Source organism: Haliotis rufescens, unplaced genomic scaffold (assembly GCF_023055435.1).
Source record: "Haliotis rufescens isolate VD_foot unplaced genomic scaffold, xgHalRufe1.0.p SCAF_53, whole genome shotgun sequence".
Taxonomy (NCBI): domain Eukaryota; kingdom Metazoa; phylum Mollusca; class Gastropoda; order Lepetellida; family Haliotidae; genus Haliotis; species Haliotis rufescens.
Genome location: NW_025964257.1, coordinates 1,747,716 through 1,872,859, shown reverse-complemented (window position 1 = coordinate 1,872,859; position 125,144 = coordinate 1,747,716). Strand labels below are relative to the sequence as shown.

General features: G+C 38.3%; 4 protein-coding genes and 2 long non-coding RNA genes across 6 annotated transcripts; 5 read left to right on the top strand and 1 right to left on the bottom strand.

Moving 5' to 3' along the window:
• The first annotated feature begins 16,538 nt into the window (after nt 1–16,538).
• On the top strand, nt 16,539–24,735 carry LOC124115270 (hemicentin-1-like). The gene is made up of 8 exons (XM_048385002.1): nt 16,539–16,619; nt 18,192–18,497; nt 20,939–21,208; nt 21,592–21,867; nt 22,295–22,558; nt 23,070–23,369; nt 24,386–24,490; nt 24,728–24,735. Exons 1-8 carry the CDS (start codon nt 16,559–16,561, stop codon nt 24,733–24,735), a joined length of 1,590 nt encoding a protein of 529 aa, XP_048240959.1. The 5' UTR covers nt 16,539–16,558.
• Nucleotides 24,736–25,666: 931 nt separating this feature from the next.
• Nucleotides 25,667–26,938, top strand: LOC125374205. The gene is made up of 3 exons (XR_007218559.1): nt 25,667–25,729; nt 26,014–26,109; nt 26,373–26,938. It is a non-coding gene; the product is annotated as an uncharacterized LOC125374205 (long non-coding RNA).
• A 7,244-nt stretch (nt 26,939–34,182) lies between these two features.
• LOC124115265 (protein CEPU-1-like) lies at nt 34,183–37,700 on the top strand. The gene is made up of 4 exons (XM_048385001.1): nt 34,183–34,768; nt 36,580–36,849; nt 37,223–37,498; nt 37,621–37,700. The coding sequence occupies exons 1-4, from the start codon at nt 34,678–34,680 to the stop codon at nt 37,698–37,700; spliced, it is 717 nt and encodes a 238-aa protein (XP_048240958.1). The 5' UTR covers nt 34,183–34,677.
• A 646-nt stretch (nt 37,701–38,346) lies between these two features.
• Nucleotides 38,347–43,546, top strand: LOC124115271. The gene is made up of 8 exons (XM_048385097.1): nt 38,347–38,593; nt 39,334–39,633; nt 40,233–40,352; nt 40,846–40,910; nt 41,475–41,535; nt 41,813–41,890; nt 42,500–42,595; nt 42,739–43,546. The coding sequence occupies exons 1-7, from the start codon at nt 38,428–38,430 to the stop codon at nt 42,592–42,594; spliced, it is 885 nt and encodes a 294-aa protein (XP_048241054.1). The 5' UTR covers nt 38,347–38,427; the 3' UTR covers nt 42,595; nt 42,739–43,546.
• A 3,052-nt stretch (nt 43,547–46,598) lies between these two features.
• On the top strand, nt 46,599–60,475 carry LOC124115264 (carcinoembryonic antigen-related cell adhesion molecule 5-like). Its single transcript, XM_048385000.1, has 10 exons — nt 46,599–46,656; nt 47,083–47,135; nt 53,433–53,729; nt 54,988–55,257; nt 56,774–57,049; nt 57,353–57,619; nt 58,092–58,391; nt 59,408–59,527; nt 60,105–60,166; nt 60,410–60,475. The coding sequence occupies exons 2-10, from the start codon at nt 47,084–47,086 to the stop codon at nt 60,473–60,475; spliced, it is 1,710 nt and encodes a 569-aa protein (XP_048240957.1). The 5' UTR covers nt 46,599–46,656; nt 47,083.
• Nucleotides 60,476–110,345: 49,870 nt separating this feature from the next.
• On the bottom strand, nt 110,346–112,564 carry LOC125374202. Its single transcript, XR_007218558.1, has 4 exons — nt 112,476–112,564; nt 112,058–112,153; nt 110,956–111,050; nt 110,346–110,530 (listed from the first exon to the last, which is right to left on the bottom strand). It is a non-coding gene; the product is annotated as an uncharacterized LOC125374202 (long non-coding RNA).
• Between the last annotated feature and the right edge of the window lie 12,580 nt (nt 112,565–125,144).

Sequence of the window (125,144 nt, the reverse complement as noted above, 5' to 3'; positions counted from 1 at the left end):
GACTGGTGTTCAGGTAAGACAGTATGTAGCACGGAACACCGAATATTGGTCTAGAGAAAAATAAATAAATAATGCAATAATTATATTGTTTATGATATGGAGTGTAGACACAGAAACATATCTGCTTCTAAGTCTGTAATCAAAGCACTTTATCATATCACTTGGTGGTATTGTGTATATACAACGTCAAAGGAATTACCAGTGCAGATATTGTATCAATTTTCGCCATATGGCCTACCCATAGAGAGTGATGTTGACAACATCCTGTGCGAAACCTACACCCACATGCTATACGTGTTAATGTAGACTGACTCCTTGATCCGGTCAATCCTTCATTTGAAATACACCGAATGACATTTATGGACAACACATCTGTAACTGCTGAGAGTGAGTGAGTGAGTTGGGTTTAACGCCGCTTTTAAAAGTATTCTAGTTATATCACTGCGTGTCAGCTTACTGTGGGAGGAAAGCCCGAAGTGATGCAGGTCTCAGACGTTTGCCACTTCGGTGAAACCCACGAGCAAGGGTATGGTGCTGACAAACCTAGAAACATAATCGGGGCGAACCGGGATTCGAACCCACACTCATAGGTTTCTGGCGTGCCCAAGGGACGCAACTCTGCATAGCGAATCGCGGCGCCTTAGACGACTGGGCCACCCGTGCCCCCGTAACTGCTGAGAACAGATAGTTTTAGCTTATAGATATATATGCACGAAGTACAGGTCTGTTAATGTGCTTATTCCCTGGTGTTGCAGATATCTTGTTTGGATGGATGCAATGCACAGAGTGATTTGCAAGTCTCACAACAAGATCGGCGCCCAGAGTGAGTGAATGAATTGCTGTTTTAACCCACCATACCTATTCCAGAAATATCACTGCGTGTCACCTTAAAGTGGTTTACCAGTTTGGTGAAACTGACAAACACGGTTATAGTGCTGGAATACCGAGTATCAACATCAGGACTTCAACGAGTCTTGGATTCGAACCAACGATTGGCGAACCTACACCCCAATAAGGGACAATTTACAGCACCACTGAGCTACCTGTTTCCCTTCGATTCATTGTCAGACTTGATAAGATAGTAATATAAGTAGCATAATGTACTGAATACGTGTCTCGTTCGAGATGTGACTATTCAGTATTCATATTGTTGATCATATATACTGTATGCATTTCACACCGAAAAAAGTAAAACAGAAATATCCATGTATTTTGATAAATGTTGATGTTTTGTGTGTGTGGAACTATTAAGGTAAGGGAGGTAACTGTGTTGATTAATTTCAAATTGTCGACCCTTTGCCCACTGATCAGTTAGAGTCACTGCTGCTGATCTTAATGCAAATACAAATGTTTGTGGCAAAACCATTTTAGGCATTTAACAGAATATGATTTTTTCAATGTTATATAATATATTGTTGTGATTTAGCTTATTTACATTTAAGAATGAAAGCAATGCATACATTATTATCAGGCTATGGTGAACTGGTGCCACATATGTATTAATTCAAATTATTGATTTGTTGTGTTGACAGACTTCAAAGACTAATGGATTTCAGGTTTTCCAGAATGGTCCATGTTAATCCAGACAACAATATTTAAATATTTATTGTGATTAATATACACAGCTCAATCTCGATCTCTGAAGATGCATAGTGATGAGAGCTCAATCTCTGGAGATGCATACTGAGAAGAGCTTAATCTCTGGAGATGCATACTAAGGATCGATGCAATGCATATCATATAAGCATATCACTTAGGATCATCCACGAATGTTTCAATAATATTGCTTGATAAAGTAGATTTCCAGGTTGATCCGCATGAAGGAGATGTCACTGCGACTCATCCACCAACAAGATGTCACCTGCTTGCTCTGTACTATATACTCCCTTAGTCCCTGTTATTGCAGACACCCGATCCCTATGGAGAAAATGAGACAGTCACTGAGGATCGTCCGCCAGTGTCTCAACAAGATGTCACCTGCTTGCTCTGTACTATTTACTCCCTTAGTCCCTGTTATTGCAGACACCCGATCCCTATGGAGAAAATGAGACAGTCACTGAGGATCGTCCGCCAGTGTCTCAACAAGATGTCACCTGTTTGCTCTGTACTATTTACTCCCTTAGTCCCTGTTATTGCAGACACCCGATCCCTATGGAGGAAATGACACAGTCACTAAGGATCGTCCGCCAGTGTCTCAACAAGATGTCACCTGCTTGCTCTGTTCTATTTACTCCCTTAGTCCCTGTTATTGCAGACACCCGATCCCTATGGAGGAAATGACACAGTCACTAAGGATCGTCCACCAGTGTCTCAACAAGATGTCACCTGCTTGCTCTGTACTATTTACTCCCTTAGTCCCTGTTATTGCAGACACCCGATCCCTATGGAGGAAATGAGACAGTCACTAAGGATCGGCCACCAGTGTCTCAACAAGATGTCACCTGTTTGTTCTGTACTATTTACTCCCTTAGTCCCTGTTATTGCAGACACCCGATCCCTATGGAGGAAATGACACAGTCACTAAGGATCGTCCGCCAGTGTCTCAACAAGATGTCACCTGTTTGTTCTGTACTATTTACTCCCTTAGTCCCTGTTATTGCAGACACCCGATCCCTATGGAGGAAATGAGAGAGTCACTGAGGATCGTCCACCAGTGTCTCAACAAGATGTCACCTGTTTGCTCTGTACTATTTATTCCCTTACTCCCTGTTGTTGCAGACACCCGATCCCTATGGAGGAAATGACACAGTCACTGAGGATCGTCTGTCAGTGTCTCAACAAGATGTCACCTACTTGTTACTGCAGTTACTCCTTGTTGTGCAGATACCTGATGCACTTTGGTTATTTGGAGTGCATCAAAGGTGCAATAAATTACAATAACATGTTCTTCTTCTCATATGTCATCATTGTATTTAAATATGTTTCAAGCAACACTTTACAGGGATCATGAAAGCTATTTATAACATATCACAAGGTTGTGTATCACTTGGTATTTTAATAAATCTTTACAAGGGAAGTAACTCTGTAGATCGGTTTTTAAATTATCGACCCTTTGCCCACTGGCTGCTTGTTTCTGCCTCTGCTCCTGTTCTGATAGTGTAAGCCACACACTGATACTACATACACGTTCGTGTGTTGACAACGTGTAGGTCAGGCTAATATATTTATGTCTTAGGCTTCAAAATGATTTTCTGTGAACTGATGTTGTTGAAAAATACTGCTATTTCCTCATCTAATCAAATATTTATTTTCTTGGGATAAGTAAGCACAATTACACATAGTACAACAGTTCATTGTTTGTAACATATTGATTATATAAAGTAGCATATGCTGAACAAACATAAACATTGCAAACTGTACTCAAATAGTAAGTTATTTACTACATTATAGAAAAGCAAAGAAATCATACTTGAGAAACTACTCAACAAATTTGAAACCTTTCACAAATAAAATGTTTGTTTTTTTAGGACTCCTACTACAAAACACTAGAAGATACGGTGTAGGTTGGAATACACCACCTACATGATGTATTAATGTAAACGACACACCGGTATTCAAACCTACAAACATACGTATCTGGCACCCCTCAGGGACTCTCAGGGACATACGGAATGGCAGCGCCGATGGGCAACCCGTGCCCCCAAGTATCAGTAACATGAAATAATATGTGTGAATACACTTGAATAGGTACTAACTGCAAATGATGCCCCAGTAATGTCTAACCAAATTGGAGATTTCAGTAAATACGAACTTTGATCAAACAAAGACACGTGGGCATTCCGGGAAGGAATAGTTCGCCAGTACACGTTTGTCACATTACTTGACTAAAGAGGATGACTTGGTCGGACTGCGTGATTGAGGATCAGTTGGTCAGTGAATGAGGATCAGTTGGTCAGACTCAGTGAATGAGGATCAGTTCGTCAGACTCAGTGAATGAGAGTAGTTGTTTGTCAGGATTGACGTATGACAGTGTCGTTTAGTAACGCAGCACTCGACAGTAGTAGAGGCGAGGCGCACATTCTATTTTTGATTGTATTGTACAAGGCTTATAATGTTTAGAATTTTGAACACTCACAATTCAAAACCATTCAGTTGAAATCTTTTATTGATAAAATGTTTCGTCTCGTCACAATGACCTTATCATAAAAGGAGGGATATTAATGTGTAATCCCATAAGATACCATGACTAGTTTTTCGACCGGTGAATATTTACAACACACCATGTTTGAGTCGCATGGCATGTCAAAGAACAGAGCAGATTTCCTCATTTCAACAACGAGACTCACTTTATACAAGGTTTGTTCTTAAAACGTTGATACGTGGATTATAAACTCCAACACATTCACACGATACAACTCAAATATTCCAACGATAAAGTCGTTAAGTCGAGAAAGAATTAATTTCTTGGCAAACATCACATCAGTAAAAAGTGTAATAATTTCAGAGCAATTGTGTTAACACTTAATTCGTATATATAAATTAATTCATGTGTATCTATTAACATTTGCTACAGGAGAATTAGAAGAATGTGCTGCTGACGTTTTGATGGACAAAATTCTTTATTTAATAATTATTTTTTTAATGCAAAATCTAAAACCGTCAAATGATTAAAGGAAATTAAGGAATGACATGTATTTATGTAAATGAGTACTGAGGACTGTTACGGATAACAATGTTAATCAAATATCTCCTTCAGGGTATTTTTGTCCCATTGAAGGCTGTTTCAAAGTTTTTTTTCGTGACAACAAACCTCTTTGGTGTCGTGTGGATTGGGAGATGTTACAGGAAAATAAAATAAACTTTTGGAGTATCACTATTACAACACCAAATATGGACGCAAAAACACACTACCAAATAAGGTATAAAGAGAAGTGTTTTTCCTTTGTCATTTCTACAAAAGGCACTAACAATAATAACCTCATAATAATAGCATTAATATCACATTGTCATTGTCGTGAATATTATAATAGATGTGTTCAGTATTAGAATATTATCAGAGAAACATAATAGTCGAAAATAGTTTTTCTGTTGTTAAGTGTTCTGATAAGAGTAATGTATTTGTGTCATACATACACATACAATAAGCACAGCGTGTTGATGCTCAATCCTCGTGACGGAAAGTTTCGACTTTCCTCAGTTCCAAAACTTTATGTATACATTCATTCAACAAAATGCTAATTTTAAAATATATAATTTTAAAATAACGTTTATGTGCGATATAACACAATAGTCTGCGTATGTATGGTACAATGTGGCTGTACACGAATAATATCAATATGCATAGCATATGAAATGGGCGTGTTCTACATGTGTATATGATCTATGTGCCTCTGGGGCAGTGGGTAAAGCAAGGCCCAGTTTCGATTCCCGGCATGCATTGAATGTTTGAAGACCATACAATTTGTTGTCAATATATTTATCAGTAAACTACATCGATGCAAATTAAAACAAAGCCATTACTAGACCGAATAGTGACTTCATATAAGGACAACAACTATAAAACCTGATATTCTAGTGGGCGTCGGGATACCTTAAGGATTAAACATCCTAACTCGGGTGCAAATTTGCATCCCCGTAAAATCACCAGTGATCCTAATTAATGAATGCGCTGGTTTAGGCATTTGTACTACTTAACATTGATATCAGTTCGAGTTTAGGAAGTGTAGTTTAATGAAGTATTATGCACCAATGCACGCGCATCTGCATATCAAATGACGAATGAAGAGTACACTCAAGGTAATAATTTGTCAAAATATGTATTTATGTGTTGTAAGCTTGCCTAGCTTGTTGTGAGCAAGTGAGTATGGTTTTACGCCGCTATTATTCCAGCATTATCACGGCGGGGGACACCAGAAATGGGCTTCACACATTGTACCCATGTGGGGAATCGAACCCGGGTCTTCGGCGTGACGAGCGAACGCTTTAGCCACTAGGCTACCCCACCGCCCCGCCTAGCTTGCAAGCTGGATTATACAGAAACATTCAAGGTAAATTTGTTCCCTGTTTATCCTACAATATGGTGTGGATTTTAGAACGAAACCAAAATTCGTTTAGTTTCGGGTCATATTCTATGGTATCCAAGGAAAGTGCTTGTTTTTATAAAAGCGACATAACAGATAGATGATCAGCTGTTCAGTTTAACTTATTTATCAACAACTTTCAAACCGATACATATCATTATGTTCATACTTAAGCATATTAGTATATCTATGCACATTTTAGGAATAAAAAGAGCCTAAATGTTATTCTCAATGAAGGTGTTTGCACAGTACTTCTTTAGCACCCTTTGACAGTTTTAAGTGGTTTTGTGGATTGTCACTTGTATTACTTGCAGTTGCTTGTGTCAATTATACATATATGTTTTGAGGATAATGCTTCTTTGTTGTCTTATTTTCGGAAAAGCTTTCATAGTGTTTTGCTGTTTCATGAAATGCCCGGTGGTCCTGTGCATAGCTCACAGGTCCCGAATCAGGGACAGTGAAGCAACGTCAACCGCGGAGAGGAGTTCGAAGGGTGACGCTATCGGGGCGTTGACTCCTGGGATTATCAAAGGCATCGGTCCTGCCCCACACGCGTAGCACATGTAGCACTTGTGTTTTCCCAGGGCAGCTTTATTCGATATATGCCTCAGTTCACCCATTTGTAAAAAATGGATACCTGGAAGGTGATGGTAATGTGAAGTTCAACCTTCTAGCGCCTGATGTATTGTCAACTTATTGTCCCCCTGAAAGGGTGTGTTAGACCACATCTTTGAAAGTATACTTATTTCTGCCACATTTTTAATTGTAGCATATGTGTTATTTAATATTTGGAACATTTGTCAGCCATCGCCAACAACTCACAAGGGATAGATATTTCAAATCATCATCTGTCAAGGATCTTTTTAATTGTATTATTCCCATTTAATTATTGTTTTTAAAAAAATATATAATTATAAGATTCATTTTGAAACATATGTTTTGGGATTAATAAATGATCTTTTTAGACTTGGTAGAAGGAAATTAGTTAACTTTGATTGTTAGTGGCTGTACCCTTGATGGGGGTTAAAGTAGTGTAAAATTATTGTCCCCCAGACAGGGTATGTAAGACCACGTCATTCGGTGTATTTGTTTCCTGCCATATTTTTTATAGTAGAATGTGTTCATTTAACTGTGGTTAAATTTGACAATACTTGCCAACACCTGAAGGGATGATGTAAATCCGGCTGGAGTCCATGCAGGTAGCAAAAGTATTGTAAGTCTCCATGGTCCCCAGCGTGGTGATCTACCTTCAGTTGGTGGCGATCTATAGCCCGTTTATATATTGTGTTGTTAAATGGTAATATATTTTTGCATACTTTCAAACTAGCTTTCAAACTGTCTTGTCACGATATGGCTGAAATATTGCCGATGTGACGTTAAACTTAAATCACTCACACACCCTAGCGCTTGATAAACCAACTTTCATTGTATACTTTCAAGGGAGAGGAAACTCGGTAGTAAAGCGTTGTCTGTAGCAAGTTTCAAGAAACCAATCTGCTATAACGCTCATTACTTATATAAAAAAACTAAATAATCTATTCAGTCGTTTATTTATATGGCTTTAATTGTAGAAAATATAATGAGTAAACTAGTGTTATAAATATATAATTCAATGTATAATACTTAATACATGAAGTGACCCGTGAAGATCCGGGGTAAAATAGGCCTTCAGCAACCCATGCTTACCGTAAAAAGCGACTATGCTTGTCGTAAGAGGCGACTAACCTGGATCGGGTGGTCAGACTCGCTGACATGGTTGATGCATGTTATCGTATCCCAATTGCGTGGATCGATGCTCATGACTGGTCCACACTCGCTTATTTACAGACCGCCGTCGTATAGCTGGAATATTGCTGAGTGTGGCGTTAAACAACAAACAAACAAACAAATAATACATGAAGTGTTTTTCAAAACTACATGTTACTCTGAGAAGTGAGGTGATAATACTTTTCAATTCATAACGGAAAAACAAAAATAAAGCATTATTACAAAATCATTGTCAGTGTTTTCGTCACATGCATTATTTAATTTGTTTTTTCTTTTATTGTATTGTTTTATCATTCCTCATGAATACGTAAGTGTACACACCTAAATCTACTTAGTTGGCATGAATGAATGAATGAATGAATGAATGAAACGAATGTTTCATATCATAACGTTTATCAATGGTTGCGATATTCTTTACGTTTATAAGTGAGCATTTGCTACGCCAGGCAAACTTAAAGTGAGAATAGTAGCAATTTGTATCAGGAATTTGGATGATTTTATCTTTTGAATGTGGCCGTGTGACAATTTATGTATGCGACACTGAATCAGTTTGAATTGACGATTTAATCCAAATACTTATTCGTCCATATATACAGAAAAAAAACAAGACTCGTCCAAGAAGACCCGGCAATTAGTCCCAAGTATCCTGTGCTAGGACCTCACTAAAGGTGATAGATGACGTGGTCGTAGTGTGTGACGTATTCTGTGTCATAATCTACGTGATTGCATGGACCGTTTCACATGCTATCAGTCACATATTCTGTCAATTGCAGGTAGTCTTATGAATAACATGAATAAGTTATATAGCAACAGTTAGTAACCTGTTTGCTTCGAAATACACATAGCCAGGTGTTCCCTATTTTCGCGGTCCATGTACTAAAGAATGGAGGTACACCTTGATAATGATACCTTACCGGACTGAGCTATTTTTGTTCGTTTATCAAACATCATTTGTCTGAATATTTACAATTGAAAAATGTCATCCATGGAGGACCAAAGAAATATGGGTTACTTTAAAAAACCACCAGAAATCTCCCGAAATTGTTTAATTTTTAATCTTCTTCGATAAATGGTTAATTACTTGTTTGCATCATTTTGTGCATCATTCTTACAAATTAAACACAGCTGACACTTCATATTATTAATTGTTTTGGATGCATTTTAAAAAGAAGTACATACTGACTATTACAAATATTAATTTGCAGACAAGAATTTAATGACCCAGAAATCAGAGCTCTTATCCTTATCGATAAAGATTTAACCATATTTTTTGTTGATAATTACACAGCTGAAAGACTCCAATGTTTCTCTTGCCACTATAATGTCTATTATTAATTTTCAACAGATACTGTATTTATTTAGTCCTTTAGTATTTATTATACAGCTGCTTTGTTAAATTAGCACTGCTGTTTCTATCAAATTCCTAAATATTAGCTGCACTGCACATTATACACATTTGCACATACATAGTTGATATTGATGTTATAAAGCCAAACATGTAAAACTTTTATTGATGTCAATGTCTTGACATGCCAATAAGGAGAGGATCTCGTAAGTGGATATTTCTATTCAAATCCTATTGTGTTTGGCCAATAAAATATGATATGCATATCATGACCTAGAGGTTTGAAATATAGCATAGTCGATTTAGTAATGCACCATTCGGCGGTTGTTGAGGAGAGGTGCACAGAGGTCGAGGCGAGGAGCACATTCTATTTCTGAAGGCTTATAATGATGTTTAGAATTGTGTAACACTCTCAATTCAACAGTATTCAATGCAACATTGATAGAGGCGGCGTCTCGTCTCAATAACCTTCTCCTGAAGGAAGGTCATTAAAGTGTAATTCTATTAGATCACATGACAAGTATTTCGCCTTGGAACATTCCCATAATAAAGTCGTTTTAACAAAATTCATGAACCACAAATCTAATGATCATACTCAGTAAGCATTAATATCTTAGCAGATGTCATATCAGTAAAAAGTGTAATGTTTTCAGAACAATTGTATTAACATCTAATTCGTGTATTTAGATTGTTTTATGTATATTTAATTATATGTTACAGGAGAATTAAACGATTACGCTGCTGACGTTTTGATAGATATAATTCTGTATTGTTTTTACAATTTTTTGTGTGCAAAATATAAACTGCCAAATACTTAAAAGGAAATTGAGGAATGACATGTATGTGTATTGTTTCGGATTACAATGTTATACAAATATCACCTTTTTGATATGTTTCTACCTTTGTCAAATTAAAGGCTTTTTATATTGCACGATACACTTTAAAGCTTCTATAAACATTTATCTTTCGTGACAACAAACGTTTTTGGAGTCATTGGGGATTGGCAGATGTTACAGGGAAATAAAATAAACTGTGGGAGGATCACTATTAGAACGTCAAATGTGGAAGCAAAACCCTCACAACCAAAAATGGTATGTAGCTATGTTTATTTCCTTCGTTTGCTGACAAATGTCATTTCTACAAAGGGCTCTCACAATAATACCCTCATAATAATAGCAATAATAAAATATGGTTATTTACCTTGAATATTTTGAAACATAACATTTTTACAGTATCAGAATGTTATCAGAGAACATGTTTTTATAGTCGATAAGAGTCATGTACATGTGGCATACATGCAACTACAATAAGCACAGTACTAGTGTGTTTGATGCTTAATCCTCTCAACGGAAAGTTTCGACTTTCCTCACTTCCGTTATTTTATATATACATTTAATGGGGCAAAATGGCAATTTTGAAAGATATCATTATAAAAGAACGTTTATTTACGATTTTAAACTTAACACCGGGTGTTTAGTACAATTAAGCTGTAAACGAAAAATAATTCATTGAGGATAGCATATGAAATGAGCCTGTTTTATATGATTTATGTGTCTCTTGGTCAGTGCCGTAGCCTGGTGCGTAAAGCAAGGACCTGTTCGACCCCCCGCTAGTATAGAATGTTTGAAGACCATTTTAGTTTTTGCAAATGCAAATTAATACAAAGCCACAACTAGACCGAATAGTGACGTCATATAAGGACACCAACTATAAAGTCTGATATTCTACTGGGCGCAGGGATACCTTTAGGATTAAACTTCCTGACAGGAATTTGCATCCCTGTAAAAACATCAGTGATCCTCTTTACTGGACGTAATTGCTAAATGTGCTGGTTTAGCTATTTGTATAGAAATACTGCATTCAAATGTATGTGCTACAAAAATACTGGTATCAGTTCGAGTTTCGGAAGTGTAGTTTAATAAAGTATTTCAACAAGTTCATGCACCATGGAATCTGCATATCAACTGATGAATGAAGAGTACACTCAAGTTAATAATGTGTTAACATATGGGTATATGTGTTGTAAGCTTGCCTTGTCGGTAAGCTGGATTATACATATAACCATTTCAAGGTAAAGTTGTACACTGTTTATTCTTCAACATGACGTGGATTTCAGAACGAAACTGACATTCGTTTAGTCCAGAGGGTAATATTCTATGGTATCCAAGGAAAGTCCTCGTGTTGTTTTGTTTTCGTTATATGAGCGACAAGACAGTGAGTGAGTGAGTTAAAGTTTAACGTCGCATCAGCATTATTTCCGCCATATAGTGACGAGACCAAGTTGATACAATCACAATCGGCTAATTTATGCAAAGTAATTTTTAGAAACAATTCATGAAACATATTTGAGCATAACAATATCATGTATACATGATTAAAACACGGGCTATAGGCCACCAGTCACCAAAGCTAGGACGTCTCGCTGGGGATCATGGGGACTTACATTACCTCGGCCTCCTGCATGATACCCAAGCAGGATTTACGTCATTACTTTAGCCACTGGTGGTTGTGCACAATGCTAGCCAATATTTTAAAACAATTAACAATGAGTTGGCTTTAAAACACTGGTTGATGATAGTTACATCGATTATGATAGGATTACGTGTCACACAGGGGGACAATAATTTTACGATACTTATAATAACGCCCTGGACTAAGCCAGTAATAAAATCAGTTGATAATAACATCACACCACATTTAAAAACAAGCATTTAATTAATCACATAAATATTTAAAATTTATTAAACAGAGCAATTTCCTTTAAATAGCTGATGATAAGATGCCCGCTGACACGGGAAAAGAGATCATTCATATTTATGCTTTGATAATGTGAATCCTTTGCGATTGCAAAGTCCACACACTGAAACAATATATGCTTGACTGTGAACCTTTCATCACAAGGGATACACTTAGGGGGTTCGTCCGCATCTGTCTTAAGCAGATATTCGTGGGTAAACTGACTGTGGCCAATACGTCACCGTGACGTCTTGACTGACAACCCAAGTTGGTATTACCGATTGTTGGTTTTAATTCGTAAAGTTTATTGCTTCCTTCTAGTGTGTCACACCTCTTTTGCATGAACACCAGATTATAACTTTTAATAGTTGGTTTCAAATCGCGGTACGGGATAAGTAGTGGAGATAACGGTTTGTCAAGAGCTGCTTCAACTGCAGCATCGGCTCTTGAGTTACCTGTTATGATACATGACTTGGCAACCAGCTAAAGACGATGTCGCATTGGCCAGTAGAAAGATCGTTATAGAGTTCTAAAATGTCAAGGATTATGGGATGATTTGAGGAGACACTTTTAAGTGCCTGAAGACAAGATAATGAATCAGAGAAGATGATGCATTTTTTAGATTGAGTTTGATGTTTAATATAGGTCAAAGCTGTTAAGATAGCTTTGGCCTCAGCAGTAAAACTTGAACTAGAATTTGATATTCTTGAGGAGACAGTTCTGGATCCAATGATGGTGTCACTAGCAACTTTGCCACCATCCTTGGATCCGTCTGTAAAAATGAACCTGTGAGAATTATATTGAGTTCACTATTGTTTGTTGGCTTGCTGATAAACCAACGGATTTTCTGAATTTTTTAGTTGGGTTAGAGTGACGTTTACCTTTGGCTTCACCATCTGCCAGGGAGAAGAAGACAGAAGTCGGGAAGGTGATCTTATATTTAGATCTATTTTAGCTGCAGTGATGTGTGGTTGAATTCGGATTTCAAGTGGTGGAATCAAGGGCACACCGATCCGTTCAGTTTCTGTTCCAATGGACTTAAGAGGTAAAATTAAACAAAACGTACTGAAACCCCAGTTGTAGTATATGAAAGTGAGAAAACCCAATCACAGAAATGATCTGCTAAATACAGAGTCGCTAATACGATTCCGGATAAGTCATAATCATGTGTTTATGAATCATGGTCAATAGTGATAATTCTAGATGTTCGTGAAAAGGATCACGACCACATGCACAGGCAAGTCAATTTTCACCTCAAACAAGTATAAGTCAACATAAAGAATTGTATCAGACATATCTTTTATCACTGAACGCCCTCCACATATGTATCACAAAACGCGTTTGAAAGGCTGATTGCCTGGTTTGTCTACAGGCTGCCTTCACGTGGCAGGCAACAAACATACGGTTATTTTTCTGTGCAAATTGTGAGGGTGGCGGCTGCTACAGGTAGGCCAGGACATGATAACCCTTTTCGCGAACACCTGGTGTCATCACTGATTTTCAGTGATCCGGTCATTTAATTGTCACCATTCCTTTGCATTTTACTCCTAATAGAATGTGATTATGAATCACAATGTGATTGATACGAGGAGCCTATTCTCCCCCACCGGTGGAACCTGTAACACATTATAAGTGGAACTTTGCAGATATCAACAACAACAACAACAAAACATGGTTTGCAGAATTCAAAATGACTGTGAAAGGTGGCTATTCTGTTATCTATATCATTCTAGATACAAGCGTTCATGAAAAGCGCAATGAAGCATTCATTGACAAATGCTAATGCGAAATTCGTGACAGATTTACACAATGCTTACAACAAAGCTTTTTCATTGCTGTATAGAAATGAAAGCAACAATATGTTCCGTTTTCGTTATCAGTGTTAACAATGGTGATCATGTGTAAATTACAATTTACTTCCTTGGTGCTACACATTTGCGCATATGCGATTGTCAGCAATAGTAAGTGAGTGTGAGTGTGAGCGTGTGTGTGTGAGTGTGAGCGTGTGTGTGTGTGTGTGAGTGTGAGCGTGTGTGTGTGTGTGTGTGTGTGTGTGTGTGTGTGTGTGTGTGTGTGTGTGTGTGTGTGTGTGTGTGTGTGTGTGTGTGTGTGTGTGTGTGTGGTGTTCAGTTTTACAAGGATATTCTACTCACAGTCTACCGAATCCGAGAGGGCCAGTTCTTTTCTTATCCACCCATCGGTGGCTTCAAGCAGAGTAACGACAAATAACGTCTTTTAATACGACACGTGTTTCTAACCTAGAAAACAGAACACAATATTTACAATCGCGTTTGATTTACTTAACAAAAGATAATGCACTTATTTACTTACCTCAAGTTTAGACCATGCCAAGTTTCAAAGAAACAGGGCCGTGCGATGAATGCAAACAAAATCATCGGTGCATGTAAGTGTGACACGTGAATAGGAAACACGTTTTCTTCTTATCACTGTGATAGTACGTACGTGTAATATGTATCCGGTTCCATGTATTTACATCATGGACATGAAAGTATTACTTAATCGTGTGTTTCTTGAATTAAGTATGATCAAAAGCATCTATATTAAATATCGTAAAGGCTTCTCGACGGGATAAAGCACACAGATAAAAACGCTTCTGTCCGGACCGGTAATAGATAATTATATAGTCAAGGAAGAAAGATTAGGTATATATTGGTACTACTTTCAATGTTTATTACCAATCATGGAATTGATATTAACAGGGTAGAGTGTAGATTTTTTATTTATTACTCACTTAAACTTAAACGAAATTCAAGGTCTTAAAAGTAGACTGTTGCGATTATCGTTGTTATGATCTTTCGACATAATGTTTTATTTATGAGTGATGCTCTCAAACTTAATAAATCCCTGATGCTTGCACAACTACAATGCAAAGTATTAGTCCTGTTATAGCCAACTCTAAAAACACAAAGACTTAACAAGCTAAAGGAAAGTATAAAGTTTTTAGGATGCATGCGCCATGTGTTTGTGCATCTCTGGTGTTTTGTAAAAAATAGTCGTGTCCATCGGGAGTAGAGTATCCGTCATGGAGTAGAGTAGATGTTGCAGAGCACAGTTGCATAGTGCTGTCTGCTGGTGAAAATTGTCCTGTTCGCAGTGTTGAATAAAGGTGTATTGTTATTAAACGGGTGATCTGTTTCGGCTGAGACTATCGCGCGAACGTATCAATAATTAACATTTAGCCACATGCAACAGTCGTGTTTCACTCACATCGATCTGCCAAACAATTGTCGTTTTTTATTTTTTTTCTAGCCTGTATCATGTACCTGATGTTACAACAATTACCACGTTACGCATGCGGTGTGGTACGATAACATTGAACACCCTCCAATGACAACACTCATGTTAGCACTCGTATTCCCGAGAGCAGCGATTGTAGCAGTAAATACTTCATGGGTTACACGTGAGTTAATCATACCGGAACATTTGACATCAACAGTGATTGAACACAAATCCTTGATTGACAACTACTTCATAACAACACAAAGCATTTACATTTGCTCATGGGGTGTCGCTTGTTTCTATATTTCTTAGTCAGTGGAGTGTAGACGGTGATCAACTGAATGGATGGCATAATGGTTCCCCATCCAAAAACATCACACAAGAGAGACGGGACTAAAGAATGGATTGAAAGTTATTACTTGTGGAAATCGAATGCATTTGTTTTTATTTAACATGTCATCCTCGATGTGAACTAAATTGCTCATTCATTATCACAAAAGAAATCGTCCTTGCGAAGCGGTCATTACATTGGACACGGTATACATTTTGTAATATGGTCCGCCAATGAACCAAATTTACAATGTCTAATATTCAGCCTTACCTCTGACAACACTCTTTTTCTTCTATGTCGGGGCGGTCGGGTAGCCTAGTTGTTAAAGCGTTCGCTCGTCACGTCGAAAACCCGGGTTCGATTCCCGACATCGGTACAATGTGTGAAGCCCATTTCTGGTGTCCCTCGCCGTGATATTGCTGGAATAGTGCTAAAAGCGGCGTAAAACCATACTCACTCACTCACTTCTTCAATGTCCTCAAGATTCGACATTATTGTCCATATATAATGACTGACCGCCATAAGATATACTATCATACCTTGACAATATCACGAAATATTTAAATGTCCCCAGCCAAGCTTAGCTTAAATCATAAAAAAAAGATAAAGTGAAACTACACACACATAACCATTCTCTTCAAGAATATATAATACAAAATTAATTCCACTGCATTTACATTGGCACTGCCTTAGAAAAGTGTGATTTCGTCAGATTTTAGGTGATAATAAGCGCTCTGCCTGTTAGACACAAGTTTAATATTGTCCATAAATGAACTTCTTTCATTCATTGACCTAGAATGTAGGTTTCAAATATACCACATTACGAAAAGGACCATAAGTTTATGTAGCCGAGTTTCAATTCAGACGAACTGGTGTTCTGCGCTATTTATTCTGCAAACATAACTGAACAAACATACATCGAATGAATCGAAGCATGGGACAGATGAACAAGTTTAATCACAAAAGCCAGAGACAGATTGATATGATTGTTAGGGAAACGTTTGGTTCTAAAACACGATGAACAAGGTTTTCCTCATTTGAAAGAGCACAACGATAGAGAACCTAACGGTGATGTTTATTTCAAGGAAGTAAATTCATATTTACTGCGATGTTACGAATATGGCGAGAGATCAGTCAATATCTTACCTTTTCTTACTGTTTTTGTCACAGAATGTTCATTGTAAGTATGACACTTTTATTTCAAGTATCCACTTATAGTCTCGTATCATCTAAAGGAACGTAAGAAAAGGGAAAGTGTATATGTCAGGCCACTAACAAACATTTATATGTCTACGCAACCTATGCGAAGTAGGGCAAGACATGCGTACCCTTTTCGCGAACACCTGGTGTCTTCACTGAGTTTCAGCAATTCATTTAAATAGTTATCACCGCAATTCCGCCTGTTACACCCAATGGATGTGTCGTCGTAACATCAAGACTGGTTGTTCTCTGACGTTGACGTATTATATTACACGAGATGGGGAACAAATGAGACATGTAAAAAGCAAGTGAATCACAACAATGGTAACTCAGTATTGCTCTGAGATTGGATATGTACATGCATAAAAGTGTGTGTATTGTTGATGAACAATGTATATATACCAACGTGGTTTCTCAGCAGTCTCAGATTTGCTTTGACCACACAAAGCGAATAAGGTACTGTGTAATGCTTTAGAAGGGCTTCTTTGATGCTGACAGCGAATTTGCGAGTTTCTATACCTTCTCGCATTTGCTCTCGGAAACCTTTTGAATTAGTAGTGTGACGATGCAAATATCTATCGTTTCCTCCGAACAAATAACACATTATAATCTCGACCCTTGTCACCTAGGGCAATTAAAGGAATACAGAAGCCGCTTATCTCGCCTCTGCCACTCAATGTCCCACAATGTGTAAATATTAAAATATCTTAGCGCCAGAAAGAAAAAGAAAAAACTCGAATATTCTCCAAAACAGATTCCATTGGGTATAAAAGATTATTATAATAATTATTATAAAATTAGCTGTGAAACATATATGAATGGATTAAAACGGTAAGCATATCATGTAGCACATTCTACGCACACTATTTGCATGAAAATGTAAGTTTGTTAGTTGATTTACACAAGCAGTGAGTATCGCGGCGTTTTACACAAGCAGCTAGTTGCTGTAACGCGGGTTCTATAATAGAAATATCCCAATGATGAGAGGCAAGCTGTTTCAAACCTACCGACATAGACTGATCACATGAGTCCCATAATATCCATGCTCACGTGGCTGGTCCATGAACTGTTTAACCTACCCCCAGCAGCCTTCAGGAAGCCAACGTATCTCGTTTCGTATATCTGTTTCTGTATTCTCAATATTACGGCATCTGTAATGCATATTTAAATACAACAAATCCGTAACGTATACAACACATTAGTAACTTGAAACATACAAATATATTCAAACGATTCCTTTGGACTAATCAACTGCATAAACGTGACATGTCCAATGTTTAGCGATACAACTCGTGACTTTAGAATGTTATTCTGTGACATAATGTCCATGGATCTTCAAAGTTCTTTGTTGTCTAGCGAGTATCACACTAAAGACACATGGCAAAATAAATACATACTAAACACTTTTAAACCATCGTAACAGCTACGCTTGCCTTCGTCCATAAAGGTTACATATCAAGAAGATAATATTCATTTTAATAACAAGTAATTGCGAAAAATCATTTTCACCTGATTGTTTTTTGTGAAGTATTATATTATTTTTCTCATCTAGGCACCAACATAAGCATATCTGGACCATTACAATATGCACGGATAGACCAGAGTTTGCAAATGACATGCACAGTACCTGAGAGTGAAGCTCAACTTGGGACTTTTACTTTCAAGAGAAACTATACCTATGGGATCTGTTCAAGGACGGTGACGACTTGTACACCACTTCTGGATACCGTTGGATATAACTGTTCATGTGGTGCACAAGGTGTTTTAAACTTAACTATTTTGAAAGTTAGGTTGCGAGATATAGGTATATGGTCTTGTGAACGTGCGTCCAGCAGCAGTCTTTACCTGAATGTATACTGTGAGTAAGATTACCCTATGATACTTTTACTCTTATTATCCTTTTCGTGTGTTTTTTTTTATAACATTTACCATTCCATTTACCATTTGACGTTACAAAACGTCTTTTTGTCCTTAGTTCATATCTTACATGATTGTTGCGTTTGTGAAAATAAGTGACAAATTATCAAAGTTGCATCAAAACTGGCAGAAATATGTTTTAGTGTGTGTTTTAATGGCGAGGTAATGGAAAACAACCTGTTCGATACTCATGTTTGAAATTGAATCAGTACTTATGTGACAACTATATAAGTTTTGTGTTCATACCCATTGCTACCCTGCAACCTTTCATACATGTACCGCCTTGCGATTACCATACACTGGGATGATAAATGATTTAATGCACTTTCACACGGGAGTCTAGTATGAAATCTTGGATTAACCATGCGTTTATTGATTTATCGGGATATAAATGATTAATATAATGTATATATGTTACAGTTAAAACGTAAAATCAGTTATAAGTTATACCTCATTAAATGTTATATTTAGGTATTATATATAACATCTTATTTACTCTGTTATTATACATACTAACTGAAATTCCCATGTGTTATACGTAATATCTGAATTGAAATTACAATGTTAATGCATAGTAGTTGACTGTTGTGTTTTTCAATTTGATTTGATAGGATAGTTCACTTACTAAGAAAATAATAAGAAAACATCTGTGTGTAAAGAACTGTCGAGTGATAAATATAATAGTTATAATAGTCCTTATATCAAATATTGACAGTAGTGGGTGACCTCGCCTAGTTGAACACTACCAAGCTGACGGTCGTTCGTTCCCCGATGCACGTTAGTATGGTACGTGATTACGTTGCCAATCGAGCGGAGACATTCAAAACTACTTTAGTGGAATTTCTCAATGTCTAAAAATAACATTACAACGTCACAGAACGTGTGTATAGAAAGTTTACTTCAGGACAGCAAACTAATTGGTAATTAAGACAATCATTTTCATTAAAGGCATATAGTGACATTGAAGTTAAGATGCGTGTCAGTGATGTTGTTAGCATGTCATGTATGTCTGGATTTGCTTCAGACAGTGATCTAAAGTTCACGTGTTAATACATTGAAAAAAAAACAACATACGACCGTTCTTTATGACAGATAATTAGAGGGAGGGAGTGAGCTTAGAGTAACGTCGCTGTCAACAGTATTTAAGTAGAGGACTAACTTTATTTCTTGATCCGTGGGGCTTTTGTTACAAAATGGGGTGATCATAGAATCAGTTACCATTCTGTCTTCAGAGGTTCAGGACAGTTTGTCCAAAATGAGAGCAAATGTCATCTGAAGTTCACTGATAAAGCAATTTGTGAAATGCTGGTCTTCCTCTTTGAAAACATCTATGTTATTGCTTTGGGAAATACATTTAGGTAAGATGTAAGCATCCCCATGGGCACAAAATGCACTTGCTGATTTGTTTCTTCATGCATATGAGTCGGAATTTCTGGTCGGAAGTCAAAACAAGGTAATTTGGCCAAGAAGTTTAACATGAGCTTCAGGCATATCGATGATCTGATATCGTTAAACAACCACCAAATAGGCAATTCCCTTCCACTGATTTACCCACCTGAACTAGAAATTAAGGACACCACCGCGACCGCCCCATCTGTTTCATATTTAGATTTATGCATAAAGATTCGGAGTGATAAAACACTCTCAACAAGATTGTATGAAAGATACAATCGAGCATGATCTTGATACCAAGATTTCAAAGAGTGTCATACGACTCTTGCTCAGTAGTTCTTGTGACCAAGGCTACAACATTCAAGGCCTCGGTAAAGCTTTGGAAAGTATTTATGGTGGACATGTGGAGGACATTTTGAAATGATGTCTGCTGCAATTCCTGTATCATATGTTCCTGTGTTTCTGTCAGGTGAATCATCGATTGCATTTATATGTGTTTATGATATGTGTCACCGGTGTGCAAGGACACTCTTACTTTTTCGCGAAGACCTGGTGTCATCACTATATGATAATGTTTCATAAACACATGCTAATGATATAGTCGGAGGACGTTTATGGTACTGACAATCCAAGAAACATAATCAAAACGAACACGTGTAACGGGACAACTCTGTAAAACGAATTTGGAGCCTTATCTGAACGTGTTGGATACGGATATAGACCATGTTAAAAAATTCACCAGAACATGTGCTCGCATTATCCCTGTGTTCAGTGTCAATAAATCCACACAAATAAATGTTTATGTAATTATAATTTACTGTGAATGCATTGGGTTAAAGTTAAAGAACATACACACATGAAGCGCATAGTAACAATGAATGTGCTTTTGTAGATCATAATTCTGAGCAATAGTCTGAGTATATATCACGGAATACTGGATATACATAATCTGATGTTGTTCATCGTGACAGGTGCATTGTTATGCTTCAGATGGCCCATTTAACAACGTGACTGTTGACAAAACTTCTCCCATGACAGTGATAGAGGATGTGACTGTATCTCTGACTGCCAGATGTTCTGCTGACTGTAACCCTGGCTGTAGCTACATCTGGATGAGTGGGACGCAGCAGGTGTCTCACAAAAGAGATCTTCCTGTGGGCACCTTTAGGAGAGGCCATGGGGGAGACTACACATGTACAGCAAGGAACACGGCTACTGGAGATACAGCTCATAGCCAGACACTCACAGTGAATGTACAGTGTAAGTATTAGATGTGTATCATGTGCAGTACAGAGAGAGAGGTTAGGAGGGAGACTACAGATGTGCATCTAAGAACACAGACAATATAGCGGTATATGTAACTAATTCACCACCGCAGTGAATGTTCAGTTTAAGTATCACATGTGTATCATTGGAAGAAAAGAGCAAGGCCCTATGGTAGACATCACATGTAAAGTTTGTGGACGTTGGTGTGTGGATGGGTGGGTGGGTAGGTGATGGGCGGAAGGGCGACTTCAGACGTACAGTCACGTACAAACACACCATTACATGTATTGAGGCCCTCACTGTGAATGTTCAACTGTCGGCATTCATGTTACTCATCGGGTCAAGATTGCCTTTCAATTCTCACTTGAGTTTCACAGGGCGTCCAACACTACCGACACACAACTGTCCCTCCTGGATAGTCACTGGTCAGACAGTCACCTGTAGATGCCAGACAACAGACAGAGGTAACCCTGAAGGCACAATCAAGTGGATCAGTCCTGGAGGTCAGACGTTGGCCTTCTCAAGGTCTTCATCAGTGTCGCTTCATCTAGCCTCCGTCCCAAAATCTGACAACGGCACGACCTTCATATGTAAGGCTGCCAACCCTCTCTCAATATCTGGAGGGGATTCAATCTACAGCGTAAATATTGCGTGTAAGTTATATTGTAGAGATTACAAATAGACAAATAGAAGACACATTATGAGTATATAAGTACTTGGCATAGTGATCAAATCAAATGACCCGACTAAGTTAAAATATGAATTATATTAAGTGTGATATCAGTGATGTTACATAGTAACCAAAGGAATTTAAACAGATCAGTACTATCGGATGATTACTATGTTTTCGCTGATACGTTAAGAATAACCTTGACTGATGCCAATATCAAAGGTAGATACAAAAATGTAAATAGCAAACGCAAAATCGCGATATTTTCGCTTAGGTATGACATGCAGTGAAAGATAAGATTTTCATGTTATAACTTGTTTTTTTAATGTTCTCACACGTTTCATGGGGTAGTATGATGTCTAATGTTTATAATTGCACATGGTCCAGTTAAAATAATAATTTTATTACAGACTTGGAGAGACCACAGTTGAATTTTGACAAGGTAGAAGCACAAGGGACTGCCTCAGTAACTGTGACATGCACCGTTGAGAGTAATCCCATTGCTGAGATGACAATGGAGAACATTGGCAGTGAGGCACAACCAGCATTTGGAGTTACAAATAACCTCACGTTTACAACAAAGGCACATTGTCTGCACGATAAGTTTCGGTGCACAGCTGAGAACAGTCAAACAAAAACCCAAATATCCGCTAAGGAACAGTTGAATGTTGCATGTAAGTTTAATTTCGAGTGTCGTTTAGTGATACAGTCCTATGATACAGTCTTTACAACTTCGTGATTGCCGGATTCCACATTCACACATCCAAGTCACAGCTACCCCTTGTTACATCCTGGTTGTCTACAGTACGAGTAATATACATACACTGTAGACAGCTTGCATACAGCTTCCACTGAGGAAAAGATTATTTCCATTCGATTAGTGCAACTTGTGTATTCATTATCATGGATGTTCAACCATGACTGTTGATTTGTGTACATGATGATATGCATCCCAAAGGAACTCTCAGGTTATTGAATCTCAGAGAAGATATACTTACAAGACGTACTACTGGAAAATTCAGTTGGATAGAAAGAATTTATTTTAGATATTTCGTTTCATATGCTCTACACGAAGTGTGAAGGGTTGACTCTATCATGACAGGAATATCTGCCTTCCGAACGTCTAACATACATGTAACCCGACAAGATGATTTGAACATTACCTCTCAACTAAATTCATTTTAGGTTCCCCGCGTCACGACTCCAGCAAGCAAAAAGACAGCATTGTAAACGGAAAACCCCAAACAACTGCATCTCTAATAGCAGATGTCATAGCCAACCCACTACCTAACTTCACCTGGTATCATTATCAAGGGATGACCCCAGTACCGGTTGTTGTTGGAACAGACAATGTTGTCCTCACTAAAGGTCTTCAGTCTGTTCTGAAAGTGCACATCAAACGTGACGAGGATTACGGAATTTATCGTGTTGTCGTCCAGAATCGTGTGGGCATCACTTCCCTTTTCTTCAGCTTAACAAAGGATGGTGAGCTCGAATATTGCTAAGGGAGTTGTTCACACAAAGCATCATGGTGAAACTGATACTTACTCAGATCCGTTTGGCCTAAAATTGAAACGATATTTTTTTGCCAATCATACTTGGTCAAGTCGAGGGGAAAGCGATCTTACAGATGCCTACTTTATCTGTTTCTTCTAAATTTCCCCATCTCTCGATCTAGTAACAATTGTTTGGCAGACAATATTGGATGAGTGTTACACAAAATGTGATGAAATCAAAACAACCAGGGTACCACATGTTTAACCTCTGAGCACCCTAGATTAGTGTGTTTATGTGGTTAAAAAAGAAAATGTTTAGCATATATATGCAACAAATACATTAATGGACGTACCAAAATTGGAGCAATGCTGCATTTAGTTTTCATTTTCAAATAATTATGCTTACAAAACAAAAATTATTTTTCCCCAAACCAGTTGTAAGTCACTTAATTTAGCTCGAAATCTGGCGACACGGACAATATTTCATTTATTCTTTATTCTATGAGGACGTCAGAAACGCATGGTTCCCAGCTCAGTGTAAAATATATATGATGTGGTAGGCGTCTCATCATTGGCATAGGGTAACATGTTCGTGTTTATATTTTTTAAAACCATATTGAGGGACATTGAGGATATGCTAAGAATGAATATTGTTGTTTTGCCATTTACATCGATTTCAAAATGCAATAACAAGAATGGTAATTATGTAAATTGTCCGAACAGAGATATGTCTGTACCTACTTTTCACTGGTCGTGGAGTGTTTTATTGTCTTATGGTATCACTTATGATATCTGTAAATGATATGACACTGAACATAGAATTTTTATGGGAAGTCACAACAATGAAGTGTTCTTTGTGAGTGATCCATTTTGTGTATTATACAACTGTCAAAAGAGTGTTGAAGATGAAAGACAAAATATGCCCTTTCAAGTATCCAGAGGGCTTTGACTTCGCCTTATCCAGTGAATCTGTTTCACGATCCTATGTTCATACACTTGTTTCAGTGTCGACACCAGAAATCCTCCCTGTAGCTGCCGGAGAGGGAGCTGTCATTGTGATGCTGATTGTAGCTATAGTCATCATTCTTATCAGACGAAGTCTCTTTAAAGGTACAGGCAGCTATATCAGTATCAATACTGGTGCATGTATATGTATTTTGATACTTAGTTATGTCAGGCAGGAAGAACTTGCAAAGCTCACCGGATATTATTTTCACGAATACACACTTTCGAGGTTTCGACATTTATGGGAAGCATGTGAAAAATCGCAACAAATATTCATTTGTTTGAATGTAGGAGTATTTAGTTGTTCAGAATGTATTATTCCTTGGTAACATACAAACATAGAACAATAGGATGACATTACAATAATTATGTATGTTCTGTGAAGGCCCGCATACACGTACACTGCATGAATTGGTATACACTTTGAAACTTAAACTAATTCACTTGTTAACACGGGAATGCATGTACATGAGAATCATAGAGTATCTATGGGGAATGAGAGATTCTCAACGCCTAAGCGGCAAAAATACTTCGCCGCAGCGTTGACGATGCATCATCGAAACCATATACATATTGTTTTAGGTGGCTCAAGACAGTGTTTGCCTGGACGGTATGTTGGGAATAGCAATGGTGAACCAATAACAGGCCTAAAACGAGATGTACGGGAAGACGGTTGTGTTTCTTTTAACTCATACCAATACATCAATACGTATCTTTATTACTCTATGCTACCACTAGTAACATGCTCAACTGTACAACTGAATACAAGAAAAGTAATACAGCTTAATAAATTAATAATTTAATTATCCTAAACAGGTAGGACAGCAAGGTTTCGAGTACGCTGAAAAATTCCCGAATCAATCTCTTGAAGGTGTCCAAATTTACCAACCTGTTTTACAGAGATGTCAACGTGGACGAGATGCGGATGACCCATTGCCTGCTGAGCCGGACACGTATTCAAGTATAACCAGACATGTCATACCATTTTAAAACACTATTTGCCTCAGCCACAAACCAGTTAGAAAAAAGCTCGTAAACTATGTCATTCTCTGCAAAGTACAATTTGTCATTATAGACATCGATGCAAAAAATACATATTCACATTCGCAACTGTATAACAGTATACAGTGTAACTAAACAAGCATGTCAAATTATATATATTTATACGAATCCAATGCTGGTAATTTAATGCAATTTGAATAACAAGAGTTAAAGGGGCACATGTCACATGTATTTCAATCTTTGAAATAGATGTATATTCACGTGTTCAAGAAGCGGAGGCTGACAGGCAGACATATACAGAACTGAGGGAGTTTGAAACTTCCAGCGATACATCCCCGCAGGGTAAGCTAGATGTGCATATGCATAAACTCGTCATCATTATATGTTTACAATACTAGTTAATGTAGAGCGTTTCACCAATGACGAGTATGAATATACCATGGCTTTCATGTGCACTAAGTGTCTGATCCTATGATGGTCAACATGTCAAACAGTGGTGATTCGATGACGAATATCAATAATATATACTGCATAGATTTTTACTGATGGCATGAAACAATTCTGACATAATTAAATGAATACTAATATTGATATTGAAATGATACAAAATGAGGTTATCTTTGCAGGTAATATTGCATATGAAAGTCTTCAAGTAAGAACGCCACAAGTATATGAAGACATTAAAAGAGCGACACCTGTGCATGAAACAGAAAACAGCTGAGGTACTTTCTACATTACGCTACTAAATTGTGAATTAATGTACATATTATGTTCAGGATACAAGTTAATCTGTTGCAGTTTGTTAGCATTACATTGTTATCCCTTTTTCCTTTTTCCGACCCTTGCACAAAATGTGTTTGCTCAGAGTTACATCGCTCAATGATAAAATGTTTTATGGTAAACATATGAAGCTTCAGTCTCCAAAAGATGTCTGATACAGAACCATATTTTGACTTGTATCATCTGCTCCTATGTTTGTTTTCAGGTGAATCATTGGTTTTCCGTGTTTGTCACGGGTACCACCATAGAGTCAGGATGCGCTCACCTCATCGCGAACACTCGATATCATAACTATTTGATAGAGATTATTTAACACATGCTCATGCTAAGGTCGGAATCGTACGATAGACTTCTATAGTCGTTATTTATTTGGTTTTATTCGTATATATTTTGACAGTAGAGAAATAGAAGGAGCTCTTGACGTATTCAAACGGTATTGAGCATAAATCAGATAATGTATCTGTCAATTAAAGAGCGATACATTTGTTTATGTCTATAGCATAGACTATTTGTATTTACGATGTGAAAATATTGAAATTTTAATTTCCTTAAAACTAAAATATGTTTTAAATATATGTTCAATGCATAATACTTATTAAGTGGGTATCAACACCATGCAGCTATACAGTATAACAGATTGTGAGGGTATAATCAATGTTCAATTCAAAACGGTCAAAGCAATCATTTTCATTAGAAGATAACTTTAAGCATTCATTATCTTTGTCACCAGCATTCTTTTCATGTTCTAGTACCTGTGTTTGTTTTTGAGAATTATGCACCTTACATATCTTGTTATAAAAAATAGAAAAATAGAAATAATTTATTTTTTTGAAAGGAATCATAATGTTCTTTCATTCTTTATTTCTCTGTAAATAAATACTAATTCCTACACAATATTCTACTTCGTGTTGTTTATGAACTTTGTTGTTGTGGAAGTACATCCGTACTATCTTCTTGTAATTCAGCCTTTGTTTATGGTTTTACTTATCTTTACGTTTCTCAGATAGTTTGTATTTATGATTTCCCAGACAAATTAAAAGTGTTAATAGTAACAATTCGTAGCAAGAATTTATCTTGTGAATGTAGTCGTATGACACTTTGGGTATGTAACACGTATTCCATTAACTGCAGTACCCATTAATACAACCGAAACACACATCTGGCCGTCGCGTACAGTTGAACAGCGTCTCTTGTAATTGCCAAGGGTTATCTACAAGGTGAAGTTTATCAAAATAACCACGCTGTCACATATTTGACTAGTTGCAAACGAGGACTAAATAAGGTAAGTTTAAAAGTTATACATTCAGCCAACTGTGACATCGGGGGTAAAACGGTTTCCCCTTGTATATAACTCACGCACCCCTCGTGTGTTATTTCTTGTAAAAACAGAATCAAACGAACACACGGAACAACTGTTATTAGTAAAACATGGGTGAGTGGTTTTTAAGCCGCGTCAGTATGTCAGTTATATCACGGCGTGTGATCTGGATAGTGGTTGTGAAGCCGAATAATAGAGGAGGAGATGTCTTCAGATGACTTCAGATCATTACCAGAAAGTGGGTGAGAACAGTTGACATTATACCACACTCTCAAGGTCTTAATAAGATAGTGAGTGAGAACAATAAAGATACCGGCGGTTTCAGTTCATCCTAACACAATGGTAAAGAACCGTTGAGGCTAATTCTGGGACCGTTGATGTGAACAGTCGTTGAGATTCCACAAGCTTCAGTTCATGGATGTGGATGAGAACAGTGGATTCTATACTGTTGGTTCTTAAAAACAGTAGGTGATCATGAGAACAGAAGACATTATACCTCAAACTTTAGTTCTTCATAAGAGGTGAGGTGAGGTGAAATTGGTTTTAACGTCGCGTCCAAGACGTGTGTGTGTGTGTGTGTGTGTGTGTGTGTGTGTGTGTGTGTGTGTGTGTGTGTGTGTGTGTGTGTGTGTGTGTGTGTGTGTGTGTGTGACTGCTTGTACTAGTCTCACTGAGATACCATACCGCAGTTTAACATGAATATGCCACTCCGACACTGTATACCGACTCCGAGGCGACCAGTTCTTGTTTTAGCCCTTTAATGCCGAGCGCCAGACAGGGTTACAACAAGTACCATCTTTTAACGTCTTTTGGTATGACGCGGCCGGGGATCGAACCCCGAACCTTCCACTCTACGGGCAGACGCTTTACCACTAGACCACGGAGGTGGCTCTCATTGAGAGCAGTTGACGTTATACCATAAGACAGTGAGTGAGAACAGGAGAGGAAATGTCACAGGCTTTAGTTCATCATAAGACAGTACCTGAGAAAGAGATGTCACATACGTCAGTTGATCCTTTCACCGGTTTTTGGCAGATACAAATGTATGACACATTTTTATATTTAATTTAATGGCAGTCTTCGCAGTACAGTGAGTGAGCGTGTTTGGTTTAACGCCGGTTTGAACGTTATGTCAGTAATGTCACCGCGTGTCTACTTGATGTGGGAGTAAGCAGGCTTTAGATTGTTCCTTTGAAGAAACCCACAAGAACAAGTATGGTGCTGACTGATCTAGAAATATAATCACTGTTTTAAAACCCACAACACGGCTAAGGTATACCACTCTTCACAGGAAATGATGGCGCAAAAGACCACTGCGCCCAGTTACCATCAACATGAATTTATCCAAGTATATACATTTGCATAGATAATAACGGCAACAATTATGTTAATTTCAGTAAATAAAAGACGTTGTTCCTAACAAGACTCGTAGGGTTTCCGTGATCGATTGGTCAGACACAGTGGGTGAGGATCTTTCTTTGTCAGTGGTTTGCCTGGTCCATACTCGATACTTGTATGCCCTTACCTAAAGGTTTGAAATATAACATTGTCGTTTATGTAATGCACCACTCGACAGTAGTCAAGCGCACAGAGATTGAGCCGCGGCGCACATTTTATTGGCCGTATTATGAACGGCTTATAATGATGTTTAGAATTTGGTGACACTCACAATTCAACATGATTCAGTTAGAATACTTCATTGATAAAAGGCAAGGCCTAGTTTCAGTGACCTTATCCTAAAAGGAAGGATATTAATGTGTAATTCTATTATATAGGGTTCACTCACTCTCTGCAAGGTGTGCTTAAACGATGATACGTGGTTTGTAAAATTCTATACTTTCACTCTAATCTGTTTCAATATTTCAATGTTATAGTCCCCTTTGACATAATCCACATATCTAAAATCTAATCATCCACAGTGAGCAAATGCCAGATATTACGGAAATGCCTCAACCATAATAAAATACCAGTATATATTAGGAGGGTCAATTTATGACGGCGGGGATATATTACCCACTCAGCAAAAACAGTATGTACATATTAATAAATTCCACGATAGCACCTACATAAATTGTTTGCTAAGTATTTCTAAGAAGTTGATGGATGGCAAAGTAGACACAATGTACTGATGACAACTTCTTTTATGTAATACTATAGCGACGTCGTTGTTAAGAAAAACTGGAATCACTTTTGCTTAACGTTTTTAGTGTCTATACTTTCATACATTATATCATGGGAAGGTATTTGATTCCCGAAGTTATACAGTTAAAGAGACGATATAGAATATGTATTATAGATGCTTAGATTAACCAACCATGCAAGACCATTACACATATATAGCGTATAATGAATGTTTTATTATTAACATGTTTTTGAATGTTATCATATGTTTCTGTTGTCACAATCGCCTGTAGAATAGTTCACTAGTTCACTGTTTTGATAGGATTCATGTACAGTGTGTTTGTTGGTGCAGCTCTACCCTCTACTTTGAAAACTGCCGACTTTCCTCAATTCCTTATCTGTATTCATTATAATAATAGGTAAACGGGTAATTTTGAAATATGTCTTTATTCACGAATGTTTGTGTACCATTTAACGCATGTGGTGTACAATAAGGGTGTAAAGGGATAATATAAATATAGATAGCCGATAGAATGAGTTGGTTCAAATTGTTCTGTGTGCTTCTAAAAGGCTGTTTAAGGATACATTGAACCTGTAAAGAGATGTGGTTTAGGTAGTCCTAACTAATGTTCATGTTTACAAATGTTCTTACAATTATTTACGTCGCTCGAAACCCAGCTGACGTCAAATGCTCATGGCTTCGTCAGGAAAGATAGCAACACTGCAAAACTACTTTATGACATTGTGCTCAACGTTACGTGGGGGAAAATCTAATTTCAATTAAGCCTTGCAGAGCTAGGTTACCTGTAGATTAACCGCGCGATTTGGAACCGAACGCGCAGCAGTTTATCTTCCTTCTACCATGACTAAATAAAACACGAACTCTTTGGTGTTAGCAAATATATTGAGTGAAGCGGCATGGGTTAAGTCCAGGGTTTGAGTGGGTTGTCGATCTGAATTACGGAGACACCAACAGCCTTTAAACAAAATAAGGCATTCTATATGCTCAAGTAATTTGTTTACACCGTAATATTTCTCTCGAAAACATGACAGGCATTGAAAGCATACAAGAATGGTGAGATTAAATGAGGTGGGCATCCCTAAAGAAACACTTTCGTTCTACAACCCGCGTCACCATTATGACGTCATATCGCTCATTGTTCATAGAAATGACGTCACATTCGTATATAGAAAAGCACCTAATTTCAAGCTCTCTGTTGTCTCCAAAACGTAAATGAAATTCTCTGGTAGATTTATATCATGTTTTCTGCACGAAATACATTGCCACACATCCTTTGAACATTGCTGTTGTAGATATAACTATTCAAATATGCCTACTGACAATGACTGAAAAAAGTATTATTCTATGAATTTTAGCTTCCGCTGTGATGCGGCGGTCAAACCAACTGTTTCAATCAGATGGGGTTTATTGCTTCTGACTGACCAAACAGAATCTATAAATTTCCAAATTCATGATAGAATCATGATTTGTATGTCCGAAATTCCGTTAATGTGACTTATGATAGTAATATTTCAAGTGTATTTGTCTGTTTTGTGTGGCAAAGAAATATGTTCGCTGTGTCATGACGTTATTTCCTTTATGCCCAACTAGTATATGGAACCCGTCACCATCTTTTCAAAAGTAACGAGTAGAGTCATACAACAACATACAGGTTAGAGTGAGTGAGTGAGTGAGTGAGTATGGTTTTGCGCCGCTTTTAGCAATATTCCAGCAATATCACGGCGGGGGGACACCAGAAATGGGCTTCACACATTGTACCCATGTCGGGAATCGAACCCGGGTCTTCGGCGTGACGAGCGAACGCTTTAACCACTAGGCTACCCGACCGCCCCTACAGGTTAGAGGCTTAGCATAGCGCCTTAGAGCAAAAAGGTGTATTTACCATATACACGTGTCAATGACGTGTTAGGTGGCCTTATTGTCCTCATGTAACTCTTCTAACAAGGAGGTAGAAAATAATGTGTCATCACACAAAGCGGAAGCAGCTTAATGTGAATATGGTTGGTCTAAATTGATAAATACATGGTACATGAGATTACGGTTTCATGAACACAATCGCACATTTCATGATTCAGTCACTCAAAACGATCTATGCACAACACCGTGTAATATGACCATAAGGAATCAATAGAATCTGGCGTTTTGACATAAACACAATGGTGAAAATCTGCACCTGGTATTTGATATGGGAATCCTGTATCGTAAATGTGCCTTTAGTAAGCAATATATAGGTGTTTCCGTTTTTTTATCTTTGCTACATGTATATGTCCCTTCCAGTTGAGTTTGGCGGTCAAAAAGATGTTATAAGAAGTGAAGGTAAGATTAACATTATAAACTCAAACCAATTGGTACTGTAGTATATGAACATATATTTTGATAACGTATTTTGTCCCCATAATACAATTATGAATAAACATTGTCATTTGCTGCTGATAAATAAACTCAACAAATCATCAACATTGACACTATGGGTAAAATGCTATATTCAACCTGTATGTTACAAATAAGGGTTAAACCTTTTTTTGCACTGATAGGTATTTCTGATCATTTAACACATTTAGGCGCCGGGATAAGAAGTTATGGATGAACAACTTCCTTATTACAATTAAGAGCAAAGTTTCGGTTATTGTAATAAAGAAGTTGTTCATCAATAATTATTATCCTTACTTAGTACTCCAACTTCTAAATGCTTATCAAAGAAGACATTTAGGCGTCATTGGGTAAGTTAAGTTTAAATCGTTTATCGATATGCCAGCCAAACAAATGCAGTGGGGTTTATATATTGCATCCATGTGGAAATATAACAGGGGTGTAGGCGTGGTGAGCCATTACATTATCACAAGACTAAATATGTGTCCGAATGCGTCTTGTATTGATGGGGATAGGTATTGCGTCTGAGTCTATCGTAACTCCATCTCCATTAAAAGTGAAGGTTTCTGACGACCGTGGACCCTGACAAAATGGATGGCATCGTCCGTGAGGCGCTACATGACGTTTGTACGCACGACGTTAAAGTTCACCAACAGATGTTAAATAATGTTTGTGGTCAGGACTATAATGTAGTTGCCCGTTGTAATGACACAACATCGTATAACTGAAATAATGTTTAAAGCGGTAAAAACAGAAAACGTACCGAGGATGTCAAATTAATATAATATGGAGATGGATTTACAAGATGCAAGATGCGGATGCTTACAAGACAAGAATGTTTCTATTATCATCAGAAATAGAACAATATGTTTTAAACATTCTCAAAATCGTTAAAACCGTGGTCGCTAGCGCTGTGACACAAATGAATCATTTAGCCGTCGGGTAATTCAAATAGTTATACATTTATGAGCCAGCATATATAGTATAGTATAATAGTTTGATAAATAGCTTTCAAAATAACCTCTTCGCACTTAACTATGGATGTGACATAGTTGTTTTGCTATTCAGTTGTTCAGCTGTTCTTTAACAAACAAAGCAACTTCGCTACAAATAAGTATAATTTTTATGTATTTGTTCTTTCATTTGTTAGGGGCTACTCCGTGAACATGGATGGATATCTGTATATTCTACTGTTGATGATAATACCTTCAAGTTCAGGTATGTTTTCATTCTTCAGTCCTACACGCACCATGAAATGGATTACTATTTGTCATTGTTATCTGACATATCAACAGAGAATACATTACAAAAGGCTCGTATAGATACACAAATGTATGCAAAATGACATTTTTTTTAATTATGTCGGCCATCAAAAAAATAATCAAACATCGCCAGAAATGGGTCTTCTTCGAACGAAAAAGTCACGATCGTACAATGGACTCTGCTTGTAGCATATATATCTTATGATTGTGTAAGGTGTTTCATAAGACGGGTAGGTTTCTTGGCAGGATAACGCAAACGAATAACAACGGTATCCGCTGAGGTCACACGCGGATAAAGATCGAAATATGAAAGGTCATGACCATGTATATATATGTACTACTTTCAGTGTGCTACAAATATGGCGTCGCCCTTCGAAGATTGAGTCAGAATTAACAATCGGGAAACTGGAGAAACCGCTGGATAATTATCAAAACATTTGTCTAAGATACTGAAAATCAGTATCTAACTGGGACGTAACCTGGGCATTTCACAAGTTTGGGTAACTTTGGAGAAATAATTTGCGAAACAATATAGCGAAGACACCAGCCTAGCTGGATCACTTTCTATATCTGTCTGTGCTTGTAGACCTATGCGGCTTGTTTTTTTTTCCCCTATTTAAAACAGTCTTTGTTTCCAAATTGTTTCCTTGTTTCATTTTGTCGCCCCGCGTATATCCGACGCTGCACTTTGTAGCGTTATGATAGGACAGGCAGGCTCTAATCAAACGTGACGTCTAAAAGACAAGGGTCATAGTAGCTTCCCTTTAAGTAAGGGCAGATACTTTAGCGGGCGGACCGATGGATTACCGCTGAATGCAAGTTCAAACAATATGAGTGAGCAATTGTTGTTTTGCCTATACGCAGTTACGCCACTGTGTAAGAAACAGGTTTCTGTTGGAACTTTATTGACTGTTGTCACTGTCCGACTGACAATTTACTGCCCTTCTGACGTAATGTATATTAACGTGCTCATTCCAGGAAAACTTGTTAAGGTATTGCTTGTGAGAGATGAGAACAGGGTTTTCGACGACAGAACTTAAGAATGACATTATATAGCAAAACGGTTATCCCGCCTGAGTGTTTTTGGTCGTTAAATATCGTGCAATAGGAATAGACACTGTGTGTTTAGCTCACCAAGGCTCGCTAAATTCAATGTTTATTCCTCAGACAGGATATTTATGTTATTATATTTAAGATATGTTTTGTTTGAGGAATTTCACTGTCTGGCTCATCATCGTACGCCGTGTTGGGTCAGAGCTTCCGGTTTAACTGCACTGTACCAGGGCCATCTACAGGACAACTCCTACTCTTCAAGAGAGATAATACAGACGTTTGTACAGTCTCACTCAACCCGTGTCAACAGTTCTCATCCCCTCCAGGTTACACCTGTTCTTGTGGACAGAGCGGCGTGTACAACATGGACATAACCAGCGTCAGTAAGAGAGATGAAGGGAGATGGGAATGTGAACTTTCACAATCCAGCAACATCATCACACTGCCTGTTTACTGTAAGTACGAATATTTATGTTTTATGAACCGGCAAGGATCTGCGTCTGTGTGAATTATAATATTATGACGTGATTGTTGTTTTTTTGGTACGTGTTAATCACACTGCCTGTTTACTGTAAGTCTGCATTATTAACGTTAATGCATCTGACACTATTCATGTAAGTTCCATTTCCGCCTGTTGTATTCAGCAACATGCTATTATTAATGTAGTCAAGTATGTTAACATCATATGAACAAATTTAATGTTGTATTTGATCATGTCAGCACTGAACATTTCAGTAATTGATTGGGTATTAACATAACGCCAGCTGTCTTCTATGTCCATATTGCCTGTTATAGCGGTTGTATATGTCCAACATGTGTCATTACGCCAGTACCACTTTTAATTGACTCTTTCCAGTCTTTGACAAACTGTTCAAAGATTGATCATTTGACTTCCGATACAGCATAGTGTATGTTACAACCCATAGGATTCAATTTGTCTTAATCATTGATAATGACAACCTTCACATCAACAATATGTAGAATCAGTGAGTGTTAAAGAAAAATACTGCGGCGTAAAAATATAAAACACAAACAAACAAACATACCTTTATTAAATTATACTAGTATTGTCAGAACCGAATAGTTTCAAAACTGAGATTGTATATTCGACTGATGTAAACTTTTATTACTTGAACTGTGAAATTGATACAAATATCTTTAGCACAAATACGCGAATGCGTCCAGGTTATCTAGGAATATATTTTAATTGTTCATAAAAAAGTAAGCACTTTAAAACATATTTACTTACATTCAACTAGCAACATGTCTGTCGTAACATTTTCGCTTGAAATGGTCTATTGCTGTGTAACAGTATAGTGGATATTGTTCATAAGGTGCACAAACACACGCTTCGGGGTCCATGTCTTATGTGCGATGCCATTTGTATTAGGAGATCAAAGATCTAAGATCAAAAGACACCCTGAAATACATAATTACAAAATTCATAATAGATACAACATTACCATATATATATTACATATCAATCACCCATTAAAACACTTGATGGACTGTGCGCTCAACGTTTATACTGGAGCATATACAGTAATAAACATGCCACACAATACTATCATCAAAGGCAGATAAGTCATGTACTTTTATATGGGTTGTATACTATATGAACAAAATATGTGCATGACGCTTACACAGTCTGTGTTAACATTTACATTAATTTAAGAAATAGTTAATGATATCTAATATTATTATTAAATGTGATAATAACATTTAGATTACACCTTAAGTCACAGGTAAATATAAACAATGCAATGCATGCCCTGTAGGTGACCCAAGGGTGGTGACTTCCCACTGCCAACACCATACTGACCGATCTGAATAAATAATACATAGACTAAAACACTATTTAACACTTCACATATTGAACACAGTAATATGCACATTTTATTCACAAAGGTTCGCATGTATCACATCTGAATCTGTACCGTACAACGCTAGAAGTTTAAACTTATTGAAGTGAAACAACACTTACACACATATCTCATTGAAGTGACAGACACTATTTTAGTGATAAAGTATGGTTGTTCAGCTTATCTTATGCAGATTTAAATAATTAGATATAACCAGTTTTTATATTGGATTACATACATTTAGTTTAGTAAACATAACACTTTTTAACAAAAGGTGTTAAATTGGCCAATCATCATATTCAGCTTCATCATACAAACATTTGGCCATGGGCATCATATTTTCTGTGACTGTGACAGAGAATATTACTGTGCCTGTTTCTGCAAGATGTTCTGTCATGTTTCAGATGGACCATCCAACAACGTGACTGTTGACACGACCTCCCCCCTGACTGTGACAGAGGATGTGACTGTGTCTCTCACTGCCAGATGCTCTGCTGATTGCAACCCTGCCTGCGGCTACACCTGGATTAAGGGGTCACAACAGCTGTCTGAAAGCAGATATCTTCCTGTCGGAAGCTTCAGAAGGGGTCAGGGGGGCGAGTACAGATGCACAGCCAGGAACACAGCAACTGGGGCTACAGCTGACAGTCAGATTCTCACCGTGATTGTACAATGTAAGTTTTAGACGTTTACTTTGTACAGAGAGAGGTCAGAATTGATACTGCATATGTACAGCAAGGAACATATTCTGGAGGTGACAGTACTGGACGTGTATTATGTACGGTACCGAGAGAGGTGATAAGGGAGACTACAGATGTTCAGTCAGGAACAGAGATACTGGAGATACAGATGATTGTCAGACACTCACAGTGAATGTACAGTTTTATGTTTTAGGTATGTATCATGTGCAGTACAGAGACAGGACAGGAGGGAGACTACAGATGTACAGCTAGAAATAATCTGTTATTGTGTTAAGACCCTCGTAGTGTTAGACGTTAGGCCGGGGTGGCCCTGTATGGTCATTGATGTTGCTGTTTACTTTAATAGGGCCTCCAGCAATGCCGACACACAACTGTCCATCTTGGATAGCCCTTGGTCAGACAGGCAGCTGTACATGTCAGACTTCAGACAGAGGTAGCCCTGCAGGAACAGTCCAGTGGATCAGTCCGGGTGGTCAAATGATCTCCTCTTCAGTGTCTTCATCTGTACAGCTAAACTTGACTTCAATTCCGAGATCTGACAATGGGATGAACTACATCTGTAGAGCACGCAACTCTCTGCCCAACACGAAAAGAGAAGCAACTTACGTTGTCAGAATTGCATGTACGTACTATTGTAGAACTACTCTGTATGTTTTACTATATATTATGTCAGTTTTACTATTTTGCTCAATATCCTTATTTCATATTAGATTTAATCAGTAACCATTTTAGTGTCTTCATCAGTGGCGCTTCATCTAGACTCTATCGCAAAATATGAAAACAAGAGGACCTACATCTGGGGACATGCTAACATCTCGAGGTGATTCAATGTACAGTGTTAACTTGCATATATAGAGCTTACAAACGGAATTAAGAAAAGGTTAGATAAAGGTGAAATGGGATTTACGATTATTACACTCATCGATCATATAGCAATGTGCATATACGCGCGTTTGTTGCTGCCTGTACTATTCCCGTCAGTCACACAAAGCTGTTGGCATACCAAACTGCAGATGAACATGGATTCCCCATGTAGACACATCATGCTGACTGTGAGCCGACTGTTCCTGTTTTGTCCCCTTATTTTCGAGCTCGGGGAAGATGGTTTATCCACGAGATGACAAAGCCGAAGGGAAGAATGCTCATTAGTATATTGCTAATCGACGAATTACAAACTCGTGAAATGAAAAATATATGTGTATGATCTGAATTTAAATATCAGTGATGTTAAATAGCTGACATTGGAGTTTAAAACACAATGTACTATTGAATAAGTTTGCTGTTTTTGCTCATCATTAAGAATAACATTGACTGATAAAAATACAATGAATAAAACAAAACGTATGCAAACCTTGACTTTATAAATTGTTTTAGAACAGGATCACTCTTTTCATGGGGTAGTTTAATGTTTAATGTTTAATATTGCACATCGTTCTTCATGTTTGTATTACAGATTTGGACAGACTGCAATTGAAGTTTGACAAGGTAGAAACCCAGGGGAATACCTCAGTTACCGTGACCTGCACTGTTGAAAGCAATCCCATTGCTAAGATGACAGTAGAGAACATTGACAGTGAGGCACAACCAGCTTTTGGAGTTTCAAATACCCTCACCTTCACAACAAAGACGCCTTGCCTACGAAACATGTTTCGTTGCACAGCTGAGAACTATCAAACAGGCATGCAGCTCTCCACTGTGGGACGGTTAAATATTGCGTGTAAGCAGCATTTCGAGTGTCTTAGAGCTGTGAATGCATTATGCTTTCTTTGGCATATGATCCGGTCTTAAAAGTTTGTAATTGCCGCACTCAGCAATATTCCTGCTGCATTACAGTGACCGGAAGAGTAGTGACGCATGGCGATATTCAAACATCTAAGTCACAGCTACAGTTTGTTACTGTTTCTTGTTAACGACGATACAAGTATTGTATATACTTTGATAAAGGTATAGTTCTCATCTCAAATTATACAGCGTCTAATTGGATAAAAATCGAAAACAATTGGAAAAGTTTCTTCCTTACTGAGGTGTTATATTTGAGTCTGTTCAACATGCATGATTCTGTTTGTTCCTTTTTAAGTAATGATTTTTAGAAAGGGGTGCGTACATAACTCACATTGATGGATGAACCAACAATGACTATATTGAACTGTGTGCATAATTATATGCATCCCAACTGAACTGTCAGGTTAATGTACCTCAGAGCATACAGAGATAGCCGTAAATTGATACCCTACCGGACGCTGGAGTGGATGAACTGCAAGTTTATGTTTTAAAATATTTCGTTGCAGCTTCCATACATGATACGTGAAAGTGTGATTCAGCATTTTATATATAGAATAATACATACGGTACTATCTGGCTTTCAAATGAATTGTCAAGGTTACGTGTCTGAACAATAAGATATATGTAATCCGACCAGTTGATTATCATCTTATCTCTTAGCATAATTTTATTCAGGTTCCCCACGTCCTGACTCTAGAAAGCAATCAACCAACATGGTAATGGGAAAACTCAAGACTACTGCTTTACTGACAGCAGATGTCATAGCCAACCCAGTACCTAACTTCACCTGGTATCATTATCAAGGGATGACCCCGGGACCGGTTGTTGTTGGAACAGACAATGTTGTCCTCACTAACGGTCTTCAGTCTGTTTTGAAAGTGCACATCAAACGTGACGAGGATTACGGAATTTATCGTGTTGTCGTTCAGAACAGTGTGGGGACCACTTCTCTTTTCTTCAGTTTAACAAAAGATGGTGAGCTCGATGTTGAGATGTTCACAACTTACCCAATAATGTTACGTCTAAAATTTAAACATTATCATTTACAAACATAGCGGGGGAAAGCAATCTCTAAATGGTCAAGTTTATCGTTTCTTCTAAATTTTCTCACCTCAAGCTCTTAATTGACTGGCAGGCGAATAAATGTTTCTTAAAAACCGATGAATTAAAAAAAAACAGGGTGCCAAAAATACTTTTTTAAATATTATATCTTGGGAACCTAGGTTTGGTGCTGTGAAAATATTGTGAAGCTTATATATGCAACGAATACATGAATGGATCTTTCAGAATCGGAAATTTAATTTTTTGACCAGTCACGTTTTCCCACCAAATGTATTTCAGTTCATGTCACTCAAAATCCAAAGGCATAGCAATGTGTGGAATCTTGGGGCATTGGGTACATGCTCCAAAATATTAATGTTTTTTACTCACAGTTCACAACTAAGAAGTGTACTTTATGTGTGATGCATTTTGTGTTTTATACAACTGTCAAATGAATGTACTGGGATTTCATCCTCTCGAGTGAATGTAGAACTTGTTCCAAAATCCCAAATTGTGTACACTGGTCGTTTCAGTGCTGACACCGGAGGCCCCATCATGGAACATCCTCCCTGTAGCTGCCGGTGAGGGAGTTGTCATTGTGATCCTGATTGTGGCAATCGTCGTCATAGTATACAGACGAAGTCTCTTTAAAGGTGCACATATCGGTATAAATGCATGTATTGTGTTTTACCAGGCCCCCAGTGTTTTAGTTTCATGGATACATACTTACAAGGTTTCTCTGACATAAATAGTTCGGCATGTATGGCAAGCATATGTAAGATTGCAACCGATGTTCATTTGTTTGAATACGAGTTTCAGGCAATCACGTTTATGGGGGGAAGAGGGAGGGGGTGGTGGGTGTGTGGTTGTTCAGAATGTAACATTCCTTTGAAACAGACACACTATAGGATGACATAACGAGAATTATTTGTGTTCTGTGAAGGCTCGCTCTCATGTTTTCCACACGGAATTGAGATCACATTAATCGGAGAAATTAAACTAATTCTCTAGTTGACAGGGGTAAAAATAAAAATGAGAATCATAGAGTATCTACAGAGTATGAGGGATTTTCAACACTAACTTGGCAGGAGTACTTCGTCACAGCTTGGACAATGCGTCATTTAAACCATATACATATTGTTTCAGTTGGTTTAAAGAAAGGTGGTGTTGATTCCAGCGGTGAAACAATAACGGGTCAACAACAAGATGACGTAAGTAAAGGCTCTTGTGTTGCTTGGATCTTATACAAATACATGCATATACAAATACATCGATTTTAATCTTTTATTAATTATTTACTTATATATATAACCCCCGCTAAAAGAATCGTGAACCATACAGAGAAGTATGTACGTTAAGAAGAGATGTTTCCAAAGTGTGCTATTTAATGACAAAGCTAACAATCGACCAAGTGTTACCATAGGTGTTTTTATTTTTATAATTATATGCTGCATGTGATTTCCAAACTTAACACACTAATCCTGCACGAGACAAATGGTGTATCTCGAGTCATGGATCTATGGCATCACATGTGATGCGCTTATGAGCGTCGGTTCAGACCATTTAACATTTTGTTCGTTTGTGCATGGAATCAATAAAATATCTCTTGAAAATGAGTATTTCTTCATATATTAACCAATATGAATATATTAGACTTTCGTTTGACGGGGAGTACATATACTAAGAAGGTAGGGTATGAAGGTATTGTGAATATAGAAAATGTCCCGGATCATTCTGTTGAAAATGTCCAAAAATTACCAAAATATGTTTTACAGAGTTGTCAACGTGGACGGGAAGTGGATGGCACCTTGCCTGCTGAGACAAATACGTATTCAAGTTCGTAATAATCACAGTTATCAAGGCCCTACAGAACATGATTTGTCTTTGCAAGAAACCAGTTAGAAAAATAACAAACATACTTATGCCGTGAAACGACACCTTTGTCTACAGAGTAAAACGTTATTGATATCTATTCAAGGCAAGCATATTCACATTGGCGCCAAATAGTAAAACCCAGATCATGAATAACACGATGAGTTACGACGGTACATGTTATTCGATGATACCTTTATTTAATATTTCCTCACAATCTTTGCTCTATATGTTTATTAAGGTGTTGAGACGGAGGCTGACAAACAGACATATACAGAACTAAGGGAATTTGAAACAGTCGGAGATTCACCCACTCAGGGTAAGCTGAAGGCAGACATACATACTTGTCTCCATTGTAAGTTTACTATATCTTTTGAATGTTGGATTTTGACAAAACTGCCCTTAGGATACGAGTACGAATGCACCCATTGCTTTAATTTAATGTGCACAATGTTTCTGAGAAGTGTCCAACGGATATTTATGTAAAAGATATCCTAAGAGCGTTATCATGTCGAGTATGGTTTAGGTATTAGGGGAGCGAGTGAGGGTCATATTGATATGCATCATGCGTTCGTTTGACGACTATCAACGCTATAAAGAGCATAGCTACTTTACTGATGGTATTACGCATGGAAGTTGACCAGTGGTGACTGTGCCATTCGTACAGGTCCTTTTGCGTCGGCTGCACGTGCTAACACGTGTGAACGTGCTAACATATAGCCTTATATCCCGTACCATTCCACCCCAGAGGAAAAGTAGTCTTTTCCAAATGTCCCGCAGACACAGTAGCAGTACTTGCTGTAAGGATTTCGGGAACCACAGAGATGCATTGCCTCGTGTTGTCTTTTTTGTTATGAGAGGATCACTGATGAACATTATATTGTTATCTAAAATGATATCATTGAAATAACGAACGTTATCGTTGTAGGTTATTCTTCTTATGAGAGTCTTCACGAGAGAACACCACAAGTATATGAAGACATTAAAAGATCGACTCTTGTTAATGGAAAAGAAACAAACTGAGGTAAATATCTTTCCACATGATGCTATTGAAGTGTAAATTAGAGTAAATAGGATTTTTAAGCTCGGTCTATATGTGTGAATATTACACTGATTATCCTTTTTTACCTGTGTCATAAATACCAGTCATGTAGTATCTTCTTTCAGGTAATCAAGGAAGATATGAAAACGCAAGGCGAGAGTCGACTGACTGCAAAAGGACATTGACGTCCAAGTGAACTTCAAATGTCTGTTTAAAATGCCATGGCTTTGAATTGCTCTTCCGCTTATTCAATGACGACTTCTAACTGTATATGCCTTCATATGTATCGTGAATTGTCTTGTACTGGCTTCAACCTAAAACAATTACACTGCTATACTGTCCCGATGAGGATTACTTAAACAGAGACAGAAGGAAGGACAGAAGAACGGAGGGAAATAAGTAATTACTTAGGCATGTTTATGTTTGAACATTGCTCCAGAAGGCATGAGGGATGACTTCAACTGTCAACTATCCCCTTTTGTCAAGCAATATTCAAGTAGCTTCCGCTTTTGATATCTACATTTCACAATCTGCAAAAGTTGATTGATCGTTACAGGCCTCAGCGAAAGCTTTCCGATGCATTGGTGCTTGTCTTGCCTTTGAAGCGTTTGTGACGGGTACCACCCAGTGGGGTAGAATACGCTAACTAAATGCAAACACCTGTTATCAACACTTTTTTATATTGATTTATTTACACCTGCTTATGATGTGTTTAGGATTCTTACAATGAACTCTCACTTCAGCAAAATGTCTTTTTCATTGGTTTTGTGTCGTATTTACAAATGACAGAAGAGAAATAATATTAGAAAGACCTTTTGAGTGTCAAATGAACTGGTTTTGGAATAACCCAGTGTTTTTTTCGTTTCGAAAGGAATTTGACCACAAACGACATTTCCATCAGTTGTTGAAAGAGTGACACAATTGTTTGTTTCCTTGCCAAACCCTTTTTGTATATACGTTGTGTAGATATTCCAATAGTAAGGTGTTGTGTGTGGCAACGTTCAGTAAACCAATCTACAATAATGCACATAATGTTTACATAGATAACTAAAAAATATATTAAGTTAGTGATTTATATACCGCTTTAAATTAATGTATTGATAAAACAATATAACAAATTACAGATTTATTGATCGAATAAGTTCGTATCAATTCACGTGGAAAAGTATTATATATTCAATTAAAAAATGTTGGTGATTAATTATGTTCAATTCATAAAACACACACACACGTACACAAACACGTACACACACACACACACACAAAAAAAAAAACCCAACACAAAACAACATAGTGAAGCTTTATCAAAAGATCATTGCAAGCTTTAAGTATTTTGTCACACGCCATATTTGCTTGTTTTCTTGTATCAGTGTATGCTTTTGAGAGTCATGCCCTATAGATATCTTTTTTACAAAATAGCAAGTTGTGTCATTAATGTGTGTATGTATTTATACATGTACATACGTTCATAATGGTTGATCATTTCATAGATTTTCGTGAATAAATAATTTGTCTCACATCATGCTCTACTTAGTGTTATGTTTTGGCCACCTGTTAATGAAATGTGTACATACATGATATTGTGAAACTACATCCGTACTAAACTGAAAACTGAAATGAAATTAATGTTGAATTTTATAACGTCCATGGTTGTACTTATTTTACGTTTCATATTTAGTTGAATTTAGGATTTACCAGGGAGACCAAAGGTACGAATAGTTATACAGTGTGTATCAGGAAATTCTGATAGTAGCAATGGGTCAATGTCAATGTAACATAAATATACTACTTGACAAAGTGGATTGCACGCTGTTCGAGTTGAAATCGCGATCATGAAATGCACAGAAAATACATTGCATACATTGAGCGCATTGTGCGCATTTAGAGCATTGTACGCATATCATATAAATGGGAATAAACAACAATTTTAATGTTATGTAATGATCGTCAATCAGTATTTCTAACTTGTGATTCATTTTGACTGACTGAACTTTTTTGCGACCCTTTTGACTCTATTTTGACCATGGCCGTTTACTAGTTCCTGTATTAGAAACAACCCCTTTCTGGAAAAGGGACATCCACAGATCGACGTTATTCATAGATTTGGGAACGTGAAATAAACTCACCAAAAAGCAAAACAGTGGTTTAAGGTACTTACCGGCCCTAATTGACTTTGGTACGAGATTTACACGCCGTAGTTTTACATGGACACCCCATGTAGAAACGTATACCGACTCTGATTCGATCAGTCCGACCTTTTTACCCTCAATCCCGTACGACAGGCAGGATAACAACAAGTACACATGCTTAGTGGTGCGTAAAATTACAAAATCAAATGTTTTTACAGAATTGTTATTCGCTTTTTTGTGGGATTGCAAACATTGACGCAAATCCTTTCAGGTTTTGAGATTCCACATGGTATCAATTCTTCGTGTAATAGTTTTGTGAATATAAAGAAAGGTCTCGATTGTATTAAGGGTTATGGTTAATATTGAGACAGGGCGCATTATGGAACTTTGGGATCAAGTACAACAGAAGAATGGATTAGTATTTAGGCTTTAGAGTCAAGTAAAGTCAAACGTTGATGGTGGTGGACACACTGGCCTTATACTGACATTATTTGATACAGATGAATGGAAGAGTAGTCCTTTAAGTTTATCCTTACGGAAAAGTGTGTGCGTTGAAATTGTACGTCTCACCGGCAATATCTCAGTCATATGCAAACTTCATGTTTCAACGTGTAAAACTGTTATATAATTGTCTTCCGTTTAAATACAAAATCTTATTTACTTACCTGTAAACGTATAACACGGTAGATTTTTCAAATATATATCGTTTGTCGAAATGAATATTCGTAAATATGAACACAGATGCTGCCCGAAACACCGTATACATATAATGTGTTCACAACTTATACTGACATGACTTTTGTTGAACATAGACTGTATTAATTTGAAAGAATGAAAGCAAATATGTTTATTTTGTAAATTTGACGGGTATCATAGCAGTAATCCATAGTATTAGTGGGAAAAGTATCAGTTATCTTTTGACGAAAATTGTTATTAATTCGATGCACAATTCTTCATAGACAAAACGATTATTTCATCTTCGCTGTTGTCTTTGAATGTGTGCGATATATATATATATGACCCTACATTGTTCGGAGTATAACTAATGACCGGCAAACACTGTTCATGTTTAATTTTATTTGATTGGCTATCAAATACGTTCAATGTTTCACTGGAACTACTTCTTTGATGCCCACCTAGTTAATGAAGCACGCCCCTATCTTTCAGTACTTTCAGTAGCATCAAGTTTTACGTAATCATCATTGAAACAGTAACATCACCACATACAGTTTACATAAATTGTGTGCACGTACATTTACTATGTGAACAATTAAGTCAAGTAAGTGTGCAACATTGCTGCCCCCACAGAAGGCCAGTGCCAGATGGGATCATAAGCAACTTTTGCTGTTCATCAGAGGGTTCATTGGTTCATTATTTTCTGATAGGAGTGAGTGAGTGAGTGCTTCAGCAATATTGCAGTTATTTTCGGCGGGTTCCTGCAGAGAGTAAACAGAGCAGTATAGTTGCTATATTTGTAAAAGCAGGTGTCAGAGTTTATACTTGAATGTCGCGCTGGCTGAAGGCTGGAGCGAACAAAATTACGCTGCAAAAAGGAGCCCCTGAAAAATTAAATAACTTACGCTTTATGAGTACTGTTGACCCAAATACGCCTTGTCACTCGTGACGATGGTGCGGTGTTACTGCGCTCATGTGACTCTTCCAACAAGGAAGTAGAAAATATTGTGTATTCATACGTTGAAAGGGACAGAATAGAACCAGTTTAGCTTCAATGGGATTGGTCTAAAAAGATAAATACACATTTCATGTGTTTACTTTTTCATGAATACAAATTTAATCTATCAGTATTTCTCGTCGTTCGTCGGAAAGCATTGCGGCAACAATATATATCCGTGTAATATCTATGTCCCATCCAGTGGAGTGTGGCGGATATGAAGGTGTGAGCAAGTAGTAAAGGTAAGACTAGACACAATGTACTCAACCCCAGTTGTTTTATAGTAGCATATATTTCAATAACATTTATTGTCCTAATAATCCAACTATCAATAAATACTGTTATTTGAGTGGACATATGACACAGGTAAAACGCGCGATAAGCAGAAAAAATATTCACAAGGCTAAATATGTATTGGTACTGAATAGAAAGTGACCATACCTGAGTGTCATTAACGAATTAAATGTCGGTTTTTGTAGCTTATAAAGTTCAAGAACTAGAATAATGTGTTAAAGGTCGTATGAAATATGGGCGTTAATTGAATTCTGGCAGTTATGTCATTGGCAGATTTTAGCAAATATACTAGTATATATGCATTACTTAGAAGTTGACGGATGACAAAGTTCTTTAACTTCACAACAAATAAGTACATTTATGTATTCTTTCAGCATGGATGGATATCAGTATTTGCTGCTCCTGATAATACCAACGAGTTCTGCAGGTACATGTCCATTTTACAATCTTACATTCACACAGAAATATATAAATACATTTATGTCAATGTTATCTGAAGTATAAATAGATAATATATAACACATACAAAGATTTAATGGACTAAAACTCATTTCTGCGAAATTAACGTGCCATTTTTTAAACTGTGTGGGCAATCCAGAAATAATTGAATAATTTGAACTATATAGGTCCATATATACTGAACCAAATTAAAAACTTCACAATCCTAAAATTGTAACATTATGACCAGTTATCATTGTGGGCCCTTATTGTGTATTTAAACAGTAATGGCCACGTATTGTCTTTAGATAACATCCGTTTTTGTGCAGGTGAATCGATCAAAATCACGTGCACAGCACTATAGTGGCAAAAGTTGTTTTTCACGTGCAACTGGTCACGTGGCCTTAATACCGCACGTCCTTTCAGCCATACTTGTTAGCAGTCATTAACAAAAAAAGAAAAACACAAGAAAACAAAAGTCTTTACGGCAATTTGTCATGCCACGCGTCTTAAATGTGCAACGTGAACGTGCCATCAGCATGTTGCAGACGGGAACGTCCGTAGCTGAAGTCGCAAGGACGATGGATTTTAGTCGACGGACTGTTTATGATTTACAGACGCGTCTACAGCAAACGGGTACCACTGCTGATTGACCTCGGCCAGGTCGACCACGTGTGACGTCACATGCAGAGGATCGTCAGATTGTCTTACGTCACCTCCGTAACCGATTTTTGACGGCTACATCAACCAGAAATGAACTGTTTAGGGGTAGACTGAGTGCGGAAACTGTTCGAAACCGTCTGAGAACTGCTCACCTTCAAGCACGACGGCCATACTGCAGGCCGATTCTGACTCAATTACACAGACTTCAACGTCAATTGTGGGCACATCGACACTTACGATAGACTCAGAGGAATTGGAATCGAGTCGTCTTCAGTGATGAATCACGATTTAATCTTCGATTTGCTGATGGTAGGGCGAGGGTGTGGAGGCGCCGTCATGAACGTTACGCCCAGTGTTGTGTACAGGAAGTTGACAGATTTCGAGGCGGAAGTGTCATGGTGTGGGGTGCTTTCTGTGGCAATGCACGTTCCAGGCTTCCTGTCATCCGTGGCAACCTCAACGCTGCTGCTTACCGGAACCAGGTACTGGCACCAGGAATTTCCTTCAGAAAGCGGGAGTCAACGTCATGGATTGGCCGTCAAGGTCTCCCGACCTCAGTCCCATCGAACACGTCTGGGATGCTCTTGGCAGAAGTCTGCGCACTCTCCAGAACCAACCACAGAATTTGCAAGATCTTTGAACCATTTTGCAGCAACAATGGCGTCGTCTTGACAATCATGTGTTCACAAGCATCACAAGGTCCATGCGGAGGCGTTGTGTGGCAGTTGTCAACGCACATGGTGGCCATACACGCTACTGAAATTGTGTGCCATCAGATTCTCGTGCTTGGGACTTATAATTTAAACTGTTGATGTTATTACCGAATACCGTAGGTGCTTGGAACAAATTATGGTTACCACCGTTAATTAAAATCCTTCTTTGGACATTAATGATTAAAACTTCCCTTCTCTGATACATTTGTCCGTTGAATATCATATATGGGATTAATTTTTAAAATGTGAAGTTTTTAATTTGACTCAGTATATATATATATAGATATGATGAATATTATTGTAAAACTGTTGTGACCTATCAACAGGTCTAGTACGTTTGAAAATTAATATGGCGATTGGCAAAGACGCCGGCGACAAGAAAGAAAATGAAATGATCAGTGTTATTTTCCTTAGATCGTTCTCTGACAGACATATCTCAAACACACACGTTATTTGGCTATAACAATTCACATCGAGTTGTCTTGTTTATGCAATTGAAATAACGATAAAAAAATAAAGCTGGTGCATTACTGTTGTGCCTGCAGAAAAGTCAGATTTGCTGCAAAATTGAAAATAACTTCAGGGTCAGTGGTTGCACAAACATCGTATATTTTTTCAATCATGGATGAGATATTATTTAATCTACGCAGTCGTCCGGATGCTACTATATCTAGAGACTGGTGTGGTGTGTAACTGCCTGACGACTGCTTAGTTTAAATAATATAACATCCCTGACGACTAATCACTGTCCCAAAGCAATGCAATGAGTGTCTTCCGAATGTCAACAGAACAATGTAACACAGTTACAATCATTTTTAAACAATAATCCAGTATGTAGCGCAAACAAGAAGTAAAAGGTTCGGTCACAAACACAGTATCAACATTAAACTTCAGATCACGAGTCTATCACTCGGCAGTTAAAATAACTTTATCCATCGTCAGGTACGATGCACCTTTACATATCTACATGCAACTCTACAACAGCAATATTGGGAACGATTAGAAGAGTCGTCATAACCAACAGACCATACCCTACCACAATATTCAGTTTTTCTCTGTACGCAAACGATGGAAAGACACCAGCCAGTGTAGCAGGCGCGAATTATTAAACAATCACTTCAATCTGAAAAGATATTTGAAGTCTCTTTTGATTACTGTTTCGGTAGGCAAATGAAGTATATTATTATCACACAGTATTGAGAAAAATGTACTTGAATGTGTTTATGCTCAATACCATTGACCTATAAATAATCGATATGGCGTCCACTCATCTGACACTACATTGTATACATTGCAAATGTAGTCAAAGGGAAACAAAGGGAAATAACTGTCCTTCAAAAGAAAGGTCACAGTCACTGCGTGGCAAGCTAACACGCTGCTCGTGTTTTAACTGAAAACAAACTACTACAATGTCACATAACATTTTGTATAAAATCGGTAGATGCGATGTTCTGTTGATGATCTCGGACTAGGCCCCGGGATCATGAAACACACTTCAGACCATATTTTTTCTTAACTCTAAAAAACTGCTAAAAAGGACAAAATAGCAATTCATCGGACATTTCGAGACCGATTCAACCCTCTTGATCTGTACAACGACGAAGAGCTCTGTAAGAGATAGAGATTTCGTCGTTGTACCATTTGTTTCATCGTTGGTCTAACCGGTGATGAACTGGCATAGATTCTACCCCACTCAGCGTTCCCACAGTCTCCCACCTATTATTCAAGTTTTTATATTCCTTCACTGGGGCTTTTCACCTTCAGTTGCTCAGTCGTTTTGTGACACCCATATTGGATAGTGTTTACAAAATCACGTTATACATACCCTGGTAATGAGACGCAAATACCATCACGTATATTTCAAAATTAGCTGCGATACCTACATCCTTGAATTCCTCATACATTTCAGAATCAAATGCCAAGTGGTCTTTGTCACCAATACAAATTGTCTAGATGTAATGAAGCAAAATAAATGAGAAAACGAACGCTGAAAAAGTGCACTTGTTGGAAAAGCAAACAAAGCCATTCGTCTGTTCGTTGAGTACATTGGCTCAGCATTTTCAGAATATACACGGGAAGAAAATCGTAGGGAGAATTAGGGAATTGAATATATATACATTGCAAAGATTTGATATTTTCAACAGAACTTGCCGAAGTTCCTGTCCAGTGTGACGCCATGACTGACATGACTGCAAAATCAAGCACAACTACAACGGCATTTATCGGAATTTCTGGCTATTTCCGTTGGTTTCAATGAAAAATATAACAACAAATAACAGTACACAGATTGTCAGAATGGGTCTGATTACTTACATGCCACATTTATGTATATACGAACCCTGAATCAACGAAAGTCCCCTTGTAAAATCCCGCGTAATGTTGTAAAAGTCGGTCACCGGTAGTGATGTCATACTTCAACATATTTTGTACATATTAAGTAATTTCTTTGAGATGAAGGTCCTTGAATGAAAGTACACACGATCATTGTGTCCTGCTATTTAAAGTTTCAATTATGATGTAGATCGTGCATGTCTTGTGTTCATTTTTTCACACATTTAATTTCACTTTGGATATTAATCAATGTTCAATATGATATCATAAGTAGATATAGGCTACAACATGGATGGACCGTTGATAATATCCTGTTTGTTTGAACAATGTTTACATATGAAATTGATAAGTTTATAGTGACGTATACGATATTTCTTTATTTTGGACAAGTGATACTAGATGAAATGTAAATGCAACTGCAACATGTATGTATTTCTAGGGAGTGTAATAGTCAATATTATAGGTTCATATAAACAGTGTCCACGAATAGCCGTATAACTAAACTGAAGATATAATGTAAAGAAAATTGATATTATTTTTCGTTAAAATATATGCACACATTTCTAGAAGAATTGTCTTTGTTTTGGAATTTTTTTTTATGCCGTTTGATATACAGAACAGTGATAGCTAACGATTCGCCAGTTGCGCGTTAGTCACAAACGACTTATGACTTATTCCTCTAGTTTTGCATTATATAATCAGTGGGTTCATCCTTTATCAAATATTGTGACCACAGTATATCAAACTGTTTAGTATATTTCTCCAAGAATTGTAAAAGGTTTTAAAATATAACCCGTGCCATGTACCCCGTTGGTGGACGATTATCCTTATACGATTATCCTGATAATTCTATACCAAGAGAGCTTTCTTCGCATCTTTTATGGTATAATTTTGAGACAAGATGATGAGAAATAATTACATAATAATGAACAAATACATGTCCAATACTGAATAATAAGTTTGTTTGGTTTGAAATAATCTTTGGAGTACTTGATTACGTAAAATTGATGCCAAACAGGTGCGGGTCTTGTCCAATTAAGATGCACTGTACATTATCGAATTGTTTATCTATTCAAGACACCATTTACATGGTAAACGCAGTCTTTTTATGTTGTGTCGAAAAAGCGTCAAATTCCGTTTTACACATGGACTTTATCCATACCATGAACGAAAATTAGGGGAGATATATATCAATCAAAACACCAGTGTCGTCTTTCTCCGACGTTATCAAAGACATACAAGCAGCCATGACGTCAAATAGAATTGTGTCATTTTCTTAGTAATTCATTACATTTGATGATACTGCTAGTGATCCAATTATATAGGTGCAACATTAGTCAAATTACACTTGCACAATCAGGAGAATGTTGGAATCTAAGGACTTATTTATGGTTTACATAGGTCCATCTATTTCGCTATCACTCATTTTTTATGAAGTACAATTTCATCATTTCTGCTGGGGTTTTTTTATGCCTAAACGTATACAATTTCAATATCGATATTTGTGTTGGAATAGTTTGGTTCCTCGTGAACAAAACACCACGAAAATACACTGTCCTTACCCACAGCTAATTCTCACCAAGTGACCTGAGTTACAATAAACTAGTGCTAAGCATAGCGGAGTTATGCCCCCTTTCCTTTGGACATGTGTAAATCAGTTTTCGTCATTTACGGCAGGCTATTTTTTACATTGAATTTATGTCGTTATACATACTCATATAACTCCATTTGATATATATCGATGTTGTTCAAATATTAGGCAGTATGTTGTTCGCTCACAGTTTCGGTAAAGCTGCTAAATGAATAAAAATGTCGCACAGTACTTTTATCGATGTACGCTAAAAAGCGGAGACATTTCCTGTTTTTCGACGCAGAATAAGTTCTCGGACAAAACTTAGCAGCGTCTTTTTTTCAAACCGGTTTCACATTTACAGTTAAATTTACACCATCAGATAGGATATTTAATATTTTGCATCGCTGAGTAATTTTATAGCCGGAGGTAGATCCAGTGCTGCTTGAGCGCAATTCTCGCACAACCTTCACTTTTCTAGGAAAATGTGCGTCAGAAAAATAACCTCGGTATCCAATGATTACAGTAGTGCGATATTACGCGCGCGTGTCCCTCTGACGACAGTCTTAGACTTAGACTTAGCTAAGATTTTGCTGAGACCGTTTCAAGACCCAGTCTTAGACCGAATCTTAGCTAAGCAAAATCTTAAAAACTTAAGACAAAATTCGTGCTTAGCAAAATTTGAGCTAAGACCACTTTCGTGTATCCCTGGGCCTGTTGTTTCGTCTCTTAGAGTGCAAATGGAAACCACCAAGTTTTGTAGTCAGAATTTGTACAATAATCATTAAAAGATGAATAATATCTTAAAGTCTCGATAATTGACTGAGCTAAGATTTATTTACGACAAATTTAGCGTCAAGTCATATGCTTATGACATACATGTACATGTAGTTGGAAGTGACACTGCTTTTAGCGCATATCCTTTTGATTTATGAGAAAGGTTTTTTTCGATTTATTTACAGCTAAGATAGTTCATATGCTATGAAATTTAAGATATGTTTTATTTGAGATGTTTTACTGGCTGGATCATCATCGTACGCCGTGTTGGGTCAGAGCTTCCGGTTTACCTGCACTGTAACGGGGTCATCTACAGGACAACTCCTAACCTTCAAGAGAGATTATGGAGACGTTTGTACAGTCTCACTCAACCCATGTCAACAGTTCTCAGCCCCTCCAGGTTACACCTGTCCCTGTGGACAGAGTGGCGTGTACAACATGGACATAACCAGCGTCAGTCAGAGAGATGAAAGAAGATGGGAATGTGTACTTTCTCAAACCAGCAACAACATCATACTGCCTGTTTACTGTAAGTGACAGTTATTAACCTGATACATCTGATACCATTCCTGGTAATTACATTACCACCTGTAGTAAACAGCAAAACGTTATTACTAATTTAGTCAATTATATTAACACCAATAAACATAGTTAAAAGCCAGTTACCACTTTTTCGATTTTGCCAGCAATGGACATTTCAGTAATTTATTTGGTATTAATATCACGTCAGCTGTCTTTCGGTGTAACCTAGGCTGTCACAACACTTGTAAATTTCCAAATGAATTATTACGCTTAACAAAGGTTATCTAAATTAAAATAAAATCTATTTGAAATTCTACAATGAATCTAGAAAATACTCGAATCATTAATGTGTAATGTGTACAACTGTAGGTTACAAAGTCACATTTTTTGCTGAGCGATGTGACGTCATAAAAGTGAAGATGTAGAACCAAACCTTGCAAAGATTCTTAATTATCTCTAGGGCATCTGTTTCGTGATGTCTTATTACTATCACACGTTCAGTGTCGAATAAAGTAAACAGCAAATGCTTTAGGATTAAACGTGCCGTCCTGTGAAGACTATTGTCGTTTTTTTTCCTATATCTGGATTCAAATCACAGACTCAAAGTAATTTCACTCAATATCACTTAGGACCAAGTCCAAGCGTCAAATTTATTTTAGTGCAGTTAAATCTACAGGTACTCTAACTGTCAGTGACAACACAGTATGTTAATGTCCATAGTGAATTCACCAAGTATAATATTGTCTCTTTAATATATGAAAATGGTACTTTTTTACTGTTGTTTTGTCAGGATGAATATGGAGGGGTATGATACTATATTCTACCATAAAATGTGGAAATAACTCTATTCTGATTGGTCAATCAGAGGTTGTCAAATCACAATAAACTCCCTCTGATTGAAACTGCTGGAGCATATCGTTTGCGTCACAATGAGCGATATGACGTCAGAATGGTGCTATTGAAGTATTTCAGTGCCATCAAACTGCTGGCGCATATAAAGCGCCATATTTCGTTTAAAGGCTGTTGTTAGTGATTCCGTAATTTAGATCGACAACCCACTCAAGACACTGGACTAAACCCATGTCGTTTCACTCTTTCGCGCTTTATTTAGTCATGGTGCGCGTTCGGTTCCAAATTCAATGTAGCGTGGTTATATCAACATTGGAAACACAGAATATTTATCTCCTAGATCATACCTCCACTGTTTCTCTTACTATCAAAGGCTTTATTGTTTTGATTTTGACAAATGTTCTGTAATGTTTCAGACGGACCATTCAACAACGTGACTCTAGACAAACCCTCCCCTCTGACTCTGACAGAGGATGTGACTGTGTCTCTGACTGCCAGATGTTCTGCTGACTGTAAGCCTGCCTGTAGCTACATCTGGATGAAGGGAACACAGCAGGTGTCTGACAACAGAGTGCTTCCTGTAGGCAGCTTCAAGAGAGGTCAGGGGGGAGACTACAGATGTGAAGCCAGGAACACAGCTACTGGAGCTGCAGCTGATAGTCAAACACTCACAGTGAATGTACAGTGTACGTATTAGATGTGTATTATGTACGGCACAGAGAGAGTGAGTGAGTGAGTAGGGTTTAACGCCCCTCTTAACATTATTCAAGTTATTATATCACGACGTGTCAGTTTAATGTGGGAGTAAAACCCGGAGTGATGCAGGTCTCAGACGTTTACCACTTCGGTGAAACCCAAGAGCATTGATATGGTGATGACAAACCTAGAAACATAATCGGGGCGAACCGGGATTCAAACCCACAATCACAGCTTTCTGGCGTGCCCAAGGGACGCAACTCTGCACTGTGAATCGCGGCGCCTTAGACGACCCGTGCCCCCGATACAGAGAGCGATCAGATTGGAGACTACAGATGTACAGCCAGGAACACAGCTTCTGAAGATTCAGCTGATAGTCAGACACTCACAGTGGATGTACAGTGTAAGTACTAGACGTGCATTATGTACGGTACAGAGAGAGGTGTGAGGAGGGAGACTACAGATGTACAGGCGGGAACATATTCTGGAGGTGATAGTCAGACACTCACAGTGGATGTACAGTGTAAGTACTAGACGTGTATTATGTACGGTACAGAGAGAGGTGAGGAGGGAGACTACAGATGATAGTCAGACACTCACAGTAGATGTACAGTGTAAGTACTAGACGTGCATTATGTACGGTACAGAGAGAGGGGTGAGGAGGGAGACTACAGATGATAGTCAGACACTCACAGTGGATGTACAGTGTAAGTACTAGACGTGTATTATGTACGGTACAGAGAGAGAGGTGAGGAGGGAGACACCCTATGTAAAGCCAGGAACACAGCTTCTGGAGATTCAGCTGATAGTTCGACACTCGTATATAGTGGATGCACAGTGTTAGTATTAGATTTTATGATGTGTAGTACAGAAAGCGTTGATTGATTGAGTGAGTGAGTTTGGTTTAACAGTATTCAAGTTATATCACTGCGTGTCAGCTTAATATGGGAGGAAAGCCCGAAGTGATGCAGGTCTAAGACGTTCACCAGTTTGTTGAAACCCACGAGCACGGGTAGGGTGCTGACAAACCTAGAAACATAATCAATGCGCACCGCAATTCGAACCCACAATCTTAGGTTTCTGGCGTGCCCAAGGGTCGCAACTCTGCACAGCGAATCGCGGCGCCTTAGACGACTGGGCCACCCGTGTCCCCGCAGATAGTGTTGAGAAGGAAGACTACAGACGTACAGCCCGGAATATAGCTACTGGAGCTACAACTGATAGTCAGACACTCACCATGGATGTTCAGTGTACGTATTATATGCGCATAATGTGCAGTACAGAGAGATGTGAGAAGGAGACGAAATATGTATCACCAGGAACAACTTTCACAAGCGATTTTCACTGTATGTAGTAGACGTGTATTACGATTTTCAGATAAATACCATGAGGACGAACACACATAAACAGCCAGAAACAAACTGCTACTTGTTTTGGGACCCTCGCAGTGATTGACATTAGGCCGACGTAGCCATATATGGTCAATGAAGTGTTTTTTTTCCTCAGGGCATCCAGCACAACCTACACATGACTGTCCCCCTTGGATAGTCCGAGATCAGACAGTCAGATGTACATGCCAGACATCAGACAGAGGTAACCCTTCAGGTACAGTCCAGTGGATCAGTCCGGGAGGGCAGATGATCTCCTCTTCAGTGTCCTCATCTGTGCAGCTGAATTTGACCTCAATCCGGAGTTCTGACAATGACAGGAACTACATCTGTAGGGCAGGCAACTCTCTTCCCAGCTCGAACAGTGATACAACTTACATGGCTAGCATTGCATGTGCGTACGTTTTTAGAACTATCCTGTGTATAATATGTAGTCCATGACAGTTTTAACTATTTTGCATAATGTAATTATGTCATACATGATTTAATCGGTGGCCTTCTCGGGATCTTCATCAGTGGGGCTTAATCTAGCCTATATCGCCAAATATGCTATAACATATGAACTAATGATACAAAGGGTATGTAAGTCTGACTTTATGAATTGTTATAGAACGGTCTCGAAAAATTCACGAGGTATTTTCATGTCTTATGTTTACCAAATACACATTTTTCCAGTTACAGTTATGCATAATTGCAGACTTGGAGAGACCGCAGCTGAAGTTTGACAAGGTAGAAGCACAGGAGAATACCTCAGTTACTGTAACCTGCACCGTTGAGAGTAATCCCATTGCTGAGATGACAGTAGAGGACATTGGCAGTGAGGCACAACCAACTTTTGGAGTTGCAAATACCCTCACTTTTACAATAGACAAGACACAGTGTTTGCAAATTATGTATCGATGCACAGTTAAGAACATTCAAATGAAAACTCTGATATCAACTGTGAAACAGCCCAATATTGCGTGTAAGTAGCATTTCTTGTGTCGTGGAGTTATTGTTTGAATGATGTATTTTTAGTCACATGATATGGTCGTAATATTTAGTGACTGATGCACTCAGCAATATTCAAGTTGCATTACGGTTACTTGTGAGTAGTGACCTGTGCAATCATGACGATATTCACACATCTGCATCACATCTGGTGCTTAATCCTTTCTGGTTGTCGACAATATAAATAATATATATAATTAAATTATGGATAGATCACAGAAAATAGAGTATCCAGTGGGAGAAACAATTCTTCTATTTAAATGCCGAGAAGCAACATCATTTTCTCTCTACCCAAAAAGCACAATTCTGTAAGTTACTATTTTAGTGAAACATTTAGTGAGAGCAGAGCTTAGATGATGCATAATGTACTTTACATACATGGATTATCCAAGAAAAAGAAACGACCAGTTGATCGTCATTTTATCTCCTATCATAATTTACTTCAGGTTCCCCACGTCCTGACTCTAGCAAGCAAACGGACACCATAGTAACAGGGAAAATCAAGACAACTGCTTCACTGACAGCAGATGTCATAGCCAACCCATTACCTAACTTCACCTGGTACCATTATCAAGGGATGACCCCAGTACCAGTTGTTATTGGAACAGACAATGGTGTCCTCACTAACGGTCTTCAGTCTGTTTTGAAAGTACATATAAAACGTAACGAGGATTACGGAATTTATCGTGTTGTCGTTCAGAACCGTCAGGGTATCATTTCGCTTTTCTTCGGCATAACAAAAGATGGTGAGTTTGATTAACAGTTTTGTAGGCTGTCAGTAGGTGGTTGGGTGTGGGAGGTACATGTAAGACGGATACCTACCAATTTCTATTCGGTCTAACATATAAACAATTTTATTTGCATAACACCCTTGGTCAAATCTTGGTAAATCGATCTTCTGTTTATCATTTCGTTTATACTTCCTGATCTCGTTCTCGTCGTAACTGATTGGCAGGGAGCATTGAATAAGAGTTTCATTAGACGTGATCAACTCAAAACACCCAGGGCGCTAAAAATATAATATCCGAACAACCAAACATGTGCAATAGAGATTATATGATTACATGAGCACAGACATGCCATTTAGAAAGTGGTCAAACGTAACAAATGTTGTATTTGGGATAACACTTTCTTACTAAAGTACAGATTCTGGTGCTTTTTTGGGTTGAGTCCCATCCGGGATTCGAACCCACACTGCTAGAGTGAGGCACCCCTTCGCCAGCACACAAAGTCAGCGATCTAACCCACTCGGCCATTGAGGCTTCAACAAAAAAATGAAAGTCCGACAACTGGTAGTCCAGATCACGTACTTTGTGTACCCCTCTTACATAGCAGAAAGCTATGAACACAGAGATGTCACCTAGAAAGTGGTCAGATGTAGCAAATGTTATATTTGGGATACACTTTCTCATAAAGACCAAAATGTTTTGACAGCCGCAGCCACTAATTGAAGTCTCTGTTATATTGATTTCATAATAAAGATGAGAGAACGAGAATGCTATTTATGCAAAATGCCAAACAGAGGTGTGCCCGATGCACCTTGGTTTCTGAGGTCATGACTATATGTTGTCTTTATGTAACTGACACTGAACACAGAATTACCCTCAGGATTCACAACTATGAAGTATACTTTGTGTTTGAATTTTGAGTTCTCTGCAACTGTCAAATTAGTATGTCCTTATTGTATCCAGAGGGTTGGGACTCCATCTTCTCCAGTGAGAATTTGGTCCAAGATCCTATGGTCGTACATCGATTGTTTCAGTGTCGACACCGGAGGCCCAATCGTGTAACACCCTCCCTGTAGCTGTTGGAGAGGGAACTATCATTGTGATATTGATTCTAGTTACAGTCTTCATTGCATACAGACGAAGACTTTTTAAAGGTATCAGTTTCAATACAGTCAACTACGGTTATTACGAACTCATGGGGACCACTAAAATTGGTTCGTTATATCCATTAGTAAGGATAAGCGGCAGCATATATACATATACATGGACGGGACAAGAAACACAACAGTTCGTTATATCCGTCAGTTCGATATAAGTGTGCCCGTTATAAACGTAGTTTACTGTACATGTGTTGTGATACTTAGTTATATCAGGCAGAAATACACTGCAGATCTCCAAGTATATTTATTTAACTAATTCAGAATATTGTATTTTGTCATTTATGTATATGCGCCTCAAGCACAAGTTGTCCACAAGCACCTTTGTTTGTCTAACACTTTAAAGTAGGATGCTCGACTGTGTAGTATATTCTATTACCTGGAAAATACACAAAAAGACCAAAAGGATGACGTCAAAAGACGTTCCATACAGGGTCGTCTACACGTATATTCCCTTGTAACAAAACTGTAGGTTTCCACAAGGAAGTGGGATACACTTTAAAACAATATTTCACCAGTTAACAATACTTCGTAATAACTTTGACGATGCATCATGTGAACCGTGTTGTTTTAGTTTTGCCTGAAGGGTATGCTGTTGACGATGGTAAAATAATGACAAGCCTACAACGACATGGGGTAAGGGAACACGTTATGTTGCTTGGAGCCTCTACAGACACATAAACGAGTATCCCCATTGCTTGTTCTACCACCAGTAACATGGTCATTTGAAAAACTATTAATTGGTAGCATAGTTTAATTACTTGTTCTTTTATTAATTCATCTTACATATACTTAGAAGGTAGAGCAGTTTTTGTTTATTAAGAAAATGTCACGTATAAATCCTTCGAAAGTGTCTAAACATGCCAATGTGTTTTACAGAGTATACATGGACGAGCAGTGGATGACCCCTTGTCTACTGAGACAGGCACGTATTCCAGTTCGTAATAATCATAGTTGTTATGATTCTATAGAAAAAGATATTGCCTTTGCAAGAAATCAGTAAGAAAACAGAACTGGCGTAAAGAAGAATTATTTATGCATATTCAAATTCATGTCAAATAATACAATGTAAATATATATTTTCTACATGTATACAAATAATGTAATATAACAAAACGATGAAGTGAAATTGATACATGTTACTAACATAATATTTTATTACAATCCTTAAAGTAGATGTTTATTCTGGTGTTCACGAAACGGCGGCTGACAAACAGATGGACACAGAACTGAAGGAATTCGATTCATCCACACAGGGTACGTTGACGGATTTCTTATTTTAAGATACGAGCTTTTATGTGCATCATTTTTTGTACAAGTGTTGAAAACATGTAAAAGCAAAAATGATCCTAAGATTTTAAAATGCCAGGCATGGTGATTTGAATATTTAGAAGTGTGAAGGAGGGCTTGATATTTTTTTCCGATGATCAGATGACGAATGTCAAGAATAGACATTTATATATTGCATTGCATTATTTACTGACTTTATCTTTTTAGGCTGTACAGCCTATGAACATCTTCAAGTGAGAACACCACAAGTATATGAAGACATTAAAAGCGCAACACTTGTGAATGGAACAGAAACAAACTGAGATAACTGTACATGGTAGCTTTCTACATTATGTTGTTAACGTGTGAATTAAATGTGTTCACGTATATGAAACATTTTTTTCTCGATTACCTGTCAAACACCTATTTAGTTTGATAAAGAAGAACTATTTTTGACTAGCTGAACAATAGAGCAGTTACACAGACCAGATGAGGATTTCTTAGACAAGAAACGGACATAAGGAAAGACAGAGAGGAGAAGGATATATCATTTTGAAATCGTTTTGTTTGGACATTGTTCCCGAAGAACAAAGGGTTGACTACACCTTTCCAATAGTCAACTATTCTCTTTTGTCAAACAATGTTCAAGCAACTTCATTTTTCTTATGTCTACGTTTCACAATTGTCGCAACATTACCCAACTCTTGTTCAAACGTTATTTGAAACGTTTACAACACTCAAGGCCCAAGCAATACTTTCAGATGCAATGGCTTATGCCCAAGTGTTGTTGTTGTTTTCGTTTGTGTTTTTTAGGTAGACGCTTGATTGTATACCGGTGTTTTATTCCCGGCACATCGATCTATGTGTTGACCGAGTGGTATACACCGGCAAGACGGGTCCCTTATTTGTTGTTGGTGGACTCTCACTCTCGCTCTCAGGGTGTCCCCTGTCTGTCCAATGTATTCGGCTTTGCATCCAGCACATGGTATGACATAAATCAAGTTTTTCGAAGCACAATTCATATTTTCACGGATATAGGAAGTATTTCTTTGAATGTTAAACATTGTAAAACATCAGGGCAAGTTCCACAATTAGGTCTGTTACACTTTTTTACTGTTTTCCATTCTTGTTTTCCATTTGAGAAAGAAGCCCTAGTAAAAATCAGGTTCAGAATTTGGTTCTGTCTTTTACTTTTAATAAGTTTATTTTGTAACATTTTTTGGTTTTAGTTCTTTACAGTTATTTACAAAATACAGTGTCTTCCGAACACTTTCAAATATTTCCGGGTTTTGGGGATTAAAGGTTGTTACAAAAGGGAGAACACTCTCATTAGGTTCATCTTTAGGTTTTAAAAGATCACAACGATTTTGTGATTTAGTCTTGATTATTGCGTCTTCTACTGTTTTTCTAGGGTAGTTTCTTTCTAATAGTGATTCCTTATGTTCATCGAGTCTATATTTTCCACGATCTTAATTAGATACTATCGCAGAGATTCTACATGCTAATGAGTAAAGGACACTGTGTTTAGTATGACAGGGGTGACAGGAATTGTAATTGAGGTATTGTTTGGAATAGGTCGGTTTGTAATATACATCTGTTTTAATGTTATTGTTTGAAATTGTAACCACTACATCTAGAAACGATAGATTGTTAACACTCATCTTTAAAGTAAAGGTTAAACTTGGATGGAGTGTCTGTAAAATATCTATCAAACACTGCAGATCGTCTTCATTTCGATTCCACAGAACAAAACAATCATCTCCATTCTTTTTGTTCCACTTATCTTGAAATCACTGTCCAAATTCAATGCCGAATGTTTCATCAATATTTGAGAACAGTTTTTCATCTAAATAACCAAGTACAAGAGTTGCATAAGTAGGGACCATTTTTGTCCCCATTGCTGTGCCTTTCACTTGATTGTAATGAGAACCATCAACATTTAAAGTATTATTGTTTAGAATAAACTTAATACTATCGGTAATGAATTCCGAGGTGGTTTCTTCTCGGATTTCCGAACGGTGTTTATTTATCCAGTATTCAATTGCTTCTATGCCGAGATCATTGGGAATGTTTGACTATAAACTAACTACATCAAAACTGACTAACTTTGTACCATTTTCGACTGAGGCGGGAAGTTGGTTCAGAAAAACAGTGGTATCTTTTATGTAGCTCTTGACATGTTTAGTTATTTGTTTTAACATTTTATCCTTAAGGTCACTGATTCTGTGTGTGGGACATTTTGGTCCCGCAATTATTGGCCGTAATTTGAAATCCTTTACGGGGGATGTTTTGACATTAGCAGAATTCAATGTTCGACATTTTTCTTGGATCTTTTGCTCTTATGAACTTTACGCATTATATGTATATACATACATTTGTTTCATCATTTCCTACCACTTCGTGAATAAATAATCATGCACACACCATGCTCGATTTAGTGTTATATTTTAACCAATTGTTGATAAAATATGTACGCTCATGCCTTGTGGAACTACATCCATACTAAACTGAAAAATGAAATTAAATATTCCAGTACCCGGTACTTGTTCAGGAGCTGACTAATGATGCTAGTGCAGTTACAGAGTGTGACATATCCTCTGTCCCCTCTGTCATAATCATGGATAATGACACTGATCGTTGCTCATGATAACAGTGACAGGAAGAAATGTGTCCTCCCTATTAGATTAGGTGAAGGAGATCTTTGTATAACTGAACAATTGATAAATGCTTTGAAACATAACATGATTGCGCAAACTCGTGGATATGAAGTTTACAGAGGTTATCTCGTGAGTCTTTGGGAGGATTGTAAATATTGTATTTAGCGGGCCTTGGCGAGCAACCCGTGCATACCGTAAAACGGGATCGGGTGGTCAGGCTCGCTGACTTGGTTGATGGATGTCAGTGTATCCCAAGTGCGTAGATCGTTCCTCATGATGTCAATCACTGGATTGTCTTGTCCAGACTCGAATATTTACAGACAGCCGTCATATATCTGGAATATTGCTGAGTGAGGCGATAAACAACAAACGAACAAACATAAACAAAACATTGCTCTAATTGCAATACGCAAAATACTAAAATCTGCTCCTGTTATCAATCGAGAATTCCGTACAATAATAGGAAGGGGAATTTCAACACGTACCGTTACAAACCGGTTCTTTGAAGCTCGCCAGAATAAAAGGCGTCCTGTAAAGGATGTGACCCTTGCAGCCTACCATCGGCGGTAGGCTAGGCAAGATCAGGTATGGGTTGTGTACCAATGTCTTTACACCATTCAAATTTTAGCCTTCCAGTCACAGATGGCATTAAAAGCAGCGGCGTGCGGTATGCCAGGTCTACAATTCTTGACCATGAGTTGTATGGAGTTGTACAATTACACATGTCAGGTGAACTGATTTGGTTATTGTGAATTGACATGTTGACGGAATTTTGCGTCCTGTCGTTGGCCCTAGAATTATCGGCAGACATTTTGAACTGCCAGACGACCTTGCCAGACCAGGTCTTCAGCAATTATCTCCGACGAGAAGGCATATGGACATTGAACTGCCCCTCCAAGTCACTGGCATGCCCCCACTAGAGCATCTGTGGCATGTTCTCAGCATGTATACGCCAGACACCCAACTCTCCGTAACACTCCGTAGCACCCAACTCTCCGTAACACTCCGTAGCACCCAACTCTCCGTAACATGGTCCAGCTTGGGACATCTCAACAGGCGGGATAGCGGGTAATACAACAGGCACCGACACGTAGGTTGATCAATAGTATGCCATCAAGGTGTCATGCATGTATCACCCAACATGGTGGACACACCAGATATTGAACTGCATGCCCGAAATTAGTCATTACAACTTCACTATCATTTCATCAGTTCCCTTATTTTTTTGTCGGTAGTAAATGCAGTAAACTACGGTTATAACGAACTGGAGGGGACCACTGATTTTAGCTCGTAATAACCGTAGTTCGTTATAAGCATACATACAGCATATATACAACAGATGGTCGGGACTAAAAATAAATTCGTTATATCCGTCAGTTCGTTACAAGAGTGTTCGTTATAAACGTAGTTTACTGTATGTAGAATTCGGGTTCTTGTACCCTGGTAAATTTCAAAACTACTCAAGGCTTAGGGTTGATGAAAAAGTAAACATTCTTATATAATATCATTCGAAACTGAAATGAAAATACATTGTAACTGCTTTAATCTGGTGGGAGTTTCAAAACAATATTGTATCCACGTAGTGATCACGTCAGTTACAAATAACAGGCCCTATGAAAATAGCTTTTTGCGATTATTCCGTGCCATAATTGATAATTAAAACACTTTTATACATTGATTGGTCATGGTCTCAAATGAGTTCGAAAAATGGTGTCGTAAATTCATTGTTTACAGAGTTATGGGCCTTGCTCCCAGCTCCTCAACTTACTTGCATATTGTGAAATGTGGACAAGTTTTCTCAGAAACTACTGAAGTTGCATGAAAGAAAGTACGCATGCTTATGTAAATCATTTTGTTGTAGAGTTACGGCCCTTGATCCATGTTATTTTTCTTAGTCCATAGTGTGTGAAATTGGGTTAAGTTTTCTCATGAGCTACTGAAATTGAATGAATGAAAGGTTGCATGCTTATATAAGAGAAACTTGTCGACATCGAAAATCGAAAGAGTTAAGGGCCTTGATCCATTTTATTTTACTCGTTGCATAGCGTCTGCAATAGGGACAAAAGTTTTTTTGCAGAGACGACTGAAGGTAACTTATCAAAGAAAGGGCCTTTTGGGTGTCTTTATTTCACATTAAATAGAGTTTGTTTTCTTATCACATAAAGCAAACCAAGTGCCTATCTCTTCTTCAGGCTTGATAGAACTCTTTTTGTGTTTTTTTTGTGTTCATTACTATTTGAACAAACAAAAATCTAATGTGCGCCATTGCGTGTTAGAAATCACAAACAAGATTGACAGTCTCTCTTCAACGCAGACGCAATTTCATACTCACGCGTGACTATGGCCCGGGTTACAGTGCTTAACAATCATACTAAGAGAATGTTTCACAGTCGGCTGCAGAAAAGCCCCAAATGTCAACCTCTCGCTTTGTCGCTACAACTTAACGAAGGGGATGATTTCTCTTTGGTGGCTTCTACGGTGTTCTTTTCCTCAAATGCATTGCATACTCTGAATATTATAGTTACCACAATTCTGCATATTGTAACCCATGATTGTCATATGATTTCGAATTTACTACCCACAATGACTGAGAATGAAGTTACTGTATTTTTCTTTAATTATCTGTTTCGGCAGTGATCGATGTGGTCCTCAATTCAGCACTTGCAATCCGATTGAGTTATTATGATTCGAAACCTCATATAGATCAATTAGGATCGAATGGTCTTCACATTCATGACATTCCCTGTACCTATTGAACACACTATTCAAAGCTAAGTCATTGTAATAGTGTAAAACAGACATGTCTCATCACACTCCCACAAACAACAGTAACACAAACATTAGTAAGTACGACAGACGTTGTTTTTATTATAATATAATATTATGTAAAATATGAGTAAACAAGGCATTTTATAAGCAGAAAGATTCATCCAGGTAATGTCTTGCATTTTTATACAGTTTTCCGAAAATAATTGTTCCAAGTATATATAATTATCTTACTGCATATAATGACTTAGAAGATCTGAAAGTTTGACTCCTTTTGAAGGTGGGTTGGCTACAGGTATCAGATGCATTCGTCGTTTCCTCTTTTCGTATACTTACTTTTATTTCAATAGTTAATACCAGCACCGAAAAGGTTTTAAAACTACATAAATCTTGATTAATGTTTGATGGAGTACATATGTTGGAGTACAGATGCATGTACTGTTGCAACAACAAGCGAACATATTAGTAATATGTGATTTTGAGTGAGACATATCCTAATATTATTTTGCGTTACAGTCTATGCTAAATATGCCCAAAACTATATACAAAACAATAAATCTATTGAGCTGACCAATATAAACGAGATTTGAAAATGCCACATATAATTTACATATTAATGATATACATGTGACATTATTGTGTACGACTGTTATGTATCTATTCAAATACATTCTGATTTTCTAGACGAATTTCAACGAAATGACATACGTATTCAACATATCCTATTTACATTTAGATACAAAATGTCAATGCAGAACAACAACCAGTCTAGATCTTCCAAAGAAACAGATTCCATTGGGCGTTAAAGGAAAAATAGAGGAGAAAAATAAATGAATGGATCACTGAAACACATTGATGACACCGGGGAGTCGTCAAAATCGTAAGCATTTACTGTCGTCCCAGTGTCACCCTCCACTCACGCAATTTGCAAAAACGGTTGCCTGAAGCCGCATAGAGGTATTCCAGCCTTGCATGGGCGGCATTGTTACAGACCAAACAATCAAGTGATGGACCAGAAATCCAGTCAGATGATTGCACAGTTACTGTTACAAAATAAACGATAAGCTAATTTTGAATTGCGTCTGCTGTGTATAGGTGCTTAGATTCTGCTGGTTATAAGTAGACAAAGTTTCAGAATAATGATGACCGCCACAATTCCGGCAATCAATCCGGCGAAGACGATGACAACAGCAACAATGAACAGGGCTTCAGTAAAAACTGAAATTGCAACGGAAATCATAGTGTGAAACGTAGCGAATGTTACAGCTTTAAAACGTTTTCTGTGGCAGAAGAACGTGGGTAGAACTTACTGCAGAAGCAAATAAAATTAATAGATCGAATTTAAACCACATAGCTGTAATAATTCTCATTTTCTGTGACACATTGTTTTTGACATGATAGGATTTTTTTATATTTCAATTAAATATGCACATGATCAGAGATATCTACACGCGCTCATGCAATATATACAATCATTATCAAAATATATATGAGAGAAAAGCTTTGTTAGATTAAGGCTATGATGCGAGAAATCACTTTTATTTTTACAAATTATTAAACATCTGGGCAAAAGTTAAACACCACCCATAATGATATAAATGTGTTGCCTTTACATTGATAGTAAATCATTTACGTTGTGGGTATTAAATATTACATAAGTGAGTATGAAGCATGTAATGTCGAGTTGCACCTACACCAACAAAGTTAACAAACCACAATTTCATATTTTATTCGTCTTTTGACAAAATGCTGCATTTTTGGGATCCTATTTGCTGTTGGTCGTCGAAAAACTGATGCCGTACTTTCTGACAAATATTCTCCGTGTCAGTGTCAATATCTGTCGAAAGCGCCACGTGTTCTGATGACGTTTGGAGCACGCTTACCCATGATGATCACCAAACGCTGAATTCGCAACAGTGGGATGTTGTTTCATTCCTCGAGTAAGACACGGCACGTTCAATGAATACAGTTTGTATATGTAAGCCATGGGCGCTCACATGACGACCCGACTGATCCTACAAGTGTTCAATTAGATTGAGATCTCGACTTCTTGCTGGCAAAGATAAAGTATCCATCGCATTCCTACGCGTAGCCCAACACTGCACGATATATGTGAATCCTAGCGTTGTCATCCTTGAAAACAGTTTGTGAACACATTTGTGTCACAGTTTGTGTCACATGTTGGATCACTCCGTTTTCAAGAATTTCAGTTAGGTAACGTTACTCATTCTCATTTGAATTTTCTTACTTTTACCAAATCCGGTTAACAGTCATACGACAAACAACCCCATCCCAAGACGGAACCACCACCAAAGCGTACTGTGAGACAATGTTCTGTTGATTGTTCCATGCTGAATCTCGCCGCGCAACTGAACTAAAACTATCATGTGGGCCGCCCCTGACCTGCCCTGTCTGCTAACGTGTCTCTACTGACCTATGATGATATGGAGAGCGTTAAGATAGCACTGCAATGACACGATATGACATTCCAGTGCTATGCACACATAACATCTGCCATGTTACATATTCTGTAAAACGACTTTTACACCAACGGTCTAAATCGATCACCTGAAGATATGTGTGCACAATGTGTGATTAGCTGAATCTAATGGGGCTTAACTATTTGCCTAGTTGTATATTTAAGCAGTCCATATACTGCAGTGAGGCACATGAATTCATTTAAATGCTACAGAGCCAAAACAATATATATATACATACATCTATATACTGAACCGCAAAAGAAACGTCACCATGGATAGATATATGAGAAACCTTATTTTTGTCCAAACACTGTAAACATATTTTGAGACATATTACAAAGACGAAACTTGGCAAAACTGATCATCTAGGTTGAAATTAAAGTTTCAAATGTTCTTAAAGTAAAACACAACACTAGTCTCTGAGAAAATGGCATCACAAGTCAGTTTCTCGTGTGTCTGCCATGTGCATTGATGACATACGTACGTCTCTATGGTCCCTAATATTGGGGACTAGCTTTGGTTACTGGTGATCAAAAGGCCATTGTTAAAGTGCATCGTTATGAAAAGTCACATTTTCATGGTTGCATACTAGAAATAAATCTATAGCTGTGATACACGAGCGATTTTACTGTCCTTCGTATTTATAGTCCACATTTTACTCGTGAAAATACAGAGTAGAATAGGTCTACAGCAACCCATGCTTCCGTAAAAAAGTGACTATGCTTGTCGTAAGAGGCGACTAACGGGATCGGATGGTAAGGCTCGCTGACTTGGTTGATGCATGTCATCGTATCCCAATTGTGTGGGTCGATGCTCGTGATGTCAATCACTGGATTGTCTGGTCCAGACTCTGTTATTCATAGACTGCCGTCACATAGCGTCAATATTGTTGAGTGCGGCGTTAAACAACAAACAAAGAAATATATTTAGTCTACATATGTGTATTATTGCAGTTAAACTGGCTTCCATGGGAACGTTTACTATTTCTCACTGAAACTCATTAACTATTTATTGCAGCGAGCAACACCCTATTGCATCTATGCACTCGGATTGCTTACATTGTTGTGTGAAGAGTTCTGAAACAAACAAAAGCTACACAAAGTTTACATAATGACAAGAAATCTCTTTTAAGAGCTCATTCCGACTGTATCAAAAGCATGTGTTTATCAACACTGTCAAATAGTAAACATGCGAGTTGTTCGCGACAGGTAAGCGCATCCTGCCCAACCGGCCGCAGGCGTCACACACACATGCAAAGGCAAGTCGGTTCGTTGTTCACCTGAAAAACAACAAGATGGGAACATATGATACAAGTCAGAATAGGGAATTGAAGCGGACATATTTTTGTTTCACTGATGCTTCAAATTTGGAAATGTATTCCGCATTCCCACCATAAAACCGTTTGAAAGTTCTGCTGAGGCCGACAGGCAAACTTGAATTTATTACATGTTGAATGGAAATGTGTTAATACCGTCTTTGTCCACTAAGTTGAATATTGTGTAACTGAGAAGTTGTAATGCATCTCTTAATGTGACCCTTATCAGCAATAATTTAAGAGACCCTTGGTTGCAATTTATAAATCATTCATATTCTATGAGCACTGTTCAAAAACCGCGCTACCCTTCGTCTGCAGGCCTCAATAGATTGTGATAATACTGTGGCGTTTACTTTTGTCAATCTTCCAAAAAGAAAGTGGAAAATGATATGGCCAGACGGAGTAAAGAAACATTCAGCTTAAACATGGTTGATCTCACTCTTTCTTTTACATGTCACATTCTTAACGGCGTACACGTTGTATTCATTGTATAATGAGCTATCGCCGGAAGGCGTAAGAGTGGCAACAAGCTGTGCGGATGGTAAAATAGCCAGTTTTGCGGAGACAGGTTGTGTGCAAGGCGATCTTTGGTGTAAGTGTGAGGGCGTCCTGGTCAGTGAACATCTTTGGTAAGCTATGACTAATCATTTCCCTTTTCTGTGTGTAGTGTTGAAGTCATTGAGATATTATGTAGCAGTGAAGGTAGGAATCAAACAATACTTGCAACGCAGGTGGTATTATAAACCATTGAATGGATCATGCACTTTCTCGTGATAAAACAATTCTTAACTGAGATTGGTATGTTTATTATAAGAAGCATTGAATTATTTCCATAGATACACCCAAGACAACATAAGTATTTTGATAACATCAGCAGAGTGTAGATTGTTTAATCGATATTTGTCCTGACATATTCATTTGTATGTGTTTAACTTTATATGTAATATAATGTAAAATGTATATATTTTTTCAAACCATGAGAAACCATTACATTGATATTATTTACGTGACTGTTACATGCATATATGTGTGTATGTCCTTTCGTTTTCAAAACAATGGTATAGATTCCTCTATGACATACGTGGGAGCTTTATATTTGATATACCACTGAACTTTCTTTAAACCACAAACTAAAGTTTGAAACTATGTAGAAGACAAGGTAATTAAGGCTGCCATTTGCATCTTTAGCGGCCAATGTGGGTGTAGATCTGCAAATCAAATAGAAATTCTACTGGTAGATATGTTCTGTAAGACAATATACAACGTATCAGTATTTTGTGAGTGTATTTGAAATGCCCATAATATTGTGTTTTCTTATCAAATTCGCAAAAGTTGATAATATTTCTGGATGCAACATATATCAAGTCTCTGACACATTCTGAAATATGTTTTAGTGTTATTGCCTGGTGTTTCAGAAACTTTTTTGTGGACAGGCACATGGAGATGCATATGGAACATGGTGAGAATAAGATCACCGCAATGACTGGAGTTCAGGTAAGACAGAATGTAGCACGGGACACCGAATATTGGTCTAGAGAAAAATACATAAATAATGCAAGAATTATATTGTTTATGATATGGTGTGTAGACACAGAAACATATCTGCTTCTAAGTCTGTAATCAAAGCATTTTATCATACCACTTGGTGGTATTGTGTATATACAACGTCAAAGGGATAAGCAGTGCAGATATTGTATCAATTTCCGTCATATGGCCCACCCATAGAGAGTGATATCGACAACATCCTGTACGAAACTTTCCTCCATGTGCTATACGTGTGAATGTAAACTGACTCCTTGACCCGACCAATCCTTCATTTGAAATAAACCGAATGACATTTATGGACAACACATATGTAACTGCTGAGAGTGAGTGAGTGAGTTGGGTTTAACACCGCTTTTAAAAGTATTCTAGTTATATCTCTGCGTGTCAGCTTACTGTGGGCGGAAAACCCGAAGTGATGCAGGTCTCAGACGTTTACCACTTCGGTGAAACCCACGAGCAAGGGTATGGTGCTGACAAACATAGAAACATAATCTGGGCGAACCGGGATTCGCACCCACACTCATAGGTTTCTGGCGTGCCCAAGGGACGCAACTCTGCATAACGAATCGCGGCGCCTTAGACGACTGGGCCACCCGTGCCCCGTAACTGCTGAGAACAGATAGTTATAGCTTATAGAAATATATGCACGAAGTACAGGTCTGTTAATGTGCTTATTCCCTGGTGTTGCAGATATCTGGTTTGGATGGAGGCAATGCACAGAGTAATTTGCAAGTCTCACAACAAGATCGGCGCCCGGAGTGAGTGAATGAGTTGCTTTTTAACCCACCATACCTATTCCAGAAATATCACTGCTTGTCACCTTAAAGTGGTTTACCAGTTTGGTGAAACTGACAAACACGGTTATGGTGCTGGAATACCAAGTATCAACATCAGGACTTCAACGAGTCTTGGATTCGAACCAACGATTGGCGAACCTACACCCCAATACAGGACAATTTACAGCACCACTGAGCTACCTGTTTCCCTTCGATTCATTGTCAGACTTGATAAGATAGTAATATAAGTAGCATTATGTACTAAATACGTGTCTCGTTCGAGATGTGACTATTCAGTATTCATATTGTTGATCACATATACTGTATGCATTTCACACCGATAAAAGTAAAACAGAAATATCCATGTATTTTGATAAATGTTGATGTTTTGTGTGTGTGGAACTATTAAGGTAAGGGAGGTAACTGTGTTGATTTATTTCAAATTGTCGACCCTTTGCCCACTGATCAGTTAGAGTCACTGCTGCTGATCTTAATGCAAATACAAATGTTTGTGGCAAAACCATTTTAGGCATTTAACAGAATATGATTTTTTCAATGTAATATAATATATTGTTTGGAAAGGATTATATTGATGCACGCAATTCATTTACTGTTGTGATTTAGCTTATTTACATTTAAGAATGAAAGCAATGCATACATTATTATCAGGCTATGGTGAACTGGTGCCACATATGTATTAATCCAACTTATTGATTTGTTGTGTTGACAGACTTCAAAGACTAATGGATTTCAGGATTTTCCAGAATGGTCCATGTTAATCAAGACAACAATATTTAAATATTTATTGTGATTATTATAAACAGCTCAATCTCGATCTCTGAAGATGCATAGTGATGAGAGCTCAATCTCTGGAGATGCATACTGAGAAGAGCCTAATCTCTGGAGATGCATACTAAGGATCGATGCAATGCATGTCATATAAGCATATCACTTAGGATAATCCACGCATGTTTCAATAAGGTTGCTTGATAAAGTAAATTTCCAGGTTGATCCGCATGAAGGAGATGTCACTGCGAATCATCCACCAACAAGATGTCACCTGTTTGCTCTGTACTATTTACTCCCTTAGTCCCTGTTGTTGCAGACACCCTATCCCTATGGAGGAAATGAGACAATCACTGAGGATCGTCCGCCAGTGTCTCAACAAGATGTCACCTGTTTGTCTGTACTATTTACTCCCTTACTCCCCGTTTTTGCAGACACCTGATCCCTATGGAGGAAATGACAGTCACTGAGGATCGTCCACCAGTGTCTGAATAAGATGTCACCTGCTTGTTACTGCAGTTACTCCCTGTTGTTGCAGATACCTGATGCACTTTGGATATTTGGAGTGCATCAAAGGTGCAATAAATTACAATAACAAGTTCTTCTTCTCATATGTCATCATTGTATTTAAATATGTTACAAGCTACAACTTACCAGGATCATGAAAGCTATCTATAACATATCACAAGGTTGTGTATCACTTGGTATTTTAATAAATCTTAACAAGGGAAGTAACTCGGTAGATTGGTTTCAAATTATCGACCCTTTGCCCACTGGCTGCTTGTTTCTGTTTCTGTTCCTGTTCTGTCATATGAGTTTACGAAAATAGATAGTGTAAGCCACACACTCACTGATACTACATACACGTTCCTGTGCTGACAACGTGTTGGACAGGCTAATATACTTATGTCTTAGGCTTCAAAATGATTTTCGGTGAACTCATGTTGTTGAAAAATACTGCTATTTCCTCATCTAATCAATTTATTTTCTGGGGATTAGTAAGCACAATTACACATAGTAAAACAGTTCATTGTTTGTAACATATTAATTATATTAAGTAGCATATGCTGAGCAAATATATATATTGCAAACTGTACTCAAATAGTAAGTACTTTACTGCATTATAGGAAAGCAAAGAAATCATACTTGACAAACTACTCAACAAATTTGAAACCTTTCACAAATAAAATTTTGTCTTTTTTAGGACTCCTTCTACAAAACAACTAGAAGATACGGTGTAGGGCGGAATACATCACCTACATGATGTATAAATGTAAACGACACACCGGTATTCAAACCCACAAACATACGTATCTGGCACCCTCAGGGACTCTCAGTGACATAGGGAATGGCAGCGCCGATGGGCAGCCCGTGCCCCCAAGTATCAGTAACATGAAATAATACGTGTGAATACACTTGAATAGGTACTAACTGCAAATGATGCCCCAGTAATGTCTAACCAAATTGGAGATTTCAGTAAATACGAACTTTGATCAAACAAAGACACGTGGGCATTCCGGGAAGGAATAGTTCGCCAGTACACGTTTGTCACATTACTTGACTAAAGAGGATGACTTGGTCGGAATCCGTGATTGAGGATCAGTTGGTGAGATTCCGTGATTGAGGATCATTTGGTCAGACACAGTGAATGTGGATCAGTCGGTCAGAATCCGTGATTGAGGATCAGTTGGTGAGACTCAGTGAATGAGGATCAGTTGGTCAGACTCCGTGATTGAGGATCAGTTGGTCAAGACTCAGTGAACGAGGATCAGTTGGTCAGACTCCGTGAATGAGGATCAGTCGGTCAGACTCCGTGATTGAGGATCATTTGGTCAGACTCAGTGAATGTGGATCAGTCGGTCAGACTCCGTGATTGAGGATCAGTTGGTGAGACTCAGTGAATGAGGATCAGTTGGTCAGACTCCGTGATTGAGGATCAGTTGCTCAGACTCAGTGAATGAGGATCAGTTGGTCAGACTCTGTGATTGAGGATCAGTTGGTCAGACTCCGTGATTGAGGATCAGTTGGTCAGACTCAGTGAATGAGGATCAGTTGGTCAGACTCTGTGATTGAGGATCAGTTGGCCAGACTCAGTGATTGAGGATCAGTTGGTCAGACTCAGTGAATGAGGATCAGTTTGTCAGACTCAGTGAATGAGGATCAGTTGGTCAGACTCCGTGATTGAGGATCAGTTGGTCAGACTCAGTGAACGAGGATCAGTTGGTCAGACTCTGTGATTGAGGATCAGTTAGTCAGACTCAGTGAATGAGTATCAGTTGGTCTGACTCAGTGATTGAGGATCAGTTGGTCAGACTCCGTGATTGAGGATCAGTTGGTGAGACCCAGTGAATGAGGATCAGTTGGTCAGACTCAGTGAATGAGGATCAGTTGGTCAGACTCAGTGAATGAGGGTGGTGGTTTGTCAGGATTGACGTTTGACAGTGTCGTTTAGTAACGCAGCACTCGACAGTAGTAGAGGCGAGGCGCACATTCTATTTTTGATTGTATTGTACAAGGCTTGTAATGTTTAGAATTTTGTAACACTCACAATTCAGAACCATTCAGTTGAAATATTTTATTGATAAAATGTTTCGTCTCGTCAAAATGACCTTATCATAAAAGGAGGAATATTAATGTGTAATCCCATTAGATCACATGACTAGTTTTTCGACCGGTGAATATTTACGAAACACTATGTTTAAGTCGCATTGCATGTCAACGAACAGAGCAGGTTTCCTCATTTCAACAAGTCTCACTTTATACAAGGTTTGTTATTTAAACGGTGATACGTGGATTATAAAGTCCAACACATTCACACGATACAACTAAAATATTCCAACGATAAAGTCGTTAAGTCGAATACGAATTAATTTCGTGGCAAACATCACATCAGTAAAAAGTGTAATAATTTCAGAGCAATTGTGTTAACACTTAATTTGTATATTTAAATTAATTCATGTGAATCTATTAACATGTGCTACAGGACAATTAGAAGAATGTGCTGCTGACGTTTTGATGGACATAATTCTTAATTTATTAATTATTTTTTAATGCAAAATCTAAAAACGTCAAATGCTTAAAGGGAAATTAAGGATTGACATGTATTTATGTATATGAGTACTGAGGACTGTTACGGATTACTATGCTAATCAAATATCTCCTTCAGGGTATTTTTGTCCCATTGAAGGCTGTTTCAAAGTTTTTTTTCGTGACAGCAAACCTCTTTGGTGTCGTGTGGATTGGCAGATGTTACAGGAAAATGAAATAAACTTTTGGAGTGTCACTATTAGAACGCCAAATAAGGTATATAGAGAAGGTTTTTTCCTTTGTCATTTCTACAATAGGCACAAACAATAATATCTCCTAATAATAGCATTAATATCACATTGTCATTTTCCTTGAATATTATAATAGATGTGTTCAGTATTAGAATATTATCAGAGAAACCTAACAATCGATAAAAGTTTTTCTGTTGTTGAATTGTCTGATAAGAGTAATTTTTTTGTAAGCATACACATAAATGCAATAAGCACAGCGTGTTGATGCTCAATCCGCGTGACGGAAAGTTTCGACTTTCCTCAGTTCCATAACTTTATGTATACATTCATTGGACCAAATGGTAATTTTAAAATATATCATTTTAAAAGAACGTTTATGCGCGATTTAACACAATAGTCCGCGTATGTGGTACAATGTGGCTGTAAACGAATAATATCAACATGGATAGCATATGTAATGGGCGTGTTCTACATCTGTATATGATATATGTGCCTCTAGGGCAGTGGGTAAAGCAAGGCCCAGTTTCGATTCCCGGCATGTATTGAATGTTTGAAGACCATAAAATTTGTTGTCAATATAAATCAGTACACCACAGCGACGCAAAATAAAACAAAGCCATTACTAGACCGAATAGTGACTTCACATAAGGACGTCAACTATAAAGCCTGATATTCTGGTGGGCATCGGGATACCTTAAGGATTAAACATCCTGACTCGGGATAGCGGGCTGGTGCCAATTTGCATCCCTGTAAAATCACCAGAGATCCTAATTAATGAATGCGCGGGTTTACGTATTTGTACTATTTAACATTGATATCAGTTCGAGTTTAGGAAGCGTAGTTTAATGAAGTATTATGCATCAATGCATCTGCATTTCAAATGACGAATGAAGAGTACACTCAAGGTAATAATTTGTCAAAATATGTCTTTATGTGTTGTAAGCTTGCCTATCTTGTAGTTAGTGAGTGAGTATGGTCTTACGCCGCTTTTAGCAATATTCCAGCATTATCACGGCGAGGGACACCAGAAATGGGCTTCACACATTGTACCCATATCGGGAATCGTGACGAGCGAACGCTTTAGCCACTAGGCTACACCACCGCCCCGCCTAGCTTGTAAGCTGGATTATACACAAACATTCACTGTAAAGTTGTACCCTGTTCATCCTACAATATGGCGTGGATTTTAGAACGAAACCAAAATTCGTTTAGTTTCTGGTCATATTCTATGGTATACAAGGGAAATGCTTGTTTCTATAAAAGCGACATAACAGATAGTTGATCAGCTATTCAGTTTAAATTATTTATCAACAACTTTCAAACCGATAAATATCATTATATTAATATATAAGCATATAAGAATATCTGTGCATATTTTAGGAATAAAAAGAGCCTTAAATGTTATTCTCAATGAAGGTGTTTGCACATTACTTCTTTAGCAACCTTTGACAGTTTTAAATGGTTTTGTGGATTGTCGCTTGCATTACTTGTAGTTGCTTGTGCCAATTATACATATATGTTTTGGGGATAATTCATTTTTGTTCTCTTATTTTAGAAAAAGCTTTCATAGTTTTTACTGTTTCGTGAAAAGCCTGGTTGTCCTGTGCATCGCTCACAGGTCCCGAATCAGGGACAGCATCGGTCACGGAGAGGAGGGTGACGCTATCGAGTCGTTAACTTCTGAGATTCTCTAAGGCATCGGTCCTGCCCTACACGCATAGCACATGTAGCACTTGTGTTTACTTAGGCAAGCAACTTTATTCGATATATGCCCATTAGTAAAAAATGGATACCCGGAAGGAGATGATAATGTGAAGTTCAACCTTCTGCAAACTTATTGTCCCCCTGAAAGGGTATGTAAGACCACATCTTTGAAAGTTTATTTATTTCTGCCACATTTTTATTTGTAGCATATGTGTTATTTAATATTTGGAACATTTGTCAGCCATCGCCAACAACTCACAAAGGATAGATATTTCAAATCATCATCTGTCAAGGATCTTTTTAATTGTATTATTCCCATTTAATCATTGTTTTTTTAAAGAAATATATAATTTTAGATACATTTTGAAACATATGTTTTGGAATTAATGAATGATCGTTTTAGACTTGGTAGAACGAAATAAGTTAACTTGGTTTGTCAGTGGATGTACCCTTGATTGGGGTTGAAGTAGGGTAAAATGATTGTCCCCCAGATAGGGTATGTAAGACCACGTCATTCTGAGTATTTTTTTCCTGCCACATTATTTTATCGTAGAATATGTGTTCATTTAACTGTGGCTAAATTTGACAATACTTGCCAACACCTGAAGGGATGATGTAAATCCGACTGGAGACCATGCAGGTAGCAAAAGTACTGTAAGTCCCCATGGTCCCCAGCGTGGTGGTCTACCTTCAGTTAGTGGCGATCTATAGCCCGTTTATATATTGTGTTGTTGAATGGTAATATATTTTAACATGCTTTCAAACTAGCTTTACGTACATCTGTGATAATCTAGTTTAATACAGTTTAAATATATGTTGCACCGCATATTTCTTCAGCAAAATGTCTGGAGATTGATGCTGAAGAGAAATCAATTTATCGAATATGCATATTCAGGAGAGCTCAAGTTCTGGAGATGCTCACTGAGGAGAGTTCAATGTCTGGAGATTGATACTGAAGAAAGATCAATTTCTCGAAGATGCATATTCAGGAGAGCTTAATATCTGGAGATGCATACTGGGGAGAGCTTAATATCTGGAGATGCATACTGAAGAGAGTTCAGACTCTTGAGATGCATACCGGGGGGTGCCCAATCTCTGAGCTCTCCTCAGTATGAATCTCCAAACACTTGAGATGCATACTGATGAGAGCTCAATCTCTGGAGATGCATACTGAGGAGAGGTCAGTCCCTGGAGATGCATACTGAGGAGAGGTCAGACTCTGGACATGCATATTGAGGAGAGGTCAGTCTCTTGAGATGCATACTGAGGAGAGGTCAGTCTCTGGAGATGCATACGGAGGAGAGGTCAGTCTCTGGAGATGCATACTGAAGAGAGGTCAGTCTCTTGAGATGCATACTGAGGAGAGGTCAGTCTCTGGAGATGCATACTGATGAGAGGTCAGTCTCTGGAGATGCATACTGAGGAGCGGTCAGTATCTGGAGATGCATACTGAGGAGCGGTCAGTCTATGGAGATGCATACTGAGGAGAGGTCAGTCTCTGGAGATGCATACTGAGGAGAGGTCAGTCTCTTGAGATGCATACCGAGGGGACCCCTATCTCTGAGCTCTCCTTAGTATGAATCTCCATTCTCGAGATGCATACTGATGAGGGCTCAATCTCTGGAGATGAAAACTGAGGAGAGGTCAGTCTCTGGAGATGCATACTGAGGAGAGGTCAGTCTCTGGAGATGCATACTGAGGAGAGGTCAGTCTCTGGAGATGCATACTGAGGAGAGGTCAGTCTCTGGAGATGCATACTGATGAGAGGTAAGTCTCTTGAGATGCATACTGAGGAGAGGTCAGACTCTTGAAATGCATACTGAGGAGAGGTCAGTCTCTTGAGATGCATACTGAGGAGAGGTCAGTCTCTTGAGATGCATACTGAGGAGAGGTCAGTCTCTGGAGATGCATACTGAGGAGAGGTCAGTCTCTGGAGATGCATACTGAGGAGAGGTCAGTCTCTGGAGATGCATACTGAGGAGAGGTCAGTCTCTGGAGATGCATACTGAGGAGAGGTCAGTCTCTGGAGATGCATACTGAGGAGAGGTCAGTCTCTTGAGATGCATACTGATGAGAGGTCAGTCTCTGGAGATGCATACTGAGGAGAGGTCAGTCTCTTGAGATGCATACTGATGAGAGGTCAGTCTCTGGAGATGCATACTGAGGAGCGGTCAGTATCTGGAGATGCATACTGAGGAGCGGTCAGTCTCTGGAGATGCATACTGAGGAGAGGTCAGTCTCTGGAGATGCATACTGAGGAGAGGTCAGTCTCTTGAGATGCATACCGAGGGGACCCCTATCTCTGAGCTCTCCTTAGTATGAATCTCCTTCTCGAGATGCATACTGATGAGGGCTCAATCTCTGGAGATGAAAACTGAGGAGAGGTCAGTCTCTGGAGATGCATACTGAGGAGAGGTCAGTCTCTGGAGATGCATACTGAGGAGAGGTCAGTCTCTGGAGATGCATACTGAGGAGAGGTCAGTCTCTGGAGATGCATACTGATGAGAGGTAAGTCTCTTGAGATGCATACTGAGGAGAGGTCAGACTCTTGAAATGCATATTGAGGAGAGGTCAGTCTCTTGAGATGCATACTGAGGAGAGGTCAGTCTCTTGAGATGCATACTGAGGAGAGGTCAGTCTCTGGAGATGCATACTGAGGAGAGGTCAGTCTCTGGAGATGCATACTGAGGAGAGGTCAGTCTCTGGAGATGCATACTGAGGAGAGGTCAGTCTCTTGAGATGCATACTAAAGGAGAGGTCAGTCTCTGGAGATGCATACTGAGGAGAGGTCAGTCTCTGGAGATGCCTACTGAGGAGAGGTCAGTCTCTGGAGATGCATACTGAGGAGAGGTCAGTCTCTGGAGATGCATACTGAGGAGAGGTCAGTCTCTGGAGATGCATACTGAGGAGAGGTCAGTCTCTGGAGATGCATACTGAGGAGAGGTCAGTCTCTGGAGATGCATACTGATGAGAGGTCAGTCTCTTGAGATGCATACTGAGGAGAGGTCAGTCTCCGGAAATGCATACTGAGGAGAGGTCAGTCTCTGGAGATGCTTACTGAGGAGAGGTCAGTCTCTGGAGATGCATGCTGAGGAGAGGTCAGTCTCTGGAGATGCATACTGAGGAGAGGTCAGTCTCTGGAGATGCATACTGAGGAGAGGTCAGTTTCCGGAGATGCATACTGAGGAGAGGTCAGTCTCCGGAGATGCATACTGAGGAGCGGTCAGTCTCCGGAGATGCATACTGAGGAGAGGTCAGTCTCTGGAGATGCATACTGAGGAGAGGTCAGTCCCTGGAGATGCATACTGAAGATCGCGGCAATGATTATCAGATAGACAGACAGACAGACATACAGACATTTTATTCAGAAGGCATCAATATACCGTCTGGCAATGCTTATCATATACTAGTAAGTATATCACCTAGAATCATCCACGGGGGTTTCAATAAACAATAGACGACTGGGCGGTCCATGCCCCCAATTATCATCAACGTGAATTTATTCAAATATGTATATTTGCATAGATAATAACTGCAAAAATATGCTAATTTCTGTAAATAATAATTTTGTTCCTAACAAGACTCGTAGGGATTCCGTGATCGATCGGTCAGACAAAGTGGGTGAGGATTTTTGTTTGCCTGGTCCATACTCGATACATGTATGCCATAAAGATTGAAATATAACATTTTCGTTTATGAAATGCACCACACGGCAGTAGTGAGGGAAAGGCGCACAGAGGTTGAGGCGAGGCGCACATTCTATTTATGATCGTATTGTACAAGGCTGATAATGATGTTCAAAATTTAGTGACCCTTACAAATAAACAGGTTTCAGTTAGAATGTTTTATTCATAAACGGCTGCGCCTGGTCTCAATGACCTTAACCTAAAAGGAAGGATATTAATGTGTAATTCCACTAGATCCATTGACTAGTATTTCCTCCCTATTAGTCGCACGTGATGTCAACGAACAAAGCAGGTTCCCCATTTCACTCTCTACAAGGTTTGCTTAAACGTTGACACGTGGTTTGCAAAATTCTATACATTCACACTCATCTATATTTCTATTTCTATTATATAGTCACGTTTAACAAAATCCTATTTTTAATCAATAGTGAGCATTTATTGCTTAGAAAACCTCACATCAGTAAGGCGAGTAGTATAGTAGTAATAGTAAGAAAATGTGTTTCTCTGGTTAATAAAGTTTCATTACTTTGAATGAATATATGTGCATTTAATGATACATGTTGCAACACAACAGAGAGTGTATGCACCGCTGACGTTGTCATACTTCTTTCTTATTTGCTATATGGGAAATATAACACGTTGCTTAGAGGCATAACCTATTTGGATATGGGTGTGACCCCATGCTTTAAAGTATTATAATCTTACTCATATCCTTGTACATATTTAGTTACCTTTGGGTGAGGTGAGGTGAAATGGGGTTTAACGTCGCGTCCAAGATTATTGCACTTATATAGAGACGTGCATGTACGTGTGTGTGTTTGTGTGGCTGCTTGTACTAGTCCGGACTGATGCCGATTTATAGTGCTCACTGAGATACCATGCCGCAGTTTAACATGAATACCCCACTCAGACACAGTGAACTGACTCCGAGCCGACCAGTCCTTGTTTTAGCCCCTTAATGCCGAGCGCCAGACAGGGTAACAACAAGTACCATCTTTTAACGTCTTTTGGTATGACGCGGCCGGGGATCTCCGGGCGGAAACTCTACCATTAGACCACGGAGGGGGTCAGTCTACCTTTGGAGCATGCATAACTGCTGCAATAATTTGGCAAAAATGATGAACGCAATAGTTCTACCTTTGATGGAGAGTATTGTGAGGGGATGAAAATATATAACCAGTTTCCATTATCCGCCGAAACAAACTGTTATCTTCCCACGATTGTTCCTTGTTCTGAACAACATCATGCCATCATGAAAGTGTTTGTAAAGCGTTCAACTTCTCTGGTTTGATGAGATTGCCAGATGGGATTGAAATGCCTCAAACATAATAAAATATTAGTAAATAGTAGTAGGATCAATTTATGACGTCGGGGATCAAATACCCCCTCACCAAAATCAGTATGCACATACATATTGTACATTTTCGGAATATCACCTTCATAAATTTTTTGCTAAGTAATTCGTAGAAGTGGACAGATGACAAAGTGGACAAAAATGTATGGATAACAACTTCTTTAATGTACTATTATACCGACGTTTTGAATAGATCTTTATACCGTTGTCAGACATAATTCTTTATATATCAATTATATTTTTGCATGCAAAATCTAAACCTTCAAATGCTTAAAAGGAAATTAAGGAATGACATGTATTTGTGTATATGAGTATTTAATATTGTTACTACGGATTACAACGTTAAACAAATATCTCCTTCTGATTATTTGTATCCAATTGAAGGCTTTTTATATGGTACGATACACTTGAAAGCGTCTTCAAGCGATTATTTTCGTGAGGTGACAATAAACTTCTTTGGTGTCATGTCGATTGGCAGGTGTTACAGGAAAATAAAATATACTTTGGGAAGATCACTATTAGAACATCAAATATGGACGCAAAAACACACTACTAAATAAGGTATACAGCGAAGGTTTTCCCTTTGTTTGATGACAAATTTCATTTCAACAATAGGCACTGACAATAATATCCTCATAATAATAGCAAAAATTACACATTTAATTTCCCTGGAATATTATAATAGATTACATGTTTACAGTATTAGAATGTTATCAGAGAAGCCTAATAGTCCAGAATAGTTTTCTGTTGATAAATTGTCAGATAAGAGTAATGTATTTGAGAGCATTCATACAACTACAATAAACACAGCGTGTTCATGCTCAATCCTCTTAACGGAAGGTTTCGACTTTCCTCAGTTCCATAAATTGTTGTATACATGTATTGGACGAAATGGTTATTTTGAAAGAAATCATAACACCAGAACGTTTAGGTACGTTTTTACGCAATTGTCCGCGTATGTGGTACAATGTGGCTGTGAATGAATAATATCAATATGCAGAGCATATGAAATTGGCGTGTTCTACATGTGTATATGATCTATGTGCCTCTGGGGCAGTGGGTATAGCAAGGTCCATTTTCGATTCCCTGCATGTATATATAGAATGTTTGAAGACCATTTCAAATTTGTTATCAATATATATTAGTACGAGGGGTGTTCATTAAAGATTTCCCCTGACCCACTTCCGATGGACCTAGTGGAATGAAACTTGGCATAGGTATTAGTCTTTCTCCACATAGAAACCACCAAGAGTTAGACACTTCTCCCATCGTTTTATGCAACTATGGAGACCTCGCTTGTAAAAGCCCTCATTTTGCGTCCCAAACCAGGACTTGACTTCAGAAATCAGTGTTTCATCATCTGTGAAACGTTTTCCCTTCACAAATGACTTCATGGTTGGAAAGAGGTGGAAGTCAGATGAGTAAGGGGGATGTGGAAGGATTTCCTAGCCACAGGACCGCGCTTCTGTCTGGGCAACATGAGAGTTGTGTACTGGAGCATTGTCTTGCAGGAGACGGACACCCTTGGTCAGCATGCCACGCCTCTTAAGCTTGATAGCGTCCCGCAATTTCCGCAGCAGTGAAGCATAATAAGCTCCTGTAATTGTGGCACCCTTTGCCAAGAAATCCATCATCACTACTCCGTGCTGGTCCCAAAACACCGTGAGCATGACCTTGCCTGCAGAGGGTTGGACACGTGCCTTCTTTGGGGGTGGTGACTCCACATGCTTCGATTGCATCGACTGAACTTTAGTCTCAGGATCATAGTGATGGACCCATGTTTCATCCTGTGTGATGAGTCTGTCAAAAAAGTTTGCCTTGTTTTTTTGGCACATGTCCAAGGGATCCTTTGAGCAATTGACTCGTTCCTGCTTTTGGAAAGGTGTGAGCAACCTGGGAATCCATCGTGCAGACACCTTATGCATGTTCAAATTGTCATGGATGATTTTTTCCACAGACCCTACACTGATCTTGACATCTTGTGCTAACTGGCGAACAGTTATACGTCGGTCTGCCAAAATGGCGGTCTCCACTTGATGGATAGTGTCCTCATCAATTGCTGAATGGGGGCGACCAGGAATGGCAGCTGTTTCCACAGATGTCCGACCACACTTGAACTGGCGATGCCAGTGTTCAACAACATCATATGATGGGGCATCTTCCCCATAAGTTGCTTTCATTTCATCAAAAGTTTCTTTTGGTGTGCGACCTTTCGAATATAAAAACCTAATCACTGCTCGGTATTCTACTGGCTCCATTGTCACACCCTAATCGATCGTAACACCTGTAAAAGTGGTAAGATTAATAGTTCGGTGCTGCAAATTCAGACATAACCCAAAGATACATGTATCATTACACATGTGAAATTTCAACCAAATATGATAACCCTAAGTGGTTTAGGGGAAATCTTTAATGAACACCCCTCGTATATGTACAGCGAGGCAAAATAAAACAAAGCCATTACTGGACCGAACAGTGACTTCAGTGACACAAACTTTAAAGCCTGATCTTCTACTGGACGTCGGGAGGCCTTTAAGATTAATTATCCTGACTCAGGATAGCGGCTTGGTGCCAATGTGCATCCCTTGCATCCAATTTGCATCATCAGTGATCCTTATTACTGGATGTCATTTGTTGAAAGCGCTGGTTTAGGTATTTCTACAACTTAACATTGATATCAGTTCGAGTTTAGGAAGTGTAGTCTAATGAAGTATTATGTACCAAGACATCTGCAAATCATATGATGAATGAAGAGTACACTTAAGGTAATAATTTGTCCAAATATGTCTTTATGTGTTGTAAGCTTTGCCTAGCTGGTAAGATGGATTGTACACAAAAAAAACATTCAAGTTAAAGTTGTACCCTGTTTATCCTACAAAATGGCGTGGATATCGGAACGGAACCTTAATTCGTTTAGCCCAGAGGGAAATATTCCATGATATCCAAAGAAAGTGCTTGTTTTTATACAAACGACATAACAGATTGTTGATCAGCTATTCAGTTTAACTTATGTATCATCAACTTTCAAACCGATACATATCATTAAGCATATTAGTATACCTTTGCACATTTTAAGAAAAACGAAAAAAACCTTAAATTTTATTCTAAATGAAGGATTTGCTTGTTTCAATCATTCATGTATGCTTTGAGAATAATGCATCTTTGTTCTCTTAATTTCGAGTAGACTTCAATAGTTTCTGGAAATGCCCGGTGGTCCTGTGCATAGCTCACAGGTCCCGAATCAGGAATAGTTAAGCAAGAGTAGTTGGAAGGGTGACGCTATCAGGGTATTGACTCCTGAGGGTCTCTAAGGCTTCGGTCAGAAGAAAAGTATTTGCTCACGATAAAGTCGGAATTGTACATTTGAATTTACGAATATGGGAAAGGGTTGCTTTACCTTTTTTTCCAGCTGTCTACTCCTGACACGCACAATGTACCTCATAGTCGCACTACTAGTACTACGTGACATACGAATACTATTGATTTTGTGAATTTCCTTTCCTGGAATGCAATACAAATATATATTCCTGATTTGAATGTTTTAATAAATGCTTAAAAAGAGAAATACCACATTTTCCTGCTCTCACAAGAATGTTCCCTTTCAAGTTAGATAATATATCCGCTGGTACACATGTAGTACAATGTCATTCAGGCACAGCCCTAAAAAATATTATCAGGACAGCTCAAACACCTACCGATCATTACTTTTACTTTCCCTAAATTTGAAAAATGAATCATAATAAAATATGAAATCATGAGTTAAAATGTAGAGTTGTCATTTGCACCTTTTTTATACACGACAGACTTCGAATTATGATGCCCCTTTTGATTTATATTATTTGTATCTTATAGATAATATGTGCAAGATAGAAGCAACTCAGTACTATGAGTAAGAATCTTACTGTCAGACTAAATCTGGAACTAACGTATTCATTATGTCTTTGTGTACATTTAGTGAGAGTGAGTGATTTCGTTTAAATGTTGCTTTGGACAGTGTCTACATCATTTTAAGAAGGAGGTTCAACTCAGTTTTAGCGTGAGCTTTAAGGTTTAGTCATGGTATATGTTTCTCTCCTACATCCTAAAGAGGTCTCTCCAACAACTTCTGAGCAGAACCAGGAAGCATATTAGAAATTGAGTTCAACAATACACGAGTGCCACGTGTGTACTAATGCATGATGACTGGGGCGTTGCTGGGCATAAAATCACAAAGGTACGTACGTCTCTGTGAAATGAAAAAAGAGTTTATATTTAGTACTACGAGAAAATACGAATGACCTGGAATGAATGAAGCCCCGAGACCACTGCGACATACACGTACATGTACGTCATTCTTTCAAGTAAGTTATTCTGTTCACATGATGTACGTGTGATGCTATCAGTTTCCCACTTCCTGAATAATGTTGGCGAAATATCGTATTGCTCTCAGAATAAAGCAATATGACTCTCAAATGACCAATCAGCACATATAAGCATACAGGGAAGTTAAAATACTACATCAGTTGACTTATGTGTAAGAGGCACGGTCGTGGTTACCGAGGTTTTGCTGACTAATGTTTGTTGACCTTGCCGGTTGTTATACGCCATGTTGTTGGGATATTTACTATGACAATGTAACGTTAAGCTGGTGAGAGCAGCGGTTGACTCATCTTTGTAAACAACATGTTATGGCATACTCCAGACAAGGATCGATCTGTCCCCAAGAGTATGCTGGTGTTAATGATGACGATGCTGACCCCAAGTTCAGGTATGTGTACAGCTGTTGCATTAGAAAAGTTTCGAAAATGCCTGCCATTTCTTAATCTGAAACACAGTATTAACGCTAATGCATATTAACGTGTGAATAGTCTCTTCAGTATGCTATCAATGTCGTGTGAAGTTTCATGCCATCAAACATTCATTAAGAAAATTGTATGAACTGTCAATAAGGAGAAAAACAGTCAGAAGATTTTCCGTGACAAAAGATTAAAATTTGGCGCTAAGGAGAAAATAGATGCGAAAATTATATGGATGGACCACTGAAAATCAGTTATAATGCAAAGTGTTGGCGAAAAGGGTAAGCATGTCCTACCCTACCGAAAGCACCCGCCTTTCACACACCTTGCATTAAAAAGTAAATATATATTTCTTGACGCGGCACGGTAGTAGTCTTGCCATGTATACAAACCAGACAATCATGTGATCGCTGAAGCCTAGAATCCAGTGAGTGACACGACAGTACAATACCTTGATGTTCCTGAAATTGATAAACATGATATGTTCATTTAGAATTATATGAGATTACATATTCTTATGCTATTTAGTAAAGACAAACGTGATTTATATTCTTCAAAGTTTGGTGCCTGGTTTGTGCCCATCTCAGTTTCATAAAGAACAAGGACAATCCCTACTGACCCTTCCTCTCTAGCTTCATCTTCAAATGTTTTATCTGTATCTAATTCTCAAGCCACTTCCAGGGCTTTGGCCTGGTGTGGTTTTCCCTCGAGTAAAATGGACTGAACTGACAGCCATTTTTTCATGTGTATTATTTCCTTTCACTTGTCCCCATTTTCCTAAGCAAAAAAAACATGCACCGGTAAGAAAGGGTTAACTTCATGCAAAATAACATTTACATCTTCAGTTTTCCTGGATATTTCTCACTGATGCTGCAGTTGCATTGTGAGTGCGTTTAATGTCTTGATTGGCACAAAGTCAGTAGGAATATAGTCAGATCCATTCCGATCCAAAATGATACATTGTAAGATATATAAGTAGGCTAGAATAATGACTGACATGCAGAGCTATGTACTTGATGAAAATGTAGGAAGATATAGTGTTTTTGTTCTTTTAATTTTGCTATTTTAATTTGACTGCGTAATTGAACTTTTATGTCTTGCAATATTCTACTTTAGAAAACAACGTACACCATTGTAAGTTCAATGTAACTTTAAAGTAATACTCAATTTATTGAATTTTCAGTGATTGATATTTTGTCTTCATCTACCTAGAAATCGTACTGACGACATCCTCACCTCACGCTGTGGAGCATCAGGGTTTCCAGTTTACATGTGTTCTTGCAAATCGAACGTCGAACATCGTCCTAGCATTCAGAAGAAATGAATACACAATATGTACACTCCTCCTCTCGCCATGTGGGCAGTTTACAGTATCTGAAGCTGGCTACTCCTGCTCCTGTGGTCAGAATGGTGTGTACTACATGAACATCTCCAGTGTCAGTCTACAGGATGAAGGAACATGGGCGTGTGAACAGAAAACACGGAAAAGTAACAACGTCTCACTCCCTGTATACTGTAGGTATACTCTCAATTTGGTTTTGTGTATTGTTAGCATAATTATTATCATTCAGTATTTAATTGATAACTTCATCCAAAATAGATGTATATCGTTTCACTTAAAAGCATTAAATGTACTTTTAATTCATTCATATTGTGGAAGGTCCATGAATTTGTATCACACTCAATACAACCATCAAATTATTGTTAGTATGACTGCATCAATAGTTGCCTATGCTATTACAAATGGCTTACACGAACCATATTTTATTAGTTCCAAGTTGTTTTGATATAACTGTAATATTATTGCTCAATACAATAAGCGAAATACACTTACCAATCAACAGTTGCCATACATCATTACAAAGCTGTAACAATGTCTATGTATCACCATAAAAGTCTTAGATTTTGAAGAGAAGCGTATTAGCTGGGCTAATGCTCAGAGCATATTTGAAAATGAACACAGGGACATTATTATTATGTTTGATCATCATTATGATAAGATTACAACCCACATTGACTTCTCCAAAATATAACAGTAAACACATTTCGAAATACTGTAACATAAATCCAAAAGTAGTACTCGTTTAAACTTATAAATACACACGCACACACACACACGCACGCACACACACACACAAACTCACTCATGCGCGTACCCACGCACAAACACACGTACCCACGCACGCACATAAACTATTTATGAGAGAAAAAGTCACATACCTTGTGCATATGAAAATGACAAACAATTCGAGAGAGAATATGTGTCTCATTTTAGACTGGTGTTTCTGTTTGTACACGAAAACCTGATTGCCTCTACGTTTGATTTCTATCTCTAATCGAGGATGTTATGGTAGCATGTGGTTAACGTCAATACGTCCAGGATGGGGAGGTCACTGTGTAAACTATATGATATCTATGCAAATATATTTATTAAGGTTAAGATAAGATAGATTTTCGAAACTTTCGTAAACCTGTCGCAGATCGTACAGAGCTACGATACCTATCGTAACTGTGACAGAGAACTCATTTGTGTTAGAGATCGAAAAAGCGGGGTGTTTCCAATTGACGTCACGGGGATATCCCAACAACAACGGAATTCGTGATCACTTTGTCAGGTCACACTGTTTAACACGCAACTATTGAGTGACATTCCGTACAATCCTATATATGTCCTACATGTAGACGTTTGTTCTTATGATAAACGATGACTACCCGGACACAAATAGCATTCGTGTGCCATGCTTTCAAACCAAATAATTGTTATAATCAATAAGTGTAAGTTACCACACTATAGCTATTAGAACTGATATAGTGTGCAAAAAGATACTTCACTATTTTCACCTCAAATGGTCCCCTCGCGAGCGCGCAGAACTTTATATGGATACGTTTCGTACAAAGTCAAGGACCAAAGTAAGGGACGTTATTCTAAATAACAATGACGAGATCTATGATCGATCAGCAGGCATTCAGCAATTAAGATGCGCGTTCAGGTCTGATGTTACGTGATGTATACTGGGTCTATCTAGATCCATTATTCTTTTCAAAATTTAAAAGTGACACCAACTTTCGCTAGCGAAGAGAGATGATTTTGGAATTGTCAATTTATGTTGTCACATGGAACACGCCACAAGTTAACGTGAACATTCACAAAAGGTAGTCGTTTTCTATCCTTTTAAATGTCAAATCTATGCCAGAACGTAGTTCGATGATGTTTAGCTCGTCTGACAGCATTGCTGAGGATCATTTACTAGTATTTGTCCGTTGACCCTATACTCTACAACGATTGGTCTCAAGTATCTATATATTTTTTTAACATAAAACGGGGTAAATAAAATTAAAAAGACTAAAATCAATTATTATTTTAAAATATATTTATTGAATGCAAAATTGAAAGATTCACGGTCATTACTAAAGCCTGCCGACTTTAAAAGTCCAGTTTCCACCCTTGCCGTACTAGGCTGGAATTACTGGGCTCAATCGTAGCGCCCCCAGTTGCTATTACCAGTTATGTCAATTCTAAGCCTCTCCTATGGACTAATCAGATGCCATCTCTTGTATCACTTGCGTTTGCTTCAAACAAAATGGTGGCGCCGAATCAGGACGATCTGATCGATAATCAAGATCTATATTGTGATAAAACGGGTCTTACATCGCGAAAAGCATCAAATCACGTGAGCACCTTGATTAAAAACATGAAAAGATTTGGAAAATATCTATTGACAACGAGCTGACGGTGCACATGTTTTGCAAATCCTGCAATCGACCGAAATCTGCAAGACTGTTTATGAACCGGATTTCGGTGTGCGATTTTGATTGGACTCGTTAGTCCAGCCAAAATGTAACTCCATAATACCAGCCTAGTTCGGCAAGGGTGGAAACTGGACTTTTCTAGTCAGTTAACTCTCTCGCTTCAGGAAGATGACCGACACCTTCCATTTTATTCCTTCCCAAGTTATCGAATAGAAGGTACTTTGTTTCACACATCTTCAGCATTGACTTGGATAGAAACATATTTTAAACTATCGACACCATAGTTATGTGGATCCCTGTCGCGATTAAGAACATTTCTGACGTGAAATCATTGATGCGTTCTTCGTGTTTTCGTAGTGTCAATTTGAATCACACAGTTGAACAATATGAAATGTCAATGTTTAAACGTAAAGCAGACTTATTGTGTGGCAAAATTTATATGGCAAAGTATGCCGCCATCTTGGATGCAGATAAAATAAACTTACGACAGGTATGGGGCTATCTTGGATTTACGACAAACTTAAGATATCTCAGGGCTACGATTGCTTCTAAGATAGGCTACGATAGCCTACTTATTCCTTATTGTTACTTTACGACAATCTTATGGCTACGATCGATTCGAAAATTTAGGCCCAGATCCCTTGGAACAAAATTACCACAGACAATAACCCTAAAATGTTATATTTAAGGTAGTGTGTCTGTAGAAAACGCATCCCATGTGACTGAGAGTACATCTGACTGTCGGAGTTTTTGTTTCAGATGGTCCATATAACAACGTGACTGTGGACAAGACCTCCCCTGTGACTGTGACAGAGGATGTGACTGTGTCTCTGACCTCCAGATGTTCCGCTGACTGTAACCCTGGCTGTAGCTACACCTGGATGAAGGGGACACAGCAGGTGTCTGACAACAGATATCTTACTGTAGGGAGATTCAGGAGAGGTGAGGAGGGAGACTACAGATGTACAGCCAGGAATGCTGCGACTGGAGCTTCAGCCGACAGTCAGACCCTCACAGTGACTGTACAGTGTAAGTATCTTAGATATGTATCATGTGTAGTACAGAGAAAGGTCAGGAGGACAGCTACTGGTACAGCAGAGGATTAGATACAGTGAATGTGCAATGTATTTTATGTGTATAACGTGTACTATGGAGAAACATCATGCTGAAGTGCCTTCCCTGCAGCCCCTTGTATCAAACATAGGCCCATATATGTATTGTCAGTGATGTTGTTGTTTGATTTCAAAGGGCATCCAGCAATGCCAACACACAACTGTCCATCTTGGATAGTCCTTGGTCAGACAGACAGCTGTACATGTCAGACAACAGACAGAGGTAACCCTGTAGGCACAATCCAGTGGATCAGTCCTGGGGGTCAGACGTTGGCCTTTTCTAGATCTTCATCAGTGGCGCTTCATTTGACCTCCATCACAAAATCTGACAACGGAGGAACATTCATATGTCGGGCTGCCAACTCCCTCTCAATATATAGAGAAGATTCAATCTACACTGTTAACATTGCATGTAAGTAATATTGTAGAGCTAACAAAGGGAATTAAGAGAAAAGCGTTATGAGTATATTACTACTTGACATTAATATTGTTTGACGAATTACAAACAAATCGGATAATCTCAAGAGAGTCATCGAAGTTTAAACCCGTTTTCACTCATATGCTAAGAATAACCATGACTGATAACAATGTCAAACAAAAACAAACTCGTAATATGTGTTACAACTTGGGACAAGCGTTAAATAATAAGACAAAAGGGATGTGGTGAGGTGAGCTAAAATCGGGTTAAAGGCCGCGGTCGAAATTATTGCACTTAAACAGCGACGTCAAAAGGGATGTAAGCATTGATTTTATTATTGATTTTCGTTAAGTGATATATTAATGTATATATTTATTTCATAATTGCACATCCTACTGTCTGAAACTAAATGCTCTAATTACAGATTTGGAAAAACCGCAGTTGAATTTTGACAAGGATGAAGCACAGGACAATGCTTCAGTAACCGTGACCTGCACCGTTGAGAGCAATCCCATTGTAAAGATGACAGTTGAGAACATTGGCAGTGAGGCACAACCAACATTAGGAGTTACCAATAACCTCACTTTCACAACAAAGACACACTGCCTGCGAAACATGTTTCGGTGCACAGCTGAGAACAATCAAACAAGCAGCCCACTATCCACCATGGAACAGTTGATAGTTGTGTGTAAGTACTATTACGAGTGGCGAAGTTGTTTTTTAGCCATTTGATACAGTCTTCAAAGTAAGTGCTTGCCACACCCAAAAATATTCCAGCCATATGGTCGAGCAAATTGCATATAATTATTTCCATTTGAACGCAGCGAAGGAATTTATTAAGCATATTTTATTTTTTTGTATGTTCCTATTTATGCAGAACACGTTGCATATTAGACAGTGCTCCACATCAATTGATTATCCAACCATGACTATTCTGATACATGGATTAGTGCGTAATATTATGCATCCCAAAGGAACTGCCAGGTTGATTAGGTACATGTACAAAAATGTACTACTGAAAAACTAAACTTGATGAGATGCAAAGTTATATCATAAAATATTTCGATACATGCAGTTTGTTTCTTTGTTGTTTAACGCCATGCTCAGCAATGTCAAAGCCATATGATGGCTGTGCTCTGTAAGTAATCCGATACATGAAGGCGAAACTCTGCCATGAATATTTAACGAAACGCCCATTATGATATCACAAACACGTGCTTTGTTTATATACACCTCGTCATAAATATCGCACCACACGTTTTAAAGTAAAAGTAGAAAATATAATTTTCGTTTTTTTAAACTTCAAGTACAGATTTCATATACAACACCATCTGTGAACATAATATCACAAACACACCCTTTTCCGAGCTGCACGTGCATGCTTGCGTTGAGCATGTTTGTACCGGGGGTCGGTTTGCTAAAAATGCAGTGTGCACATAGCCTCTTTTGGTGTATGTTATGTTGGCAGACACAGCTAAAATTTGGTTTTAGGCATAAATTAAGCTTTATTCTGACCAACCAGTGAAATGCCCAAGCGTCCAGTGCCTCTGAACCAAAGATGGCAAATTATTGGTATGCACCAGACTGGTATGTCATGTCGTGCTATTGGAGCACAACTGAACATTAATCACACTGTCATCAGCAGGCTAATACGTATGCATACTGCTTCCGGTGAAGTGAAGGATGCACCGAGGTCTGGACGTCCCAGAAAAAACCAATGACAGGGAAGATCGTGCTCTCGTCCGCCAAGCCAGACGAAGCCCAAAGTCTACTTGTACACAGCTGCGACATGGATGGCATCCATACAACAGAGTGTCCATCAGCACCATCAGACGACGCCTAAATTCTGCAGGATTGAGAGCAAGACGACCAATCAGACGTCCACTCCTCACAAATCAGCACCGCCATGCCCGTTTAGCCTGGTGACAAGCACGTGCTCGCTGGAACCTGAGGACATGGAGAAGGATCCTATGGTCCGATGAAAGCAGATTTTTGCTGCATCATACAGACGGGACGGCACGAGTTTGGAGGCCGAGAGGCACAGCATATGATCAGAGGAACATTCAAGCTGATGTTCCATTTGGGGGTCATGGTTTTGGGGTGTTCCTACGATTGTAAACTTGAACTCATCACAGTTCCTGGAACACTGAATGGACAGAGGTACCAGAACTTTATCCTGGACGGTGCTGCTGTGCCTCATTTCGATAACCATGCTCTCGCCACACGTCCAGTCTTCATGGACGATAATGCCAGACCATATCGTGCTCAAGCTGTTGTTCGCATCTCCAACACAACGCCATTGAGACACTACCCTGGCCTGCCAGAAGTCCAGACATTAATCCTATTGAGCATTTGTGGGACATTTGGGACGTAGGGTGAGAGCAAGGGATCCTCCAGTTCAGAACCGTCAGGAATTGACCCATGCATTGCATGATGAGTGGCAGCAGATCCTACAACAGAGTTTCAGACGTCTGGTGACCAGCATGAGACGGCGTGTAGAACATGTTATCCAAGTGCGAGGCGGTTACACCAGATACTGAGTAAGCCAGTCATTGTGGACCTTACTAGTGTGTTCGACATTAATAAAATGTTAACTGTGTTGTGTGTCTGTTGTAACGACTCCGGCAGCCAAAATTATTTCACCTTATTTCATGGTGATTTTAGTGGACTTTAGTTTGCTACAATTAAACCCTCAATTTGTGCTCAAATTCGGTCTTGTGTTGTCAATTTTCTGACTGAAAGCTCACATGTGGCCATATAAACAGTTTAATGTGCTTTTCTAAGCACCATTTTTATGAGGTTGAAGATCCAGTTTTACTTTGTGAAAAAAGGTGGGTGGTGCGATATTTATGACGAGGTATATAGTCGGAGTCGTGTAGTGACCTCTGCTTTCAGTAGATATTTCTTGTGTTTTTCGGGAGGTTTTTCAAATCATTTTGCACCTTTACGCGTCTGTGAACATATAACAGCGGCTGTTATCATACCGGACCAGAGGATCTGCTTTTATCTCTAATTATCTGAAAATTATTTCAGGTTCGCCGCGTCATGACTCCAGCAAGCAAACAGAGAGCATCGTAACCGGAAGACTCAAGACATTTGTTTCACTGACAGCAGATATCATAGCCAACCCATTACCTAACTTTGCTTGGTACCATTATCAAGTCATGGCCCCAATACCAGTTGTTGATGGAACAGACAAGCTTGTCCTCACTAACGGTCTTCAGTCAGTTCTGAAAGTATACATCGGACGTGACGAGAATTACGGAATTTACCGTGTTGACGTGCAGAACCGTGTGGGCATTACTTCGCTTTTCTTCAGCTTAACAAAAGATGGTGAGTTCGATTATTGATGAGGGGCTTGTTAAGCAAGCATTGTGGTTAATGTGATTCTTACCCATTCTGTCTGGTCCAGTGTTTGACATCAACGATTTCATTAAACCGCTGCGCCAATCAGCCTAATGAAAACAAACAGGAGGCCAACAAGTTATTCCTGAACAACCTGGAGTTATACTTCACATGGTACCAGTTTCTAAAACACAAACCCCTTCTCTGAATATTGGTCTCCGTTATGCTACTGTGAACTATATCCATTCACGTATTATTAAGAAGTGAATGATGAAATATGTATCTCATTTATTAGAACCTTTGCAATTTGATTGAACGGCGAGGAAATTCAACTTCCAACTGTCTGACTTTATAAATCAAATTACATCTTCTTGTTCGTATAATGGTTGTTTCAGTTTTAGCACAAGATGCTCAGTCATGCAACATTATCCCTGTAGCTGCCGGAGAGGGAGCTGTCATTGTGATGCTGATTGTAATGATAGTCGTATTTCTATTCAGACGAAACATCTTTCCATGTACAGGTCAGTATGTATTTGAACGTATATCAGTGGCAAAGAATATAGTTTGATACTCATTTATACCGAGAAGAAAGACATCGAAAAGCGTCCTCGTGTGTTATTTTAACCAATACACATAATAGAGGTTTCTCTGACATAAATAATGCACAAAATATGATGAGCGTGCGCAATATCTCAACGAATGTTTGAATAAGACGTTCAATACTCCCGTGTACTTGCGCGCCAAGCACAAGGTTGCAACGTAGGGCTGTTTGGCTGTTCATAATATACTTTTACTACACAGAACAAGAGGATGGCGTCATTTGAATGAAGTGATTTATGTTCTGCTGCGAAGGTTCGCAAACATGCACATTCAATTACAGGTTTTCACAAGGTATTTCGGGTGGTTGGGTAGTCTAGCTAGTTTGCTCGTCACGCCGAAGACGCGGATTCGATTTCCGACATGACTGTGTACAATGTGAACCCCATTGCTGGTGTCCCCGGCCGTGATACTAGCGCGCCAAGCACAAGGTTGAAATTTTGGGCGGTAGGCAGTGATATTGCTGGAATATTGCTAAAAGCGACGTAAACACATACTCACTCGCAAGGAATTCGGATAAATTCAAAAGTGTTGTACTAAAAATGTTTCTCTAGTTATCTGAAGGTTATGATGGACTTTGTCATGGCTCTGACAGTACCTCATCTAAACCAAAACCTTTTGTTTCAGGTGACTTACGGTATTTTGATGATTCCCATGGTCAACCAATAACCAGTATACAACGAGATGACGTGAGGAAACATGCTTGTGAAAGGGTTTTTTCGCTTTTACTTCATTGCAACTTATACAAATGCAGCAGTAATAACCCGGAATCGACTATCGTCATTGGATTGTAACATGGTCATTGAAAATAATCTTGATTTGAATAATGATACAATCTTATGAATATTACTTAATCGTTACACGTGTCCATTCTTAAAAGATAGGGTATATGTTTTTTCCTTTTAGCGGGACATTGCACGTTTTAATATCTCGAAGGTGCCTAAAATTACTTATTTGTTTTACAGAGTTGTGAACGTGGACGGGATGCGGATGACCCTATGCCTGCTGAGACGGACATGTATTGTAGTTCGTATTAACCAGACTTGACATCCAATATTGAAGACGATTTTCCTTTGACAGAAAGTCAGAAAGAGCTTGCTACTGACGTAATACTGCATTATTGTATAAATAGTAAAACTTCATATTTTAACGTTATACATACAGATCAGATACTAGTTTTATAGTATGCGATGAGTTAAAAGACATACATGTTATCCTATGATACTTGTACTACATATTTTATTGCAATGCTTGAAATAGATGTTTATTCTGGTGGTCAAGAAACGGAGACTGACCCACGGACATATACAGAACTAAGGGAATTTGAAACGATCGGCGATCCATCCACACAGGGTAAGCTGAAGTTTCTGACAAATGTTCAACACATGTTTATTGTAAAGGTCATCCTAAGATGGTCAAAATGTCGATAAAGATGACGAATATCACCAATATATAGTGCATAGCGTCTTTACTGGAGGTATTTTAACATTATTACCTCAATTCAATTCAATTCAACTGAGGCAATGAATACTGATATTGAAAGGATAAAAAAACTAACATGATCTTTGTAGGCAACAAAGCGTATGAGAGTCTTCAAGTGAAAACTCCGCAAGTGTATGAAGACATTAAAATCGGGACACATGTGAATGGGACAGAACACTGAGGTAAGAGTACGGGAATATCTTTTTACATTATGCTGTAATTGCTATTGAACTGCGACTTGAAGAACATATCATTTTCACGATACAAGTTTGTCAGTTGGAATGATATTCAATATCAATCAAGTAATACATTGTTTGTTTCTTGTTTAACGCCGCACTCAACCATCGCTATACGATGGCGGTCTGTAAGTTATCGAGTCTGGATCAGACAATCCAGTGACCGATATCATGAGCATCAATCCACGCTATTGGGATACGATGACATGCATCAACCAAGCCAGCGAGCCAGACCGCCCGATCCCGTTAATCGCCTCTTACAAATATAGTCGCCATTTAGGGCAAGCATGGTTTGCTGAAGACCTATTCTACCCCAGATCTTCACGGGTCGGTAATACATTGTGTCAAGTACTCTCCATATGATTGACTATAAATTGGCATTATGTTGATCGTGACTAGCCAGTCTTCACTGAATGTATGCTGATGAATTATAGTTTGCTCGATGATATGTCAGTTTGATTCTGAACATCTGCTTCTTCTACTGCCTTTATAATGAAGCAATTACACAAATACACATATCATTTGAGCGAATTTCTTAAACAAGAAACACCAAAGAAAGCAATATATTGGTTGGACATTGCTTTGCTTTTGTTTGGCCATTATGTGGACAATGTTGTGTTTTGACATTGTTTGGACATTGTTTCATGAGGATGTATGATTTTCAATATCCAGTTATGTCGAGCAATATTGCAGCAACTCCAGCCTTTGAGGTAAAAGTCTCGAGGTGCAATCTACTATGTTCTTACAACCAAGAAAAAACCCGCCAAAACTCTTGTCCAAAAGATGCATGATCAGGATTACATCAATCAATGCTTAAGTATGGCGTTAACACTTTTTAATATTGAACATGTGGACTTTTCCAAATATGACACATCAATCCCCGATACGATTTTGACTTGATCCTTATGCTCACATGGTTGTTATTTTAGGTTGAGCACTGATTTCCCTTCCCGAGTGCCACTCGTGGGGCAGGATACGCCCTCTTCATCACCATCTTCTGGTGTCATCACTATTGAACAGTCATTTATTAACACATGCTTATAATATGGTGAGAATCGCACCATGGACTCTTCCATATATTTTGTTTCTTTTATTTGTAAATATTTTTTTATAAAGGACATTAGAGAAATAGTATCATCCTTATTTTTATAAAGGACATTAGAGAAATAGTATCATCCTTATTTTTATAAAGGACATTAGAGAAATAGTATCATCCTTATTTTTATAAGGACATTAGAGAAATAGTATCATCCTTATTTTTATAAAGGACATTAGAGAAATAGTATCAGCAAGAACATTTGAGTATCACATCACACTTAACGTATTTTGAGCACAAATCAGATTATGTCAACTAAAGAGTGATACACTTGCTTATTTTTGTGGCTACATGCATATACGTTGTGCAAATATTTAAAACAGTAATGTGTTGCTTGTAGAGAAGTTTCAAGAAACCAATCTGCGGTAATGTGCATAATAGATAATTAACTAAATATACTTATTCCAACACGTATGGGGACACCCAGATTTGGGTATGGGACACGAGAGAGAACAGACAATCGATAGAAAATGATGATTTGAATAGAAATTGCGATCAAGTATGGATGTCGGGATGGTCACATCTGTGAACAAGGTAACCCAGATATCGCCTTCGAAGCAAGAATTGTCTTTTCATAAAGTCACCAGAATGACTATATGAATAACGTGTATGACCCTCTTGGAATGGACATTGCATCGTTGTCTCATGAACCTGACAAGAGTATTTAAAGTTACCTGAGGTATTGCTTGGCATCGGCTTGCATGCAGTGGACGAGATGATGGGGGAGGGTGATTTGCATGCTTTACGTCCAGGTACGTCCAATAGGTGTTCCATCGGTGCCAGATCTGGGGAATAGGCATGCCACTGCATTCTTCTTATCCAAGCGGGATTGATGAAGACAGTAACAACACTGGCCCTGAGAGGCCGAGAATTGTCATCATTTAGTGTGGCACCAGGTCCAATAGCAGTCAAAGCAGGGAGAACAAGTGGCCGAAGAAGCTCGTCCCAATAGGGATCATTGTCAGCTTTCCACCGGCATGATTGGGTTTCTGTGATACAAACCGAATTATGTTTGTCACATGCTTTATTTGAATGTTGTTTTTTGAGAATCTGAATTAGAATTTGAATACATCTTAGGTTTCTTACAAATTATGAATTGTTGATAAATATTTTAACGGGATTGTGTATGTATCAATATATAGTGTTTTTTTCCCATTGTGAATAAATAAGTAATCTTACACAATATTCTACTTAGTGTTGTCAACTTGCATGAGCTTTGTTATTTTGGAACTACATGTACATCCGAACTATGTTTCAAATACTACCAAGAAAACAATAAGCAAACTGTTGAAATGATAGTCAATGACGAAAAATGTCAGTAAAATACATTTTGTGCGTTTAAATCGGTATCTGGTGTGTCCACCATGTTGGGTGATCCATGCATGACACCTTGACTTTGCGGACCAGTTCAATATCCCTTCTCGTCGGAGACAATCGGTGACGACCTCGACATGATGTGGTCGGACATTGTCATAAGGCAGTCCAAATTTTCTAAAATACTTTCAGTGAATTGAACCTAGACTGGATGCAAAATTCGGTCAACTTATCCCTGGCTTATCAAATGTCCATCCACAGTACCAAGATCCATTCGCCTATCATGTGTTATACCGCCCCACGCTTTCACACTACCGCCCCAATACTGATCATGGACACGAATAGTTGCCCTGACAAACAGATCGCCACTACTTTGCAAACAGCGTTTTCTGCCATCTGTGAATTGGAAGCAAAACTTTGATTCGTCTGCAAATATGGTGAAACGCCATTTGCGCACAGCCAGCCCATTCTAACCTTAGACACCAACAGTGAGCTTTGGGGGTCATACCCTTCACACAATGACTTGCTTTCATACGGTCTTTAACGGTAGTTGTTGAACTTCCCTTTCCTGTAATTGTACGGATTTCGCTAATGATAACAGGAGGAAATTTGAATCAATTGTGTAGAGCAATCTATGATTTTGTCTGGGTGTTCATTTTTAGGCCTGACACGCCCGGGTCTCAGCGCATGCCAACTCGTCTGACGGTACTTGTCCTGCAGCCGAGAAATTTCATTTCTTGATTATTCTAACGTCCCGGCCACAATATTGACTTCCCCCTCTTATCGTATCCACAGTTTGTCATTTTGTCTGTTCATTATGATATTGTCTCAGAGTCATTATGAACGTGAGCTTGGCTAAGTTGCATATGTACTTGTGAGTTCCCCATAGGCGCAACACCTTGGTTTCTGTGTGCAAGTGGTTTGCGGTATTAGTATCTGGGTTAATATCGAAATTGGGTGAAGTAAAAGGGCGCCGCTTCAACAATGATTTTCTTTGTTAAATAGTATAGGGGATGGATAGGTAAATGAAATAAACAAATCTTGTTTTACACTGGCAATATTCACGATCCTCCCTTCTCGATTGAGTACATGCTGTAGTTCTAAATTGTGTTTATCAAGAAAACATTCATTAACATTCATTACAAGGGCAATCCATACCTAACATTCATTATTATCGCCTTGTTTACTCAAAATGGCAAGCGTATACTGACCATGGCGGAAGTGCAAACTAAGAGACAGGATAGTAAATTCGCGTTTACTTAACTTCTGGCTAAGTTACCAATTAAGTTGAAGTCGACTTCACTATATTTATTTTCAATATTGTGGTACATGTATGGAATCAAGTCACAAAAAAGCAGCTGCTACAGTAAAGGATGCATTCCATGCAAAAGTTGACTTTTATGCAAGCCCCATGCATTTCACTACCCAAGAATGGGTATAAAAACATGTGCGTTAACGCGATTCCATATGCATTGTTTAGCATCGTGCTGACAACAACCACTCAGAAAAACAACAAAATTAGGCAATTAATCAACATTATGAAATGCCACGCCTGTCCGAAAATGAGCGTCTGCGAGCCATTGGTATGCTTGAAGCAGGATCGAGTCAACGTGATGTTGCAGGACAATTTAACGTCCACAGAAACACCATTTGGTGTTTATGGCAACGTTGGCAACAGACGAATGCAGCCAGAGACCATCCTCGGAGTGGCAGGCAACGCGTAACCAATAATCGACAAGACAACTGGATTCGAACAACACGCCTACGAAATCGATTCCAGCCAGCATCAGTGACTGCAAGAAGCATCTCTGGCCTTCGACGAATATCTTCACAAACCGTACGTCGTCGCCTCAGATGTGCAGGGATTGTCGCCAGAAGACCCGCCAGACGTCCCATTTTGACAGGAAACCAGCGTCAAGCACGTCTACAGTGGTGCAGACAGCGTCTACGCTGGACGGCCATGCATTGGGAACAAGTTCTATTCACTGACGAGTCTCGTTTTCACCTCAGCCACAGCGATGGACGGATTCGAGTGTACCGAAGTCGAGGTGAATATTACGTCAATCATTTTGTCATGAAAGAAAATTGGTTAGGGGGCGGCAGCGTTATGGTATGGGGTGGGATTACAGCAAGACAGAGGACCCGTTTGATAGTGGTAGAGGTAAATCTCATAGGACAGCGCTACCGCGACGAGATCATCAGCCCTGTTATTCTATCATTTTTGCGTCGTCATGGCCCAGGCATTACCTTTCAACATGACAACGCCCAGCCTCATATTGCTTGTTTCAACAAAACAACGTGAATGTCATCCCCTGGCCGGCTCGGTCCCCTGATCTCTCACCAATCGAGCACATGTGGGACTAGATAGATTGGCGCCTTTGACGTCAACCACGTGTTCCACAGACACTCCAGGAACTTCGAAACATGCTCCAGCAGATATGGACAGATATCCCACAGGACTTTGTGCGACGCCTGGTCCATTCCACGAGACGAAGAGGTGTTGCGTGTGGACACACACGCTATTGATTTTTAAATTGACATTTTGGCATGTTCATGTTTTTTTTATGAAATCACGCATTTTCTGAAGACAGTATGGCAAATTAAACCATTTGAACATTTACAGGAGGCTTTTATCTGTTGCAAACCGAAATTGTTTCAGATCTGGTAAAAAACATAACTTTGCATTAAATCTTATTCAATGTCACAGGAACCTTTTTTTGTTCAGTATACTTTAAGTACAGGCAACACTGCTTTTGTACGCACAACAATGGCTAATTGAGGTTGGAGAATGTCCCTTTTACTCTCCAAATTCAAACATTTGGGTATGGCTATTTTAACAACTGTGTTGCGTGTAATTAAGCGAAGGGCAAGAAAAGTAGTTGTTGATTCAGTTTGGAAATACTGCTTATATATTTCGTTTTAATTGTAAACATTCCTCTTTTGACCTGTGTGAGGAAGGCGTATGACACCATTCAAAAGGATCGTTTAAGTAACCTAATGATTGTCATGCGGTTTTTTACATGTATGATTGTATATATTTTCAAATTTTAATAAATATGCTTTACTGAAAGGTATAATATATAGCTTTGGTTTGCACATACAGTATTAATCTGTTTTGTATGGCTGGTTTGAATGGATATTTTCCTGAGTGACATTGAAATTAAATAATTCTAAACACAAACCTGAAGGTCAAATAAACGTCACCTCACAGTCACGTGAAATACGTTTGCAAATGTAGAGTCCCTAAACCGTACATGCATATAGTCTACAGTGATAAGTTAGAAATCAAACCAAGAACCTACAGATACTGAATGTATCTTAAAATATGACACAGCTGTACAAGAAGTACTTACTCGTTTTATTTGATTTGATGAAGCCAGACGAAAGTGAAAAAACATTGCATCAATTTTGGCGATATATTTGTCAAATATAGAATATCATAATGTATAGCTAATACACGCTTATCCGCCGACAAAGGGTGGCCAATGTGACAACATCAGAAATGTACCATCCCGTGTCGGGTTGATTCACGACTTGCGAACTTCACTTTTGAACCCTTTCTACACACGCGAAGGGGTCATATACGTTGCAGGTAATAATACAGGAGATGTGTTTCAGAAAGTATGTCCAACGTCAAAGGACAAAGACTCTAGTGTGTCTGTATGTGAGGTGATAAATAATCGCTGATTAAAAAGAAGGAACACAAGATATATCTTGTCAGTATAAATCGGTGTAGTTGGACTTGTGCAAGGGCCTGTGCTTTTGGCAGAATTATTTTATGATTATGGAATTGGTTTTGTCACTATTATTTATATTCTCTGATGATATTATATTTAATGGAAATAAAATGATTATTATTTTGCCTCTTATAAGATCGTTCAAATATGGTTTGTAAAAACATAACTTGGTCAACAGGTGGAAAACACAGCGAATAATAGTAACCATTTACCTTTCTCTAATAGAAAACATTCAGCCACATGTGCGATTGAACCAAGAATCTTTATCACATACTATCACTTTATATAAAGCGTCCCTAAAGTAACTATTGAAATTATGTCCGTGTCCAGTGCAGGGGTGGGTGGGAATATTACACTGTAAAGAGCCTACTTCAGCAAGCCAAGTTACACTGTTTACATCTTGAGCAGATGAGGCCAAACACCGACCACTACGCGTGTGTCAGATACCACGATACGTGCAAGGAAGTGAGTAATCTTGTCAACTGTACTTTAGCAACAATTCATGGAAAGGTGAGCTATGCGATTGAGTAATATAGGGTGTATTGTGTTTAATGCAACTTTATAGTTATATCAGGCCGTATCAGTTTCATGTTTGAGGAAAACCCATTTTGCACGAACATGGTGCTGATGACACAAAAATCAAAATCGCTTTACATACAGTGTCGGGCCTTTTTCGCTAGTGGAAGTGATATTGATGAATACTGATACACTACACATACACATCAATAGTCGTGGAAAACATCTGTATGAGTCAAGCACGAATGAAACGCCAAAGCGAGGTTCACGATGGCGGTTCATTGCTTAATAGTAAATGATAATACAATGAGACCCCAGAGCGGTATTCCAGTACTGGGTAATATTAATGTCCCTATATAAATGACCATATGTTTTACCAACTTGAATACTTGCTATATATTATAAAAAATGATTATTATAATCAGATTGTATTCTTCAGAAAAAGAAACGACTTGGTTTTGTTCATGTTAACATTGTTGTATTATTTGTATATGTATTATAGTTGCAAATGCAAAATGCTTGAATTCACTTGAATGGTAATCCGTTATTTAGTAGTCGCTGCTCTAACATAGTGTCGCATGGCATGCATGTATACGTGCAATCAACTCTGCTTTTAGCATATGGAAAGGGTTATGTCGCTCAATTAATTCAATGGAATAATACATGTTTTTTTATCCCCCACCCAACGAAGTTGGCGGGGGATATAGAAACGGGCTCCGTCCGTACTTCCGTCCGTCCGTCACGTTTCGTTTCCGGAGCATAATTCATAAACCGTTCAATATGGGTTCATCAAACTTTGCAGGCCTGTCAGGTACATGCTGAACTGGTGCCTTTTGCTATGGGGAAACTTTAGACATTTTTATTGTTTACGTTTCCATGGCAACAAGATGGACTTAGGTTCCAAACTCATCTTTTTTTTTACAATTTCCATGACAAGTTCCACCTCGGTTAAAAAAAGGTTAGGGTTTGTATAGATTAAATTATGTCATAAATTCTGCAACATGGGCGGGGGATATAGCCACGTTAGTGGCAAACTCTTGTTACATCTGGGGATGGAAACTGAAATATAACGTGTGTGTAATGTTGTTTGTTAAATATTCATGTACAGGTTTTGCAACATGTTTACAGGACGAAACTAATCATGTCAAGAAAAGTTCATGCACTCGTGTCAAAACAAAACATATTTTCAGTTCTTATTACATATGGGGAGCTTGTGGCGTCGTGCACAGACATATTAACATGGTCCATTGCCGGTGCTTATTACTCGCCTTGTCCATGGCGGGGATAATCTGTGTGATAGCCTATAGAAGAGAGACAAAACAAAGGTAATTCGTCTGGACACATATATTTAATTGTCATACGTGTTCATAATCATCATTTCACCAGTATATGATAGACGTCGTCCTTACTTATGTGCTATGTTTCAGATGTGCATCAGTAAATGCCGATTTACTGAAGACACTATTGTTCAAGAGTTATTGGATGCGAGACATTCGAAGAACATTTCCAAATATGACACATCAGTAACCATTCCGTGAACATCATGTATCATTACTATTTGACTCATCAACGCATGACATTGTAGTCGGATACGTACAATGGGTCTCTTGATTGTGGAAAGGGTTTTGTTATTTTTTACGGTTCATGGTTGTTAATGTAGAAACATAATAGATACATTCACGCAGTGTTTTGTTCAAAGCAGCTCCAGTTTCCCTCTTGCATATGAACAAAGGAACGACCATTTTGCACTGTTAATGTCGGATACGTTAAACCATTTATTCAATTGCAAGAATGAGAATGTCATAGCAATTGCAACTATTGAATATTATATTCTTTGCATTTGTGTATTTTGCAACTGTGGATGTCAATGCAGCTTCTAAAAACTATAAACAGATATCAATGAGTTGCACACTAATATAATGATAAATATTACGAAAGAGTTGACTTTTTTTCTTCTTTAATACAAACACATGATCGCATTACATACATAGTGTGTACTAAACTTAATATCATTTCAGCTCCTCCAAGTTATTTATACTTGCCAGGTCGCGACATTGTTCATTTATAAGTGTGGTTTAGATGATCACTGGATATATGGTGCATGTGGGAATACCAAACTATACCCATTTTAGCTTTAAACTAAAGTGTTCCTGATGACACAACATTCTTGATATCATACCTGCTGTAAAACTACCTGGTTCAACTGCGTCATGAACATGAACCTTCAGAAGGCATTTGTAATGTATTTGTGGAAGCTACGTCTATCAATAACTAATTTCAATAATTAATGTCCGGTTATGTGAAATATGAAGTAAGTGTTTGTCTTCATACATGAAAGTATTTACATTCCGTTATTGTATTTATGTTCATCCCACATTCTAGCCCGAGAGATTTGGGAGGCTCTACCAATACTACAGTAGCTTAATATTACGTTGTATGTGTGGATCGAATGGGATTGTATGATAGTGCAGTATATTGTATGCTAGATGAGCGTTCTTTCTTCCAAAAGACCATATGCAAATAAGGAATTTGTTTGTCATTGTACATGCGACACATACTTAACATAGTAATGGGCGATATATTTACTCGACTCTATTTTATTCATTTGCTATCAGACAAAAATCATGAATTACTACAAGCTAGGCCGCCCTCGTGTTAACAGATAAAAAACGCCCTAATCATTGTCACCTGCCAAAGTGTTCTTCAGCCGGCGCGTAAATAGTGTTGACATATGTTAGGCATTATAGTAAACAATTTACAATATAAATTACATAAAGATAATAGTGTTTACTACACACTATATATGATCTGAGGTGAACATATATATAACATACACCCACAGCTTATTGATATACATACAGCCGGTATATAATGTGTAGTTAAACCTGCATATACATAATATCTTAATCGAGGTGTCTACCATTTCGAACTGTACACGATCGTTCAGCTTTTATACAAATAAGAAAAGGTGTTTTGCAATGTCCACAGTGACTATCTGCATTAAGGCTATGACAGATTCAACAACGTAGCCAAAACGGAAACGACAAAAAAGGTTCTCATAAAAAAAGACCATATTTGTGTCTTACTGAAATATGTCAGACAACATCTTCCATCTATATCACATGTCACTTCCACTATCCTTTCTAAAACAAATGGACAGAATAATATAAAAAAATGAGAGACTGTAGATACAAAAAGAGATAAAAATGAAACTCATGTTTCAGTATGATATGGCACCAATGCATATGCCATCAAAGTGACACCACTGATGTATACTGAATATGTAAACAATTAGCACTACTTGAACATGTAAGTTTTTTAACATTGTTAATACTCGTTAGAGATGGTTGAAAATCACATCTCCCTCAGGACATATGCCGTATAATTGTCTTTTGTAATAACCATAAAGCTATCCAGGTTGATATCTGTGAACAAGGTCAGTGAGGTTAATTGGTGACAGTGTGGACAGTGTCAAATAGACTTCGGCCTCTAGGCCCGATGCCGACAAATGTGTTCTCGGGATGATAGTTTTGTTTAAGCTGCAAACATTGGAGACGAATTATAAAAAACACTGAGATTGCTTGGTGAAACAGGGCCAAGTATTAAAGTACTCAGCTCGTTAACTCGTTCCAAACCGCAGGTCGACGTACCGACCACAACGTCGCCACTTCAAAATAATATATAGTTTCATAGATCTACCGGTCATATCATTTATTTATTAAATCTTTCACTTTTCACAAAGTCTAAAAATGCGTATTTCATTTCAATGTATCATATTATACCAATAGATTTATAATTATGCAATTTTTCGAGCAATGTTTTTAACAAAAGACATCTGAGACACATGCTTTGACAACACATGAAACATGTCAAAGAGCAATATAAAGACGTTTCAAGCAAATCGTAAATATATTAAATAAAGCAATAGTTAAAATCAACAAACACTTTTAAAAAAAAAATCAAACTTACATCTGTGTTACAATTTCCGTCTTTTCGTGAGATCGTGTATTGTAAGTCAAATGGCATCTCTGCATTTGTCGCCCTCGATTTTTAAGCTAAGACACGATATCTAAAGCCAAAATATATGCATGAAAAATCTTTGTGACAGATCGTAACCTAACACGATATGTCCAAGCTGTTTCATATTTTCAACATAGGTAATGATTTCTAGATTGAATCGTTCAAAATAACACGATTAAACTAACGACTTTCTTCTAAATATGTAATATATCATACTCGAGAACGGTATCCATTGCTGTAAATTAATTGGCTGCCTTAGGCTATGTGCTTGATTTTGACCAATCACGATTCGTATAATAGATTAACGTCATAAGAAACCAATTTCTATCCATACAATTGCATGTTACAAAATACTCCTCGCGAACATACTGTAACATTTTTGATGTTCAGAGATTTCTAACAAACCCTAACATCGAACGTATTATTTTTACAAAGCTTCGAAAACGGTGGCATTTCCCGTAATTTCTCATGTCACTGAGCGGAAAGCAACTATTTTCGGAAAATATGTAATGATAGATCGTACTAGAAAATCTATTTATTATCATTTCCCGAGTACTTCAACAATAAAAATAAATGAGAAATAAGTTGGGAGATAGCTCGTTATGAAATCTTAAAATTGCCGAAAATCGCCATAATTCTCGCTTCCTTGGTGCTAAATCTGGACGTTATGAATGTGTTTGCTTATATTTTTATTTTACAAAAAAATAAATTAATAAATTCATTGTTTAGATGTTGTGATAAACATAACTTTCATATTTATTAACAATACGATCAAAGATGTCTTTCATAAATGTAGGCTTATTTTATCACCAGAGTCTCTGGGAACTCGGTGTGATAGCAGTCAAGACTTTATGTTGACTGGTTGTGTGTAATATATGAGTATGGCTCCCTGCTTCAGCTAAAATGCTTGGGCCTACAGAGCTTGGGCTCTCAGTTTACTCTGCCGAGTTTCAGACACTGGGTGTGGAGCAGCAACATTGTCTTATCTGAAACAAATATCATATTTACTTGCACTCATTTGAGATAATGTGTTCATGCTGATCTATCAGTGAGTGAGTGAGTGAGTTTCGTTTAACGCCGCTTTTAACAGTATTCCAGTTATATCACGGCGTGACAGCTTAATGTTGGGGGAACGCCCGAAGAGATGCGGGTCTTAGACGTTTATCACTTCTGTGAAACCCACGAGCACGGGTATGGTGCTGACAAAACTAGAAACATATTCGGGGTGAACCGGGATTCGAACCCACAAACATAGGCTTCTGGCTTGTCCAAGGGACGCAACTCTGCACAGCGAATTGCGGCGCCTCAGATGCCTGGGCCACCTGTGCTGATCTATTAAGTTGATAATTTAAAATGTGTTAATTTCTTAATGATTTAGATAATAGCCGTTTCATGACAACCATTTGCATACCTTTTCCCTGAATAGGCGTCCCATTGCTACTATTCCCACGATAAGTCCGAGGATACAGATTATGACAGCGACAATACATTTGGCATCTGAGCAAGCTGAAATATCAAATAACATTGAAACATTAACGTCAATCAATTAATATTTCAGTTCAGTCAAATACCTCCTATCGTTGTGTGTGGATTAGGAATAAAGATAATTTACTCTACTAACGATACATTGGTATACATTGTTTTACATTATCCATTTATACCGTATTCGGTTTATACGCTTGTCATTTTGGTCTTATCTCATTTCATTGATACAAAAGTCAGCTAAAAAAACGGTTTTAAACCATACATACGTATATTTTATTGACCACAGAAAGACAAGTTAGCATCCTACTTGTAATAACAATTATTTTGTGTGCCAATGACAATTTTTCGTCTCGATCGATTTGGCCTTATGATGGAAATATGTCTGATGCGACTTAATATATTAACTTACTCGCTCAACCTTTTAATTTATGATAGAGACAAACAAAAGAGAGATAGATATGTGGTGCAATTCGACAAAGAACAAAGAATATATTCAGTCATATCAATAATCGACCGCTGGACATTCTGTTGTAAGATTACATTTATTTCTCATTTGGAACTGATTATTACTGTTTCCAGGGAAAATGTGTTACATGCTTACATGTGATGAGCAGATATTTGAGATGGCATCAAAGAACATATAATGCAGAAAATAAGTAACATTAAGTACCTGATAAAAGTTTCATTGATGCATTCATAACAACTTACTACTTTCAAGCATAATTATCAACAGGTGTGTATTTTTGGAAAGCTTCAAATAGACATATGAGGCGAACATTACTTTCTCTGTAACACTGCGACACAAGTTAATGTTGCCATTAGGATATATTGGATATTAATTGAATGCACAATTAGAACTACGCAACTTTTGACATTATAACATCGATGGACGATGATTTGATGATTTTGCTTCATTTCAGTCTGTCCAGAAATTCAAGAGAGCAGGTTTAGACTTTCATTAATAAGAGGTACACTATAGACTACAAGAATCAAAACATATCAATAATACATTAATTGCAGTATCCCACCTTCATGCAGCACAAACAGTAGAATGATGAACAGCAAAGAAATGAAGATCAATACGGCGGCCATAACACATGCTGGTACTTTGCATTTCGTATTGCCTTGAAATAGACATACATACATTGGTTACAATCGACACATGGTGTATTAGGGTAATGAAGTTCATCATCTACATTCCTTATTGGTGGATCAGTCGCCTGAGGCTTCGCAATTCGATGTGCACAGCCCCTTAGGTGTAACAAAGACCTAGTATCGCAGGTTCGAATCCTCTGATCACTGGTTTCACCAAAAGGTGTCTCATCATAATCATTTCGAGCTTTCCTCCCCGCTTTCATATAATTAAAATACTATTCAAAAGGGCCGGAAAACCCAAACTACTCTCTCTTTCACTCATTGAAATCTAACGAAACCACTTATACTTACTGTGTTCGTGAAAAAGAAGCACCGCCACGATTATTGTCAGAATAATCACAAAGACATATGCACAGACCACTAATCCGAGGAGATCAGCTGAAAAATGTATGACGTAAATAAATACATGTATTACACACAAGATTTGCTTTCTTCTCTCAAGAAAGATTAACATCACAGTATTTTCGTTTCAAATTTCAAATTATGATCTCAACACACAATGATTTTGACTGAAGTATCAGCAAAGGGCAATTGACTCAGAAACACTTTGAATGTTCCTGAAGGTTGTATAATTTCGGTAACTTTTCCCTTTCACTTTGACAAGAGAGTTGACACAATTAGCCGAAAGAGTGGCCTTTGTGCTCATGTCGTCTCCAGTGTAAACAAATTTCACTTACCATTTCTCCTATGAATTATACAACTCTCAGATATATTATGTATAACATTTATTCGTGAATCAAGTTCAATGTCTTTGTATGTTTTTTTATAAAATATTCAATCCTAGAATGAACGTCCTATTGGACAAAATTATATAATGATAAGTAATACAATGTTCTATCGTTTTTAAAAAAAACATTTATGAATGAGTGATAAGTTCGTCATCCGGTCGCTGGGGCCATTGCTTTTCAAACAGTCAGCTACAGTTTATTAATGTGAACACCAGTGCACATGCTATATTTAAAAGTTATTTATAACCCTATGGATAATAAAATTGATTACGACTGAAATACCAAAGGGCCATTTCCACTTAACCAATCTTCCAACCATCCATCTTTTAACGTGACGTTTTTTATGATTTATGAATGTTACAAAATACAAGATAGTCAAGTCAAGGCCACCGACAATATCACAGTGGCCGAAATGAAATGTATGTTCACCAGAAGTTGTGATTTGAGAGTCGGAAGGAGGCCGCCAACTGATCGCGAATTTTGTATGTTTGGTAATACACAATTTGGTCAATAAACATATTGCCATATATGCCTGTGTATAAGTACAAACCTTAATACTGTATATCCTACTATCAAGATGTTCTCGAACACATGAGACCTTCCCTCCTCTGTATTATTGATTAACATTAAATGGTTCGTAAATCTTTATACACCCATGGTTACCATTAGGTACATCGGCATTAGGTACATCGGTTTCATGCAATTAAATAATTCTGGGGTCGGGTTGCGAAATTATTGTGAAAGCGCTTCATGATAATGTTTTCATGTGTACTTTTGCACATCTGTTTTTCGGTTGATCTTCTTGGAAAGCGTGAGCAACAACAAGGAATTCCTCAACTATTCTACAGTCAAAAATAAATTAACCGATGAAATGATAGTGAAGGTGACGATAACTGTCTGTAACATATATTTCGGGCGTCTAGATCAATATGTCCAACATGTTGAGTGATACATGTGTGATACCTTGATGGCATACTGTTCATAAACTTGAGTATGTTTGCCCTTGAAGAGCTCCTCCAGGCTGGACGCGTGTACTGCGTCTCTGGCGCACACTCTCCGCCAAAGAACATCCACAATTTGGGACATGTCGGGTGATTTGTTTGGCCTTCTCATATGAGATAAACTGTGACGACCTCAGCACGATGCTCCCTCCCCCCCACCCCGCCTTCCCTCGTGTTGCCTCTCCAACACCTATCCTTGCACCTATGGTTAGAAGTTGGGGTTACACCCTCCACAAGACGCTATCGTTCTAGCCATCTTTAACGGTAGGTGTTCAATTCACCTTCCTGCTGTTTTAATTTTATTAATCGCAGGGATGTATTGACATTCCCGAGCGAATGTTTGCAAGTCTGCAAGGAATTGCTAGTCAACTTGAGATGTATTCGCAGGGATAGGTGGTGACTTCGGACTCATTTCTATTCGAGCACGAATTGTCCTTTGCTTTTTCTGTTTGAATCCTTTAAGCGGTTTGCTTAGAAAAGAGGAGGTTATTATCCTGAACCCCTTCAGCACAGATCATTTTGCCTCAACTCCTTTACATGGATGAACTTCTTGCCAAATGAGAATCCACACTAAAAAAAGATTTTCATTGTCGAATCCTTTTCTTATGTCCTTTAGACACGCCAAATACAACATTCTTCATTTGAAACAAGGCAACCAAGGCGAAGTGCCATATCAAATCTGCCTCAGTGTGTCAAGGAGAGGCTATCTGAACGACCACTGCATCGAGTTTATGAACCGTGTGTTGAAAGGATCTGCAACAGAGGGGAGTTCTTCACTTGAATGAAGTCGGCTGGCCTAAAAAGTGAAACCTAAGGCTTTCTGTTTGCTGCTCAGGACCAGTCACTTCCCCCTCGATACCGTCAGTGTGTGATTTTGCATCAAAATGTAATCATGCCAGTATACAGCCTCAAAAATATCCAGGCCAACAAACCTGATCTTGTCCTTTTTGATAAATTCAATGATTTTTTATCATTCAATTTTCTGTCCCTTTTGACACTAATATGATTGACAAGATTCAGGAAAAACATGGCAAATACAGTAAACTATGGTTATAACGAACTCAAAGGAACCACTAATTTTAGTTCGTAATATCCATAGATCGTTATAAGCATATAAACAGCATATATGGAACAAATGGCCGGGACTAAAAAACAAGTTCGTTATATCGGTAAGTTTGTTATAAGCATGTTCGTTATCAACGTAGTTTACTGTATGCGGACCTCGCTTTCGAAATGTGACGCTTGCATCCCAAGTACTAAGTTGTCCGACTACCCATTGTTCTCGGTACCATAGGTTTGGTACCTCCCAATCTGTTGGCTGACTTCAATGTACCCGGGTTTACTGCCAGAAAATACGTCCCTTCTGACAATCTGGGCAATGCAGAAGGCTGCACTGTTGGGGAGGCTTCACATTCACCGAAACGTTCTGGGTGGGTGTAACAAGGAAGCGCTTCCTATGAGAAGTCGCATTCGCTGTCTGGGCTGCGTGTAGAGGCGACAAGGGCCCTGAGCTGATGATGAGCCTAGCCAGCCTGACTGTGCCAGGATCACCCAAACCCTCTTTGCTGCATTTCTATGTTATTCTGTACATATAATAAGAATAATATACCACATTATTATTTAGCATTCGGTCGTTTTATTGGAATGTAAATCTTAAACCACTCAAAAGTACAGTGAACCACGTTTATAACGACAACGCTTATAGGGAACTGACGAATAAAACAAGCTGCCGGCCATTTCCTGTTCACATGCTTGTATATATCCTTATAAGGAACTACGGTTATAACGAACTAAAATCAGTGGTGCCTTCGCTTTAGTTATAACCCAAGTGTGGTAGTGTCAGTTCAGAAATGTATTTGTCAAGTTAATTGCCATTGCCATAAATGTTAAAATGTTATGTGAAGTTTCTTAGGATGGACATTAATGGCAGCGTTCTCAGCTCATGATATTTTAGTAAGATGTTGTGAAAAATACTAATGTGTCTGCTAATGAATGGAAAGAACGGTAGTTAACTTTCTGAATATGAAAATTTAGTACAACATCCCTGGCCAACATGGTTTTATTGACCATTTAAAAAACTTATCCATATAAGATTTTCTTCATAATATTTGATACAATAGTAGCCCAAATTCTATTGCATGGAGCGCAAGTGTGGGATCAAGGTACATGTTTATTATGTCTGCACTTGTACTCAACAGTGAGTGAGTGAGTTAAAATTTAACGTCGCACTGGCATTATTTCAGCCATATAGCGACGAGACCAAGTTTAATATGTTAACATTTGAGTCATTTAAGCAAAGGAATATTTCAAATCAATTCATGCATACCATATTTAAAAACAATTTATAAAAAACGTATTTGAGCATAACAATATAATACAGTTTTAAAACACGGGCTTTAGGCCACCGGCATCCAAAGCTGGACCACCTCGCTGGGGATCATGGGGACTTACAGTACCTCTGCTTCCTGCATGATACCCCAGCAGGATTTACGTCATCACTTTATTCACATACATATTAAAAATTTATTATACAGACCGATTTCTTTCAAATAGCTGATAATGAGATGCCTGCTGACACGGGAAAAGAGATCTTTCAGATTTACGCTTTGATAATGTGAATCCCTTGCGATTGCGAAGTCCACACAGACAAGCAATATATGCTTGACGGTGAACCTTTCATCACAAGGGATACACTTAGGAGGTTCGACCTCATCTGTCTTAAGCAGATATTCGTGTGTAAACCGACTGTGGCCAATACCATATCATCGTAAAACGACCTCGTCATGTCTTGACTGACAACCCAAGTAGGTATGACCAATTGTTGGTTTCAATTCCTGTAGTTTATTGCTTCCTACTTGGGTGTCCCATCTCTTTTGCATGAGATTCCGAGTATAAGATTTGATGGTTGGTTTGAAATCACTGTACGGGATCAGAAGTCGAGATAACGTTTTGTCAAGAGCTGCTTTAGCTGCAGCATCGGCTTTTGAGTTACCTGTTATGCCTACATGACTTGGTAACCAGCAAAAGACGATGTCACATTGGCCAGTAGAAAGATCATTATAGAGTTCTAAAATGTCAAGGATAATAGGGTGATATGGTGAGACACTTTTAAGTGCCTGAAGGCAAGATAACGAATCAGAGAAGATGCTGAATTTTTTAGATTGGTTTTGTTGTTGAATATATGTCAAAGCTGTTAGGATAGCTTTTGCCTCAACAGTAAATATTGAGCTAAAATCTTGGATTCTTGAGGAGACAGTTCTGGATCCAATGATGGTGGCACTTGCAACTTTGCCACCATCCTTGAACCCGTCTGTAGAAATGGACCCGTGAGATTCATATTTGGAGCGTAATTGGTTATATGATTGTTGATATACTAAAGGATTGGTATTCGACTTTGTTAGATTAGTTAGAGTGAGGTCTACTCCTGGCTTCACCATCTGCCAGGGAGGAGAAGACAGAAGACGGTGAGGTGATATAATATTTAAATATATTTTAGCTGCAGTGATGTGTGGATGAATTCTGATTCCAAGTGGTGGAACCAGGTTTGATAGATTTTGAAACAGGTTTTCATATTGAGGGTGGAAAACACAATTGTATGCAGGATTAGATTTATTTGAGTGCAGTGAAAGTTTAATGCGGCACAGTTCGAGTGAAGGTTCATCAGGCTCCACATAAAAACTGTCCATGGGAGAGGTCCAAAAAGCTCCAAGACAGAGTCTTAGGCCTTGATGGTGTATAGTGTCCAATTTTTGCTAAATTGCTTTTGCAGGCTCCACCATAGACAATGGAACCATAGTCTAGTTGAGAGCGTATTAACAATCTGTACAAGTGAAGGAGGGTGGTCTGATCCCCTCCCCACTCGGAATTTGAAACGACTTTTAACAAGTCGAGAGCCCTCAGGCACTTTGCCTCCAGATATTGAATGTGTGGTAAGAATGTGAGATGACGGTCAAATATGAGGCCCAGGAATTTGGCCTCCTACTACCTTGATAAGAGTACCATCTAAACATAAATCTGGATCCTTGTGAGGTTTGTATTTACGACAAAAGTGAATACAGTTTTTTTTGGATTTTTAAAATTTGAAGCCGTTTTCGTTTGCCCATTTTTGAATTTTGTTAAGACAGAGCTGTAGCTGTCTTTCTATTGTATTCATATTCTTACCACGACAAGAAATGTTGAAATCGTCCACGAAAAGTGAATCATCAACGCTATTGTTTAATACTTTAGTGAGACTATTAATTTTGATGCTGAAAAGGGTGACTGATAGTATGCTGCCTTGAGGGACGCCCTGATCTTGATCGAAAAGATCAGACAGGGTAGATCCCACTCGTACTTGAAATTGTCTGTTGTTTAAAAATTGAGATATGAACTGAGGTAATCTGCCCCTCAATCAAAATTCATGCAAATCTTTTAAAATACCATGTTTCCACGTTGTACCATATGCCTTTTCTAGATCGAAAAAGATTGATAGAGTATGTTGTTTGTTGACAATGGAATTTTTAATAAACGATTCTAAAAGCACAAAACGGTCAATGGTACTTCTGTTTTTTCGGAAACCACACTGGATGTCACTCAGGAGGTTATTGGTCTCCAGGTACAAGACTAATCGATTGTTGACCATGCGCTCCATGGTTTTACAAACACAGCTAGTTAATGATATTGGACGGTAGTTGGATGGATCAGTATGATCCCGTCCTGGCTTCGGAATAGGAATAATAATAGCATTGTGCCACGAAGAAGGGAAATTTCCGGTTGTCCATATTTCATCAAATATACTAAGTAACGTTTCCAAGCATGAATCGGGCAAGTGTTTCAGGAGCTGATAGTGGATGTTGTCGGCTCCTGCTGCAGTGCCATGAGATTGACCTAGGGCAGTATGTAATTCATGGAGTGAAAATGTTTCGTTATAGTCCTCACCATTATCAGAGTTGAAATTGACTTTTTTCTTTTTCTGCTGTTTTTGAAACCTCTGAAATTTAGGATTATAGTTTGATGATGAGGAATGGTTTGCCAAAGTGTCACCAAGTTTTGGTTGGCAATTTCGGATTTAGTAGTTAAAAGTGTATTACCATCTTTGAGATGGTGAACTCAGGATTTGGATCCTTTGCCCTTAGTCTTTTGAATCATATTCCACACCTTGGACATAGGTGTGCAGGAATTAATTTTTGAAACATAGTTCCTCCAGGATGCACGTTTATTCTGTTTAAAGGTTCCGTACGATATTAACGTTATTCAAACTGTGGACAGTTGGATGTCATCAGAATTTCTTTTCAGATTTCTTCCCATTTTTCCTAGCTTGTTTACAATTATTATCGAACCATGGTTTACGTATATGAGGGTTTGCAGAGGACTTAGGAATGCTTTCGTCTCCAATAGCATTCAATTTATCTGAAAAAAGTTATATAGGATCAGTAACTTTCCTGAAACTGTTTTAGGTTTTCAGTACATAGTGTTTGGAACAAACACCAATCGGCCTTTGTAAAGTTCCACCTTGTTGAAGCTAGTTCGTCAGACGGACTTATAGTTGTAAGTATTGTTGGAAAATGGTGGCTTCCACAAAGGTCATCATGGACCGACCATTCGAATTCATTTCAAATATTTGAATCTGTCAGTGAAAGGTCAAGGGCAGAGTATGTGCCAGTGGCGGGATGAAGATATGTGGTATTACCATCATTGAAGATGCATAAATCATTGTTTTAGATAAAATCTTCAAGGACTTTTCCCTTATTATTTGTGTCAGTACTCCCCCATTGGCGATTATGGCTGTTTAAATCGCCCGTGATGATACAGGGCTTCGGGAGCTGATCGTACAAGGTCTGAAGATCTGATTGATGGATAGTTGAGGAAGGTGGAAGATACAGTGAACACAGTGTAAACAAAGTTACACGGACAGCAACAGCTTGAAGAGTCGTTTTGAGTGGAACAGGGCTATGGATTATGCTCTGCTTCACCAGGATAGAAGAGCCTCCTGTAGCTTTATCACCAGGAGGGGAAAACGAGTGGTAAGAACTGTACTGACGGATATCAAATAGATCCGTGTGTTTTAGATATGTTTCTTGGAGACAAAAATCTGACGGTTTAGAATCTTGGATTAAAAATTGTATTTCATTGAAATTATTCTTAAGACCTCTTAAGATGTGTTGTTGATTCATGGTGGTGGTGCTTTCACTGGAGAAATGTCACGCGAAGGTGAGGAAGCCTCTTGTGGTACTCCTATCGGGTTCATGTGGAGATGGAGTTACCTCCATTGTCAGAGGACCAAAGGAGTTGTAGACCTCTACTGGGAACTCTAAAGGAGAGGTGGCCTTTGGTGTTTGCAGCTGCTCATGTTGCTGCTCCTTTTTCAATAATTTCGTTTCCCTGTTTGTGAGTTTGACAATTTCTTGTTCTGGCTCTGTTACTGGTTTTGGAGTCTGCGACTCAACATTGTTGACGGTTTTTGGTTTTTGGGTTGTCACAGCTGGTTTTCGGAGTGAAGCAGTTGGAAGCGGCTGCACAGATTTAAACCATGTCAGGTCAGTCTGGCAGTTGATAGAGGCAGTGGTGACAAGAGGACGAGAGACAGCAGCAGAGTAAGAGATTGAAGAAGTGGTTGCAGTAGAACCTGCAACCCACTTCTTAGCTTCATAGTAGGAGAGGTTTTGTTCGGTCTTGATTTTCATGATCTGTAATACATGTTGCCAGACAGGGCAGGATTTGGTAGATGCGATATGGTTTCCAACACAGTTTGAACACTTCACATCCTTCCGCCAGTCAGTGGCCTCGTGTTTGTCACCGCAGTGGTAACAAACAGCGGAGGCATGGCAGGACTTGGATCCATGTCCAAACGCTTGGCAGGTGTAGCACCGGAGTGGATTGGGGATACACACCTCCACTCCGATGTAACAGTAACAGGCTTTGATCGATTGTGGAATCTTCGAAACGGGCAAAAGTGAAGAGATAGGTGTTGGTCTCTACAACCACACCATCCTTTTTGACCGTAAGTGACAGACTGTTGGACAAGTTATTTGACTATTTCATACTCGGTCATGCCGGACAGGCAGCGACCCCTGTCACGGACAATTTCCTTGCAAGAGTTCAGTGTCCTGTGTTCAGAGACAGCAACCTTGATATTTACAAACTCTTTCAAACCGAGAAGGTTGATGGATTGCTGTCTCTGTTCACATTCCACAAGGAGAGAACCGGATCGAAGTTTGGTGATAATTGTAACCTTTCCGCATGTACCAGCAATACCTTTGGAGATTGCAAACGGATTTAGTTTTATTGGTTCTTTGTCACAAGCTTCGATAATCAAAAAACGTGGCCAATAGTCAGATGGGTTGGTGGTATTTTCTCAGTCGAATTGTCAGATTTAATGTATCTACGTTTTGAACCAGGGTGTTAGGAATCCAAGGCGAAAGGAAAATGATTTGGCACCCCTTTTCCCCACCCACCATGGAGTGTCTACAAGGACAGTCTTATGCTGCAGCGGATTCCAAGCTGCAAAGACCGGGGATAAAGGGGTGGTATACTCCAGCAAATTTGACATGAAGAGCTATAACTGGGGGTTGATTGGTAAGTGTGTGTGTGTGGGGGGGGGGGGGGGGGGGGGTGTGTGTGTGTGTGTGTGTGTGTGTGTGTGTGTGTGTGGAACGCCCAACCAATGGATACTAAAAACCTGGTGACGGAGTGTGTCAATATACAATGCAGTGTCTTAAAGCCTAAAAACACATTGTGGTCACTGATTCAAATTGTATATAATGACTACTCGAGGGGGTGGCATGGCTATTTATGTAAGAGATTATATGTATGTCAAATATATGGATCAGCTTCTTATAGTTGGTCTAGACGCGATATGGGTACATGTTAAATGCAAACTCGTGATTGAAAGAGTTTGATATTATTTATTGTGCATATAAGAGTGAAGCGTTTTGGGAACTAATTGATCAATCAATAGGAAAGGCAGTTGATATGAATATGTACACTGTAATTGCAGGAGACTTTAATATAGATATACTTCGAGAGAATAATCCATAAATCGAATATTAGCAAATGGTGCATGGACTTTCACAAATTATTAAAGAACCTACTAGGATCACCAAACATTCCAGTACGTTGATAGATTTACTTTTTGTGATGGACGTTGATAGTTTACGGGACTCGGGAATACTTAATCCAGTTTATTGTGGCCACTGTCCAATTTTCGTAACCATAAAAGAAATAATCCCTGAATCTCATTCCTTTATACGTAAAGTTTATTATTATTATTCCATACCAGACCTAGATGGTTTCAAAAGTAACTTGCTGAATATTGATAGTGATTTATTATTCTCAGCGGGGGATGTGAACACAATTACTGATGAACTTACATCTCGAATAATAAACGTTTGTGATACACATATTCCCAATACAATTGTTACCATACGATCAAAGGATCCACGGTGGATAAAAAGTGAAATACATTCCTTAATAAGAAAACGAAATCGCCAACATAAGAATGCTAAAAGATGTAATACTCCAGCTGATTGGGCAAGTTTTAGGTTGTTAAGAAGTAAAGTAATCGACTATGTCCGTAAGGCAAAGACAACATATGCATCTAAAATTGATAGTGTAATAAATAGTTCTCAAGGTACAAAGACTTGGTGGGGTTTAAGTAAAGGAATTTCGTAAACTTAAAACTGCAAAACACAATTTCCCCCCAATTTTATTTGGGCATAGGTTGTATGGACATTGATAATATTCTCAATTGCTTCTTTGTGGACCAATCTCGCATATGTAATCCTGATATGCACCTTCCAGCCGTAGAATAAGAAGTTGATAATCTATTAGTAAATATAATTTTGATGGAATATGATATACTACTGTCCGTGGACACCACAAAGTCAACTAGTCCAAATGGTATTGGAAATAAAGTACTTTAAAACACAGCTTACAGTTTATCCCCAATCCTTACAAATTACAGATCGGTTGCGCTCACAAGTTGTTAAGCAAAGAAAATGAAAAATGTATATTTAAACATGTCTATTACTATTTAAGGAATAATAATGTGCTCACTAACCTACAATCTGGATTCACGCAGGGTGACTCCACCTCAAATCAGTTGACATATTTATATGACTTTATTGCAAAGGCTTCAGATGAAGGCTGTGTTTTGTGACATAACTAAAACTTTTGATAAAGTCTGGCACAAAGATCAATTTATAAGATACAACATTATGAAATCCGTGGAAATGTATTGAGATGGTGTGATAGTTACTTAGAAAATCGATATCTAAAGGTAGTTATAAATGGCTCTAACTCGGATCCAAAAGCTGTCTTGGCAGGTGTGCCACAGGGCTCGGTCCTGGGACCATTATTGTTTATTATATATATCAATGACATTGTTGAAGGAATAAAAGTAATATGTAATACATCTTTCTATGTCATCATAGAAGATCCTGATATAGCTGCTCGTAATCTCAATAATGACTGAGGCAGAATTTCAGAATGGGCTGCTAGTTGGCAAGTTAAATTTAGTCCCGAAAAAACTGAATCTATTCAATATACCCGTAAAGTAAATCCTAGTCGCAAACCAAACTCATATATGAATGGTACAGAAATCAAAGATGTACAAAGTCAAAAGCACCTAGTTATTACTTTACAAAGTAACTGTACATGGAAAATGCACATTGATATCATTCATATGCATTCTCACGCGCTTCATTATCGATTTGGGATTCCAGAGACGCTTATTACTGACTTATTACTGAATTCTGCAATATGTTTAATGAGCTGAGGGGTCGTTTTGGAATAGATAACAAGATAACATCCCCGTACCATCCACAGACAGGGGGCCTAACTGAACGATACAACAAAACGCTATGTAATAGCCTTGTAAAGTACACAAATGAAGCGCAAAGTAACTTGGACATGCATCTTCCTCAGGTGCTATTTGGGTACAGGACATCAACCAAGAATGAAACCTGTTGAGTTGGATATACCAGTGGATCTGTAGAAGCTGATGATGTCAGTGCATTAGAAAGCAGAATAAGTTCATTCGTTGCCTTAGCTGATAGCCGCTCCACTGCAGCATGGAACATATCAACTGCTGAGAAAACCCAGAAAGAACACTATGATTCTCCGTCTTGTAAGGTATCTTACCAGAAGGATGATAAAGTGTTGCTGTTCAATTCCAGGAAACATTCTAGGAAAGAATAAACTGAAAACTCGCTGGTCTGGTCCGTTCATTGTAACAGATGTACTTAACAAAGGGACGTATCGTCTTCGTGAAAAGAAGACAATAATCAATGGTTCCAATCTGAAACTGTACAAAGAATCGGAAGTAGCAGAGGACAATTCAACTACAGCGGAAAGGAGCAAACTCATCACCTCGGAATCACGCCAGACTACAAAAATGCAACCAAAACTCCCATTCAAGATAAGGAAGTTGTCATCAGAACCGTTTGAGGGTGATATATTCAGCAAGTTTGTTAGGCCAGGGAGCCTACTGATACACAAAGCTCTCCGCATGTCCATACCATAACGTCTAGTGCATCTGCAAAACCCAATCGGGTCGACTGCGGTCCGGACCCCCTTTTTTATTATCCAGTGTGTCCAAGGTGTGAACAGCTTACTACATATTTTAAAATTGACCGAGTAGAGATGGATTGTGTGTAATATGTATATTTCTTTCATATAAATATGCATCCATTCACAAAATTGCAAACGGAGTTGTTGTAACAGAAATGTCCATTGTGTCCGAGAAGTGCACACCTAAAAATTGACCGGTTTGAGATGGTTTGTGCGTAACATGTATCTTTCTTTCATAAATATCCATTCAATTACAATATTGTAAACGATGTTGTAGTTACTTGAATTGGCATCCAAGTGAATTGTAAGGCAGTACCTTTCACTGACAGAGCATTCAATCCATCATCAACAATCATGAAAATCGTATCCGCCCCGACACGCGGGGATACGATTATATAACATGATTGTTGATGATGCCATCAATAAAACAGTCGGTCTATCTGTCTTGTTGTACGTGGATACCAAGTGATAAAACATGACATATGCGACTGGGTAGGTCGGCATTGATGTCCTGCACAAGCACCTGGTGTTCACATTATATGCAGTGAAAAATACAATGATAGGCTTGTCGAGGTTTTTAAAATAGTTTTCAAAATTATCTGTTATAAAAATCATTTGTTTATAAACACCAGGTGCCTGTGATGTGCTGCCTCGGTTATTCAATGACGGGCCAGAAACGAAGG

Excerpts from the sequence above, each read along its gene's own strand:
- LOC124115270 (XM_048385002.1), top strand. The coding sequence starts at position 16,559 with ATGGCGAGAGATCAGTCAATATCTTACCTTTTCTTACTGTTTTTGTCA. Across the intron at positions 16,620-18,191 it reads TTTGTCACAGAATGTTCATT|GCACCAACATAAGCATATCT; the intron begins GTAAGTATGACA and ends TTTCTCATCTAG. Across the intron at positions 18,498-20,938 it reads TCTTTACCTGAATGTATACT|ATGGCCCATTTAACAACGTG; the intron begins GTGAGTAAGATT and ends GTTATGCTTCAG.
- LOC124115265 (XM_048385001.1), top strand. The coding sequence starts at position 34,678 with ATGGACATAACCAGCGTCAGTAAGAGAGATGAAGGGAGATGGGAATGT. Across the intron at positions 36,850-37,222 it reads TCTCACCGTGATTGTACAAT|GGCCTCCAGCAATGCCGACA; the intron begins GTAAGTTTTAGA and ends TTACTTTAATAG. Across the intron at positions 37,499-37,620 it reads TTACGTTGTCAGAATTGCAT|TGGCGCTTCATCTAGACTCT; the intron begins GTACGTACTATT and ends TGTCTTCATCAG.
- LOC124115271 (XM_048385097.1), top strand. The coding sequence starts at position 38,428 with ATGACAGTAGAGAACATTGACAGTGAGGCACAACCAGCTTTTGGAGTT. Across the intron at positions 40,353-40,845 it reads CAGACGAAGTCTCTTTAAAG|TTGGTTTAAAGAAAGGTGGT; the intron begins GTGCACATATCG and ends ATATTGTTTCAG. Across the intron at positions 41,891-42,499 it reads CGGAGATTCACCCACTCAGG|GTTATTCTTCTTATGAGAGT; the intron begins GTAAGCTGAAGG and ends TTATCGTTGTAG.
- LOC124115264 (XM_048385000.1), top strand. The coding sequence starts at position 47,084 with ATGGATGGATATCAGTATTTGCTGCTCCTGATAATACCAACGAGTTCT. Across the intron at positions 59,528-60,104 it reads CAGACGAAGACTTTTTAAAG|TTTTGCCTGAAGGGTATGCT; the intron begins GTATCAGTTTCA and ends GTGTTGTTTTAG. Across the intron at positions 60,167-60,409 it reads CAAGCCTACAACGACATGGG|AGTATACATGGACGAGCAGT; the intron begins GTAAGGGAACAC and ends TGTGTTTTACAG.